Raw genomic sequence first — 144,179 nt, 5'->3', positions numbered from 1 at the left:
AAGAGGAACTGGTGTTTCAATGACAATTGTGATTATTTTAAAACCAAGAAGATGACTGATATAAGAATTTCTGAGGGTCTTCCCTGCTGACTCATGATAAAGAATCCATCTCCAGTGCAGGAGATGTGGGTTTGATCCCTGGTCTGGGAAGATCCCACATGCCATGGAGCAACAAAGTCCATGCAACTAAGTCCATGGGCTACAACTACTGAGCCTGTGTTCTAGAGCCCGGGAGCTGCCACTAATGAGCTGCAGCTACTGAAGCCCCCATGCCCGGAGCCAGAACTCTGCAACAGAAGCCCCTGCAATGAGAGACCCGTGCACTGCAACTAGAGAGTAGCCCCTATTCGCCACAACTAGAGAAAATTCCACACAGCAGCAAAGACCCAGCACAACCATAAATTTAAAAAAAGAAAAAAAAAAATCTCTGGGGACTTTGGCTCCTATTAGCTTGGCATTCCTTTTGTAGGAGGTGAAAGGAAAATCTTTCACTCTAGTCAGCATGAGTTTTTTATTGGTAACAGAAAAATGAGGTTAACTGTTCCATTAACAGATCACTCTATGTCATTTCCACAACAGGCAAGGTAATACATGTGAACACTTTGAATCTCTTCAAATGTGGGGATTGTCAAATGCCAAGTGAGTCCCCCCTAATATTGTTTTAAGGGCTGAAAATTACTTCTAATATTTAATATATTTTAAACATATAAAATATATAAATATATAATAAATATTATATTTACTGATATTTAATATATTTAATAACAGCTTTATGAGCAGCTCATCACTTCCCTAAGTACAGCACTTCTGAAAATGCTTTGAAAGTCTAATAGAGATACATGTCTGGCATACAAAAGTTGATACCCTTATTACATTTAAAGGAAAGCAATTATTACATAGTCACTACGTTTTGCAGGTGAAGGTTAGCAACACCTTTACAATGGGGAGCAGATGAGAGCCTTCACTGATGTTCATTGAAAAATGGGAGACAGAGAACAGAATTCAAGCACCTGCCTCCCCTCAAGCCTGGACTCCAGAGACTCCTGGCTGGACTGCTCGATCCCTGGAGCAGGACTCGGGTACAGAGAAAGGGCTCTGTCTCAGTTCCCAGATGTCTCTGCTACCTAATTCCCTTCCCCTGCAGGTGATGAAATTCCTCTGCTATTTGCCACCTTGGAGGCACCATGATTCCAAGCAAGTGACAGCCTCAAATTATCATGCTAGGTGACAAAAAGCACTTCTGCATGAAAACAGCAATTTGAATACTTCAGTATATGTGGAAGCACCTACGGTGTTGGATTCAAACATCTAAGAGTTTGAAATAATTTATATATGGAATTGGGTAGTCATGAAAGAAGTTTGAATCAAGTATTAGGTAAGACAATGCTTCAGTTACTTTTGAATCTAATCTAGCTATCTATCTACCTACCTACCTATCTACTAAGTAAATCAGACAGAAAATAAATCCACAGATTAGCCACATTAGGCCACAAATATTATATAATTTTAATAGATATGAAAGACCATATTATTAATGTATTTTCTGAAAAAAAAAAATATACTTCTATTGTTCTCTGTACCTCCATTCTGATAGTAAGTGCCACATCTCAAACAAAAAAAAATAATAATGATAATGATATTCACCCCACCGACTTTAAGGAATACATTTAAACATGCACAAATTATTTTCTAAGTTATAAGTGAGTATTTAAAGGAAATTTATTTTCTATACTGAAATCTGAAAATACGTTTACTAAGTATATAAGTCAATGGCTATGACACACATTCACATGTGTTAGCTTTTTCTATGATATTCTTCAAAAGCTATTTTTATGTTCAAACTCCCTTGATCTTGAGGAACAAAGTAATAGAGAAAAATGTCTTTAAAATTCAAACTAGGTGTGAAATCTTAAACATCTATATACATTAGTATGTTTTATATAGGAGATACATATATATACATATATATAGTAGGTATATATATATATATACACACACACACACACATATACATATATATGAAACTACAAAGAATCTTTTTTTCCAAAAATGAACAGGAGAAATTTCTACATTGTATTTGAGGCTACAGTCTGACTTGAGTATTCTTATTTGAAATTTTAGAGTATTAACTGTTCATAGTTTACATAAGATTTTAAGAAGTTGTTCAAAATACGGTAAAAGCATTTCTCAAGTGAAATAACTCTGATAAGGAAGGTCTAGATTTCAGCTTTCTATTTCTATACAGGCTCAAAATTACGATCAAATTTTTAATATTGACACTGAAAAATATTCTCCATCAATCATCCTTAGGAATTAATGGCCTAATGCCTTGAGGTATCATGTTTTATTAACATTTGTTTTACTGTGATTCCAAGGATTATGCCCAGTTGCATTTACTCCTTCCTCCATTAAATGTTTATTAGGTGCCTATAATTATCTCAAGATCTCATAGGTTTATTTGCTTTCTCTAGCAGTCCAAGTTCTTTGAGAAAAAGGCAGCATTGTTCCCACTGTAGGATTTGGGTGCTTCTGAAGAAATTCACTGAAGGGTATTATTATAGAATATGCCCAACCGTTCCATCACTCATCAGGATTTTTGAAGAAGACTCTGTGATTTCCCCTCAATATGTTCTGTCAGTGCCTCCCATAATTTCTGTGTATCTGTCTGTCTCTCAAGGGGAAAGAGAGACAGACAGAGTGAGAGGATACAGGGTAAAAGACTATGAAAAATCAACAGAGACAGAGAGACTTCTTCATGGATCAGAAAAAGACACTAAAGTTATTTCTTGCCCTTCCTCAGCAAAAGGTCTCTTTGCATAAGGTTCGTGGCAGCTCAGAGGCAAAAGGCCAGTAATTTCCTCGCCCCTGATTCTATTTGACTGGACTCCAGGGAAAGCTGCTTAAGGTATAATCCCTCTGCCAAGATGCAATGAATGCAAGACCCTTACTGTCTACTCCTATGGTTACAATTCATAAAGCCAGTCTTGGAGACAAGCTGTAGTCTGTTGTCTGTACTGAGAATTGTAAATAAGCTGCTGAGACATCCTGCTTAGGGAATTCTGTTAAAAAAGGTTAAGTGTAAATTGCCCTTTGCATTAGTCTGAAGATCCCCATTATAAAAGTTGCGGGAACTAGTAGGCAGAAATAAAAGTTTCAAGGAAAAAAAAAAAAAAGATAAGTATGCCTTTTTTGAAGGCAGTGTAGAAATGTAAAACCAGGCTTATGTTCTCAGTAAATACTTATAAAATTACATCCATTAATAGCTTCAGTAATAACATCTTATTACCAGAGAAAAGAAAGTGAACCAAAAGTTCATTTTAGAAAATAAATTCTAAATTACTACCAAAGAAATGGATTAAGATTACTAAAAGCATACAGTTCATGAACAACATAATTCTAAAATATATTACACTAGTTCTCAAAAAAATATAGTAAAACTATATTCAAATTAAAATATAACTACAGTTTAAAATTTTCTGGGTTTCTACGATTCTGATTTTTAAAGCATGACCTCATTCCAACACATAAGGGAAATACTATAATTAAGATTGCCTGCCTTTTAAAAATTTTCATACAGAATGAATAATTTTACAATGCTAATATACTGTTACACATAGGAATTTTAATAATAGTTGTACAGAAGTATAATGAAAAATAATGGTCCCGCTGAATCCTTACCCATTCCCAGTGCTACTTCCCAGAGGCAAACACTTTTAACTATTTTTTCCTTTTACTTCCTCTGGTAGTTACTTCCATATCTCTGGGTAATTTTCTGATTCATTAATATTAATCACCATATATATATACACACACACACATATCTGCTATTATATATGAGAATTAGCTGACTTTTCGTTTTTCCTACCACCCTCTCATTTTATATTGCTATTTTAATTCAATTTGTGTTTACTGTTAGGCTTTTCATAATACAATTAAAATTTTATCTTAGGTAATCAAGCTTACACTTTGTAAGACATACTTTGTACCTCTTTTCCCCACATGGGTCAGCTGCCCTCAACTTTACATTGTAATGTTTGATAATGTTCACAGTGTTTTGTATTTTACAGTCACATGATTTGTTACAAATTAACTCAAAATACTGAAAGCCACTTAGCAGCACTGATATCATTTTGATGATGAGAATATGGTATGCGACAACAGCAAGTCAGGGGCTAAGGAAAGATGTCCTTCTCTATGGTAAAACAGGACTTTGCTGCCCTTCCAAGGGGACAGGTCAAGTGGATTCCCTTCACTTCTATGAAAGTCATTCAAAATAAGTTTTCCCTCATGTTTGACCATGAATTACTGGCATAGCTTTATTAGCGTACATATTTATTATTCATGTGTTAGTTTTAAAGTTATAAAATGGTCTCTTTTCTTGCTAGCACAAGAAGGACCATGTTACTATTGTCTTTCAGATTCTCATTCACTCTGATGTGTTTGTTTCTTTAAATTCAGTGACTCCCTTTTTCTAAGTTGACCATGTTTATTTCATAGCTAGAGAATAGCTATTTAAACAGCTTTCCTTCTTCCTTAAATTTTCATGCACTTTGTTGTATTATTGTATTCTCTACCTTTCTTTACACTCTAAAATTGCACCACTATGCCGTCCAGCCAGAACATTTTTATTGTCTCAATTTGGTGGGAGAATTTGAAGTTCTACATCTTTCTTTCTCTGGAAAAGTTTTCTTGTATTATTTCTCAGATAATTTCTGTACTTTTCCTATCTCTGTAGTTTCTTTCTGGAAGTATACTATTTGAATGTTAAGTTTATTGGATTGATCCTTACATACCTATAGTTTCATACTGACTTCATGTTGTCTTTTTTTCATGTTGTCTTGTTTAAAAATCATGCTATATTCTGGGAAACTGAATTTTCTGCCACTTGCACCATTTTTAAAGTAAATCAGTTATTTTTAAATTCTAAAAGACATATTCTTTTCTGACTGTCCACTTTTGATAGTGTCCTTTTTTTAAATTTTGTGCATATACTGACTTTTCACATGTCTCTGGGTAATTTTCAAAGGGTTTCACATTCCTGCACATCTTGTAAATGGAAGTGGCATCCTTCACTCCACATTATCTTTTCAACAATGTGTAGATAAAAGCTTTGAAAGATACAGTCTCCCTTTGGAACAAAGGGGAGGTCTGTTTACCGTCCAGTTTAATAATGTTGACTTGGTGGTGGTATAGTTGCTAAGTCGTGTCTGAATCTTTATGACCCCATGGACTGTACCCTGCCAGGCTCCTCTGTCCATGGGATTTGCCAAGCAAGAATACTGGAGTGGTTTGCCACTTCTTTCTCCAGGGGATCTTACAGGAGATACAGGTTTGATCCCTTATTGACCCAGGGATCAAACCTGCATCTCCAAATTGGCAGGTGGATTCTTTACTGCTAAAACACAAGGGAAGCCCCTCACTTTGATGCAAATGTCAAGCAGACTGTTTGCCTGTTTTGAAAATTCCCAAGACCAGAGTTTCTGTCCTGTAACTCAATCCATTGTATGGGAAGGAGCCACTTGGCAATGTTTGCATCAAACTCTGGGAATAAAGCCTTAACAAACTGATGGAAAAAAAAAAAAAGTAAATATTCTGTACACCGCTATTGTTGTTAGTATTACTTTATCTCTGACTCAAAAGCATCATGTCTCAGCATCTACAAAATCAAGGTGAGTAGGGTAAAATCTCAGACCCTTCAAAATTCTTGACATGTTACCTTCTGTTCTTTTTATCATTTCTCTTTTCTCTGGAGTCAATTTCTTTGTGGTTAACCACTGTTTTTATCTTGTTGTTGCTGTTGATCTTCTGGCTTCCCTCAAATATCTTTTTTTTTTTTTTAATCTGTTTATATTTAAGGTTAGGAGAAATAGAAGAGAATTTGGTATCTTCACTCTGCCTATGAGGGGCTTGAAATTAGCAAGCATTTGAGGAAAGGTGACAAAAAATTTAGATATTTTGCTGTGGTTGGAGTAAAGAGGTCAGAAACCTAATTGTCAAATGTGCAGAGCTGTGGTCTGGAACATTACACTTCTGCTGGTCTAGTTTTCAATAATTAGTTTAGACAAATTGTTTTGTTTTGTTTCCACTCCTAGATGGTAAATGCTTGACTACTGGGTCTTCTATAAATGATGATGAGAGTAAGGCAGGTTTGATGATAGTAACTCTTTACCATATAAGCCTACAATCAACCAAGTATAAATACTTACAAATGTCTCCTCGTTTAAAAGTACATATAAATATATACATACACAAATAATTTTTATTAGTGCTCAAAATGCTATTGGTGTTCATTATAAAGAGCTTACCCATAACCCATAATACAATGTTTCTAATGAGAACTAACTACTTCAGGCTAATTTTTTTTCTCTGACATTTCTTCATCTAGTTATTCATATACCAATTTCTAAATGAAATAGGAGACTGGACTATATTAATGAAAAACATTAAAAAATTAGAAAAATGAAAATGTAAATATTCATTATTTTCCCATCTGTTCAATAACTTGTTTTGCTTTGATTTTTTCTCTTGAAATGGACGATTGTAAGGTATACTTCTGACTCTAGGTTACTAGCCAAACTTGATTTCCTGAGCATTTAAACTCACATCCCAATGATTCAACTTGTCTCACTGATGAACTACTTAAGGAAAATATTAGTATTTAAAATATGTCACTTGGAGGAATAATTTTAAAAGTTAGAATATACCTATTATTTTATAATCTAAAGGATGTCATAATGTCAGGTAGTTAGAATAGGAAAAAGGAGTCCAAAATGGCAGTGGCTAAAAGACAGAGAAGGGAAAAGCCTGTGAAAATAGAACAAAGGAAGGTCTGAAGATCAGAGTGAGGACCTCAAGTAAAACAAACAGCCCTTCTGGATATCCCAATCTATATACGGTAGGCTCAGGGGGAGGAGAAAAAAACACACAAAAAGAGGAGCCAAAATTGAGCTGGGGGTTTCTCTTCTCTTTGCATCTTTTGGGTCGGCCTGCCCTCACGTCCGGGGATGTATTTTCCTTTTCTTGCCAATAAAACTGAGCTATAACACTACTCTGTCCTCTCTTCAAAGTTTTGCTGCAGCGAGAGAGAACCGAGGAAATTACACAATCTCCTGATAATAGTAAATCCTTACACTTAAACCCTCGAAAAAAAATAGTGATTTTAATACATTCATTTGTATCTTTGATGATCAACAAACTCTAGGGTCAGCATGATTTACTTAATTTCATGTCATTATCTCTTATTTTACTCACATTAATCTAAGTAATTCTTCTACCACCTCAAGCCAGTTTTACAAGTATTCTTATTTCAATTAAGACTTTTAAGTGTTTTTAAACTGTCATTTAGCCATATTACACCTTAATTGTTTGAGTTACTCTTCCATGAAATGTTTCCAAATGGTTTTTACTTTGCCTAAGGGGATGGAAAAGGCCTTGTATAATGGCGTCAAGCTATGTAGAATTATTTGATGAATTACAGTGACCAGCAGGGTTTCTTTCAAAGTCTTAATTATCATTACACTGGATCCAACTAACCAAAACTATTTCCCCTGTTACCTTAAACAACACTGACTACTAAAGTGTCAGAATTCTTCTGTTTCAAGACAACACAAATTTAATTACATTCATTTACTGTCAACTTAAACTAATTTTGGCAGAAATCCTGCCAAGTATACTCTTCTCCAATGTTTTACAATTTTTTTCATCTATCGATGTGCATATTTTAACAGAAACTTACATTTTTTTTCCTACAGGTATAATATTTCTTTGTGATTATGTAAGGGCTTCACTATCTTATTTACTTATTTTATATAATATACATTTCAAATCAAAACAAACAGCTTCTTCAAGTGAAAGTGAAGAGCTTCCCTTGTGGCTCTGCTGGTAAAGAATCCGCCTGCTTGCAGGAGACCTGGGTTTGATCCCTGGGTTGGGAAGATCCCCTGGAGAAGGGAAAGGCTACCCACTCCAGTATTCTGGCCTGGAGAATTCCATGGACTGTATAGTCCATGGGGTCACAAAGATATTGGTAATTTTTTATACTCAAGATACTGATACTAAGAAATTTATGTCCTTGCTGGTTAGAACCTTACAATGTGCTTTTGTTGATCAGAAGATTACACTGTTTACCAGTGTCTAATGTCACCTTTCTGTCCTAATTCTGACAGTTTATTTTACTATAATAGTCTCCTAGCTGGTTTCCTGGCCATCAGGCTTTCCCCTCTCCCTTCTGCTAACAGTGATCCTGCTAAAAACCAAATGTGATACTTCATGCTGCTGCTGCTGCTAAGTCGCTTCAGTCATGTCAGACTCTGTATGACTCCATAGATGGCAGCCCACCAGGCTCCCCCATCCCTGGGATTCTCCAGGCAAGAGTACTGCAGTGGATTGCCATTTCCTTCTCCAATGCATTGCGTGCATGCTAAGTCACATCAGTCGTGTATGACTCTGTGCGACCCCATGGACAGCAGCCCACCAGGCTCCCCTGTCCACAGGATCCTCCAGGCAAGAATACTAGAGTGGGTTGCCATTTCCTTCATACTCCAACACAAACTCCTTATGTGATTCTCCCTCTAAAGTTGCTGAAAATCTTCACACTGTTTGTTTCTTAATTCTTTCCTATACTGCAAGTTATAAAAAACTGCTTAAAAAATCTTCAAACCACCCTTATTCCAGTTCGCAAGTCTTCCTACACCTTATTCCTTCTGCTTGAACCACTCTTTGTTGCAGAGAAGAACCAATTCTGACTCCTTGTTGGCACTATTCCTTGAATTGCTTGTAGGTGCTTTGTTATTAACATCACACATAATAGTCTGTCTCAGAGGACCCTGCCCCTCTGCCTGACTGTTAAACTAAAGTGCCTTTGTTCCACTCACAGGGAGTTAATCTAACCCTGCCCACCTGTGAGTGGCTTCAGGCAAGAAGAGAGTAACACCTCCCTTCCACAGGCTGACCATTCCCAGAGATGACTTACAAGGCTGATGGCCCTTTTGACTTCTCACCATCTTTCTCTCTCTGTTCTGCCTTGCTACTTTTGTTTCCTCACTTCCCCCCATCTCCGTTCTATAAGGTGTTAGTCACTCAGTCCTGTCCGACTCTCTGTGACCCCAAGGACTGTAAGCACCCCAGGCTCCTCTGTTCATGGAATTCTCCAGGCAAGAACACTTGAGTGGGTCACCGTTTCCTCCTCCAGGGGATCTTCCCAACCCAGGGATGGAACCCGGGTCTCCTGCATTGCAGGGAGATTCTTTACCATCTGAGCCACCGAGGAACCTGCATCTGGACCCAGACAAGTTCGCTGTTTTAAGACATTGCTGTGTGCTGTGCTTAAGTCGCTCAGTCATGCCCGATTCTTGCAACCCCATGGACTGTAGCCCACCAGGCTCCTCTGTCCATGAGGACTCTTCAGGCAAGAGTACTGGAGTGGGTTGCCACACCCTCCTCCAGGGCATCTTCCCAACCCAGGGACCAAACCCACGCCTCCCGCATTGCAGGAAGCTTCTTTACCTGCTAAGCCACCAGGGAAGCCATTAGTCTGCCATATTCTTGGTCTGCCAGGGTTCTGAATAAAGTACTCCTAGCCTCAACACTTCATCTCCAACTCACCGGCAGGCAGAGAACTTGGACTCCATATCTCTTTCACCAGCAGTTTTCTCAGTTAAGACTTTACTGGATCTGGCCCCGGATGATGGCTCTGACTACACTTCCTACTTTTACTTCCATTCAATGATTGCACAATAGTTTATTGATCTCCACATTGTTCCTCACAAATATCAAGCATGTTCCTATCTCACAGCTTTGACATTTTCATGTTTCTCTGCCTGGAATGCACAACCCCATATGCAGTTTTCCTCTTTCCTCACAGTATTAACTCCTCAGAGAAACTTTTAGATCACCATTTATAAAACACTATCATGTCCAAAATTATTTATGTGAGTTGTTGGTAGTGTTTTCTCCATGGTCCTTATCAAATACCTCACATCATGTGTCACTTGTTCACTGATTCTTGTTCATGAATGTCAGCTTCATGAAGACAGGGACTCAGCCTGTTTGACTGACAATGCACCCTTACTGATTCATCTGACATTAACCCTTGGAGGCATTCAGCAAATTTTTGATAACTGAATAAAATAAAAATGATGGAATTTTTACATGCCCTTCAAGATCCACTGTCAGTATTACTTCATTTATCAAAACTCACTTGACATGAGACTCCACAAGCTGACTTATACTTTTTAACTACCTAAACTTCTATAATACCTATCTTAATACCATTTTCCTTAATTGATGTGGAAAGCTATTTATCCTCTTAAAGAGCAAAACACTATGACAAATTCTAAAGACTGCAAAATTAAAAATTGACTTTTTAAAGAAATACTTGTTGGGACAGAATAGAGGGCCCAGAAATATACACATATGAATATAATCAACTGACTTGACAAAGGGACAAAGATAGTCTTTGCAACAAATGGTGCTAGAACAACTGGACATTTATATGCAAAAAAATATATATATATCTAGACACAGATTACATCCTTCACACACACAAAAAAAACCTCAAAATGGATCATAGGCCTAAATGTAAAATACAAAAAACTGGAAAAGTCCTCTAAAATAACATAGGAGAAAATCCAGATGTCCTTGAGTATGACCTTTTTGGTGTAACATCAAGACACAACTGGCAAAAGAAATAATTAATAAGCAGAATTTCATCAAAATTAAAACTTCAGCTCTGTTAAAGACAATGTCTAGAGAATGAGAAGACAAACCACAAAAGTGGGAGAAAATATTTATATTCAATACTTCTGGGCTTCCTTGATGGCTCAGATGGTGAAGAATCCTCCTGCAATGTGGGAGACCTGGGTTCGATCCCTGGGTTGGGAAGATTCCCCGGAAAAGGGCATGGCAACCTGCCAGGGTCCAGCCTCAGCAGGATCCAGGGGGTACCCTCAGGATGAACGGCGTTGGCGAGAGAGAGAAGACACGTAAGACCAGCCTTGATAGGGCCAAGTCTGTGTTTTATTTTTTGACAACAGGTTTTATACCCTTACTCAGAACGTTTTCAAGGTACAAGATGCTTACTCATGCTTACACAGGATTAGTATTACATCATTTTGTTTTTTAGGAAAAGCAGGATGTTTTTTGCTTTCTAATTCTATAGTAAATCTTAGCACATGATCTTCTGGCCTTGGGGCCTATTAACATTTTATGCAAGTAGATGAATGTAAACCTATTTTCTGTTTCTATGGTGACCTTAACTGAACGGTGGCAGTCTCATAGGGCAACAGTACAGAGTAGAAGTATAACCTTGTTAACACAAAAATTAATCCTTCTGCAGAAGTTGTCAGTTGCGTTTATCTAAGAAGTTTACCCCACACTGACTCTGCGACTTTGGTGAGGCAGCCCCTGCCTAGTACTCTTGACTAATAATTAACAACCGTTTCATTGTTACCACACTAGGGCTAAGCTCTTATTTTTCTAGATCTATAACTATATTAAAAATGGTTTCTATAACACAACCTTAGCACATTAAAAGCAAAAACACAGCAAGCAAAACACAGCAAGCAAACGTCAACCCAATAACCACCTTTAGAATAATTTTTCTTATGTTTTCTAATAGGACTCCTTCACCCCTCAAAAAGGGTCTATGTCTATTAGGGCTTTTATATAATCAGGTTCTTTATGCTATTTTATGATGAGGGTATTATAAGCAATCATGCATATTAGTACCAAGGGCATAAATGCATTTGGCCAACAAACTACCAGCAAAGGAGTTTAAATGAAAACACTCCTCTCACCCTGGATAATCTCATAAGATACCATCACCCGGGAAACTTATTGATTAAAGTTCTAAATTGATTCTTATTTGGGAAGAAATCAGGGAAGGCCTTCTGCCTGTGTCACAGAAATTAGGGAGTAGTCTATTGAAGCAAGCATCAGAAAGACAGATAATCATCTTTAAGGTGAGCGCCGGGGGCAGCTTTTCAGAATCCCTGAAAACCTGATCCGCCTTGCCTGTCAGGCTTTCTCCTCCTGACCTGTCATGGGTGGGATCTCTTGTGCCAGCTCCCGGCAGCAACCTACTCTAGTATTCTTGCCTGGGAAACTACTATGGACAGAAGAGCCTGGCCGGCTACAGTTCACGGGGTCGCAAAGAGTCAGACAGCACTGAAGAATTAAGCATACAGAGCACAATGCGACTGATAAGCGCTGTTACTAAAATATTCACAGGACTCATATCTGAATAATAAGAAGATAAACCAGTTAAAAAATGAGCCAAAGACTTTAATGGACACCTCATCATAGAAGATATACAGATGGAAAATCTGCATATAAGAAGATGTTCCATATCACAAATCATCAAGAAAATGAAAATCAAAATAACAATGACATACCACCACATACTTAACAGAATGGCCAAATCCAGAACCCTGACACCACCAAACACTGGTGAGGATCTGAAATAACAGGAACTTGCAACCATTGCTGATGAGAATGCAGTATGGTTCATCTACTTTGGAAGACTTTGGTGTTTTGTTTTGTGATTTGTTGTTTGGTGGTTTCTTAGAAAACTAAACATACTTCTATCAGATGATCCAGCAACTATATTCTTTGGTATTTACTCAAAGGAGTTGAAAACTTATGTCTATAAAAAAACAAACAACAACAGCAACAACGAAAAAAACCCTGCAGCTTTACTCATAATTGCTGAAACTTGAAAGCAAGGAAGATGTCCTTTGGTAGATGAATGGATTAGTAAACTGTGGTACATTTAGAAAACAGAATATCATTTAGTCCTGAAAAGAAATGAAACCATGAAAAGACATGAAAGAATCTTAAGGGCATATTGCTATGAAAAGAATCCAATCTGGGGGGGTTTCCCTGGTGGTCTGGTGGCTAAAATATTTGCCTTGTAATGCTGGGTACACGTGTTCAATCCACGGTCCAAGGAGATCCCACATGCCGTGCAACCTGTGTGCCACAACTCCTGAGCCAAGGCTATAGAGCCCGCGGGCCACAACTGCTGAGCCCACACAACATGACCGCTGAAGCTCTCACATCTAGAGACTGTACTCCAGGACAGGAGAAGCCACCACACCACAGGGAAGAGAAGCCCCCACTCTCCGCAACTAGAGAAAGCCTGCCTGCAGCAGCAAAGACCCCCCACAGCCCCAGAATCAATCAATCAATCAATCAATCTTAAAAAAAAAAAAAAGAACCCAATCTGGAAATGCTACATCCTATATGATGTCTACTATATGACATTCTGGGGAAAAATAAAAACTATGAAGCAAAAAGATCAGTGTTTTCATCTCAAAGCTTTATAATAATTCTAGTAGCTAACCTTTACTGTGTACCACTTACTATATGCTTTTATTCACATAATCTCATTTAATCATCATCAAGGAGTAATTCCCATTCCCCAAGTGGCACAGTGGTAAAAGACTTGCCTGACAACGCAGGAGATATAAGAGATACCGGTTTGATCTCTGGGTCATGAAAATTCCATGAGAAAAGGCATGGCAACCCACTCCAATATTCTTGCTTGGAGAATCTCATGAACAGAGGAGCCTGGCAGGCTATGGTTCATAGGGTTACAAAGAGTCAGACACAACTGAAGCAACTTATGACAGGCATACAAGGAGTAATTAGCTAAAACTAATCTTTGAGCTTAAATTAAAGGATTTGGTATTAATTTGCCAGTATGTAGGTGTGCCAGAAAATACAGTCTCCCTTGGTGTCTGTGGGGGAATTGGGTATGGAACCATCCACCATACCAAAATCTGCAGATGCTCAATCCCTTATATAAAATGGCCTAGTAGGGCTGGCCCTCTGTATTTGATGGCTCCACATCCTCAAATTCAACCAACTGTGGATCCAGCTTTGGATATGGAAGGCCAGCCAGATTGTTCTGAGCAGAAGTTAAAGCTCCTGATCGGATTGAATGTCTGCTTCTTTATGTACTACCTGGTCAATTGTTACATTTGGGAAATGTTATTTAACCTCTCTATGTCTGTTTCCTCCTGAAAATGTTGACGTATGTAAACTGGGAATAATTATCATTCTATTTTACAGGTTAGGTGGAAAAAACTTCTATTTCTGAATACAGCACCTGACTTAACGATAGTTGCTCAATACTGGTATTACACATAATATTATTTGTTTCTGCTACATTCAGTTGTGCCTTGGACCAAAGGTCAATTGGGAATTCACAGGATAATAGTACTCAGACTCTATGTTTCAATACTTAGAACTCGTTGAATCTTTAGTAACTTGAGTCCATCTAAACCAACAAGTTAATAGGAAAAAACAGGTAAACTTTGTTTTAATGATCGTCATACACAAATTACAGAGTACATGATTCTAAGCGTGCTCTGTGAGTCAATCAGGACTCACTATTCCACTCAGATCAATTCAATTCACTTGCAACAGTGAAGAGACAAGTCCAGACACTCATTCATTCGCTTGATCACTTTACAATGATTAAGACACAGACATCTTCCAGGTTCCTGGTTAGGGAGTTAGGTCATGACTTCGTGGAATCGAGACGAACACACAAAGGTCTGCTTTTAAAACAACCTGGGAAGGATAATGATAGAAATACAGACAGGCCAGTACAGGAGTAACCCTACCTCGGAGGATTAGAGAAGTTTCCTAGAGGAAGTGGTAAGCGAGCCACATGGGAATTAGAGTTGAAGAAGGTGAAGAGTAAACCTGTAAAGCTAGAGGCAGGCGGAAATACAGGCACTGAGGTGAGGGACAGAGTGACTGGTGTAAAGAACTGAAGGAATCCAGTGAGGAGGGAACACGGGGACAAAGGCTTAGGCTGCGGAGCCAGGCGGGGGCTGGTGGGAGAGGGTGTGCTCCGCTCTGCTGAAGGGAACAGCTTGCTTCTCATCAGGATGGCAAGGGGCGGCCGTTCAGAAGGTTTGCAGGCCAGTGAGGGACGAGGTCAGGCCCATTTTCTGGACAGATTATTTTGACAGCTGCAAAAGCTGAAGTCACTTGGATGGTGGTAGATGAACCGGGTCCACGAAACAGAGAGAAGAGTGAGGAGTTACTGCATTAGTTAGATGAAAGTTTTTTTGTTTGTTTGTTTTTTGTTTTGCTAAACCTGAGGAATCTTGGCAGGAATTGTGAGGCAGAAAATGTAACTCATTATCATCATCCATAGGGGGAAAAACTCACAAAACTGTGACTACCAATTAAATATTAATAAGAGTCAACTACCCAGATCAGAGAGGAATTCAGGGAAAAATGTGTTTGGTTAAGGAAGCATTCACTCAGGGACGGTGCAGCTATGGGAAGAACACAGTCTGGCTCAGAGCAGCATAGCTGGCCGGTGCCCTTCGCTTCACTCTATGTGAAGTCAGCACAAGACTCAGCCAGGGGACGCAGATGTCTCAGTCAGGGTTGTGCAGCTTCAACACTGCTAACGTTTCTGCAGAGTGTTCAGTGGAGCCTGACTCTTTGCAACCCCGTGGACTGTAGCACGCCAGGTTCTTCTGTCCATGGGATTCTCCAGGCAAGCTAACATTTAGGACCAGATGATTCTTTACAGTGGGAACTTCCCTGTGCTTTGTATGATGTTTAAAGGTAACCTCAGTCTCTACCCAATAGCATCCCTCCAGTGACAGCCAGAAATGTCTTCAGACCTTGTCAGTCTTCCTCTAATGGCCAGAGCAGCCCTTAGCTGAGCATCCTTGGTTAATTCATCTTGAGAAGTGCTAGAATAGTCCATCTATCACAGCGTAAACTAGACCCACTTTATTCTACAATGTCTAAGGCATGTAGTAAGATGGTAGCATGTGTGCAAGCTTTAGGGGAGCAGTGAGAAGGGAAAGGTCACTACTTGGTCTCACAAAGAACTGGTTCCAATACTATAAACGTGTGTTGTGTTAGCCCCTCTCCAGTAGATAAACTCATTTATAACAAGACAAGTTATATTTTTTATAACAAGTTATAAGAAAATATAGCAAGTTATATTTTTGAAAATCTTCTGGTTATACCTAATACCTCTCTTTAAACCATCACAGGTGTTATTTTCTGGAAATAAAGCAAGGCATTAGTTGTTAATATCAAGGAAATTGTGTCTGAAATTCCATATGCGGGTGAATTACGAGAATGCCCGATCACTGCCTGACATAAGGAAACAGAATCTCTGAGCCCAGAGCTTTCCTTCATCAGAATGGCATACAAGACTGTGGTTTTCTGGTATTTCTATTAATGTTACTACAACTAAGCAGTACATGTCCTAAGAAATTCCCATGAGAAAAATCTGAGTTGCTCTCAACTGACCTTCTGACACCTCCAGCTCCCCCTGGAGGTTCCGAGGTCCCAGGCACTCTAACTCTGAGAGATGAATTCAGCAGTGAGCTGATTACTAAATTCCCTGGTGACTGTGCTAGACTCCTATAAAATGACCACAAACTCCATATACCAGTAGCAACATAGGATTATGAAATAAGTTAACAGAGCCTTAAGCTTTCTTAGTAAATATGGTATCCAATATACAATAAAGAAGAAAAAATGATTTTCACCCATGTCTGCATTTCTCTGTATATATCTAGAATATTATGTTTGTTTCTGCTGACGTGTTTAAGAAGGAAAATGACAGTATTAAAGTGTGTCCATTGCTGAAGAAGACTCTTGAGTCTTGAGTGTCCCTTGGACTGCAAGGAGATCAAACCAGTCAATCCTAAAGGAAATCAACCCTGAATATTCATTGGAAGGACTGATGTTGAAGCTGAAGCTCCAATACTTCGGCCACATAATGGGAAGAACTGACTCACTGGAAAAGGTGATGGGAAAGTTTGAGGGCAGGAGGAGAAGGGGACGACAGAGGATGAGATGGTTAGACAGCATCACTGACTCAATGGCCATGAATTTGAGCAAACTCCAGAAGATAGTGGAGAAGAGTTGAGCCTGGTGTGCAGCAGTCCATGGGATTACAAAGAGTGAGACACAACTAAGCAACTGAACAATGAGGAGAACTACCAGTGCAAGCCTTCTAGAAGGTAACCAGCTGCCCATCTCATTTCACTTGTTTGTACTGACACACTCAAGGTTTGGAAACCCTATTCAATAACACAGAGAACTTATAAGACTAGGAATATTGCCTTATGGTCCCTCAAAATAGAGCTGGTAAAACCAGAACTATGCGAGGAAGATATAATTTGATGCAAAATATGAAAGGATAGCATACAATGGAAATACAGTGGTTAGTGAATGTCAGTGGCTCTGGAAATATTTTATATCTGGGCGGTGTAGGTGTGATCATGTTCAGTGTTTTTAAACCAGGCTATTAACATGTCTCTTGTATACCCTCAGACAAGCTTGCTACTAATAGTTGCTCATTTCACTCCAAGCTCACTTCATTATTATTGTTGCTAACAATACTGAACATCATCGGAAAACAACTATGCCACATAAATAACAAGAGGGGGCTTTGCCCCATGGGCTTATTGGCTTCATCCTAAACCAGAATATCTCACAAGTAATGCTATAGAAAAATGAATACAACAGATTTTTAAAGACTAAATAATATGAACATCACAGTGCAAGTTTTGCTGTCTCTAAATTAAATTTAACATCGAAGCGTGCACAACAGCCCTCTTGTATGATGTATCTCGGCACTGTTTTACAAAATCTTTTTTGTTTGTAGTGACAGAAACAAAAGTCCTTCTGAGTTGAATTGTAAGTTATTTCAACTCAAAACCACACATAAGGGAGTGCTTTGTGTGCATTAAACTGAAAATGTGCAACCACTATGAAATAACAGTTTTGCTCAAAAATTCTTTAAGCACAAACAATAACATCTAAAAATGCGGATAGACTGCATGCATGCCAAAAGTGTCATTTAATTCGCTACTTTTCATATGATTCACACCAAACATATTTATCTCACATTCCAGGGTTTCTAAATACTGTGGCATTTAACTTCTCTTATCTTACATTGGTGTAACTTTGATATTCACTGTATATTTTTATATTCCAATATTTCCCTCACTGATAAATATCTCTAAATCTCCAAGATGTGAAATGTTCTTCCCTCCCTCCTTCTGAATTTAAAATCATTTAAAATCTATTTGATTAGGTTGAAAGAAAAAGCACTTCAAATTATAAATCTTCCTTGATTATCTCAAAGATTTTTACTTAATATAAATGCAAGCCAGAGGGAAATAAGTAATACCAAAATATTATATTATCAAATATGCAATTTGCAGTAGAGTTCCTTTATTAAAATCACCAATTATTATTTCACATAAAATTTAATTGAGGTCATTACCCTCCTGGCAAGTTATTTCAAAATTCTTTCTTGTAATAAGATTTGTTATTGTAGCATTCTCCACATCAATGCTTCTCACACACATATATGCTTTTTATATCTATTTATAAAGATAATAGGCATTACCCATAAGTTGATTGAATTAATTATCAAGTTATATATTTAAATGTCTGCTGAGAAAAATGTGGTCCTTTTGTTTCCTTGCTGTTTACAAAACCAACACGTGAAAAAGTTCCTGCCTGTCTAACAAATGGTTAGTGACTTCCAACAAGGCGAAATATCCACTCATTCTGAACAACTGAGACAAGTATTCCAATCACTTTCCTGGAGAGTGTCACCTAGACAATGTGAAATTTTCACATTATGACATGAGTTATGAATCATTACTCAATTCAAGATGAAGAGAAATCTTCCGCTTGTTTAGGGAGAAGTCATTTTCCTGTAAGGATCACTTGCCTATATGAAATACTTTGGTTTTACTGGTTTTTGCAGAGTATTAGCACCACCTGGGAGAAGGCAATGGCACCCCACTCCAATCCTCTTGCCTGGAAAATCTCATGGATGGAGGAGCCTGGTGGGCTGCAGTCCATGGGGTCGCTAGGAGTCGGACACGACTGAGCGAATTCACTTTCACTTTTCACTTTCAAGCATTGGAGAAGGAAATGGCAACCCACTCCAGTGTTCTTGCCTGGAGAATCCCAGGGACAGGGGAGCCTGGTGGGCTGCCATCTATGGGGTCGCACAGAGTCAGACACGACTGAAGCGACTTAGCAGCAGCACCACCACCTGACTTCCCAGTTGGTGCTAGTGATAAAGAACCCACCTGCCAATGCAGGAGACATAAGAGACATGGGTTCAATCCCTGGGTCGGGAAGATCCCCTGGAGGAGGGCATGGCAGCCCACTCCAGTATTCTTGCCTGGAGAATTCCCATGGACAGAGGAGCCTGGTGGGCTAGAGTCCACAGGATCACAACGAGTTGGACACAACTGAAGCGACTTAGCTTGCACACACAGACTGACCTTAAACATCTGCTGATGAAGATCACTTCTGTTGATACACAAATGGCTTATACGACCTGTGATGAAATGTGCTTAACAGGCTGGGATAGGGCAGCAACTTGGGTTAACAACTGTCTATTATGGTACCTAGAGGTCAATTATCAACTTCCTGTTTTCCTTGTCTTTTCCTTTTTATAAACATTGATTATTTTTAGTTTTTATATGGAGGATTAAACTATTGCCACAACATAGTCCCCACCCTCTAAGAGCTAAAAAAGCCCATTCAAGAGGTCTGTCCTATAAATAAGCAGTTATATTAATGTGTTTAACATTATTGTCAAGAGACAAAGTGCACAGAGGAAAACCAGGATTATAGTTAATGTGTACCAAAATGTGGAATATTTTAAGATAAATGTCAGCGTTAAATAAAAAATAAAAAAAAAACAAACAACATTTCTCTTCAACTGAGAGATTTGCTTTAGAAAAGTTGACAGTAATATGAAGTTCTCTAAAAGGAATTCTACTTTCTAACTAACATCTGTTTCAAGATAGTAAATTTATTTCCATAACCAGAAATGTCTCTCTTAGGTGACAAAAATATGTGAATTTAAAGAAATAAAACATCATTATGCATGAGAACACCAAGTTCTATAACTGCTGATATTTTTGTGGCACCTTCAAAATATTTTCAGAAATAACTCTGGACTCCCCCTGAACCTAAATGTCCCATTTCTTTTTTTATTTTACAACTTATTTTTCTCCCTCTTTCTCTTCATATAAGAATTGCTCACATTTTTCTGACTCACAAAAATAAATAAATATTAGTTTTTATTATCTTCATGCTTAAAAATCGGGGTTCAACTGTATGTAATATCAGTAGATACAAAGTTCTAACAAAGGTCTGCAAACTTACAGGTATTCTTGATCAAAGGTATCTATTCCATTTTATTAGACTTAGATCTAAGAATAGCTAGGCATAGAATTAATTAGTCAAAGGACTGGATCAAATTCAAACAGCTAACTGTTTCATTCAGATTTAGTTTTCCTGAACATAAAAGAAAATAGCTTTGTAGTAAAAGATTGATATGTTCCAAACACAGATCAGTCACTTACTAACTTTATGAACTTAACCTCCTTTAAACTTCAATCCTGTTGTTGGGAAAAATGGTTACTAGTTAGTCATAAGGATTCAGTAGGATTTTACTTGCAAAATGTTTAGCCACAACTTTAGTTTTCGGAATATTGTGTTTTCAGCCAACTTTTTCACTCTCCTCTTTCACTTTCATCAAGAGGCTCTTTAGTTCCTCTTCACTTTCTGCCATTAGCGTGGTATCATCTGCATATCTGAGGTTATTGATATTTCCCCCGACAATCTTGATTCCAGCTTGAGCTTCATCCTTCCTGACATTTTGCATGATGTACACTGCATAAAAGTTAAATAAGTAGAGTGACAATATACAGCCTTGATGTAGTCCTTTCCCATTTTTGAACCAGTCAGCTGTTTCATGTCTGGTTCTAACTGCTGCTTCTTGACCTGCATACAGCTTTCCCAGGAGGCAGGTAAGGTGGTCTGGTATCCCCATCTCTTTAAGAATTTTCCAAAGTTTGCTGTGATCCACAGAGTCAAAGGCTAATTTAGCATAATCAATAATGCAGAAGTAGACGTTTTTCTGGATTTATCTTCTTTTTCTATGATCCAACGGATGTTGGCAATTTGATCTCTGGTTCCTCTGCCTTTTCTAAATCTAGCCTGAACATCTGGAAGTTATTGGTTCACAGAATGCTGAAGTTGAGCCTGAAAGATATTGTGCATTACCTTGCTAGCATGTGAAATGAGTACAATTTCACAGTAGTTTAAACAATGCTTGGCATTGCCATTCTTTGGGACTGAAATGAAAACTGACCTTTTCCAGTCCTGTGGTCACTGCTGAGTTTTCCAAATGTGCTGGCATATTGAGTGCAGCACTTGAACAGCATTAGGATTTGAAATAGATCAGCTGGAATTCCATTACCTCCACTAGCTTTGTTTTCAGTAATATTTCCTAAGACCCATTTGACTTCACACTTCAGGATTCAAAGTTCTACATGAGTTCATGACTTCAGGATATCTGGTTCTACATGAGTGACCACACCATTGTGGTTATTCGGGTCATTAAGGCCTTTCTTGTATAGTTCTTCTGTGTGTTCTTGCACCTCTTCTTAATCTTTTCTGCTTCCCTGAGGTCCTTAACATTTCTCTTTTATTGTGCCCACCTTTGCATGAAATATTCCTTTGGTATCTCCAATTTTCTTGAAGAGATCTCTAGCCTTTTTCATTTTATTGTTTTTCTCAATTTCTTTGCATTGTTCACTTAAGAAGGTTTTCTTGTTTCTCCTTGCTATTATCTGGATCTCTGCATTCAGTTGGGCATATCTTTCCCTTTCTCCTTTGCCTTTTGCTTTTATTTTTTTTCTCAGCTATTTGTAGGGCCTCCTCAGACAACCACTTTGTTTTCTTTTTTTTTTTTTTTTTCCACTTTGTTTTCTTGCATGTATTTTTCTTTGGGATGATTTTGGTCACTGAATCCTGTACAATTTTATAAATGTCCATCCATAGTTGTTCAGGAACTCTCTCTACCAGATCTTATATCTTGAATTTATCCATCACCTCCAGTGTAAAAACCATAAGGGATTTGATTTAGGTCATACATCAATGGCCTAGTGGCTTTCTCTACTTTCTTCAATTTAACTTCGAATTTTGCATAAAGAGCTCATGATCTGAGCCACAGTCAGCTCCAGGTCTTGTTTTTGCTGACTATACAGAGCTTCTCCATCTTTAGCTGCAAAGAATACAATCAATCTGATTTTGGTACTGACCATCTGGTGATGTCCATGTGTAGAGTCAACTCTTGTTGTTGGAATCCGTTCTAACATAAGAATTGATTCCCCCTACATTTTATATAAAGAAGTGGAAGAGCCAAAATTCAAACACAATTTGATTGACTTGAATCCAGTACTTTTTTTCACTCTGTATTTACTATGTTTCAAATCATAGCCTAGCTGAAATGAAAGTTATAAAATGAACTTATCATTAAATAATGTATTTATAGTTTCTTCAGTGAATTCCTAACTAGTGCATCTCAGTGTTTAATCAAGATTTCCCCATGCCTAAAATGTGCTGAAATTTGACCAAAACTCAACTCCTTTTCCCCCCACACCCCCAGCATCTACTACAGTATTTCCCATCTCCATAAACGGAAATTCAACCTTCCAATTGCTCAGGTCAAACAACTGAGCTCATAATCAAGTCTCCTCTTTTTCTTTTACTTCACAACCCAGAAACCAGGGAGTCTTGTTAGATCGTCTATAAACCACATTCTGGAATATTCACACTGAATCACCTTCACATCACAATTGTGACTTAAGCCACCATCACCTCTAACTTCAATCATCCCAGTGGATTCCTGTAATCTGTTGCCCCACTTCTTCCACAGGAAATGTATGTTCTTAGCCCAGTTGTTAGAAAGAGCATTATAAAATTCAAGTTGGATTCTTTCACACGAATAACCCAAACTCTAGTGACTTTCCACCTCACTCAGAATTAAAGAAGTTTTCACGATTGCCTATAGGCTTCCCATGATCCCATTCTCAACTAATTCTCCAACCTCATTCCCTGGGCTCTGACCTCACTTACCCCACTCCTGTCATACTGGCTCAGTTCTTCAAATATGTCTATCATGCTAGGATATCACAGCCATTGGTCTTCCTGCTTAGAATGTACTTCCCTTTTGTATCCATGTGACTTTTCACCTTTTGTGCAAATGTCCCCATTTGAGAGGCATCTGCAGTGGTCAACATGGCCATCATCAAAATTCTACAAACAGTAAATTCTGGAGAATGTGTGGAGAAAAGGGAATCTTCTTACACTGTTGATGGAATGTAAATAAATACAACCACTGTGGAGAACAGTATGGATGTTCCCGAAAAACCAAAAATAGAACGACTATGATCCAGCAATCCCACTCCTGGCATATATCTGGAGAAAACCATAATTCAGAAAGATACATGACCCTGATGTTCACACCAGCACTATTTATGATAGTGGAGACATGGAAGCAACCTAAATGTCAATTGACAGAGGAGTGGATAAAGTACATATGCTACATATACACAATAGAATATTACCCAGGCACAAAAAAAGAAATATGATTTGCAGAAACACAGATGGACCTAGAGATTTTCATAAATGAAGTAAATCAGACAATGAAAGACATAGCATATGATAACACTTTTATCTGGAATATAAAATAGATGATAAAAATTAATTTATTTACAAAACAAACAGACTCACAGGCTTTCCAAACAAAGTTATAGCTACCAAAGGGAAAAGATTGGGGACAGTGATAAACTAGGAGTTTTAGATTATCCTACACACACTACAAAGTGTAGGATAACCTACATGCACTACATACATATCTAAAGTCACTAATCAACAAGGACTTGCTATATAGCAGAGGGAACTCTACTCAATATTCGGTGATAAGCTATATGGGAAAACAATCTGAAAAGGAATGAATTGTCTGTATATGTATAACTGAACCACTTTGCTCTACACCTGAAGCTAGAATAACATTGTACATCAACTAAATCCCAATTTAAATAAAACTCAAAAGAAAAAAAATAAGAAAAAAAAACAAAACTGTTGATTCTATCTGTAAATCTACTTAGGAAAACAGACAGGTTATCTCTAGACTCTGCCTTTAGTACCAGAAAATAAGCTTTCACTTAGAATGATTGCTGTTTCCCTCATTGCTGTGATAACACCAGTAACATGTAGCTTTATAAATACACAAAATATTAAAGGCTTACATGTTCTTTATTGATCACTTTGGCAGTATCACACTGTTGTTAGCATTAGGAGCTTAAGCAAGTAACCTATAACATCACTGGATCTCAGTTAGCGTGCCTGTTAAATGAAGACAATAATAATACCTCTTATAGGATTCAATTAGTATGTACAAACCACTTAGGATAATTGCTGCTAATTACATGTTAACAACTGAATCCTTTTCACATGGAAAATGCCATACACTGTTGAAGCTAAAACTGAAAAAAAAAAGAGAAAGAGCGAGAAAATGTAATGTATATTAAGTAGAAGATATATAAACTTACAGAAATATTTCAAGAGAGTTCACTGTAAAGATTTTGATACACGGAGGATTTTTTAAAACATTTTTTAGTTTAAGTTTTATTAGAACTTCATAATTTTGTATCAACATATGCAAATGGGCTCAGATGTTCCATTTCAGTGGTTACTTTATTATAAATTGAGAACAATTACTATGAATATCCATATTCTTTCAAAATCTGTCACCATAAATTTTCCATTTTTTAGAAAAAGTGAATCATGCTAAAGCATTAACACTTGAGGCCCTGTCCACTGTTTTAATTTCTCTCATTCAAAATTACAGAATGTTGACAAATATACAAAGTTCTTAGTGATTTAAACATGTACCTGTTTTGTTTTGTCTGTATGACCTTCATTAAAAGAAAGACACCCAAATTCCCTAAAGACTTCCTTCATTCCCAGTTGTAGAAGTAGATACACTCTGGTCATTTCAGGTTGCTGTAACATCATCAAATAGATAGGGTAGCTTAAACAATAGAGACTCATTTCTCACAGCTCTGAAGGTTGGGAAGTCCAAGATCAAGATGCAGGCAGATCTGGTGCCTGATGAGAGCTCTCTTCTTGGTTTCTGAATGGTTCATAGCTTTCTTGCTAAGGCCACACATGATTGAGCCAATATGTCCATCTAATTTGGGAAAGACAGGCTTGTTTTTGTTCAGTCACTAAGTCATGTCTGATTTTTGTGACCCCACAGACTTCAGCACACCAGGCTTCTCTGTCCTTCACTGTCTCCAGGAATTTGCTTGGATTCATGTCTATTGAGTCAGTGGGGCTATCTAACCATATCATCCTCTGTCACCCCCTTCTCCTCCTGCCTTCCGTTTTTCCCAGCATCAGGTTCTCTTCCAATGAATCAGGTGGCCAAAGTATTGGAGTTTCAGCTTTAGCATCAATCCTTCTAGTGAATATTTTGGGCTGATTTCCTTTAGGACTGATTGGTTGGATCTCCTTCCTGTCCAAGGGAATCTCAAGAGTCTTCTCCAGCACCAAAATTCAAAAGCATCAATTTTTTGGCATTCAGCCTTTTATATTATCCAACTCTCACACCCATAAATGACTACTGGAAGAATCACTGCTTTGATTGTAGGGACTTTTGTTGGCAAAGTGGTGTCTCTGTTTTTTAATACATTAACTAGTTAAGTCATAGTGCAGTGTCCTATATATATATATGTATAAAATTTAGAATAAACTAGTTCTTTGTATTATTTATATATTCTGTTTCTTTAACTGATTTATCAGTTGCTGAAAGAGCTGGCAATATTTCCCACTGTAACTATAGATTTATCAATTTCTCTTAACAGTTTGTCCAATTTTCTTTTAAATGAGTGTATATACATACAGTTTGAGACAAACATATCATGATTGCTGTATTTTTTTTCTAGTTGATATTTTTATAATTGAGTAAAAATCAATTTCTTTTGCATTTTCTGTCTTAAATGCAGTGTTTAATAATCAGACGGCTTCTCATTCCATATGGACTCAGGATTTGTCCATGTGCTCTTTCCAGCACAGACTTTTTAATATTTTTTTTAATTTTAATTTTTAATTGGAGGGTAATCTTTATCATGTTTTACTTGTTTCTGCCATACAACAACGTGAATCAACCATGAGTATACAGATACTGCCCTCCCTCTTGAGTTTACCTCATTTTTTAATTAATACAGTTTTTTTTGTTTAATTGGAGTTTTTGACATAATGCTACTGCACACTCATTAGACTACAATACAGTGTAAGTATAACTTTTTTTGTTCCTTTTTTCATTATATATATATGGAATCTAGAAAAATGGTACCCATGAACCTATTTGCAGGGCAGGAATAGAGACACAGACATAGAGAACAGTGACTTTTCAGTGACTTTGGACTTTGGACTTTTCAGACTTTGGACACAGCGGGCGAAGGCCCAGGTGAGCTGAGTTGAGAGAGAAGCCTTGACTCGCATACACTTTCACGTGTAAAACAGATGGTCAGGGGGAAGTTGCTGCGTGGGCCCAGGGATCTCAACCAATTGGTCTGTGCAACCTAGAGGGTGGGATGGGTGGGGGGTGAGGGGGAGAGGTTCAGGATGAGGGGACATATGTACTTGTGGCTGAATCAGGTTGTTGCATGGCAGAAGCCAACACAATATCTAAAGCAATTATCCTCCAATTAAAAATTATTTTTTAATATAACTTTTATGTGCACCGAGAAACCAAAAAATAAAATTGTGCGGTTCACTTTATTACTTTCTTTGCTTTATCATGGTGGTCCAGAACTGAACCCTCAATATCTCTGAAGTCTGTTTGTATTTGAAGATAAACCTAAACTCAGGGTATATTTTGCTCATTGTTCTGAACCTAGTTGTGTCTCTGGTTTATAACCAGTATCATTCAGGGCTCAAGCCACCAGCTGTAGCTGTCAATCCACTCCCATTTAACACGCTATGAAGGCAGAAATTCACACCCACTCTGAACAACAACAGAAAGGAGATTTGTTTTCAGTCCCATTTATACATACTAATCAAAATCCCAGTATGATTTCAGGTTTTTTTTTATTTTGTAGAGAAATAGATTTTATTTAGATCTTGCCATTAAGATCTTTTTTTCCCAATAAGAAAGTGGCAAAATTTAGGGAAAAGCAAAAAAGTATTTCTTAAGATACACCTCATATACTTGCTTTTTCTATAATACAAGGTAAACAAATTATACATGTCTTTTTAAAAAGGTGTGTGGAGGGTGCGCAGCAGAAAAATTCATTTATATTTGTGGCTTGTGATGTGGCTCTGAGAAGAATTTCTATCAAAAATATCCAGGCGAATATCAAAATCAGAGAAACTAGCTGCCTTTAATCGAGGACTTTGGTATTTAATCCTTTGAAGCATACGAGAAGCAAAGATATGCTATATGCAAAGTAAAACCCTCTGCTCTCTTTGAAAACACCAAAGGTAACTTTTAACTGCACTTACCATTTTCATCTCTACAGATAAAATGTCTAGTAGGCAAACTTAAAGATGTCCATGGGTTTTTCTCTACCACTTAAATGTTTTGAAATGAATAACAACAGTAGTTATCTTTTTAAAAAGTCAAATATCAAAAAATAAATAAATAAATAAAAAGTAAATATCACTTTAAACTACCTCTATGATATATACATATTTTTTAACATTCTGAGTTGACAAATATTATCCACTGAAATATGGTCTTTTTTTCAGGTATACTTCTTTAAAGCCACATTTCCTAAGTTATATATGTAACATTTATACCTGAGTACAAAAATCTAATAAATTGATAACTTGCATACTTATTCATATAGGTAAAAGTATGCTATATGTCACAAGGAACTAGTGCTTAAACATATTTAGTATCTTATTTCCAGGAGCTTAAAATAGTTTCATATAAATTTTATATTTCAAATACAAATGTTTATATGTAACATATAAAGCAAACTTTTCTGATGGTTACTCTTTTAGAAAAGCTATAAAGTATAGTAAAAGACCAAATTAAATTTTCTGTGAAAATTTTTATTATTAATAATCTGAATCTTTTTTTAATTCAAAAATGGGATTTTCAGTAATATATATGTATATTTTTTTAGATATATACACACACACACACACATATATATATGTGCATATATAGTTGTCTTTGTGGGCCATTGCAGAAAAGGTACAGAGATCTTGTGTCTTATACAGAGACCATATGATTGATTGCTCTGTTTTAAAATGGACTTTTCCAAGCTGAGTAGATAGTATTGGCAGAAACGCAAAAGCATCTTTCCCATCAAGTGGCTATTAAGTCATTATAGAAAGAGATGTGGTGAACAAACAACTCTAGTTTTTTTATTTCTATTGATGTTCAGTGTATCAATAATCAAGAGGAATATAGTTCTCTAACAATGCTTTCTTATAAAATTGAAAGAATGGCCCTGCCTTTATAATCTTTGCTTTAATGAAGTGTGATTCTCAGACTTTAGCAGGCATCAGAATCATCTGGATGGCTTGTTAAAATAAACTGATGAGACTCACATCCAGATTCTGATTGAGTAGATCTGAAATGATGCCAAAAATCTGTATTTCTAAGTTGCTTGATGCGGCCAACTCATCTGGTCCAAAGACTGCACTTTGAGAATTACTGGATTTTCCTCATGCAGGGGAGTTAGAGCTTGTAAAACTGTCAAAAAGAGCATTCATGAAACTTTTAAAATACTTAAGATCTGTATTATTGGATGTGTCAGAAAGATAATTGATCTGAGTTCTAATTTTTTGGAACTTCCCTAGGAAATTTCAAAGCCAAGAGAAATCAATTAAATTGCTAGAAAATGGAATCAGTACAGTGCCCAAGAACATAATAGGAGCTACACTGATTCATAAAAATGAATCTAATCTCTCATTCTGCATTTATCTTTATCTGTAAATATTTACTCAATGAACAGGAAGATAAGCTCTTTAAAAGTAAGTCATTTGCTCCAAGTTCATTATTTTAAATGCCCTCCAAACCTGAGTCAGTATTCCCAGATGACTTCTTAACATGGGTTGTTTTGGGCAGAAAAACACAAAGTATAAATGAATTAAATTACATCCCTAGTTCTTCCACTTATGTCTACTTACAGTCCCCCAATGACTATTTAGATGGTATCTGTAAAATATGTAGTTTTTGAAAAGTCGGCTTTCGTGGTTATGAACTGTGAGAGCCAGTATCAAAAATGTGAGGCTTTGCATGCAAAGAGAAAGGAAACTCACTGAGAGGCCCGAGATTTGTTTTTCATGTTGTCTTTGGCATTTATCAGCAGTGTCTGGTCTTGGGCAACTCTTTTAACCTCCAGCTGAACTCAGTTTTCCTATTTCAAAAATGACAATAGTCATTTCTTTCTACCACTAGATTGTGGAGAAAATCAAATTAGATAGAGTCTTATTTTCTTATAAATAGAATTAACGGCAATCTAACATATTCAGTGCTTTAAAAGGGTCGGATGGGTGCCATGGTTAATAAGAGAAGAGTATCTTTAGATCTCTTTTTCTAATTCAATCATGTACTCCTAGCACTGCTTTGATTTTTAAAAAGTAATTGGGGTTTGCGTCTTAGAACTGATGGATCTTTTTACCTGCTCCATATACTGACTTTGTCATGTGTCAACCTCATTCCAGTTCTGCGAAGTTTGTTGTTCTTCCTCATGTGAGAGGAAGAACAGTGCTAGACTTGACAGCTTGTAATATCATTTTATTGCTTTTTAAAAATACCCAGTAAATATTCAGAATACTTATTCACTGGAAATGTTATACGGTGGATGAAACCATGCTGTTAATATTTTCCAAATTAGCATTAACATAGTACGATTCAAGAATGGAAGCCACATTCTCGGTGAACCATCCTGCCTTCTGCTTTTACTCTGGGCTCAGTGTCCACAATAAGGAGTGATTTCAGACTTCCCGTGTTAAATAATGTAGAAATGGTAGGGGCAAAAGTGAAGTATTTCACCAGGAAACAAAGGTGTCTTAGAAAAAAAGACCCTCTGTCTAGAATGACGTCCTTTGTGTTTTCTTGGCCTCTGTTGATGACAAAAAATGACTAGTCAGTGGCTCTGAATGGTGCTGCTGAAAGTGAAGAAAGAGCTTTGCAGGTGAACTCTGAGCAAGGTGTCTGTCCCATTTCTCTTCTCGAATGAGCAGCCTTATTAGGAGTGGCTTCTTACTACTCTCAGATGATATTTAAAATAAATATGGCTACCTATAAATGTCAGTTTAAAAATCCTTCAAATTTATATCTACTATGACCATGTTCCAGTTAAAGATAAAGCCTGAATCCTCATCACCTTTTGTTTTCAAGTTCTGAGCTTTTGTGCTTTTTAAGCACTGGTTAAAATTCCAAGACAACATACTTCTTCCCGTGCTTTAGTCTTGGGAGAACACAAACAGCACTGAATACAGGAATTTTGAAACCAAATAGAAATGAATTGGAATTTGGTTTGAGGAGCTCGCTCAAGGAAAGCAAAACATAAACAAAACACTGCCATCAGTGATTTCCCTGACTCTCATCAACATATAATTCTTCAAGGCACAAACATGCTTGACATGAATGTTTTCAACATAAAATCTGACTTCACTTCAGCCGTTCTGTGAAATCTCATAAAATTTTGAGATCCATAGTGTAGACCAACTGTATATTGCTGCCTCAACCCAGGCAAAAAATAACTGTCACGGGTTTTCCTTTATATGCTTCAAAGATGTATGATAAACGGATAGATAGGAAAACAGAGGCTGGAGACAGACTAAAAGATAAGAATTTTCTCTGTGAGAGAACTTGTGTTAAAAACATTTTATAAACTGTACACACTTAACTGAATTTAACTGTAGCAATTGCTATACCTAAGGTCAAACAATCTGGACTGTTGTTTTCCCATCTTTTCTTAAGTTAAAAAAAATTACATGAATTATCTAAAAATGAAATCTATATTTTAGCGCCAACCATGCAAAAGCAAGACTCAACATCCGCGGCATCTTTGATGCCCTTTGGGCCTTCAGATATCCAGCAAAAAAAAAAAAAAAAAATGTCTACTGGCAAACTCAAGATCAGCTGTTGAAGAATTTATAGCACCCTATCACTTTATACTGTGAGACTTATTGATTCTGTCCTTGAACAGTTATTCTTAAGATGTGGGGTGTCTGAACCAGTGACAACTATTAATAGTAGATTATCACAAATCAAGCAAGAAAAGGTAGTAATATCCATTTCTGTATAAAAGCTTTATAAATAAAATGTTCTTTCTTATCTTCCCTTGTCAAGATCAAATTCGTTTTCAAATATTCATATGAATATTTACAAAAGTAGTTACAATTTTGACAGTTTTCATCAATCAAGTGGTTCACTATATATGATGATAGAAACTTTTAATAGTTGACAAGATTACAATGATAGTCTTCTACTCCAATGGATATATCAGCAGAGTGATACTATAAGAACAATTAGAACTGCTACAAGACAAATTTTCTTAAGCAATAAAATTAATTCAAGGAGCAACAATCTAGACAAGGCAACTTTATCTTCTTTGTCTGATTCACTTTTGACTTCTCAGATAATTATTCTTTTTTTCTTTCTTTACCTTTTCCTAAAGCTAATGAGCTTAGCTTGCCACCTCTATAAAAACGTAATGGCTTTTGTGACATTTTCATGGTGGTATTTCTTTAGATAGCTCTCACTGGGACAGAACTTTGGTACTCTGTGTGTGTGTGTGTGTGTGTGTGTGTGTGTGTGTGCATGCACATGTGCGTATGTATGTATATACATACACACACATCTATATAACCAAAGAATATTCTTTTAGAAAATCCAACTGTTTTAATCTATATGCTATATTTCAGAAATTGTTTTGTGATTTAAGGAAAAAAGAAATGCATGAAACTGAAACCCCAATATATGTAAAGAGACCTGACGTAGAAGATAAGACAGAAAAAAAAAAAAGATAAGACAGAGGAATCATTCACACTGTGATGTGTCTATTCAGTTATATCTGCAGCTTTTATACGACGGACAGCAATTTGAAGCTTCACTGTCTAGTCTACCATTGGATATCTAGTTTAATATCCATCTTGAAATCTGCTATGCTTTACACTGATGATGATGCGATGTTATAAATGGCTGCTTTATATTTTCACTCTTCTCCCAAGAGAAGACCTCTGGTCCCTGGTTCCTTATTACTAGATCATAATATAACTCAGTTGGTAAAGTATCCGCCTGCAATGCAGGAGACCCCGGTTCGATTCCTGAGTCAGGAAGATTCCCTGGAGAAGGGATAGGCTACCCACTCCAGTATTCTTGGGCTTCCCTTGTGGCTCAGCTGGTAAAGAATTCACCTGCAATGTGGGAGACCTGGGTTTGATCCCTGGGTTGGGAAGATCCCCTGGAGAAGGGAAAGGCTACCCACTCCAGTATTCTGGCCTGGAGAATTCCATGGACTAAGTCCGTGGGGTTGCAAAGAGTTGGACACGACTGAGCGCTTTCACTAATATTTACGTAAAGACAACCACAAAGGTCATACATACAGTATGTCCTGGCAAGTAAGTTACATCATCTCAGTATATGAACAGAGGGCTGCAAGAGTTTGGTTATCTATTTGACAATTAGTCTTATTCTGATATTTAAAACTATGACATGGTCAGTATGGTTGACATTTCAAAAGGAAGGTTGTTATCAGCTGATAAGATAGGATCTAGAACAAAATTTCCTAAACTTCATTTACCAAAGCAACTCTTTCACAGTAATATATAATCTCTGGGATATTTGTGGGAATTAAAAAAAAGAAAAAGCAGGTTACAATTTGGTGGGTTTGTATCTTGTCAGCAACATTTTTGTTTAAATCACTGTATTATTAAATATTATGATGAAATAGCAGGATGGTAGATTTAAATGAAACCCTATCAATACTAGCAAATGTAAATGGACTAAAAAGTAAAGTAAAGTAAAGTAGCTCAGTCGTGTCTGATTCTTTGCAACCCCATGGAGTGTAGCCTGCCAGGCTTCTCCATCCATGGGATTTTCCAGACAAGAATATTGGAGTGGGTTGCCATTTCCTTCTCCAGGGGATCTTCCCAACCCAGGGATTGAACCCGGGTCTCCTGCACTGCAGGCAGATGCTTTTACCGTCTGAGCCACTGGGGAGCACCCTAATGGACTAAACATTTCAAATAAAAGACAGAGAACAAGCTGAATTAGAAAATACCCAAGTGCAAGAGATAAACTTTAAATATAAAATAAAAATTAAGTTATATGTAAAAGAAGGATAAAAAAGAATCATGCAACCCTAAATAGAAGGTACTTACTTTACTATCAGAACAAATAGACACCAAGATAAGCAATAAGAGCAGGCATAAAATGTGGCATTTAGAAATGGTAAAAATATTTTTAAAAAATATATGTGCACTCAATAAGAGATCTTCAAAATACATGAATAAAAACTGGCAATAACAAAGAGAAAAAGAAATGCATCCATTATATAATTAGAGATTTTATTGAAGTCCCTTCTGCAACTGATAAAACCAGCAGGAAAAAACCAGCAAGGGTAGAGAATCGTACTGTGCAGTGCTTCGTCACCCAATCTTCTCCAACTCTTTGTTACCCCATGGACTGTAGCCCCCCGGCTCCTCTGTCCATGGGATTCTCCAGGCAAGAATACTGGAGTGTCCTCCTCCAGGGGATCTTCCCAAGCCAGGGATCGAACCCAGGTCTCCCGCACTGCAGGCAGATTCTTTACCATCTGAGGAACCAGGGAAGACCATGAATACTGGAGTGGGTAGCCTTTCACTTCTCCAGGGGTTTTCCCAACCCCAGAATTGAACCAGGGTCTCCTGATTGGCAGGCAGATTCTTTACCAGCTGGGCTACCAGGGAAGCGCAGAGAATCATGAAAAACCACTATCAACCAAGTAAATTAAACTGCCCTTTACAGAGCTCTATACTCAAGTACAGAGTATTCACCCTTTTATACACAGATTAGAACTTCACAAATAGACACCATATGCTGAGTGACATTCATATTTACAAACAAGTATAAAAATTATTTCTATCTTCAACCTACCTACCTACCTACTTGGCCGTATTTGGGTTCTCTGAAAGCACATGCTAAGCTAGCGTTTGATATGTGAGATATTTGCAAGATATTTATAAGGCATCTAAACTTACAGAAGGTGCTGAGGAGCGAGACGAGGTGGGCAAAGAGAGAAGTCAAACTTTTCCAAGGATTTGGTCAACCTCAAGGGGATTTCTGAAGCATATGTGACCATTCACATTTACTCCTCTTTTGGCTAAAGTGCCCAGGCACTTTATATATAAAAATATTCCTAGATGGTCAGTCATTGCATGTGGGTTTCTTCGTGAAGGACATGCATGTGAAGGAGTCCTCTGCAGTGGATATTAACCCTAAAGGGCCTGAGAGCTAAAGTTGTTTGCTGAGTATAGGCCTGCTGCTGCTGCTGCTGCTAAGTCGCTTCAGTCGTGGGATTTTCCAGGCAGGAGTACTAGAGTGGGGTGCCATTGCCTTCTCCGAGTATATGCCTAGCAACACACATTTCTATGTACACACACACACTCATACATGTATACACATGCACTTTTAAGCTCTGACTACTGAGTGGGCCTGGTAATAATATTGCAAAAACAATGAGCACATCTAAATACCATCCTCCACAAAGAATCCAGGGTTTCTTGGAATACTGTTTGTGAAAGTCTAACACTGGAAGAAATTTGGAAGATTTGAGAGGCTTGATATTTAAATAATATAAATTTCAGGAGCAAAAGAGATAATAAATGGAATATAAGCTATAATGAATACTTCATGTTTTGATCTGAATAAATACTCATTGACATAGCTCACTTAGTTCCAGGCAGGACTGATAAGGAAAGGCATCTACCAGATTCCAAGAACTGATCAATCGATACAAAGAACAACAACCAAAAAGGAATAAAGTGAAAATGCAAGCTTTCTGTCAGTAAAAAGTAGCTCGCAAAAGAAAAGTAATCCAGCTAATTATGGACTTTTCAACATTGGAAGCTGATGAATGTTAGAATGGCATCTAAAAATTAAGGGAAAATGTATGTATATACACACACTATCATTTCATCTATACCACTTGTAACAATTTTGTTTCCATATGGTTGATATATTTGGGGACATTTGGAGCATAATATAAATTTTGAGTGAGTTTATGTGCTATTTTCTCACTAATGGCAGTAGATGAGGGCAGAAGTCCCGAGTCAACCCCAGGAACACACGAGATGCCCACAAGCCCACACTGCGAACGTCACCAGCCACCTTAGTCAATGCATGTGTTACGCTACAGGGTTGCAGTCTGTCCTATTTTTCTTGTTTGTGAACTTCTCTACACATATTTAAAAAACTTACTCCACATCTCAAATGTATTTCAACATCCTGCTTCAAAATGCCAAGAAGTGCATGAGACAAGTACATTGCTCTTTATGCATTTAGATGTGAAAGGAACACAGCCAAAGCCTACAGAAGGGGCAACTATTTGCACTTACAGTGACTGCTTCAGTGCTTTCAAACATCCCTACAATTTTCAAAGCCAAAAACTATGCAGCAAAGCTGCAGGTTCAAGGAAAATGATTGTAAAAGCACGTCTACAGTAATACAGGCAATAAAGGAGAAGCTATAACACTGGGTCAAATATTCAATTTTGATAAAACGTTGATAAGATAAAATACCTATTATAAGCACATGCATCACAGGACGTACAAATCAAAGGCAAACATCTGCACCGAGATTTAAGGCCATTCAAGATGACTTAACTGCCATGTTTGGTCCCCAGAACCATGACCCATACTCACGCACACCCAGTGTTACAACCTTCCTTCCAATCTCAAATCACCCTCACTCCACAATTTTATAATAACTGAAAAGCAACAGCTTCTCCAATGCTCACTTCCACAGAAGCCCTCAAAACTTTTTTTTTTTTTTAAGGTAAAGTGTGTCTTACTTACTGTAGTAATTATGTATTTATAATCTATCTATCATGGGTAAAACAATATTACTGTTTTAACAGAGTACTGTCTGTCTCTATTAGTTTGTCACTGATGAAGATGGTAAAGCCCTGTGGTTTTTTTCTGCCCAATTATGCATAGCATAGTGATTTGCAGGAATGCATGTCACATTATAGCAGAACTGATTGTGTATACATATATGCCCACCATACTCATCTCTATACACATAAAATTGCAAGTGCTTTTTTTTTTATAAGCACAAAAAAATGTGGCCATGAAATAGCTACAGGTGCTTCAATTAGGTTAATTACATTTTGTTAATTTGATTTCAGTTTTATAATTTCAGAGTTTATATAAATCAGTTATATAAATCAAAACAAATGAAGCTCTTTTCATTATGAAAACCAAAGTAAAGAAATAGGGAAATTCTGGCTTGTTCTAGCAGCAATTTCTTATCTCCTAGGAAAGGAGAAAACACCGTTACGGGAGCAACTTAGCATAGTGTAAAAGCACAAGTGGATGATATTTAAGAGCAAACGCACCCAGCGTGGAACAGCAGTGGGATCCCACAGCACTGGACACACAGATTCTGAAATGTAATGATGACCGAGCCTTATTACTATACTGCATTATTCTACTTAGTGTGGAGATTTCATGAAAAAGTTATAAGGGTATGTGGGAGGATGTGCTGAGAACTGTCAGAATAATTTATTGGTATGTATGCTATTTTATTTCTAGCTGAATTTTATCTTCCGGCACCCACACTGTCACAAGCCATCTTTGAGCACCTCTCCTTAGAAGAGGTCTGTCTTATTAAACCCCGAAGTAAAAGTTGTTTGGAAGGATCTTCTCAGCCTGGCTTGTTTTGCTGCGGTCTGCTATTTGAAGGCTGTCCTAAGTGCCTTCGGAGGCAGCAAGGGGAAAGAAGGAGAGGGCTTTAGATATCTGAGTGACCAGTGTAGGGGTTGAGGACACCTAGCTTCACAGTCTTCAGGGACTGGGGTGACTTCAGAACACCTGGGGTCGCACTGTGCCTGGTTAAATGGACCCCAGATTCTCAGCCTCACCGAAGATTCCTGTACTGTGGTCATGACCAAGAATGAAAGCGTGCCAAGCGTTTGACCAAGGAAGGTATTAGAGATGACCTCAACAGAGAGAGAGTCAGAGGCCCTAGTCTTACCCAGGAAGTCAAGTCAAACAGCTCCGTGACACCAAGAGCAAACACAGCCCATCCAAGCACAGTTGCTGTCCTACCGCCTTCTTACCCTGACTAACCTCCTTAGTGGTCCCCATTCTTCCCCACCTCTGCTTCTCTGCCTTCTGTCTCTGAGTCCTAGTGTCCAGATCACAGTTAGAGTTCAATTACAATATACAACTCCCCTAACTCCTGTCTTCTCTCCCTGGGGCTGGGCAGAGGGTAGAAAAATCATCTACCTGCCCCCACTGTGCATATGCGGCTTCGTCATTCAGTCGTGTCTAACTCTTTGCAACCCCATGGACTGTAGCTCTCCAGGCTCCTCTGCCCATGGGGATACTCCAGGCAAGAATGCTGGAGTAGGTTGCATGCCCTCCTCCAGGGGATCTTCCCAGCCCAGGGATTGAACCCAGGTCTCCCACACTGCTGGTAGATTCTTTATCTTCTGGGTCACCAGGGAAGTGGGGAAGAGCAGTGGGTTATGGACAGTGAGAAAGAATTCCACAATCTGATAGGTCCATCCAAGAATATGCACAGCAAAATATTGGCAACATACATTTAATCAATTGTAAATTATACTGTAATCATTATCTATGATTAGAAAGTGTCTGTGAACCATAGGGTAAGAATTTTAAGCTCTGATATTTGTAGCATGTATACATTTAAGACAATACTGGTACCAGGAGCTGTTGTTCATCATGAGAGGCCTGTCTGTGTTTGCTCATTAATTCACTGGGATTCCAAAAGTGTCAAGGAGTAGGTGATATGCCTTGTCAGATGAAGAGAATAAACATATTGTACAAGAAGCTTTAGAAAACACACAAAGTTGAGTGTCTTCCCTGAAAAAAGTTACCTAAAGCAATCCTCTCTATGAGTGGTGAAAGTTTATGTGAATAGTCTAAGGAGGGAAAGAAAACATAGTGTATATAACACCAAATATGCCACTCTACATTACTGAGCTTGAAAGATATTCTTCTGCCAGGGAAGATGTAGCCATCACATTTTTCAAATCCTGTGTGACATATACCATCACATAGTTTGTTAAAGTCAACAACCAGGGCAATATGTGTACTTTCCAATTGTAAAGGCCTCTTCATTTCTCTGAGATCAAGAAAAGGATAGAACCGCAGACATCTCATAAAATTTAAAGCTAATACTCAAAAGCATATCAAGTCAACAGGTATCCTCTTCACCCTAGAGATGTGTTTTTATTAGACACAGTTCTGTAGCTTTCTGGAAGGCATATTATCTTGGGGGGAAAAAAATGTATCTATCACTGGCATCAAAGTAAAATGCAAATTTTCCGTTCTTTAGGATAACCTGAAGAAAACAAATCCCCTCATTGTTAGTTTTGAGGAAATGTTTTGAGCAAAACTAAGTGACTGCAATCTGGGAATCAGGAGGATGGATCTTGATTTTATAAAACTTTATTTTCTGGAAACTGTGTTACAGTTGTCTTTCATTTGAAATATTAAGACCGTAGGGTCTCACTAAAAGTTCATCAGCAAGTGCTACTAACAATATTCTCCAGAATGCAATTGCTTTTTTCTTTGCTAAACAGAAGGAAAGTGCCTACTTGCCAAATAAAATTTGTATGTTTTATAAAGGAGCACTTTTATTGAATTGTCAGTACTCATACCAATGAATTATCATTCTCTGGTTTTCCAAGAATAACTTGACTCTCAGAAGGCAATGTTAACAGTTTATTTAAAACTCAGAGACTTTCTTTTGTTATATTTTTCAGTGCACTGATATGAATGGATACATATTTGGATCATGAGATTTTAGTCCTGAATGTTCATGAAAATAAGCATAAATTTAATATGTTTTATGGCTATCACAACTTGAATAAGTCTTGTATATAAATTCTTTAGTGAAATCTCACTTGCCCATGTATGAAACTTAAATAAAAATCACTATTGATATTTCATCACATCTGAGCATCATGCATAATAGCTCATTTATTTAAATTTGAACTTCTTAGTACTGCTATCTGACAAAGTCCTGTGTCTTAAAAATACTTCGCATGCACATACCTGAACTTTAACTGAACAATCCCAGAAGATGACATGGCATTAATTAAAAATTAATTTTAAAAAAATGTTTACTTGCAAGGAAGAGCTTAACATAGCAGAAAACTAAACAAGAAAATAGCTTTTCTTGTTTCCTTTTACACTATTCTATACAGTTTTCAACGGAGAAGGCAGTGGCACCCCACTCCAGTACTCTTGCCTGGAAAATTCCATGGACGGAGGAGCCTGGTAGGCTGCAGTCCATGAGGTTGCTAAGAGTCGGACACGACTGAGTGACTTCACTTTCATTTTTCACTTTCATGCATTGGAGAAGGAAATGTCAACCCACTCCAGTGTTCTTGCCTGGAGAATCCCAGGGACAGGGGAGCCTGGTGGGCTGCCATCTATGGGGTCGCACAGAGTCGGACACGACTGAAGTGACTTAGCAGCATAGTTTTCAAAAGATGATACAGCAGGCTTTGACATTTACACATTAAATAACAAAAGGGTACTGAGACACATAAAGAGCGATCTATGAGGCATATAAGACAGGATATACAAAACTCTAGTCCTAAATTTTCACACAGCACACATATAGTCTGTGAATAAAAGCATGATTTTTTATGTATGTGTAGGGAGAGAAAGTTCTGCCCTGCATAAAACAAAGGAAAAGAAACACGACTACTTCTAATACTACATGAATATTTATAAGAAGTAAATCAGAATAGAAAGAAAATTCTCAAAAAAAAATTAAAGAGCAAAATCATCAAAGCTATATTCTCTGACTTAAATGCAATTAAACTGGAAATTAGAATTAAGAAGATAGAAAATAAAGTCCAATACTTTGGGTAAACAAACTAAAAACAGAATAACTGGTTTTATTTATGACATTTGGGATATTCTAGAAATAGATATTGAAACTGTTGAAGTGAAAGTAGCTCAGTCATGTCTGACTCTTTGTGACCCCATGGACTGTACAGTCCATGGAATTCTCCAGGTAAGAATACTGGAGTGGGTAACTTTTTCCTTCTCCGGGGGGTCTTCCCAACCATGAATCAAAGCCAGGTCTCCCACATTGCAGGTGGATTCTTTACCAGCTGAGCTACCAGGGAAGCCCAAGAACACAGGAGGGTAGCCTAACCCTTCTCCAACGGATCTTCCCAACCCAGGAATCAAACTGGAGTCTCCTGCATTGCAAGGGATTCATTTACAGCTGAGTTACCATGGAAGCCCACTGACATTGTTATGTATTTGAAATGAACAATATATGAGATGTTGCATTCAGAATATGTATACACTAGTACTTATGAAAAATGTGACATAAAATGTATGTATAAGGGAAACAAAGAATACTAAAATGACATAAGTATTTTCTAAGAAAGAAAAAATATAGAATAAAAATATAGAAGGAAGAAATTAATAAAAAGTAATATTAGTAAACTTAAAAGAACATAAATGGAAATTAATCAGTAAAATAAGTCACTTCTTTATAATATTTCATAAAATATAACTTGCTTGCTTGACAAAGGGTCAAAAAAAAGCATGGAAAATATAAATCACATTAATAATGAAAATGTTTATAATAGATAGGAAGTAATGAATTACAGAAGGAAAATACTTATACTCTTTTGTATTGATACTTAAGTAAGAATTAATTTAATGGACCTTGATTTAGAAAACATACAGATTAAATCTCAGTAAATATCTTAATAATCAAAGAATAAAATGCCTTCAATTAGTTTTAGGCATCTGTTTAAAATATATGTGATTTTTATTTTTTAAACATTAGCACTTTAAAAAATTGAAATTTCACAGTCAATATGATGGTAACAAAATGAATAGAGAAGGTAAGAAGACAGGAAATTAAACTCATTTTCCTGCAAAATAGATGAATAAGATATTAATAAACAGGTTTTTTTCTGAGTGCTAAAAAAAGATACATCATGAGCCAGGAGACTCCAACCAAGAAATGAAAGGATTATTCAATATTAAGAGATCTCATTTAACTTAGTACTATAATCGATTAAAAGAAAAAAAGCATATGTCTTCTTAATAGATGATGAAAAGTCATTTGATCAAATTCAAAATATATTACTAAATATATATACATATTTACTTATATATATTATTTATATATATATATATAAAATATATATATATATATATATATATATATACACATTTAAGTTTAGGAAGCTAGAAATACAAGGAAAGACCATATGATAAGAATAAGGTTCAGGTAAATCTTTTAACATTTAACATTAAAATAGAACCAATGTGCAGATGTTTATCATTAACACTATTTTCAGTACTGTAAAGAAAGTTCTATCTAATCCAATGGTGTAAGAAAATATAGATTAATCTTAGAATCTGAAGATAACATGGACTTCTTAAAAAATCTGAGCAAACTAATTGAAAAATTCTGAGAACAAATATATGTTCTATAATATGACGGATGCAAGTTAAATAATCAAAAGTTAGTAGCTTACATGTCAATGATAACCAATTTGTTAAATTTATGTCCAAAAACCCTACTCAATATATCAACAAAAACTAATATATATATTAAAGTAAACTACACAATCTATATTAGTATCACACAAAACTTCACTGAAGGACACACGCATCAAAGGGATGGAATAAGGATGCATACCATGTTCCTGAAAGGGTAGATACAATCTGAAACTATCCTCAAATTAATTTACAAATTCAATGTCACTCCAAGCAAAATCAAAATTGTCATTACTATCATTTGTAACAAAATTAGCTAATTCTGAAGTTTCCGTAGATGAGTAAATAAAAAATTGCCAAAAAATACTTGTGAAAATATATAATGAGAAACATGCTTCACCAAAAGTCTATAAAGGTTTTATGATTAAAATAGTTTAAACTTAACAGAGAAATAAATACTATAGAGAGCTTAGAGACAAGTACATAAACAAATATTTGTATAATGATAGACTATTAATTAATATAGATGCAGGAAAAACTGAGTAAGAAAAAAGATGCATATCTCAGAAATATGTGAATATAAAGAAATGTATTTATAAGCTAATGATAGAAATAAGTTAAATAAAAGTGGAGTTACAAGAACAGATGAAGAAATACAGAAGGGCATGGGTTCTCACTACTTAGGACACCTAGTATCTTCATTAAACACCTAGTATCTTCATTACTTAGGTAACCTAGTATCTTCAAAGTTAAACTTTTAATTATGGAGAGGATTATGGCTAGCATTTACCTAAAATCTACTCTGTGTTCTTTATAATTAATGAAACTCTGCATTATTGAGAGATTCCAACATATCTAGCTAAAGGTCCACATTTTTCAGCATCTTGTAGAAGTAATATGTATGACTATATGTTCTGACCCATTGTATAGAAGAAGTGAATGTTGCAGGGAAGGAATTCATGGAAGGTTTTATGAACAAGCCTGGATAGGTATAGAACTCCTTCTGCATCTCCCTTTTCTAGTTTTTGCTCCCTGGAACTCAGGTGTCTAGGCTGAAGTGCCAGCAGTCCAGGACAAAGGAAGAGAAAGATGCAAGGCATGTGAGGCCCAATTTATTCATGGATCTAACGAAACAGCACTAGACCCCCAACCCGTGGGCTTACTTTGCATGGAAAAACAACTTACCGTGTGCAAAGCCACTGTTGTTTTTGGTTTTCTGTTTGTGTAGCCAGTCCTAACAATAAGTTACCAATGTGCAAGGAATTTTTAGAGGACTGCAGTAATGCTTTTAGCATGAGTGCTGTTGACACAAATGTTAGAAAGTAAAGATTATATAACATGCATATCCCTTCAACTTCCATGCTTTACATCCTGCCTCTTATTATGAAATGAGAGCAGTTATTCCATTAAAGGAGACCATGAAATTCAAACAATCATCCTGAAAAAAAAAATTCCACTCTTAAGTTTAAACATTTCAAGAGAGTTATGAATACATATACTTTACTTTCATGTTGACCTGAACTTCTAGATTCTTTGTTTCTATCCTTGAATTATTCCAGGATTTTAAGGAACAGAGATTGTATGTCAAAAACTCCAAAATTTAGTAAAACCACAGTATGAAATATCCAAAATCTTACTTTTAACTTGTTTTTGAGAGAATCACACTTTTACATAGAGTATGTCATTCAAAAATTTTTGTTTGATGAGATTCTATGATTACTATGAACCAAACAAATGAGAAGTGCTTCAGATCATTGCTTTTAGACTTTCCTTACATTCAAAACACTTTTTTCCTTAATTGGATAAAAAGGACATTAAAAAATGTAACACGAATGAACAGATGTGAAACATTTCCTAAAAAAACTCAGATTTAAATATTTCCCGTTTAATGTTATACATTACACATTAAAATAAAGACCATACTGGATAGGAAGTTGAAGATATGTTTTAAATAGTTTTAATAAAATAAAATAATTATAATATTATCATCAAGACTAGTGAACCATTAAACAACAAGGGCATCCTGTATAGCACAGAGAACTATATTCAATATACTTTGATAAGCTATAATGGAAAATAATATACAAAGGAACATATATATGAATAACTGAATCAGTTTACTATGCAGCAGTAATTAAAAAAAAAAGCATTGTAAAGCAATTATGAAAGTGTTAGTTGTTTAGTCATGTCCAACTCTTTGCAACCCCATGGACTGTCATCTGCCAGGCTCCTCTGTCCATGGAATTTTCCAGGCAAGAATGGTTTGCCATTCCCTTCTCCAGGAGATCTTCCTGACCCAGGGATCGAACCTGGGTCTCCCGCACTGCTGGCAGATTTTTTACCATCTGAGCCACCAGGGAAGCCCAATATAAGTTTAAGTTGAATCAACTATACTTCAAATTAAAAAAAAAAAAAAAAAAGACTAGTTAATCTGTTAAAAAGGTTCTCTAAGTAAGAAGTGCTGTATTATACTGAGTTTATATTTTAAATATATGCACATGATTATTGGGAAGTGAATATGGCAAATCTGTATATTATAACCCTGCCTATTTAACTTAAATGCAGAGTACATCATGTAAAATGCCAGGCAGGAAGAATCACAAACTGGAATCAGGATTGCCCAGAGAAATGTCAGTAACCTCAGAATATGGAGATGATACCTCTGTAATGGCAGAAAGCCAAGAGGAACTAAAGACGCTCAGCATGAGGGTAAAGGAGGAGAGTGAAAAAGCTGGCTTAAAACTCAACTTTCAGAAAACTAAGATCATGGCATCTGGTCCCATCACTTCATGGCAAATAGATGAGGAAAAAGTGGAAACAGTGCCATTTTATTTTCTCGGGCTCTAAAATCACTGTGGACAGTGGCTGCAGCCATGAAATTAAAAGATGCTCGCTCCTTGGAAGAACACCTATGGCAAACCTAAAAGCAGAGACATCAGTTTGTGGACAAAGGTCCGTATAGTCAAAGCTTTGGCTTTTCCAGTAGTCATGAATGGATGTGAGAATTCAACCATAAAGAAGGCTGAGTGCTAAAGTAGTGATGCTTTTGAACTGTGGTGCTAGAGAAGACTCTTGAGAGTCCCTTGGACAGCAAGGAGATCAAAGCAGCTAATCCGAAAGGAAATCAGCTCTGAATATTCATTGGAAGGACTGATGCTGAAGCTGAAGCTCCAATATTTTGTCCACCTGATGTGAAGAACTGACTCATTGGAAAAGACCCTGATGATGGGAAAGATTGAAGGCAGGAGAAGGGGGAAACAGAATGAGATGATTGGAGGACATCACCAATTCAATGGACATAAGTTTGAGAAAACTCTGGAAGATGGTGAAGGGCAGGGAAGCCTGGTGTGCTGCAGTCCGTGGGGTCACTAAGAGTTGGACACGACTAAGAGACAGAACAACAACATGTTAATAGTAGTTATAAACAAAAATTTAACAACATGGCTTCATGAGTACGTGGTGGGAAATAAGAGTAGATTTATTTAAACCTTTTGTGGATGTTTCTCCCTCACAGCTTCTCAGTCAAATACCCAACCATTTGGAGTGGAGGGTGGGTTTCTGCCAGCTACATAGTTATGGAGGTTGGCAGCCATGTGACAAATCATTCCCCCAAACTGGCAGCTGGATCTTTCTCTAGACTCACTGAGAACATCAGAACATGCAAAAGAACAGTGGCGGAAGCTTGGAGGAATTTGGGATGGATAAGATTGAAATTCAGGAAAGGTCCAGGATCTGAGGTCCAGAGAAGAAAAAAGAAAGTCAGGAAGGGCTTTTGAAATTGTAATGTTCTATATTATCTTACTTGTGACTTAGTTTTACCATTACTAGCTTAAAAAAATTGAAAATATTCTCATAACAAGAGATATGTTGGTGGTGGGATATATGGTGGTGGGATAAATGTGCAAACTCACATGTCAGATGTGGAATCTGAAACCACTCAGAACGCAATCCCCCCTTTCCACTACTGCCCACTGCACACGCTACATGAGATTTTCATCATTTTCTGAACGTGTCTATTGTTGTCACCGTTCCATATACGTATATCCATGGCTGATTGTTTACTCTGCTTGGAATATATGTCTGCATTTGACCTGAATACTTTTTCCTTTATGGCAAGTCAGCTGATTGCTTCATCCTCCTCCTTTCTGGCCTTTTAAATCAAGCATGTGGTTAATGGACTCATGCATTTATATGTTCCTTAATGTAACACTTGGAGTATATTCTAAGTTTTATTATTGCATTTCTGTCCTCGTCACCCCCATACACATACATAGCCGAGAGGACTTTAAGAACACGAATGTAAGAAGGTTGCAGTGTGCTAACTGAGGAAAAAAAATAAATAAATAACCTGATCAGAGGAACAGGGAGTAGAAATGATAAGAGAATCTACCAGCGAGGCAGGTTCATCCCCTGATTTAGCTCTTCTCAAAGGTAAAAATTTACAAGTGGGACTCATGAGCATTCTACTTCTAAACCCCTGTCTTCATTTACCCAAAGTGCTATGCCTCATTTATGGCCAGCTTCCTGGTTCCAAAGCCGCAGTCTATACAGAGAGTGGGGGGATAAATAATCTTTGAATAAAAACTTGCCTACGCCTCTCATTTGCTTGGTAAGAGAACTGGTTTGTTCAAGTACTTAGAATTGTACAGACTTAAAACTGGAATAAACTTCTTAATAAGTGGGGCATTTCCTTTATCTCTGCTATCTCTTAAAATTTAGAATAAATTATACCTTTCTGAGATTTCAGTGGTCTTTTATGAACTTCACTTTTTAAAATAAAGAATTGGGAAACTTGGGTTTCTTTTTATGTTCTGGATTAGTTTCAAGATTTTGTTTAGCTGCACAACTTTCAGGATCTTAGTTCCCCAGTTGGGGATGGGACCTGTGCCCAGCACAGTGGAAACATGGAGTCCTATCCACTGGACTTCTAGCGAAGTCCCTGAACTTCACCATTTTAAAACACTGTGTCTATATAAAACTCATTTGGGCTTCTAAAATAACTTACTTTTATTAAAAAAAAAATAACATACTCTGCAAATTAACTGTATGCAAATATGATAAAATGATACAAAGAAAGAGTGTGAACTCCATAGATCTTTCTCTAGTCCATTCTCAGATCTCACAAGAACTGGAAAGATACTAGGTATCCAATGAAAATGAGCTTGAATGATGTGGTATGGCGTATTACAGACAACTAAGATAGTTTATTATATACTATCTTCAGGAAAATTAATTACACACTATTGTACTTAATGTTCATTGAAGTTTTCTCACAGGAAGGCAGACACAGTGACAACAAACGGCATGGACCTTTGGCAGAGCATATGGGTGCAAAACGTGGGGCCCGCACTTCCAAGCTCTTTGAACTGGGGACCTTACATCGTTAAGCCACAAAGTGAGCACACATTTCCTGTTCTCTGATATTTCAATCTATCACTGGGTAGATCGCTCACCTACAAAGAAAAGATAGTAGTACAACCTGAGGAAATAGTTAAGCTCTGAACTGGTTAGCGTGCTACTCCTCTGATGATGTCCATTTATGTGTATACATTCCTCTGAATTAGTTTCTTTGAATTAGCCTATGGAGATTGTCAGTATAACCCAAGCAAATCAATGATATTTCTTATTAAAGATCACATTTATGAATATTTTATTTTTTGAAACTATAAAGCTATTAGTTCAATTGAAAACTGATTTAGTGGTACAATCTATACTGATATTTTGAATTCATATGTTTAATATTGTATGCTTTGCATTTTGCTTTTATAGATATGAAAATTAGAAATATTTTTTTACTTCCCTTGAGAAAAACAAGGTTTACTTAAATACCTCTCAGTAATTCCATACTAGTTTTGGCATCATCAAATATGATTAATAATCAAAAGCTTACGTGTCAAAAAAGCATTGATATTTATATCCACTAAATTTAACCATCACAAAGACTACCAATATCCACTATATACACTGATTAATACACCTGCATCAATTCAGCATCACACATTTAAGATTATAACTTCTTAAACCATTATATCTACATTGCTGTCACAGACTGTTTTCAGAACACAGTACAGATAATGGCCATATGGATTGCAATATAGCAAAGCCTGCTTTTGGCATTTTTAATAGTGTTTTTTTTTCTAAGCATGCTGAATAAATGTCCAAGTCCATTACAAGAAAATAAAATTCTGAGAAACACAATTAAACTTTTAAGTTTCAAAAATCCAGCTGACATTAAAATGTCTATTCATTTATCTCACCAAAGGCAATAACCCTAAGGCACAGCTCACAAGTACACTGTTAATTAGCATTCATATTTGACTTCAGAAAGCAAAAAAAAAAAAGAATCTCTGAATTGGTGCAGTATGCAATTTGCACTGTTCTGTTCAATAGTTTTAGGAGAATTCATGATGTCAGTATTAGTTCTGATCTCTATTTCTGTGGTTCCTCAAGTATCAGAATATTGCAAAAAAAGGGAACTGAAAAAACAAATTGGGGGAATTTCTGCATAATTCAGTGAGTGGCGTAGTGCTCTTTGAACCATACTGTGTGCCAGGAAGAAAGGAAAATAACCAACAGAAGCATGCACAGTCGCCTCTGACTCTCTAACCCCATGGACTGTAGCCCACCATACTCCTCTGTCCATGGGCTCTCCCAGGCAAGAATACTGGAGCGGGTGGCCATTTCCTTCTCCGGGGGATCTTTGGACCCAGGGATCGAACTTGAGTCTCCGTGCCTCCTGCATTGGCAGGCAGGTTCTTTACCACTGTGCCACCTGGGAAGCCCAAGTAGAAGACCTAACCCTTAATGTCCAGGGAGCTCTCCACTTCATCAGGGCTTGGAACTTGCAGAACCTCTTCCACCACCATCTACAGGGAGGTGACCCAAGAGGGTCAGGAGAAGGAAGGCCTGGGCCTTGTTAAACGTATTGAGCTGTATGTTTCCTAAAGCTCCGCCTTTCATCCCAGTGTGACTTCAAGGGGAACAGAAGTTATTAATAATGGAAAAGGCTGGTTCTGGACACACGAGGGTATAGAGCATACCGGGGACTGATACTGCCACCCAATCACCAAAGAGTGGTCCTTGTCCAGCTCTGGACCCGCACAGGGGAGAGGATGGGACTAAGTCGGGGAGGGGGGGTTCTACCTGATAAAATAGTCCCTGACGTCAACTGCAGAAGCCAGTAATCAAAAGTGACAAAAAAGGATGGGGACTCCTACTATTTTGAACTTTCTAGACTATAAACCCAGTATTATTATTTTTTTCTTAAGAAGTCACTTTTGATTTAATCATTTTGAATTCTGTGTCTCTTTGGAGTGCTAAAGAAATGAGATTAGGCTCAAGATAAAGTCACTCATGCTAAGCCCCATGTCAGCAAAACTTAATTAAGTTTCTAAGCTTTGTCTTCCCAGAAAGAAGGTGGCCTGGGACAGCTAATCGGCACAAGCTACCTGAGTTGCTCCCAGAATTTTCTCTGCTCCATAGAAGGGAAGCGACCTGCTTCCACCAAACAGCACATGACCAGTGTCACTTCCTTTTTCCTGTCAGTTTGCCCTATAAAACCCTCTCCAGTTCCACAACCCTTTGGAGCGCCTCTTTATCTACTAGCTCGGATGCCCAAGGCATGAAACACTGAATGAGGTTAACAAGATCTTTCACTTATTTGAAATGTATTCTTTAACAGGCAATGTGCAACCATGCAATCAAATCTATTTAATTTATTTGTAGATTTCAATAGGAATGTCATAAACAACAATAGTGGGCTTCCCATGTGACTCAGTGGTAAAGAATTCACTTGCCAGTGCTGGAGACACAGGAGACACAAGTTCAATCCTTGAGTCCAGAAGATCCCCTGGAGAAGGAAATGGTAACTCACTCCAGTATTCTTCCCTGGGAAATCCCATGGACAGGCTGCAATCCATGGAGTCCCAAAAGAGTCTGACAGTACTGAAGCAACTATGCATGCATAAGCAATATCAGAGGTCTAATTGTATAGCTTTATTTTATTTTATTATTTTTTAACCTTACTGAGATAGTTTTGAATAATAAGGCTGGTGTATCTGTGATGAATCGCTTGACTCTAGAATGAGCCTGGACCAAATCCTAGTGCTTCCTACCTGAGCAGGAAGCCAATACATATTTAAAATGCCAATGAATGATATAAGAGGATCCTATTTTGTTTTAATCACTATGAACACAATGCCTTTAGTGGTTTCAAAAATAAAAAATAAAAACTTTCAATATCCTAAGTTTTTGTACAAGTTATAACAGTAAAAAACAGGTATTATTTTATACAATTTATTCTGATGGAAAATTTATTTTACTAATTTTCTAGATGAATATACAGGATATTTTTAGAAGACAGATGGATCACTTACATTTTAAAAATTTATGTTACTACATTTCTAGGAAAATTTGCATGTTTTGAAGAACTGGATATTCTAGGGATTTATGAGAGGGAATATACAACTAGAAAAATTCCAATTTCTACTCTTGTGTAAGAATAATGGGTTTTAATTCTAAATATTTTGAAATTATATAAATGTTTTCTAATACTTGTTTATTTAGAATATCAGAAAATATGGGTGGAAAAGTATAAAATATGTATGATTTACCACATGACTGTACAGTCAGCTTCTAGTAACAAAAGATATAAAAAAATGTATATTCACAATGTTCACTTAAAATGTACTGTAATGGCAGTCTTGTGTTTTCACATACTTTTACCTCATTAGTATGTCAAAGCAGGGGTAATTTAAAGAGATAATGGAGAGAAAAAACCCAGAACCCCAGTATATTCTTTCACCTTCCTCTGACCTAGAATATATTATGTTCAAATACAAAAGCAAACTAGAAATAACATTAGCAAAATTCAGTATCATTCAAAAATCAACACAATCTGGCTGCAGCATTATAATTTAAGTAATGTAACTAATTCCCCCCTTGAGACCCAGGTCAGAACAGGGCTCATTCTGCCTTTTATGTATGCTTCATCCTCCCCTGAACAAATACTGTCCTTGATTTTTCTCCAAATCTGGGATACTACTATCCACAAAAAACCATCCACATCCTTATTTATCAAACACTTTAGTATTTCACCTTCAGCCATTCTTGTTCTATGGCTATTTTCTGGTGACAATAATCTTCACTTATCCTCCTTTATAGACCATGAATCCATTCAATCATTCACACACATTTATTAAACACCTCTCTGTGCCAACCCTACTTTCTGCTAATCATCTCCCTTAATATTACTAACATATTATTTATACATCAAATTCATCTCTCTTTTCTTTTCTCTCATTTTTCATTTTCCTGAATAGGAATCTCTCTCCAACTTGACTGCAAGTTTCTCTTAAACAGAAACTCAAAGGAAATAATAAACTTCTTTTCCATCTCCCATTCTATATAGACTAATAGGAGATAAAGAGTATTTACAAGCTACTCTTTCATTGACACAAGTAATTTCAATGGAAACGTATCTTTGTGCCACAGAGATCAAGAGTCACCTCTGAGTGATAAGCAGATTTGCTCTTTCTTCTCAGGGATTATGCATTTACCACTATACACTGAATTCATGAATGACCACAGGTATCCTTCTTAGTTTGTTATAGTTGATCATGTTCATTTACAACTATGAGAAATGACCTTAAAAATAACAAGATAGCCTTGATTTCAATATACATTTAGATTTAATTATAAGAAATAAAGGTGAAATTATGGGAGCTCACACGCTGTGCTCATCCTTGAAGACTGCCATGGAGAAATCAACACATTAAAGAAGAGAAGAAATAAGTAGTACTTTTTGCCATTTCAATTTAATTCTACTGCTTTTCTAATGAAAATTCACCTAAACACAAAGTACCTTACTAATTATCTAATCACAGCAGGAAAATAATAAATGGAAGCTGTACAGTTGCATTTAGCTCCGTGCTCAGAACTTCTCCACACTTGCCTCTTCCCTAAGGCGTGTGAGCCAACAGTGAGGTTCCAAGACTTTATCCTAACGAAACTCTAAATATCAATTTGCTTTTCCTCTTGCCATTTTAAGACATCTAAATTTTCTTTTGATTAGCAAAAATTTTGGATAGCATGCTCTCCCTGCTCTTGTGAGTTTAATTAAGGACTGGTTACATAGTACTGTAAGATGTTACAGTTGATGAAAAGAAGTGTTAAGTTCAACTAATAAATACAAAATTCACCGTTTGTTGATGCACATGAAGTTTAGAAAGATTCTGAAAGTTACAAATGCCAGATGACACTATTTTGGGAGAATTTTCTTTATCCAGCAATGCTTACCCTTTGAAGTAGAGGAAAGACATTATTTAGAGAAAAGCACAAGTAAATGGCTGATTCTCAAAACAAGGTGCACTCCTGCTGAGTCTTATTTCTTTAGCCATCAACAATAAATGATTCTCCCTTTAAAATCTTAGGCAATTATTTCTTTTCCTCTCCTTTCTTCTCTAGCAACATCCCTCCCAGCCATAGTCAGGAGATAGAATTGTTCAGGACAATTTGTGTGAAGATAAACCTATTTTATGTTTCCTTCTCTCTTTCTGTTCTTTTTTTTTTTTTTTTTCCTAGGAAGGATAGTGGTCCTTGAAAACAGGAGGTGCTATTTGGACTAACTTTAATTAATTAGTCCAAATATTAGCTAATATTTCCTGTAATATTCTCAAATGAGCTCAAGATTTTAGGCCTCCATGAACCAACTCCCCAAATGCTATGATCTTATAGTTGTAACTAGAAATATTTAAATAAAGATTATTAGGAGCAGCAAAAGATTAGAAATGAGTAAACCAATTTTCCTCATAGATTAATATATCTTTTCCATATTTACATACATAAAATTTGAAAAAAAAATCATTAAGAAACTATAGGACAGTGAGAAAAAAGTTGAAAAATACTTTGAACATATGAAATAAAAATGATACCCACTAGGAGCCACCAAGAGTTATACAACTAACATCAATCATTATAAAGATATAACTGATTGGTTGGTTTATCAGGGGGCCACCAAAGATAACCTTGATCTCAGTTGGGTTTGACAGGTCATCTAAGTCTATTCTTGCAGAGAAAACGTAAAGATATTTTCTGGGAATTAAATAATTGTAAGTTATATAAGATTTAGTGTTTACTAAACAAACTTAAATTGTAATTAAAGTATAATATAAGCCCAGGCAACATTTTAAATCAATGACTTAGCAAATGGCACAAAAATTTAATTTATTTTACAAATATGAAGATCACATTAAAAGAATTGAAATTTAAAATTATTTTCCTAGTACAATAAACCAAAGCTAACAAAATGGAATTTAAATGGAGTAATTACTAAGTTCCAGATTTAGGTTTAAAAAATAAATATAAGCAAAAGATTCAATGTGGTTCATGTGAAAAAGATCCAAATGCATTTCAACAAACTATAAAATAAAACAGTGATACAAAAACTGCTTTAAGGTGAATATTAAAACAAATATGCATAAATACAAGCTAAATGTAATTTTAGTTTGAGTAAACAGAAATGTAATTTCTTAGTCACAGAATAAGTCGACTGTTCATATTTTCCATTAGTCAGACCAGCTTTGTGGCACTCTTTCCTCTTCACATATTCATTTCTTGTTCTCTTAGTATGATAAGCATCTTTCATATGCAAGGAGAAATGCCGTTAAAAAAAAAAAAAAAAAAAAAACCTACCTGAATCATTTTAAGGAAATTGACAGCTGAAGACTTCCAGGAGGAGGGCAATTAAAATGCTGAGGATTCTAAAAATCATGTCACATAAATAGTTAATGAAATCTGAGACATTTTCCCTGACAAAGAAAATAGGCATTGAGGAAAAAAAAAAAAAAAATTGTGCACATGGAAGGCTCCCGTAAAAATATGGTTAGTGCTGTCTCATAAAGTAGAACTAAAGCTAACAGGTAATAATCATTGAAAGGCAAATAGGATACCAAAAGAATGAAGAATTTTCTAATCATCTGAGGTATTAGCAATAGAAGAGGCACTCATAAATGTCTGTTCTTTCCAGGGTCATACACAGTCAAGCAGGCTTTTAGGGACGGTGCAGGGTATTCTTACACAGGTAAGGTACAACATGTAGGAATCCAGGACTGCCTTTGAAATTATGAACCTAGAAAAGCACACTCAAGAACTATTGATAAGACATCACATTGCATAGATATCTTAGCATATTTCACAACATTTATCCCATTTATTCTGGGACCAATCAGTTTTACTTTCTTCCATTTACAAATTTATCCAACTCTCCAAGGCTTGAGATCCTTTTCTGCCTGTTATTCCCTGACCCACCTTCAGAGGAGCTATTTATATTCTCTGGGTTTCCTTAAAGGATTTTTCTCTCAGGGTTTCAACCCTAACTATTTAGCTTTAGCCTGAACTCTAGCACCCACTTGATTCTTTAGTTTCCCTGCTCAGAATTCCCTTAACTAGCTTGATCTATGCTCTGGGCACTGAGGATCTCATTAGGCTCTTCTGAACTGAGCCTCCATTTCCAAACAGCACATTTTGGGTTTTCCGTGGTGCTCTTTCCTGAATCTGTATTTATGGATATTCCAGGAAAGAACTGTCCAGCCATTTCAATGTAGCTCAATGTATCCATTGACTCTACTATCTTCTCTAAATCTCAGGATTCTTAGTAACATATTGACTCACTGTCCCTTCAGCATGAACTCTCAAGGAATTTAGTTTTCTCACTAATTCACTCTCTCTCTTTTGGTGGACTATAAACATAGTGTTTTCAACTTTAACTTGCCAAGTATCTAGGTATGTTGAAGACAAAAGAAAATGCATTTAAAATTGATTAAGATCAAAGGATAAGAATGTATTGTTAAAATCAAGAGAAAAATTAAATTAGCAATAGAAAAGACAGTCAATATTCATCACTGAGGTTAGTATAAATAATTTGGCATATAGGAACATCAAACTCCAGATTTGATAGAATGAAGACTGGGGCCACAGATGAACTAATAGAAACAGTGGTTCTAAATATGAAAATAAACTTCAGGGTATATAAAAATGTTTTAAAAAGATAAAACATCTATAAACTAGAATTAAGGAAGGATGAGTTTCAATATTGAATAGAGGACATATAACAAGGGGGACTGTTTTCAGCAGGAAAAGATTGTCATATTGTGTAGAGGAGAAAGGCTTTAGGTATTTTACCTAAATTAAACCTCAACCACGTGGAATGCCTTGCCTTTCTTGTACCATGAGCAAATCATATTTGCTAGAGTTTAGCACTACATGAATCAGTTAGGTATATTAAAAACATCTTAAACAGAATAATAATAAAAGACTAAATACTAAATAGAAAGAGTGACAGACTTTACTTTTTTGGGCTCCAAAATTACCACAGATAGTGACTGCAGCCATGAAATTAAAAGACGCTTGCGCCTTGGAAGAAAAGTTATGACCAACCTAGATAGCATATCAAAAAGCAGAGATATTACTTTGCCAACAAAGGTCTGTCTAGTCAAAGCTATGGTTTTTCCAGTGGTCATGTATAGATGTGAGAGTTGGACCGTAAAGAAAGCTGAGTGCTATAGAATTGATACTTTTGAACTGTGGTATTGGAGAAGACTCTTGAGAGTCCCTTGGAATGCAAGGAGATCCAACCAGTCCATCCTAAAGGAAATCAGTCCTGAATATTCATTGGAAGGACTGATGCTGAAGCTGAAACTCCAATACTTTGGCCACCTGACACGAAGAACTGACTCATTGGAAAAGACCCTGATGCTGGGAAAGACTGAAGGTGGGAGGAGAAGGGGACAACAGAGGATGAGATGGTTGGATGGCATCACCAACTCAATGGACATGAATTTGAGTAAATTCCGGGAGTTGGTGATGGACAGGGGGGCCTGGTGTGCTGCAGTCCATGGGGTCGCAAAGAGTCAGACACGACTGAGCAACTGAACTGACCTGAAATGAAAGCATTTCTCAGAGGGCCATTTATGGTGTTAAATGCTTATATTAGGGAAAGAAAAAGCTTAATATCAATGATCTACACTTCCTCTTTAAGTATCTAGGAAAACATCAACAAATAAACCCCAAAATAAGTAAAAGAAAATAACTAGGGTATTTGATAAGATATTTAAAAAGGAAAACAATATGAAAATTTAAAAAAGACTTGTTTACAGAACAAAAATAGACCCATAAACACAGGGGGAAAAAAAAAACAACTTTTGATTACCAAAGGAAGGGAGGTGCTGTACCCCTGAAACTAACATACCATTGTAAATCAACCTTACTTCAACTGAAAAAAAAAAAAACAGTTTAAAACAGTGGGCAGATAAGGAGCACAGAATTTTATGCTGTTATTTTCTGTAAAGAAATCAGGGAGGATAGTGTGAGAAGGGTTTCTGAGATGGCAGGTAACTCCGCTCTTTGAGCCATAATATGTTAGAAAAATTAAATAAAGGTCTAAGAAACCATCAAAATAATTTTAATTACTTACTAGTTAAATTAAGTCCATAACAGCCAAATTTTATAGAGACTGATTTAGGAAAATAAAAACAAACTTGTTCAATGTTAATTAATTCCTTCTTAAAGCAATGCTGTATTTCAATGGAATATTAAAGCATTAATGAAAATATATGCAAGATCCACATGAACAGTACATTAATTTGTTCAGATTGATGAAACACAAAATAAATTCATAAAGTTGCAATTTGAAATGAGTTGTTACCCAAGCATATTTTGTAAACATAAAATACTTTCCATCCTTTAAAAGCACTTTGTTGTTATGTATTAGCTGTCATGCATTCAGTAAGAAAAAAAAGAAAAAGATTAATGTGCCTGTTCTAAAAGACTGACCTGCTTCATAACAAGTTATGTTATATCTCTATGGATATTCAGAAAAAATTAGATTAACTTGCTGTTAGTTTGCATAATACATATGGACTCAGAGTCTCCTATCTCTGATATAATAAGAGTACAGATAAGACTTAAATTAGTTCAAATACTCTATAGTAGTTTTCACTTTAACCTGCCTTATGATTCTTTTCCTTAGATTCATTGCCAGTTCTTCCCAATATTAAAACACACAAACATTAAAAGATTATGCATGTTAGTAGAACTCAAGCTTGATGATAATCAGGGTGAAACTTTCAAAGAATTGAAATAGATTAGCATAGGAATAACATTATTCAGACCATTTAAAACTTTCCAATACAAGTACAGCATATCAGGGGGAAATAATATTTTAATCTCATGGGGATAAATGAGTACTCTAAAGATTTTTTGGATGTGTGAGTGGATGTGAATGGATAGTTTGACAATTCAAACAGAATATGATTATTGAGTCATATTAATGATAAAAAGACAGTAAAGCAACCATGTACTCCATAAAATCCAACTATTAATTTGTAAAGGATTCCTGAAATGCCAAAGGAAAATTTTGCATTTGTTACTGTTGTAAATGCCATGTGCATACATGCTAAGTCGATTCTGTCATGTCCAACTCTTTGCAACCCTATGGACTATAGCCTGCCAGGCTCCTCCGTCCAAGGGATTCTCCAGGCAAGAATACTGGAATGGGTTGCCATGTCCTCCTCCAGGGGATCTTCCTAACCTAGGGATCAAATCCACATCTCTTTATGTCTCCTGCTATGGCAGGTGGGTTCTTTACCACTAGAACCACAAGTGTTATCAAAAATTATCTCAATTTTTACAGATGAGACCACTTATGTTCAGATACTGAACTGCCTAAGTTTATGGGTTCTGAGACCTAACTACTCTCATAGGTGTGGAATCTCAACAATTTATATTTAGCATATGTAAACTAAACTCCAAGTAAAATGGAATAAATGAAACAGAGGTAAAGACCATAGATATAATAAACATCAATATTTCCTAAATTAAAGAATCTTCATATCTAAAAAGAATCTTTAATTCATTAGAAGGTGAAAGTCTATAGATGCTTTATTTTTGAAATGATGTGAAAACACCTCAAGGCTTTTTAGTAATGAGGTGAGGTGTAAACAAGTAAGCAAACAAACAAACATATATTATTCATTCTTTTCTTCATTTATTCATGCATTCATTCTAGTAAATTTAATGAAATTGAAAGGGATCAGAATTTATCACCCAAAATATGTCACTTTTGTATAAGGATTACTTAGAGCTGAAGGTAAATGAGAAAAAGCAGTCAGGAAGAGCTCTCTTCCCTTCCTTCTTCTGCTTAAAGGCACGGTATAAATTGAAGTTATGAAGGCATTCCTTTCTCCTATACCAGAAAGAGAACAACCTTTATCATTGGAGAGATGGCGCAAAGATGAGTCTGCATAAACAAACTTTTATCTTCCTTCAGTTTCCACCACAGATTTTCTAGTCATCTTTCCATAATTTATCACTGATACAAGCTTAAAAAACCCTTTCCTTTATCCAATTCCCATAATGTATTACTCTTTGTTAAAATGCAGTATAAGTCCCAGACTTTGCCTCTGTTTTTGTTCTGACTTATTTGAAACCCCCGTGAACATAACATTCAAAACATTCACAAACATGCTAGCCTTTTCTCCTGTGAATCTGTCTTTTGTCAGCTTCATTCACACATCCAACAAATGAAATCTAAGATGGCAGAAGGAAGACTTTCCCTCTCTTATACGTGATATAAATGTAGATAAGAACTCCATGTCAGGGTTTTACAGCAATGCTATCATTAAAATGAGAAAGTGACCCAGTGGGAAAACCACTCAAAAGAAATTATTTGAGGCTTTTAATATACAAAATATGATTTAGAAAAAAAAATCCTACATATTGCATCATGTCAATCCTTAAGAACACAAATCTAACTAAGTCACAAACATTCCAGTGTAAAACATAAAATAAAGACTTTGTCACTAAATATTCTATTCTGCCCTGAACACTTTCAGAGTCTATTAATATTAAAGAGCAAGTTCTTACTTCATATTCTATCCAAATGTTATAGTACTGAAACTGAACAGGACCCTCTGAGGCCCTCCTGGTTACAAAAGCCTTTTCATGTCCCCTGCTTCTTGTTTGTGGGGAAAAGACTTTCAGCCCCTTTCACCTTTCCTGAGTTCCAAAGAGCAGATTCAAAATTGCTGATTCGAGGAGTGAGGTAATCCAGAAACAAAGGAAAGGCAGTCAGGAAACAATTGTGCAGACTTGGGGCAGGGTTCTGGTACCTTCTCAGAGGATGATGCATGGCAATCTGTTCTGAGTTCTTCCACAGGAGCTGGAGCCTCCACTAAGTGGAAGAAGGTGACATTAGGCTGAGCACAAGCATGTGGACTCCAGAGTGGCTGGAATCAAAAGGCTGATGATTGGGATTCCTGGAACACAATCCTGCTACATCCCCATCAATCAAGGAAAGGTCACACACCCTGCAGCCCTACCCACAGATTTTGCCTATAAAAACTACCCCCAAGAGCCATCAGGGAGTTTGAGCTTTTGAGCACCAGCCACCTGTTCTTCTTGTTTGGCTCTTGCAATAAAGCCTTTCTCTGCTCCAAACTCCAATGTTTCAGTTTATTTGGCTTCTTCATGTGTCAGTCATATGAACTCAGGTTCAACAACAACGTCATTTCTAGAAATACACTGCAAGGTAAATACATCCCAGTACTTTCAAGCAGTCTTTCTAAGTTCACAAAGATAAGCTTTTGCTCTGTAGATTACCTACTATTAGATGTCTAATTTTTCTATCAGGTAGATAATGGCAATATTGATGTTTCTGGAAAATTGTGACATTTCATCAACAATTCAAATTCTGAATGTCTGTGTGCACAAGTTTACTACACAATGTGTCCTAAAATCTGGTCTAAACCTACTCTAGGTATGACATCTAACACTAAATTTAAAGATGCCAGGATTTTCAGCAACATTAATAAGACAAACTAAAGAGAATTTGATTAAATTTTTTTTCTAAATCTGACAGAAAATTAAGAATTCTTGGCACATTTTAGCATTTGTTAGTTGCTTTTATTCTTTTTGATAATATTTTTACATAAAGCTGAGATAAATTATGAGCTTCCTTCTCTAATTGTATTTCTACTTTACCGCAAGGGAAACCTACTGTTATTCAAATCAATCTTTACTCTCAAAATGGTTGCTAGTGACACCCTGAAATTAGCATATAACAGCCTCATCAATTCAGATGACAAAGAAATAAGTGCCCCTATTGTATGATTAGGAGTTAGTTTCAAATTCAAAGAATAGTCTCGATTAATTTCTGCATATTTTGAATTTTAAAAAAGTTCATTGTATGACAGATTCCTTTTTTTTACACATGATATTTGAAATGAATACAACCTTTGAAGTGCATGTGAAAATTGATTTTAATACTAGGGTTATATTATACTTCCTGTTACACTCAGATAACATTTGGAAAACAATTATTATTATTTTTTTGCTATTACAAATTTCTTTGTTAAAGCCAAAATTCATTTCCTTTATTTTTTTTTTTCAAGAAGTTTTGGCTTTTTATAACTATTAAAGAGAAACTTGATTGAAAGCTTTCAGATCAAAAACAGATCTTTATTTCAAATTTGTTGCTGTTCTTCAGTCACTAAGTAATGTCCCACTCTTTGCCACCCCATGGACTGCAGCACACCAGGCTTCCTTGACCTTGATTATTTCCTGAAATTTGCCCAAACTGCTGTCCACTGAGTTGATGATGCCATCTAGATGTCCGGGGAGTGTGTAATTTCCTCGGTTCTGTCTCATCACAACAAAAATTTGAAGCATCGGACCAGCGTTACAGCCCTCGGATGACCAGTGTTACAGCTCTGCGTTACACCTCAGTTTTATTTAGAAAATAAAGGAAAATACATCCTCAAGGTGTGAGGGCATGATGACCCAAAAGACCTGAAGAGAAGAGAGGCCCCCACCCAATTTTGGCTCCTCTTTTATGTGTTTTTTCTCCTCCCCCTGGGCCTGCACTATGTAAATTGGGCTAGCCAGGAGTGCTGTTTGTTTTACCCGAGGTCCTCACTCCAGTCCTCAGATCATCCTTTGTTCTATTTCCATGGGCTTTTCCCTTCCTTGTCTTTTAGCCACCATTCTCAACATTCTCAATTCTTTAGGATTGAATTGAAATTTTATAGGATTTTTCTAATTTTTGTTGTACTTTGTATTCATTTTTGTCAATTAAGCCAAAATTAATGCAAACCAAAACATCTACATGGTATTCAAAAATTAATGCCAAGGAAACATCACCTTCCTTTCTAAATATAATTATTAAGTATATAGTAATTCTGTATATGTATATATATAAACATGGCTTATTTACACATGGCATATAATATACATAGATTATTTATTATCTGCTAGAATAATTTTCCTTGAATTTACCTTTCATGTATTTTAGATAACTGAGACAGTTTGTAAGTTCCATGATGAATCAATTAAATACAAGTCCTTGAAATCCACTATAACGTTGCAATGTATTTTTCCTAGGTTGGAGGAATAAACATGTTCCAACTCTGAGGTGAAATCTGCATGTTCTCTTTGGTAGTGATTCTGGTTCTGTTATTTGGAGACCCCTCCCATACGTAGGCAGCAGGGTTCTGTTGTCAACATAACCCCTGGAACCAACTTGGATGAGATAAATCACTGAAAGTACAGGGTTAAGATGGTGGGTAGTAGCATAGTTGGCAGGAAATACTCTGCTCCCTTGTTCAGTGTCCTGAACTAGGAGTGGACACCCCACGTGGTCTTCTCTGCACCCGCCCTCCCTGTTGCAAAACAAAATGATATTTTAATCCCAGTGGGCCCTCTGTGGAAAAATGTTAAAAGATAATTCCATTGGTTCATTTGGGAGAATATGCCAAGGGGAGTATAAAATGGAGAGTCAACAGCTTTACAAATCCCCTAGTCTAGACCTATAATTCTTTCAAGTGTTTGCTATCAAATTGGATGCAGGAAATTTGTAAAATGAATCATTTTAAAGTTAATGTTGTCTTTTATTCCTCAGGTAATCAAGAATCAGAGACCCATCAACATCTTTAGCAAGAACATAATATATCTGTAATTCAATGGTTTGGAGAAAATGTCAGGTTTAAAAACTTCTCTAATACTTTCTAATCATTGTCAAAATCACTTCAAAGTTTTTAGAACAGATTTATGCATATTTATACCAGACGTGTTATCTAAGACCAATCTTGTAATCACAGGTGATTCTTGGTTGATTTGAATAGATTAGAAATCAATTCCTCTGGTAAAAATACTGCTCTTGTTAAGGATGCTTTAAATAAACTTTACTAAGTGAGAATTTCAACTTTTGGGCTAATTCTCAGGTTTCTAATAACAGAGTATTTAAACCTTATAAATCTTGGAAATCTAATTAGACAATGTTAAGTTCTTTCTAGTTGAAGCCACAGATGTTTCACACTGGGAAAATCAGCATGCCCCAGGGTTTGTTTGGTCTAGAAGAGTGTCAAATTTTCATGGATAATTTAATAGCTAATAACTCTAATTCTTTCCCGTAAACCAAGAGATGATAAATAATGATTGCACTAAAACTGTAAAATTAACCCTCTAGGCTAATGAAATTTTTCAAGAACCATTGAGGAAATTAATTTCTGGTACTTAATGTTTCTTTACCACCAGTCTTTCTAGAGCTGTATTATATCTTCTAATGTGACAGGAAAAGCACATAAACACATTAGAAAGATGCAATTCAAAAAGAATTATATAGCAAGGAGAGCCTCAAATATCCTTCATCTCTTATTCTAACTGACTGATCTAGCATTGGAAAGAAAAAGGATCCTTCAATTTGGAACTTGGAGCGGCACTTTTATTTTTCATAATTTTTGATTGTGCAGCATCAAATAATGAGTTTCCATAAAGAAAATTATATGCCTTCATGAAAAATGGAAGACTTGCATCAAAATTAAATGGTATTGTGGGATACTTTGATGTGACATATTTTATTAGTAATATAATATAACTGGTCAACTCAAATTATTACTACAAAATTAACTTCTGAAAATTTATATAGTGTATTGGGGTTTCTAGGAATTAATAGCCATCATTTAAAAGAATATAAACTATACTAAAATTTCCTTTATCCTCACCAATGATTCTATTTAAGTTGATATAGTTTAATCTTTTAGAAATACTGGATCAACTAAAACTAAGCAACTTTCTGTTTTTATTCTCTAAAGGAACAGTTATCAAAGCCTACAAGTAGAACTTAAGAGACCACAGGCTTGTTCATGGAGCAGAACCCAACCATAGAATTTTATATCATGTGGTTGATTCTCAGCTGCACCTTCAAGTGACCTTGATGTTTGTAGCTTAGAGACAAAAGTGTTGCCACCCAAAAAGAACCAGGAAATAGCCTACTTTTAAATCATGCATTAGCACTTAGCATCTGGAAATCCCAGTTGCAATGGCCAGAGTTAAATCAGTGCAGTTTTGATAGCTGAGTGCACCCAAACACAGGGAAGAAAGAAGGCCCTTGGGTTAGAACAGCATCATCACAGGCCCACCATCCCTCTCAATTAATGGAACACCAAGAGTGTTCAACAACAGCATTTCCCACTAAGATTTATGACTCAAATTACCTCATTGGAAATTGGCCTATAAATGGTAGATACTCTCTGGAACCACAACCCTGGCCTCTTCAATAATGAGGGAGGAGGGCACTGAGGAATTTCTCTAGACACCAATTTAAATTCTGTCTATCTGAGTTCCTGTTATTGATTTTTCATAAATGTTGAAATGAAAAATTTGATAACTCCAATAGGGTGGGTTGTGGATTAGGACAATAAAATAAATAAAACATAAAGATATGCAGATATTTTCTGTATTAATGTTTGCAAAATTTACCTTATCATGAGGGATTAGATCAGACTCATGGCTAAATCTGGAGTGCATCTATTTACTAGAAAATTGATTTTTACCATATGTAAAACCCTATTTTCTATTGTTCTTTGCCATAAAGTTATGGGTATAATGAAGTAAATAAACCTACGCAAGAGGAATAATTTCTCAAATCACAAAAACTTTTACTAAATCTCACATACCCACACAAGATACCTATAACTTACTATGTACAGCTATTAATCAAGTTTCTAAAATGTATTTTAATCATATATTTTAGCTTAACATATTTCTCAGTATTTGCATAAACATGTAATTGTATATTTTTTGATTACCCATATATAACAGAATATATCATTACCTTTAAAAACTCTAAATACACTGTCATTTTTCCCTTTGTGTTGGGAAATTTCAAATCATAAACAAGTGTAACATTTCCTTTAAGACTTAGTGGGCTCTTAAACATGCACATCACACTAATAAATAAGCAGATACACTCACTTATGTCTGAGTGAGGATGTTTTTTCAGATTTTCTTCTAGAATTTGAACGCTGGGGTTTCTATAGCATGGGGAAGTGATGCATATGTTTAGGTGTATCTTTTTGAGAAAGGAGTTGCCTTTTTAAATGTCCTCTGAAGATGATGGCATCAGACCTCTATGTGACTAAGAGGGAGCCACTGTGGGCTGATTTGTAATCTAAGCAGGATCCCTGAACAGAACAATGAAGCTTTATCTACAGACCTGAAGCAGGCCATATCTTTACAGGGACAGCCAGTGTGGAAGGCAGCAGAAGCCATTACTCAACATACTGGCATTTTGTAAACATGCTCAAGAGATTTATTTATATCAATAATATTTCGACGAGGGATTGAGTGAGTCTACCCAGTCCTGATCTTGGTTCTCTCATCCTCCACAAGCTACACCTACCCTCCTGTCAGCCCTAGAAAGGGACAGACTCCTTATATTTTGTTTGCCATTTTCCGGCTAGTTTCATGGTCCACTTCTGCCTAAATGACTGTCAAATACGGACTCTAGATCTTAACTTGTTTTCTACCAATAGGACTCTAAGCCTGTATGTATTACCATTGCTTTAAAGCTCAAATAAAATGTAACTCACTATCTCCCTCTCCCCTCAAACCAGATCTCTCTCCATATCATTGACCATAAAATTGATTTTTAAACTGTTTGGTGGCAGGAAAAGATACACACACTTCTTTGATTCTCAACATCTGGCAGAGTATACTATATATTGTAAAGTCAGTAAATAATCATGAGTAAAATTATATTTTAGGGGAGGACATCTCCAATAGTAGACTTATTAGTTTCTGAAATCAGTCTTTTCACAAAGTTCCTTAACTCTGTAGCCAGGAAGTTTCTATCAAACAGGTTTCGCAAATCTCATGGGTGGGGATTTGATAAGCTGTTAGGCTCAGACTCAATGACTTATCTGACCCTGAAATGACTGGAATCTAGTCCAGCACATTTTGCAGTCTTTGTACTTTTTTCTCCTCATTCTGTGTTTATATCCATGCAAACAGCATGGAAATATCACATCATGTAGCAAAATACAGAAGGACCACTAGTTTCAAGTAGAAACACCCCAGAAATATTAGCTACATAACAACAAAAAAAACATACTTAACAGATAAAACTATACTTTTAAATGTTCCTTAAGACATTTCTGACCCTATTAATTTTATTTTTCTTTCAAAACTTGTTAGAAACTCATGATACTATAAGCAAATTGGCCTGGACTATATGTTCATAGGCAAAAGACAAAGAATAAGGCAAATCAAGCTTAATTCTTGCTGATGAGAAAAACCAAGATTTAGCAGAAGTTGAGTAACTACGTTTCATATGACCAACTGCTACAAAATAGGTCCTTAAAAAGAAAAAAAAAAGTTACAACTTGAAATAATGATAATATTTGGCTTCCCAGGTGGCACAGTGGTAAAGAATCTGCCTGCCAATGCAGGAGTTGCAAGAGAGGTGGCTTTGAACCCTGAGCAGGGAAGATTCACTAGAGGAGGAAATGGCAACCTACTCCAGTATTCCTGCCTGGAGAATTCCATGAACAAAAGAGTCTGGATGGCTAGTCTATGGGGTCGCAGATTGATTCGACTGAGCACACACATACACACAAAGATAACATTATAGACAACATGTATAATATTGAGATAATTATAAAAGATAATTTAGCAAACAAATATTTATATATGTTTGTATTGAATGGATTATTAAAACATAATCATAAGCTCTAATACCCTATAAACAAATGTATATATATATATATATGACCAAATATTATTTTGTGTTGTACTATTAAAAGTAATATTGTTTATATTTCATTTAAAATGAATTTAAAATGTTACACATAGTGATCTCTTGTCAAATATTATTAGCTTTCTATGGAAAAATATCTTTGTTTTAATAGTTATTAAAGATAGAGAACTCACTATTTCCTGAGTATATGCATTACAGCTTTATACATGCAAAATTATTTTTCAATATACTCTTTCCAAATGTGCCTACTGTGAAATATACACATGCTGCTCACATATGTACTATACAAATGTGATTTAGTGAAAGAATATTTCTTTTAAGTGCCAACCCATTCAATATTTTAACTTACTTAATCAAGTTGTCCCAAAGCCTTCTCTTCTCCTTGCTAAACATGATCAGATCCTTGATACATTTAGATATTTCTTTTCTGTTTACCCTCCACTGCACATTTTGTAATTTATGAATAATTCCTCGAAAATATAGATTCAGGAAAAACATAACCCAGGTGAATTCAGGACAACTGAGTACAGGGTACCATTCCTTTCTTAGTTTTATTCTAAACCCCAATTGATGAAGCTAAATCATTCACCAAAAGTTTAAAATTACTATAAGTTATAATAGAAATCTCAAGGAAAATGTCCATTACAAAATAAATTAAGGAAAAATTCTCACCCAGAAAAAGGTTAGGTACTTTAGAATATTAGACTCGGCCTATGGTTAATAATGGAAGGAATTTTGCTTTGTATTGGGATTAAAACAATGTTTTCTGGAAAAAGAAACAAGTTTTTTTTTTTTTTTTTCCTTATTTCTCACAGTATTACCAGATAATACAGTTGCTGCCTCTGGCTTTTCTTGGTTTGTTTTCTTTTTGAATCTTAGATATGAAATGATACCACTATTCTTAAACAAAGATAACTGAAGGGCTATACAGGGTTATTAGAAATTGGAAAAGAAATGCCACCTTGCATATGGACCAGAGAGCTCTTATTCTCATTCTCAGAGACTCTCACTCTCACTCTTCTTAGCAAGAAGGACAGATCCTTAGAAAAAAATTTAAGAGTTTGAATTTTCTGTATAGGGTGGATAATTTGCCAGTGCCTATGGCACTTTGGCATCATCACTTTCTTTTTTTTTTTTTTTTTGCGTAGGATGGAAAGAAAAAAAAAAGACAACATAAAAATGGAATATTCCACTGAGACTTCATTGTTAAATACCAGTACTGAATTTGCCAATTCAAATAGGAAGAAATTCTGAATAAAGCATGAACGTCCTTAGGATAATAAAATCCAGTTCTGTAGAGGAAAGGGAAAGTACTTTTAAAAACAACAACAAATAGTGCAGATATCTGAAAGGAACCAATCCTTCTCTTCTCTTTAGTCAATCTCAAAATGATGATTAGATGAACAAAATTGCCTCATAAAATATTCATACAATACAATTTAGAGGCAGCTTAATGAGGTGCCTACAATTCTTGCTGGGAAAAGTGACCGGAGAAGTCCCCTTAAATGACAAAGAGAGAGTTGAGAGGGGGGTGAAGGTTATAGTTTTTCAAAGCAAACTTCTTCCTTCTTTTGACCTTCTCCTGAGCATTTTATAGAAATTCTAATTTTATACTAATGCCACAAAGTTTTCTTTGCCTCTTCTCACACTCTGGGACACTCTTTTATAGGAACACAAATAACCAAATTGTTCTAACCTATTGCATATCCCACTTGCCCTTGTTGGTTGGGAATCTCACCAAACCACCTTGGCTCCCCAGACCATCTTCCTGAGCAGCAATTCCCAGAAACTCACATGCTTCTTACACCATTGCTTCAGCTGCACAACTCAGTTTAACAATCCTTTATGAAGAACCATGGAGAAGGAACCCACAACCCACTCCAGTCTTCTTGCCTGGAGAATCCCATAGACAGAGGAGCTTGGTGGGCCTGCAGCATGTGGGGTCGCAAAAGAGTTGGACAGGACTTAAAGCGACTAAGCAACAATGACGAACCAACACTGGCCCAAGTGCTTGGCAAGTGCAAGGTAAAACAGTGCAAGTGCAAGATAAAAAAAACACAGTCTTTGTATTTAAAGTGACTGACGCTCATGTTGTAAACAAATAAAATGCTTTTATGAGTCATAAGTACTCTCCTCTCCTTATCTCACTATTCTGCATTTCAACAACAGGATCTAATTTATCACGTGCCACTTTTAGAGAAGGAGAGGAAGCTGCTCATAAACATGTGAAAAGCTTTGTGAGGGACCCTAGGAATCAGGGAGGAAAACCTTAATTTTCTTAAGATTTTTTTTTTTTTTTTTTATGTAGACCATTTTTAAAGTCCTTATTGTATTTATTTGTGGTTTTATGATTGGTTTTTTGGCTGCAAGCTATGTAGGATCTTAGCTCTCCAACTAGGGATTGAACCTGATCCCCCTGCACTGGAGACCAAGCCCCAGCCATCAGATTACCAGGAAGTTTCAATGGAGGGAGACTTTAGAATGTGGATTTATACAGTTGTCTCTCCAAATCCATGGGAGATTGGTTCCAGAATCCCACGAGTACCAAAATGCATGGATGCTCAAGTTCTTTAAATAAAAGGGTATTTTAGTGCATTTGTACCCACACCTGTAGATAGGGAGGGGCCAACTGTGGTTACACTGATAAATTTGATAATCTTGCTTTCATGAAATTTCTATATGCATAGCACAGGAAGACTTAGCACTTGACTCTCCTCTTCTACCATCTCCTAGATGGCACTTTCTCTTTTCATCAAATTTAATTCCATATTAAAAGATCCCCATTAATATCACTTACCAAATTTCTCAAATGCCCCCAAACATAGTCTTTTTATTAGGTCAGACCTATTTATTTATTTCCTTTGACTCTAACCTCCTAGCAGATAATACTGTTTTCATTCATGTTTGAAAATTCCAACCCTCCTTGTATAATCTCCCTCTCCCCACTCAAACACCCAATAATTTGTGTCCCACTCACAGTTCTGCTTTTTAACATCTTTCTGATGACTCCAACAACCATGTCTTTTAGGGGGCTTTTATCTACCTATTCAATTTATATCAATGATCATACAAACATACATGAGCAACTGATTATACGACCAGTCATTTCAGAAATATATAGGAGGGGGAGAAGTAGAAGTAGTGACAGATTTTATTTTCTTGGCTCCAAAATCATTGCAGACTGTAACTGCAGCCATGAAATTAAAAGACATTTACTCCTTGGAAGGAAAGCTATGACAAACCTAGACAGAATATGAAAAAGCAGAGACCTTTGCTGAAAAAGGTCTGTATAGTCAAAGCTATGGTTTTTCCAGTAGTTATACATAGACATGAGAGTTGGACCGTAAAGAAGGCTGAGCACTAAAGAATTGATGCTTTCAAACTGAGATGCTGGCAAAGACTCTTGAGAGTTCTTTGGACTGCAAGGAGATCAAACCAGTCAATACTAAGGGAAACCAACCCTGAATATTCATTGGAAGGACTGATGCTGAAGTTGAAGCTCCAATATTTTGCCCACTTGATGCGAAGAGCTGGTTCATTGGAAAAGACCCAGATGCCGGGAAATATTGAAGGCAAAAGGAGAGGAGGGTAGCAGAGGGTGAGATGTTGGATGACATCACCAATTCAATGAAAATAAATCTGAGTAAACTCTAAGAGATACTGAAGGACAGGAAAGCCTGGCATGCTGCAGTCCATGGGGTCACAAAGAGTTGGACATGACAGTGAATGAACAACAGTAATATGTAGAAATGATAATAGCAACAATATTTTATTGCATTTAAAAGAGTCAGACATAGATTAGTGGCTGAACAACAATAAAGAGTCACTGTCCCAAACACCTTCTGTATTTAAGTGTAAGGGCAAATGAACATTAAAAATAAAAGGCTTAATTCTACCAGTGGAAAGTAAGAGAAAAAGCATTCTCCCTCTTCATTTTTGTAGAACATTTACCTTAGGAAACTTATAATTCTAAGATTTTTTTCTCCTTGGTTGAGATGTATGTAATTTTTTCTTTTTTTTTAATCTAAATAAACCTTATTCCAGCTTTGGGATGCAGGGGTATCTTTTTCAAGGACTCGGGGAACCATCTCTTTGAAATGGATTCATCAAGAAAGATGATCATATTGTCTCCCCATCTCCCTGGAAGCATAGGAGCCTAGCTTCAGAAGGCACCCTCTTCCAAATTGTGATGCTATCTTGTGTTGTAAAAATATGAAAAGTTTGTTTTTCCTTCAGAGAAAACCAATGAACCAATACACACAGTAATGCCAGAATTCACCAGATGAATTTGGGTTGAATGATGTCTGACCAACAGTGCCATCATCACATCCTCCTATTTAGGGATTAGTTATTGTCAGGATTGAGTAAGTGTGCAGTGAGTGTATTTAGTTAGCTCTATGGGCGGGGGGGGGGGGGGGGGGGGGGGCGGGAATTTATTTCTGTCTTCGTAATTTCTTTAGTGGATTGCCTGAGGTATGTGCTCTGGTGTAATGCTTGTCTGATGATGAAAATTTTTTTTTCTCTTCTACTTGTTGTGGAAAGATTTTTTCTCTTTTTCTTTCATGAGTTGAATTTTTTTAATTGCATTTCATAACAGGAGATAGCATTATGATTATGCCCAATTGACAGATGAGAAAACTGATCATAGAGATAGATGTACTGCTGGTAAGTGATAGAGCAGGAAATTAATCAGATGGTCTGGAGGCCATCATCCTACCCTCTGCTCTCTCATCCCTATCTTGTGTGTCTCTCTTGTTTCATGGGGGCAGTAATCGTAGTTAATCCTCACCCTTTTAACTCCAAAATGATGGTACACTGTTGCACATAATGAATAACTGATGAATAATTATTTCCTTCACATAATCAATCTACTGGGATTTACAGTAAGAAATCACTTCTTTTCTTTCTTTAAAATATTTGTATGAGGTTGGTGGAAGAGTGATTGTGGTTTTGGACTGTGAATTTCAAATCATTATAACTGTGCTCAAACACATCTTTATTAATCAGAATAGGAACAATTACACTCAATGCATTTTTGCCATAGAGAAATAAGTTTGTTTATTTCTGTAGCATAAAAATCCATGCTTCAGGATTAGATGAACTCTTGGAAAGCATTTTCTGCCTCCTGGTGGTTGTGGAAATGTTTTCCCTGCAAAAAGTTTCTGAGGCACTTGAAGAAGTAGTAGTCGGTTAGCAAGGGGTCAGATGAATATGGCAAATGAGGCAAAACTTTGAGGAACAATTCATTCATCTTTGGAAGCATTGGTGTGCAACATGTGGCCGGGTGTTGTCATGGAGAATTGGTCCCATTCTGTTGACCAATGCCTGCTGCAGTGCTTGCAGTTTGCGGAGTATCTCATCCATTTGTGGAGTATACTTCTCAGACATAATTGTTTCAGTCAGATTCAGAAAATTTTAGCAGATCAGACCAGCAGCGGATCACCAAAAGTGATCATGACCTTTTGTTGGTGCAAGTGTGGCTCTGGGGAGTGCTTTGGGGCTTCTTCTCACTTTATCCACCGAGCTGGTCCTCACTGGTTTGGCATAAAATCCATGTTTCTTTTTTTTTTTTTTTTTTTAATTTTTTTATTAGTTGGAGGCTAATTACTTCACAACATTTCAGTGGGTTTTGTCATACATTGGTATGAATCAGCCATGGATTTACACGTCTTCCCCATCCCAATCCCCCCTCCCACCTCCCTCTCCACCCGATTCCTCTGGGTCTTCCCAGTGCACCAGGCCCGAGCACTTGTCTCATGCATCCCACCTGGGCTGGTGATCTGTTTCACCATAGATAGTATACATGCTGTTCTTTTGAAATATCCCACCCTCACATTCTCCCACAAAGTTCAAAAGTCTGTTCTGTATTTCTGTGTCTCTTTTTCTGTTCTGCATATAGGGTTATCATTATCACCTTTCTAAATTCCATGTATAATAAATGACACATGTATAATGTGTCAGTATGCTGTAATGTTCTTTATCTTTCTGGCTTACTTCACTCTGTATAATGGGCTCCAGCTTCATCCATCTCATTAGGACTGGTTCAAATGAATTCTTTTTAATGGCTGAGTAATATTCCATGGTGTATATGTACCACAGCTTCCTTATCCATTCATCTGCTGATGGGCATCTAGGTTGCTTCCATGTCCTGGCTATTATAAACAGTGCTGTGATGAACATTGGGGTGCACGTGTCTCTTTCAGATCTGGTTTCCTCAGTGTGTATGCCCAGAAGTGGGATTGCTGGGTCATATGGCAGTTCTATTTCCAGTTTTTTAAGAAATCTCCACACTGTTTTCCATAGCGGCTGTACTAGTTTGCATTCCCACCAACAGTGTAAGAGGGTTCCCTTTTCTCCACACCCTCTCCAGCATTTATTGCTTGTAGACTTTTGGATAGCAGCCATCCTGACTGGCGTGTAATGGTACCTCATTGTGGTTTTGATTTGCATTTCTCTAATAATGAGTGATGTTGAGCATCTTTTCATGTGTTTGTTAGCCATCTGTATGTCTTCTTTGGAGAAATGTCTGTTTAGTTCTTTGGCCCATTTTTTGATTGGGTCATTTATTTTTCTGGAATTGAGCTGCAGGAGTTGCTTGTATATTTTTGAGATTAATCCTTTGTCTGTTGCTTCATTTAAAATCCATGTTTCATCACATGTCACAGTCCAATTGAGAAATGGTTCATTGTTGCACAGAAAAAGAGAAAACAACACTTCCAAACGATGATCTTTTATTTTTTTTGATTTGTGGTCAGCTCCCGAGACCTACGTACTGAGCCTTTTCACCTTCACCAGTTTCTTCAAATGCTGAACAACTGTAGAATGGTCAGTGCTGAGTTCTTCGGCAACTTCTCACGTAGTTGGAAGAGGATCAGCTTCGATGCTGGCTTTCAACTGGTTGTTGTAAACTTTCCATGACCGGCCAGTGTGCTCCTCACCTTCAAGACGCTCATCAACTTTGCAAAGCTTCTTAAACCACTACTACACCGTACTTTCATTAGCAGTTCCTGGGCCAAATGCACTGTGGATGTTGTGAGTTATCACTGCTGCTTTATGACCCATTTTCAACTTCAATAAGAAAATCACTCAAATTTGCTTTTTGTATAATATCATTTCCATAATCTAAATACATATAAAACAAACTAGTAATAAATCACTAGCAAAAAAAAATAAGTAAAGTGGGAATTGTGTTTTAAAGTGATGAATAATATAACCACATCTAAGAATGTATTCTAGTATCAAATGATAAATGGCAACAATGCAAAAACTGCAATTACTTTCGCACCAACCTAATAGAAATCTACTTCTGTTTCTCCATATCTCTCAAAAGAGTTTCTTTTCATTCTCTTTAGAAACTTTACATACATTGCTGTTTGTGCCAAAGTTAAACAGCTGTGTTCCTTCAGTGCCTATTAAAATCAAGTTGAAGAGAAACTTCTCCTATAAAGACACAATAAATATGTCAAATATAAATTCAAAGAAAAGTGAAAGACACTTTTCTTCATTCTCACAGTATCTGAGAATTCTTGTCAATGAGATAAATTCCACCCATTGTTTGTGTCATCATCTTTCTGCTTATTGAACTTGTGGGTTGTTTCATTAGAGCATGCTAAATTATAGCACAGAAGTTAAAATATAGGCTCTGAAGCAAAAAAGATCTTGGTTCCAGGTCCAGCTTATTTCTTAACAACTCGTGATTTAGGAAGAGTTCTTTAATTTCAATTTTCTTATTTTTCATATGAGTGGGATTGCCAGACTCAGCTAAAAAGAAAAAAGTATAGCTTAACTTTAGGCTATGCCCAGTTGTACATGTGAAGCATCAGCAGAAGCCCAGGAGCCTAGTAACTACGAATAGACACAGCTATTGACATCATCACCAAACTACCGGAACACCCTCTCACTGTCTAAGCCAAGTTCCCTCCAAACTTTCCTCCATTTGTCACTTGAACAACTTGAGGTCAATTTTTAATTCCATAGACTTGTCCATAAATCTTTGCAGTCACAAGAATGTCCATAAATCTTGATAGTTACAAAATGAATTGTTTTAATCTTCAAATAAATTCATGTTTATGAATCTAAGTAATAGATCTCTAATGCCTGTGCTAACCTTAGACAAATATGAAAAAATTTAAAAGATAAAGAAATGTGATGAACCATTCCTATCTTCCTGTTGATGTTTTCAGCTGTGTTTGAAAGGTACATTTTGCTTAACAAATGCTTCACATTTGCTACTTGAACTAGACCCTCATTGTGCCTTCCGTGCCACTTTCCATCTGAGCGGCATTACTTGAAATTTTCAGGTTCAATTATGGTGAATAAAGAACGAACAATTTTCCCTTATTTTCCAGGGGATATTTTGTCTCCTGGTCTGCAGTAGTAAAATAAAAGCAAATGTGGGACAGGAACATTTCAGTGACGATAGACCTACTTACCTGCCCCACTGAAAGGAACTATTTCACAAAACCTGAAGCTTTCTTTTTTTCAGCTTATTCACCTCAAATTATTTTCACCTCAGTTTGTATCCTTAATTATTTGCTTATATGAATGGGCTTTCTGCCCGTAAAAGATACAGACCTCCTCTTGTGTTGTATTTAAGCAGAAATACCTAGCAGGTCCAACCACAAGGCTGAAAAGAAGGGGAAGGGAGTCGTGTTTCTAGGCATACACACATGCTTTTCCCCAGGCTGAAGCTGTCCATCCATGGGGAGCAAAGAGACAGGTAACTAACATACCCTTGGCCCCCAAAAGAAGTTCATTAGCCTGACTACTCAGGCTGTCACCCAAAACACCATTTTCTCTAGTAGCATCATTATCAATGAGCCATGTTATTTAAGACAACTATGATGTGGTTGCTTTCATGATAAGGTGGATTTCTCTAAAGAACCACTGTCCATGAGTCTTTGTTTTCCTCTCAAGTCAGTTGTAGCATACTGATTTTAAGTTCAAAATCTTATAGTCTGGGTTTTCTTTTGGTTTGACCGGTATTCATGAAGTGGCTCAGATGGTAAAGAATCCACCTGGAATGCAGGAGACCCAGGTTCAATCCCTGGGTCAGGAAGATCTCCTGGAGAAGGGAATGGCTACCCACTCTAGTATTCTTGCCTGGAGAATTCCATGGAATAGAGGAGTCTAGAGAGCTACAGTCCATGGGGTCACAGAATTGGACATGACTGAGTGACTAATACTTCATGATTGTTAACTATTTTATTCCCTGTACTAGCAACAAATTTTCATTTTTTAGTGAATGGAAATGAAAATAATAAGATATCTAAGAACAAACAATCTACCTATTTTTCTATTTCCCCATTTCTGTGTGATCATTTATCTCTTTTGATGCATATATTATTTTTCCCAAGACAAAAACATTTGTGAAAGAAGACAGAAGTACATAAATGTGGGGAGATTTGCTCCAAGTCTGAGGAAATTAAGATTCTCTGGTGGACTGTTTCCTTGATTCTTCAGACATAGAGACTATCTTCCATGATTTCATGATCTACATAAAAAATGTAATCCCCAAGTACTCAATGTCTCCTTAGTAATCCATTATACATCTATCTTCATGGATATATTTTATTGCTTTTTAAACTGATTGACACAATCTGACAAAAGGGTTCAACCCTTCCTATACATATTTGAGGGATCTTACTTGAAGGCTTGTCTCAACCCGCCTCATGCACAATCCTTCACAGGTTTGTAGTGCTGCTAAGATAAAATACTTCTTTGTTATGCCTTTCAAATTAGTTCACAACACAAAAATATCAGTGGATAATGAAGTCAGCACATTGGCATTAAGCTCTGGGCTTATTCTATCTGTGTATCTTTCAGCTACCAGTAACTCTGGGGTCACTGGAGTTTTCCTCTGAAAAGAAGGTGACCAGAAGCAAAGATCACAAAAACCATTCTTCTGTAACATTCTACATTTCGAGCCACTGATTTCTAGGGCAAGCTGGGCCTCCTTACTATCTACTGTGTAGTTGCTCCGAGCTTCCCTGGTGGTTTAGTGGGATAAGAATCCACCGGCAATACAGGAGACACAGGAGACTCGGGTTTGATCCCTGGGTTGGAAAGATACACATTGAAAGAGGGCATGGCAAACCACTCTGTTATTCTTGCCTGGAGAATTCCACGGACAGAGGTGCCTGGCGGGACATAGTCCATATTGTCACAAAGAGTCAGACATGACTGCAGTGACTTAGTCACTCCACCTAAAGTCATCTAATCATGCGGCCCCAGTTACCGCTCCTCTGCTTACTCATGGCCCATCCACACCAGAATTGCTACCTCAAACTCCCTCCAGAAGACCACTCCTCACATCTCCAAAACAAATAGTTCCCTCCTTTGAATCCCCATCTGTTTCTTTTGGCACTTGACCTACCTCCTTGTTGTATCACAACCCCCTTTGAATCTTCTTATCTGTCTCCCTACATTTTGAGCTTCTTGAGAAAAGGAATTACTCTTTACTTCTATCTGAGTAAATTTCATACATTGCAGGCAAGATATAATTTGAATCTTAAAACCTAAGATTTTAACTATGAAAATATTATAAGGGCTTTATTATAAAAATTGTGAAAATATTCTAGAAAATGCAATATACTGAAATACAACTTTCAGTTACAGCGGGATCTTTTCCTGTTTTTCTCTTTCTCTTTTTAGAACAGATCCCCCAAATTCAACAAGTTTTACCTCAAACTTTAACTCTTTTAATTTTCTCAGATTAAGTCATATCAGAGTTATTATTCATCCAATTTCAATGGGTATTGGCATTGTAATTACTGTACATGGTTACAAATACTGTCTCATTTAATTTTGGTTATTCCCAGTTAAACAACAATGTATCATTAAAAAACAGCCATCTAGTCTAGACCTAATTTTATGACAGAGAGTATATACTCTATTCTATGTGACTTCATTCTGGGTTGGAGCTTGTGTATTAGACACATCTGCTCCGTGAGAGTAACAGGTTTCCTGATGTCTGCAGGGCGTTCCTTAGCTTCTCATCTCAAAAAGTCTTCCCTCTCCTTTTCAAAGCCTTGCTTGTCACAGTGCATTTTTAAAGAAGATGGTTGAAAGACAAATAATTTGCCTATGACACTTTCCAACTCTTAAAAGCAACACCACATAGTTAATTAGAGTAAAAAGTGACATATATTTTGTCAATTTCTCAAAACACAATCCTAAATGCAACCAGAACTTGGTGAATTTGAAACTCTCTCTGTTCTGTTACTTAAAAAAAAAAACAAAAAACAAAAAAAAAACACTTTTTATTTTTTAAAGCTCAAAGGGTCCTTGGAATAAGATTTATGCTTCTCTTATTTAAGAACTTCAGAGGGTCAAACCTATTTCTTGAAATCAGAGAGGCAAAACAAATGACTTCAGATTTCAACTGCATGCAAGTGTTCAAGATTTAGCTCTTAGCACTTCCCTGCTAGTTCAGACCACCTCTGTCTCTCTGGTTGTCTACTTCTCCAACTAGTATGAAAGCCATATTCACAACTGAAGCAAAGCCGAAACACACAGGAAATGCTGTCAAGAAAACCCTTTCCATATCAAGGAAAAGAAGAGGTCTCATTGTGGAATTTGCATTTTTCTGGTTTTCGCCCAAAGTATAATGATTGAAAATGTTCTTAGAGGATGAAGTAACATGATTCATAACAAGAGCATGTTCACACAGCAAAAGCGTGCTGAAAGGCATATGCTCGTATGTTGGGCTGGATGACGGCCACCACCATGGTGGCTGTGGGCGTCTCTCTTTTTGGCCACATACTTCACACACCCAGTGCATGGACCGTTCCAGCACAGCACACACGCCCTGTTGTGACTTACTGCTTAATTATGGCTCATATTCCTAGCATATGCTTCATACTGTCAACAAAAGAAAAAAGCCTACTTCAATTTGGACCAAATTTAGTGTCTTTAAAATATTCAAATATGCTGTTTTACAATAACATATGGCCACGAACAATGTTTTTCTTTTTTTTTTTTCCCCTAACAGTATCTCTCTTTAAAGATAAATCATGTATTCTAAGATTAAATTAAATAGGTCCTGCTGTTAGAGAAAAATGTTTTTGTGCTTCTGCTTGGCTTTCTATATCTGTGTTTATTAAATCTTTAAAAACTTTAAATAACTCTATGATAAAATTCAGGAATATGAAAAATGTTGTGTTTATATTATAATGGATTTTAGTATATTAAGAAGCAACATTCAACCAAATGACTCTATCAGCTAGAATAACAGAACTGGGCTTTAAGGTGGTATTGTATGCCAAATTGATTTATCAAACAAAATTCTTAGATTTGCAGTCACTTCTTAAATCCTGTCTAATTTCCTTTCTTATCCTAGCAGTGGACTAAGGTCTGTTAATTGTTGTTTAGTCGATAAGTCACGTTCAATCTTTTGCGACCCCATGGACTGAGGCCCGCTAGGCTCCTCTGTCCATGGGATTTTCCAGGCAAGAATATTGGAATGAGTTGCCATTTCCTTCTCCAGAGAACTAAGGTTGGTCATAGACATATGGCCCTCTGAGTATCAGGGAAGGAAGGGCATCTTTCTAACACTTCATAAAATTTACAAAATTGTAGATTTATATTTCATTTTCAATTTTTTAATGTCCTTCCACAACAATGACCTCCCATCAATCTTACAACAAACTCGAGAGGTAAGCTGATCGAGAATTATCACATGTCACAGTTTTGTTCTCACTATTCCTGCTCCTACATGTTTCTAGTTGACACTTTCCTGAAACACACCATCTAAATTAGATCTATCCTTATTTTTTTCCTCTCTCAGAGCAGTGAGTTTATTTCCTTCAGGGCAGCAGCGGCAACTTGTAATGATGTTATTTAAATATTCATATGCTTATTTATTTGACAGTTCCCTCACCAGAATATAAGATCTGTGAGGCCACTATGTCCTCAGAGCAGTTGCTGGCTGTGATAAATGAATGAATTCAACTAAGGAAGTTTCCTGTTATGTCTAAGGTCATACAATGGACTCATCTCAAAATAATAATTGGAAGAAACAACAGTGGGGACCCAGTCTGGCCCACTCTTTTGCCATGACTTTCATGCACAACTACCTTGAGGACAACTAAGAATTTTCACATGGCCCTTCATAATCTGTGATCATACTAAAGACCTACTACAGGAAAATTAGCTTAAGTGTAGTAAATGTTTGCCAAAAGACAGAATAGGTCATAAAAATCACCAATTTCAAATATATAAGTATTTGGAATGGACACATTATTTTTGTTTCAGAATTATTCCTTTGTGTTTGAATTGTGCTGCCACCTCAGATTATAGTTAAGTAGAAAACAAGAGTTGGCAACTACCTTGAGAAGTCATTGTAGCCTTTTCCTGCCCTATTATTAGCATCCTGCTGTGCTGGAAAAGAACAAATTGGAAGCCAACACACATACTAGTCTATCTTTCTGCATATTTAAAACGAATTCCATCTCTATGCTTTAGAATACATCATATACTATTAATGAAAAAAATACCCATTGCAGCAATTATGCCCTAAAGAATATCCTAGGGACCGAAGGAACAAAGACAGCATTCCGAGCAAACATCTTACTTTTATAGATTATCTTACTTAGATAGGAGAAGAACACTCTTGGAAGGCTTAATACAATTTGTCTTAAAAATGCTAAAATAATAACTTGCTAAGATATGAAACATTATGCACTTGTTCCTTTTTAATGCTCTATTTTATTTCAAATAAGATAATTTGCAATATTAATTATATAGATGGTAGAATAATTATTATTCCGCATAAATATTGAAAGATTATATAAATTGGCATTTTAATAGGATTGTCTTATAAATAAAAGACATCTAATCAAATGGCTCTCTTTGATATATACTGACCTTTATTATTAAAAAATAAGTTATATAATTAGTCTAGCATCATCAAGAAAACAAGTATTATAAGTAAAAATACAACAAAGCCTTTTCTTTAATAATAAATAAAATGCATCTCCTCTTTAAATAATTTTTTTCTGTTTTCCCAGCCTATAATTAGAGTATAAATATGCCTCCCATCTCAAAAAATACTACTTTTCCACTGAACCCAAATCACTCTTTATCCAGTCTGGCCCCCATCGCCTTTTACCCCCAAATACTCACAATCTGATGTCACCTGGGTGACCCTGTGAGAGGCAAGTGGAGAACAGTCTCAAAGGCAAAGTGGGCATAATGGGAACCATTCGAGGCCTCATGTTCACTTGTCACGCAATGTCAAGTGTAAATACTGATGCCAAGTAGCCGGAGACTTGAAGTCCTGTTGCTCCGTTGCTCGGCTGTGTCCGGCTCTGTGACCCCGTGGACTGCAACACTCCAGGCTTCCCCGTCCCTCCCTCTCTCCGAGTTTGCTCTAACCCATGTCCCCTGAGCCAACGGTGCCATCTAACCATCTAATTCTCTGCAGCCCCCTTCTCCAGAGGACAGCACAATATGGGCTTGAGGCTGCAAAGTCACAGGCCCTGTGCATTCAGAGTCCTGGGACTCGGTCTGCTTGGCTAATAATTGCCGATTTCTCAAACAGGGAAGCACAGGAGGAGCAATAGGTGGCATCATGAAGATGTTTACAAAAAATCTACTACCAGTGGGCACTTGCTGAGCCTGCTGCTGGAACTAGCAGAATTCCTTTTCTCACTGCCCCATTCCTTCCTGCTTGATAGGGAAGGGAAAGATTTATAAGGACATTTCTCAGAGTTTAAGGAAAAATGGCACTTGAGCTAATTGATTTATGGAAACCTGCCACTGTCACTTAGACACAAGTTTGTGGTGAAGGAAATAAACCTCAAACACGCAAATGTCACTCTGGAGAATGTATTCAGGATATGTCTCTGCCTTGAATGGTAGGGGAAGTAGGGAACTTCGGTTAACTGTTCTTTAAAACAGAAGTTCCTCTATTTTACTATATATTCACGTGAAAAGAAACCTCTACACTCTCTTGATGAAATGCATACAGCTCCATCTCACAGGTTAACTGGTTCTCTTGCTGGGGTAAGCCGCCCTGCGATCCTAACTGACTTCTTACCTCCATCGCTTACTTTCGCGATTACTGAGTACAATATGCCTACAGTGAGAGGCTACCTTTCATCTGAGAACAACAGAAAACGCTTCTGAAGAAACGTATTAATGGCTTTTTCACCCAGGGATTAGAAGAGCAAAGGCCTGAGATACTGCGTAACTCTTCTAGGCATGTCGCCTCTTGTGACCCTTATTTGGCTGGGGAAAGGCAGCTGTTAGTTACACAAGGGCTTTTGTGTGATGTTTAAAGCACAGATAATACAACCTGAATATGTGTGGCAAACAATACAAGACGTTAGCTTCCCTCTTAATGGCATGGATATAAAATGCTAAAAATAAGGATGCGCAGACTCCCACAAACCACTCAATTGGCCTTTTCTGGGTGTGTAAGGGAAAACAGAGTTCGTCTCAAGCAGTATTGGCAGAGCTTTGCTCGGCCGGTTGCAGGGCCTGCCTTTCTGCCCCATTCTGCTCACACGGCCCCTCCCTGGGTAGACCTTTATCCTGCCCTCCCCTTTGTAGGTTTCCCTTCCAAAAGCAACAGTTACACTCTGCCCCCTTTGACCCCAAGAAAAGGCCAACTTATGACCTTCATCATGTCCTCTTTTGGGTTGTGATGCTGACCAGAATTTCATACTAAGTATTTCCCCCTTTTTTCCCCATTTAAAAGCAGACACAGAGCTGAGAGGTCCAGTGTGAAGATGATAAAGAGCTTGAGTTCTGGGCTTAGGCTGGGTTTCATATATACTTTAGCAGATACACAGTTTTGGACAAGTTAGCTGTTCAGGCAGTTTTAGCAACTGTTAATATTGTTTTTGAATATAATTTTCCAGGCAAAGTGCACAGCTTCTGCTTTGACACATTAAGTGGTAAGTGTCAGCTTTTTATTGATAAGAACATTTCATTAAAGTGTCTCCAACTGGGAGCTAACCCTGTCCCTTACTCATTCTATATATTTGATACATCTTTTTCCCCTCAGAATCTAGATTTCCTTTTGAATATAACTAGATAGAACACAGAATAGAGAAAGACTGAATTAACTATAAGGTACTCCCAACCTTAATTATTTTAGAAAGCCTCAAAATCTAAGTCAGGAGGAAGAATACCTTCACCCCCACAGAGGACATAACACCTTTTCTTTTTTTCAAGGTTAATTATTTTTTCATCAATATGACACTTTCAGAAGCAAATGCTCTTTAGGCAACACAGTGCACTTATAATCAAGTGTTCAAAAACATGCAAGAGAAACATGGGAAAAAAGTTACCCAAATAGGGGGTTCCTTCCCAGAGAAGGTGATGTTTGAGCTCAGTTTTGGGTAAAAGCATGTGAACATGCAGATGGGGCAGAGGCTGAAGAAGAAGATTAATAATAGAAGACACTGCCAGCTCTGAATAAATCACTGTGTGTATGGAGGAGGTTACATGACAGGAGTGCAAAAGTAGACAGGGGCTAGATTATAGCACAATTATTTTGTGTCCAGAGTTCACTCACTACAGTAAATCCCCAATTCTTGGTTTCTCTCAACTGCACTATTGCCCCGTCTCCTTTGACAATGGCTTTAGAAATTATTATTTTTATTCCTCACTCTACTTAGCCTCTCCCTCACATGTCCACCATATAAAATAATCCACCAAGTAGACAGGCAGTGTGTTGTCTCAGAAGGATGTTGCAATAACAGAGAGCTTGACTGCCATGGCCAACCAAATGTATGAATGAGGTCAAGGTTCTTAAACTTTCTATGCATTTATTTCTACTGGTATACAGTGGGGATAGTTATAATACCTTCCTCATGGGGTTACTATGAGGAATAAATGACCTAACCATGGCTCATAGCAAATACAGAGCTATTTAGTGAATTAAACAAATAATAATAAAATTATACTTTCTAGGACCTGATTAAGAAAACTGCAATGAATTCTACCAAGATGAACTTGAACCTGCTATCTTTACTTTCTTCTGAGCTGATGTCAAAATCATTTAACATCTGCCCTGTACACATCATGTATGCAGGGAAGAACATTATAAATGATCTATCCCATGAGAGCTCCTAGTTAAATTTATCCCACCAATTATGCTTAAAAAATTTCTGGCTCTTTCATCTCACCATTCAGTCAATGACTCTGTTGAAAGCCTGCTAGATACACTGGCCTTCATGGATACAGGTAACAAGCGGTAAAGACAACAGTCCTTGCCATCAAGGGGTTGATTCCAATCCAACTGCCCCTTCATCTCTTCTTGTACTCACACTGTATCAACAGTGCAATGCTAAGCCAAAGGGGCCTTTTGTGGTGATTATTAATATTATCATATTACACAGAGGAGGAAACTAAACTGTATAAAAAAATGACTGTCCTCAACCAATCTACCTGGAAATTGTGGGTGAAGTGCAGAGGCGATGGCCGCAGGCTACTAGTGTGGGCCCTGCGAAGGGCTCCCCCTGACAGTGAACACTTGCCATGAACAGTGCTGCTGGCGGCAAGAACATTGGGTATGGAAGGCATGGGGATGATTGATGCCAATGAAGAAACTGCAACAACATATAATTCATCTTCAGTCAATGTGTGTTTACCGAAGAACGCGAACGTGCACGGTACTGCATTGATTACTGCTTCACTAAAACAGTGAGACACCAGCAGTTATGAACACAGGCTATATTCAGTATTAATTGATAGATAATTACATGGTACCTCATGCATTACTCACCGCAGCATTATGAGGCTGAAATTATTACCCCTGCTTTCCCTGGGAGGTTAAGTCACTTGCCCAAGACCCTATAGCTGGGTGGCCCACTTGCGCAACGTAACAACATTTCATCAAAATAATTACTTCCTACCTGTACCCACAGCAGCATCAAGTAAGTAAAAATAAGCAGTTTCAATGCTGCAAAAAAACTCAGGCTACAGAAACAGTGAAACACGACTGCTTTACAAGTTATCCAGTGTAAATTACATTAATCGAATCTATTTCATGGACCCACATACTTAGTATGGCTGCCAACTGTCGCTGGCGGCAGGGGGCAGGGTACCGTCGTTAGCGCTATCATGTCACGCGTGGGAATTCACAACCTGTTCAAGGATCTGGCCTCTTTAAAGATGACATCAGGCAGTGACAAGCAGCAGTCACAGTAGCCTAACAGACTGGCTCATCTGGACTTGGAGAACTCAACATGCATCTTTTTTTCCCTATCCTAATCATGTTGACATTTGTTTCAGAGATTACAGAAAGAGAGATGGAAAACAGCATCTGAACCAGGAAAGGAACCTCGAAACAGCTGCTAGCCGCCCAGCAGCTGTCATACAAGGATCCGAAAGTACTGTTCGCCTCTCCCCACCCCGCACCAGATGCCATTCCTTTAAACAGCAAGTGATACAGGAGATGCTGAGGCAACAACAAATATCTTAGTGGTTGGGCAAACGTCATCACTGCTCACAGGGCTCGCATCTCAGAGAAACAGGGTGAAATTATACCAAGTGTCCTGACATTCGCTTCACTGTGGATCTCTCCCCATTTTTGTGCAAAGGCTGACAGCTCTCTCTGGAAAACAGAGGGCAACGAGGTAGATACTAATCTGATTTATATCCTAAAGGGAGGGGCATCTGTTACTCTTACATTCAACCTGCACCAAAGCAGCTAGTGGTGTAACGAAGCTAATCACAGGAAACTAGTGTGTGGTTACTAATTCGGTAGACTGCAAATTTTCCATAAAGAGTTATTTACATCTCACTAACCACGAGGTTCACACCTGGGGTGGGCAACACCTGGCAGTGTGCTTAATGAGTTCACCACTGTTTCCAAAGAAAATGCTGACATTAATAATTGTAATGTTACATTTATTGCGAGAAAAGTACAAACATAAATGTGGTGGATTAGTAAAGGTCACTGCAATCTAACTCCTTTCGGTGCTAATGTAGCTTGACAGTATTTGCACGCCAGGAAGGAGAAGGGGAGAAAAGCCTCCTGTGATAACGAGATCTTTTATGGCACTGCCTGATTGCATAAAGGCACCTGCTCAGGTGATTCTGCCCTCAACGACGCTGTTGGCATTTTCCAAAATGGCACCTGAGTTTCTGTCATACTCTATCCGGTTTGTCACTAAATTCAACTGATGATTTTCTCCCTATTTCTCAAGTCAGTCCCTTAATTTCCATTTTATGTTCTGCCACAATCCTGGAGTGACCTGACAGAATGAATTACTGCAACTGGATCCAACAGAGTGAACTAAAGAAGGAAAAAGTGACCAACTGTGCATGATGCTGTGACTAACCCTGAAACCCATGAATGATTTTCGGATTCCAGTTAGGTACCCAGGTCAGAGCTTGATGAGACAGCAGGTATTTTTTACTCCCCAAAAGCTGATAATTTAATTAAGGAGACAAAAAGCAGCCCTATAGTAATAATGAGGACTGATGCTGAAGCTGAAACTCCAATACCTTGGACACCTGATGCAAAGAACTGACTCATTAGAAAAGACCCTGATCCTGGGAAAGATTGAGGGCAAGAGGAGAAGGGGACGAGAGAGGATGAGATGGTTGAATGGCATCACCGACTCAATGGACATGAGTCTGAGTAAACTCTGGGAGTTTTTGATGGACAGGGAGGGCCTGGCATGCTGCAGTCCATGGGGTCACAAAGAGTCAGACACGACTGAGCGATTGAACTGAACTGAACTGAACTGAATAATGAGGAAGGGCAGTGCTTGCTATCTATGACATAAACTGCTTGGATGATCTGTAACAGGTGAATTAAGAGCAGAATGAGGTCATCCCTGAGTTTTTACTCAAGTTTTGAATTTCTTAAACCTCTTAATCCTCAATCTCAGTTTTTGCTCCAATAAAGCAAACATACTTTACATTCCCACAAACGACTCACTCCCTTGCACATCCTGGGATAATACCCACTGCAAGTGATACACCCCTTCTTGAATACTGTGTTTACTTTACCAAGGCACACCTTCACTTTCATCATAAATATCTTAAAACTGCCTCTCATCCTCAGAGATGCTTATTCCTCCTTACCTGGTTGCAGTCCTTTAAATTCACTCCAGGAACACCGTGTATTTTATATTGTTGCCATCTTCTATAGAATGAGTTCTGTCGAACTCTTAAACTTTGGAACTGTTTTTATTAATGTAATAAAGATAAGTGTGCTGGGGCCAAGTCTGAGTGTGTCTGTCCTTGTGTATGGAGCCGTGGACAGGAAAACCTTACTGAACCGTTTTCCCTTGTCACCTAAGGCAGCTGTGCCCCGACTGAGTGCACACCCCACTGATGCTGGGCACTCAGAATCAGCGGCGGCCTCCCCCCGACTCAGCAGGGTGACAGGTGCATGCACGCCTGTGGAGATGCGATATTGCCTTTGGTAGGAACACTTCCCACACTGCGCCCATGGGGCTACTCCTGCCACACTCACGGTCTTCTTGTTAAAGTCATGCACCCTTTGGCAAAATATGTCTAGAGAAAAGCTTCTTTCAGAATAACCAAGAATAACCCCACAACATTCCGTTTGAGAGTTTCTCACTTTGTCTCAGCAAATTCCTGCACTTTTGGTCAGATGGTGGAGGCAACGGCTTTTTCTGATTACACCCCCTGTGTTAGGCCAGCAGCCCCAGCATCTCACGTTTCATGACATCAGTGGGCTAGTAGACATATCTGGAATTTGCAGAGGGGTCTTCCTGGAAGCTCCTCACAGCTCCCTCCTTCTCTGGGGAGCAGGCAATTGCATGATTTCACAAATACTGAATAAGTTTAGAAAAATGTTACATATAAACATATAATATGTAGAAGTGATATGGATGATGTAGGGGGTGGGGGCACACTTTTTACAGACTATAGCAGAAACTTAGCCCCTCCTTTGTCTGGGATGTGAGAGAAATGGCTTATTACATACCTCAAATCCCAATGGTTGCCCAGCATTGATGCTTCTGACCTTTAAGAGCCCTCATCACTTACTCATCACTCCATGCTTTTCTCTATAAGAGTCCAACAGATTGGGCGACAATTCCAAATTAAAAACTTCCTTAGGGCTTTTCCAGTAAGCAGTTGGAGGTGACTCCTAAAAATGGTGCGCCAGTCACTCCATCCAGAAAACCCCACAAAGGCATGCAAATCAAGAGGTTCAAATCTTTGTGTTCACTTTAAGAACACTCCTGAAACTGCCCAGGCCATAAAGGGTATGCATACCCAAAAAGCCACCAAGTATCTGAAGGCTGTCACTTTAAAGAAGCAATGTGTCCATTCTGTTGTTACAATGGTGGAGTTGGGAGGTGTGCACAGGCCAAGCAGCGGGGCTGGATGCAAGGTCAGTGACCCAAAAAGAGTGCTGAAATTTTGCTACATATGCTAAAAAACGCAGAGAGTAATGCTGAACTTAAGGGCTTAGATGTGGATTCTCTGCTCATTGAGCACATCCAGGTGAACAAAGCCCCCAAGATGTGGTGCAGGAAGTAACAGACAGAGTTCACAGTCAGATCAACCCCTCCATGAGCTCTCCCTGCAACACTGAGATGATCCTTTGCTGAAAAAGAACAGATTGTTCCCAAACCAGAAGAGGAGCTTGCACAGAAGAAAAAGATATCCCAGAAGAAACTGAATAAACAAAAACTTATGGCCTGGGAATAAATGCTGCAAAAAATAAATGCAAAGAAAAGTAAATAAATAAATAAAAACCTCCTTAGGAAACTGCAATCCTATGCTACAACCTTGAATTTTTTCTCACACAAAAGTGCAACTGATTCATTTTTTAAATATCTCTTTCATTCTATGCCATTACAGAGGATCTTTCTTGTCCTTTTACTTGTCCAGGGTCCTCTGCTACTGTTCATACTACGCTGGATATATGCCCAATAATCCCACTCCCGGCCATTTATCCAGAGAAAGTCAATTCAAAAAAGATACATGACCCTCAATGTTCATAGTAGCACTATTCACAATAGCTAAGACATGGAGCAACCTAAATGTCCATCAACAGATGAATGGATAAAGAAGATGTGGTACAAATATACAATGGAATACATGAAAAAGAACAAACTAATGTCATTTTCAGCAACATGGATGGACCTAGGGACTGTCATACTGAGTGAAGCAAGTCAGACAGAAAAAGGCAAATATCATATGATATTGCTTATATGTGGAATTAAAACAATGGTACAAATGAGCCTATTTACAAAATAGAAGTAGAGTCAGAGATGTAGAAAACAAACCTACAGTTACCAAGAGGATAGGTGGGGGAGGGATAAATTGGGAGATTGACACTGATGTATACACACTACAATATATGTGCATCAGGTAACTAGCAAGGACTTACCGTATAGCACAGTGAATCTACTACTCTTTAATGGCCCTTATGGGAACAGGATCCAAAACAGAGTGAATATTTATACACATATATCAGATTCACTTTGCCGTACAGCAGAAAGTAATATAACATGGAGAATCAACACTACTCCAGTAAAAATTAATTTTAAAAAGTACAATTTGAAGTTCGCATTTGAGTGTAAAGGATTTAAATGTCATTTCCTTAAAGCTGTAATATCTCAGGATGTAATAAATCAAAGTTTGGCAACTACTGATTTAGAATTTAGGATTAAGAGAAACTGGATCTTTGTGGCCTTGGCATTATGCATAGAAAATCACCAGCACTGAATAAATATGATTAGCTATAATAACCCGAGAATTTGTACAAACTACCTTAAAGTTTATATTTTGCCACAACTGGTTTATAGAAAGTATGAGGTTAATTCACTTTTTTAATAACATTTTCAAGCCATTATAGAATAACCATAACCAGTGGGCATTAATTTTTAACAAGGTATCTATAGTCACCGATTTATCATTTATAACATGGCTGGCAAAAGCATTATCAAAGATTTATTAAGCATTTATAAATAATTTTATCCTACTTCTAGCATGTATTATAAATATATTATTAATTCTTTCTAAATTATTGATAAGACATCCCTGAAACTGAAAATGAGGGTAACATTTATTATGTAAATGACATTTTATCACCCTTGAAATCTCCATCCTAGGCTAACTATATGTTATCAGTGGAAGCCATGGGCAGCGGTGAGGAAATAATATTTCTTGTTGAAACATATTTAAGTTAGCACTTGACAAGGATGATGCATTTAATATAAACTTCATTGGACCGGCTTTCTAGGATTTCAAACCAGAGCGAAAATTCTATTACCTGACCAGATTCTTTGAGAGAGAATTGAGTGCTTTCTGATCCAGTAATACTGGATAGATACATGGGTTAATATACTATGTCTTTCATCTATTTCGCTTATTTGCAACATATGCCATGTAACCACTCAAGAGAAAACATTCATTGCACTAAAATGGTATAATGATACATGGTAAACCTTCCAAGCCATGTGATTATTACTAGAGCATAAAAGAAGCAGTACACTTTTAGGACACGACTGAAATACTTAAGATACTTGGGGGACTGACTCAACAGTCTTCCTCTCAGGCTATAGAGTAAGGGTCACAATGGCCCCAAGGAAAAGAGCATCACACCTACTTAGATCTAAGTCGGTGTGCTACTAGAAGGTTAGATTGGAGACATATGGCCACCAAGTTGCCAAACACGAACCGCAGAGTCATCAGAACCAAAGTTAAAATAGTAGTTGAGTTCTAGAATGACTTTCATGTTCTCTGACCACTTGAAGCCCCTTTAGACTGCTTTTCCTTGCCTGTTTCCTATTGCATGGATTCCCAGAGAGCTGTTCAAAAACTCGGAGTTAGCAGAAACCTCTATGCAATCCAGAAGCACGAGACAAAGCAAGCCCCTGCCCTCAACATTTTAAAATCTTAAATGTGAAAGATTCGTATCAGAGCAAAATCAATTCATTATCTGAGTCAGGATTCACGTTAAGAGAAAACATTTATTCTCATGACTTTCATAAAGCACACTTCTGGAAACTTTAAAATGTGCTTTCTAGTTGTCGATCTATTTCTGTAAGCAAGCTTTAGCTTCACACTTCTGGTGCATTATTGTCCTCCCCCATTTAACAGAGAAGTTGGGAGAATATGTAGAATGATCCAAAACCTTTGGAGTAAACACGATTAGGAAAACTAAACCCAAGACCTCAAAAAGTTGCCATGTAACACTGAGACTAAACGATGCTCATTATGTCATAATATATCCCCAAAAATGCCAGCAAAGCTTTAGGAAATATAAGTCTCTCAGAATATGGCTGCATAAAAATTAAGTTGCTTTTGCTTCCACATTAAACATTTTAAAGTATTCTTTAAGATACTATCATGGTGGTGATGTCATGGCTTCTAAGTTTTCACCTGATTTTACCTAGACTTTTTTTTTCCTTTGTAAGTGGGGGTGGGGAGGGGGGTCTTGTGGAGCTGATGAAGTCCATCCTCTTTTCCTCCATCCACACACATGCTTCTCAGTGCTGTCTCTGCTTGGACTGTGGATGGCATTTGGGGAGTAAATGAGTAGCTCCTAAACAGGGCGGCAAACACGCCTATGTGCAGTTCACCAATATGTACAGCATGTGCTCTGCCATTCTGGTGACTGTCCCTCATCCCTCCTAGAGTCACATCAAGTGAACTGTCCCAATCTGAGCACCAGTGAGTGATGAGCGCAGGTGATTCAGGTGGGTGAAAGAGGAATCAGACATAGTCTTACATGGAGAAGCCACCCTCCACTTTGCAAACAATTTATGCAGAGGGGTGCAAGAAGACTTGATTCTACCCCTGGGATGTTTTCTGAGTCACCTAGTCTGACTGAGGTTGGACCGCATCCTCTCTACCACGACACCACTTCAAACTTATATCCGAACGTCAGAAACACGTGGTCTTTACGATCCATGACCGACCCTCCCTTTCTTGTCCTTTCCAAGTAAACATGAGTAATGTTAAACTGTCCTTTGCAAGTAAATATAAGTAATGTTAAATTATGATAAATTTGAAAACTCAAGACCAGCAAGAAGGAAAGTGTGAGGAGACCAAACAAACTTATGCTGAAAACAGGAGACATTGAAGAAGATGGACAAGTTGGGACGGAGGTAAAGCCTTCCTGTTTTCCACCCAGGGTAAGCAGTTGTTTTGGGAAACCCCACCTGGAAACTACTGTGAACTGTCCGCTTCCTCACTCGAGGCCATGGCCATCTTGTCGAGTAAATCAAGACTGTCCTTCGTGGGCTCCTTCCTCTGAGCTGTGTTTAGTGATATCACCACTCAAACCTTGAGCATTCTGTCTTCTTGTTCACCTGTTCCCACTTAGGTCTGTCCACTCTGCTCAAGAGTTCCTAGAAATTTAACTCTCCTTTGAGCTCCTGCAAAATGTTTACATTCATGACCCCAACATGTAGCCACAAAGTAGGTTAATAAATAAATATAAAACACCAACTCTGCTTTTCCTTTTTCTTCAAGAGGAAAAGCTTTTAGAGAGGTGTTTTTTTTTAAAAAAAGACTGTAGAACCAAATTTTTAGGTCTTAAAACAGGAACTTCACCTACTGTTCGGAAATTTTTAACATGGTAAGTTAGAACTTAGCAAAATGGACATATCATTTTATATTTTAAAGAGCTGGTCATTGTGCATGTGATACAGCGCCTTACTGACTGTGGATGCAATTGATTTTGAGTTGAGTTTGTAAGTTCTGTGGGGAGCAGCATTGCTGCAGTACCTGTAGGGATGGTGTCATGTGTGAAAGGACAAAGGAAATATTTTGATCTTGGTTATTCACAAAGTTGTTATAATCATTACAAAATAAAATAAAATTACAGCCTTGTTTCAAGGGATATGCTATTCCCACATGACTAAATTGTGGTACCACATTCTTGAGACTGAAGGGACAGTACCAAGACACACGGATGTCAAATGAATTTTGACCCCAAGTTTCACAATTATCGTAGATGATCCTCCATACATGAACACAACAGAAAGTCACTGATCCTACTGAAACCTTGGAGAAGTGTTTGGAAATGTATGTGTCAACACTTTTCCCACACAGCCTTACAAATCTGACTTACTGTTTTCCCAATTTTCTACATGAAGGGGCTGTAGCATATTTTCTTTCAGTATTTGAACTGCACTTATTTTATATCACAGCGAATATACCTATATCATTCTTCCTTGAAAAGTCTGGAAAATTTTAGATAGTTCAAAAGATAATTTCAGTGCTGTGAAACCCTGTTCTGAACCGAGAAAAATCAAAGCTATTCAAACCTATGTTATAGTCTTTCCTTATTTCCAAAGCCAGAGAAAACACAAAAAATTTTCATTTCATTTGACTCGGAATTGCATTATTGTCTTCACAAATTGGTCTATGTATGTTTTGATATGGAGCCGTTGATATGTACAATAGTTTCAACATTATAAGAGCAAGCAGATGTTGAAAGAAAGGTTTTAAATTCTAGTTCCATAAAAGTCGTATGTTTTTCTTAAGGTTGTGCAATAAAGGTTAATCTTTGTACCTCATAAGGATAATACAGTCTTGAAATGAGTCAGAGCAGGTACAAAAGTAAAGAAAGTATAATTCATAAATACATGGCAGGAGACCAGTAATACTAATTAACCTGGGAGAATGCAGTCAGATTATACTTATGGAAGATTTACATTCTCTTAAAAGCTGGCAAATAGATGGCAAAGGTCATCCAATCAATGTAGATAAATAATGGAAATCTTTAGAAAAAGCCAAAATGTGACAAGTAAGAGGGTGGTCATGTCATTCAACTGGGGGAATTTAAATATTGAAAAGTCAATTGTTTGGGCATTAAATCTAAATAGCTCGAATTATGAAAGATGGAGACAGAAGAAAATCTATGCCTTCCTTTATGTTGCACTCCAGGATTCCCCAGGACCTAACTTGTTCTCTATGGATAGATGATGCATTCTGATTTGTCTACTGTCTCGATTGTACCCTTACAAATCCAGTAAGAATGTCACCAAGAGTGAAGATTGGTAGTCCCATATCCAGTCTCTCGCCTCCCCAGGGTCAGTGGTTGTATTAATAAAATGTAGAGCTGTGTGTTCTATCAGAGACTCTTACCCTTCCAAGATGTGTCCGCCTCCTCCATGCATGGCTTAAAGCCGGATGCATGAGTTTAATCATGAATGTTCTTGCTCACAGGAGTCCAAAAGATGTTCTGATACAATCTATCTCAAAAGTAACCAGGTCGAGACAATGAAAACAGGTCAGAATGAACATTTGCAGAAGAGCCGGAATTTCAGAACACATCCGAGGTTTTTATCTCTTTTGCCACCAGCAGGCACTGTGAAGCACAGATGAAGCCACATGCCCTGAGGAGACCCACTAGAATTACACATCTGATAGGAATTTGCAACACTCCTCCTGTCCCTGGAGTAGGAGGTGGCAAGCCACTCCAGTATCCTTGCCTGGAGAATCCCCAGGAACAGAGGAGCCTGGCGGGCTACAGCCCATGGGGTCACAAAGCCTTGGACGGGACAACTGAATACAGTCCTTCTACGTTATCATTCCCACCTACTGGGAAAAACAAAAACGAAACAACCGGGGAAAAAACCCTATGAGATAAACAATGAAGTCTGAGAAGTTATAAAGCCTAGCAGATGAATGTTTTGAAGGTCAGTAAGGAAAAGGTTTTCTACGGTTGATGGGTTTTTGTTTTGTTTGCAGACACTCATCGCATTATGATGGAACTCTGGTAGTCTGGCACTGTAGACCCATATGTCGTCCTAAAAATATTCTTATATCAGCCCCACAAAACGTGACATTCAGCTCTTGCCCACTGCCTTTTCCTCGCTTTCTCCCCTGCAGTGAGGGCTCCTAATCCGAGTCAGCAATTCCCAGACCTCACAGGATAGGGCGGAGTGAGGCATGGCCCTCAGTATGGAGAATTTCTGGGTGAGACTGAGGAAGGGAAGTCGGTGTGGGGTCCCTCCTCTATAAGAAGCTGCACTTGTGAGCTCCCTTCTGTCTCCTGCAAGGGGAGGAGCTAAGAGTGGTTCTTTCAAGTTTTGTTTAGATCAGCTTCTCTAGAAAGAATCAGACCAAGAATGAAGAGGCAGCTGAATAAACAAAGCTTAGAATTTTCATATGCAAAACAAGTTTAGTCAGATGTATACCTCTCTGGGCTTGATTTTCATTTTCTTTTATTTTAGTATAACAAGAAAAGTCATGAGAAGCGGAAAATAATGCTATTGAGTTTTTTTAAAACCCTCTGAATTACAGATACTGTACTTTGTACGTCAAAGAAGGTGATAAAAGCCTGAAACATGGAAGTCTTCCAAAAATATATGAAATGGGGTATTACAAGTTTCTCTGCAAAGGAATGCGAGAATATATCAGTTGTTAACAAATTAGTTTATTTCTAGGAAAGAATTTATAATAATCTACATAAATTATTCAGAACCATACAAAAAATATAACTATATAAAATGCACCCCTCTAAACATAATTATTCCCAAAAAGTCTAATAAGAGAAAATATTTTACATGAATACATTAAGTGATTCAAGCATTGATGCCCTTGATAATACTCTGAGATTTGGATAATATAGGTTCATTTATCCTTCAAAATAATCAGACAAATTTAAGCTTTATTTTTGTTTAGAATGAATTTTCAAAACACTGTCATCTCTCTCTCTTTTTTTTTTTTTCCATTTTCATATCCTCATAAGAACATTCTCCTATTGATCATTTAAAAAAAAAAAAAACTACACGGTAACTTGTACTACTACCGGGTTGAAAATACAGTGAAACGTTTTATTTGAAAATAAAGGCAAACATAAGTGGAAATTTCAGAATTTGATACACAGATTAAGTCATTTAGCACAGACATGCTTGTCTTCTGAATAAAGGAGACAGATTATCAGGAGGCAGGAGGGGTTTAGAATCACTGTGGCCTGAAGCCCTCCCGGTCGGGAAGAAACCGTGAAAAAACATAAGTACGTGACTCTACTGCCACCTAGCGGTGTCAACAATCAGCCTTCTAATAAAGATGGACGACTTCCAGGTCCCTGGCAATTTTATAAAGGAATGTTTCCTTTGTAAAAGAAAGAAGGAATTTTACACCAGCTGGCTGAAAAGGTCTAATAAGACCTGCTATTTCTCCTCTATGCATTCCTTTGCCAAGGCTTTATGATTCTTATTGATAAAAACCTCAAGTATCTGCAGAAAAGCCCTGCAAACTCAGCATAAATATCCACAAGCTTCAAGTGTCTTTGAATAAAAATGTTGTTACTTCTTATTGCTTTGAAGCCGTCTCTCTTTTATAAAGTCAGCTTCAGACTGAAATCCCTCTTTTCCTTTTCAAGCTGGAAACCACAACAAGAAAAAAAAAAAAAAAAATCCTACCGGAGAGAATATTTCAAGTCTGTCTTGCGTGCACTCAATTGCCAGCCTTCTAGGAATAAAATCATCCAACTAGTGATCCATCCAAGATGCAAAGTGTTGAAAAGCACGCTTTCTAATATTGACATCTCTATTATAGGCAGAGATGATACCAGATTGTGTCTGCAGACTCAGGTCATTTTAAATGCCTGAAGAAGAAATGTCTTGCGAGGCATCAAATTTTCCTTTGAGAGGGACTTAAAAGAACTATTGCTATTTACTCATTGTGGTTGTATTTTGGGGGACATTATTATTACCAGGCATTAAACTGCAGGGAGGATAAAAGCTGCCAATGACATTTCAAGGGAAAGGACCATGATAAAAAGTAAATAGCAGGTACAGAGTTCAGGATGCATAATGTAAACTTCAGAACAAGTTCACACATCACATTTCTTGAATATATTTTTCAAGAAACACAGAGCCAGCAAGTAAAAGTCTTCCCTAAAGCAGCATTTGGTAGATTGGCCAAGAATATCATTTGAGCATTCAAGTTCAGGAAAAGGTTTTACCAATGTGTCAAAACTTGAGGGCCAAAGAAACATCTATTTAAATTTGTTTTTTTTTTTTTTTTTCAAAAAATATCTTCCAAATAGCAGAGTGCCTATCTAGATGACAATGTTTGAATGATACAAGGCATTCGTCTCACTCCATACACATCTCCTTTTTTATCTCCCATGGAAACATTCTGTTGAAAGGTCTATTTACAGTCACCTAATGTAATCCCTAATTTTCTCCATGAGGCAATAAGACCACAGAAGTAAAAGTAGGCAGGAATGAACTAGGATCCAAGTCTCTCAATCCCAGCTAACCCAGTTCACCCTACCACATCCTGTAGTTTCTCTGTAGAAGTCTAATGTATGTTACAGGTTTTTAAGGCATGGATGATCATCTCAACCATCTGCAATCAACCGACACAGCATATAGTGTTTCTGAGTACTTGGAAGCTGTAGTATTCATTATTACACTACACTGTTTTAATAAATATAAAAGCAATGTTTATTCACTTAAAGTCATGGCATCTATGAAGTGAAAGGTTTTCACAGCAATGAGCAATTAGTTAAATATCACACATGGAAGCAAAATAGCCGTTTATAGACGTCTGCTGCTCAGCGCTTTAATTACTTACATTGCGACTTGTTTCAGACCACTGAAGACAGGGCTATCTAAAAATCCCCAGGCAATTAAGGGCAAAGCATGCTCAAACATGAACAGCTCCTGAAGAAATAAATTGAAAGACCAGGTTTTATCTATAATGTTATTAGGTAGATAAATCACTGGGAAGAATAAACCAGGGTTGGGGGGAAGGGGGACGGGAAATAAAGCACAAACTGAGATTAGTCCTGTAAAACTCTCCTTGGAGAATATGCAGTTTCCCCCACAAAATCAATATCAGTTCAATTGAAGATAAATTACAGGAGAAATCAAAAGTGGACACTTCATGAGCAAGTAATAATAGTGTTGTTTCCTTCATTACATAGTAAGATCTGGTCACAAAGCAGTAGTGGGAGGGGTGGTTTCTATCTGTTAGCTGTTTTCTCACTAAATGTCACCTGACTTTTGCAGACACTGAAGTCAGAATGGCACCGGATTGAATTTGAGGGGTTTTTTTTGTCTTGTTTTTTTTTTAAATAAATCTCGAAATTTCCCCTGACTAAAAAGAGAATTGTTATTTTGATATGTTCTGTTTTCTCCAGTTGAAATACTCAGATCATATATTACTCATATTGAAATTCGTAGAGCCTTTAAAAATTGCCAGTGGATATATAAATAAAAATATTTAAAAAATGTAAAAGTATTCTATTTCCTCTTCATTGTAAAGTATATTAAAAATAATCAAACCAACTATCCATAACTCTACCTACAATGCAATGAAATAACCTCTATGTACCCATGGACAGAGGAGTCTGGTAGGCTGCAGTCCACGGGGTCGCTGGGAGTCGGACACAACTGAGTGACTTCACTTTCACTAATCACTTTCATGCATTGGAGAAGCAAATGGCAACCCACTCCAGTGTTCTTGCCTGGAGAATCCCAGGGACGGGGGAGCCTGGTGGGCTGCCGTCTCTGGGGTCGCACAGTCAGACATGACTGAAGCGACTTAGCAGCAGCAGCTATGTACAAATACATAAAATAACACACCTACGTAATAAATGTACTGCTTATGACAGGAGCCAGTTCAGAAATGAATTAAAGTAAGATTGAAGTGATGAAAGATTTTAATATGCAGTGATTATGATAACACCCTATTTTAGTGTATGATACTAGCATTAACAGGTCTTTGAAACTACTTCTTTTATAGAAAGAGTTTGCTATATACTACGGTGTTGATACAGACTCTTAAATGCATTCTTCTGAATGAGTATTATTAACACAGTATTCTCAGGCACTGAACGGGAAAGGCTGTCCAGTAAATTTTGACCTGAGCCATGAAAAATATCATATAGTTTGACTGTATGCATTTTTCCATTTTTAAGAACAATCAACAATTTTAGAAGTGAAAACACACATCAAAAAAATTTTAAAGTTATCTATGAAGATGTCACGATTTATTGATTTCCCATTTTTTAAAAAAAAATATGTGAATTAAGTAAAAATCATGGAAATATATAGTCCTAGAAGTGACCTCAGAGTCTGTTTAATTTAATTTATCAATGGAAAAGAGGGAGGCAAAGGGAACATTTATAGTAACATTTCTGCAGACATGAATGCCTAGATTTATTCTTTGGCTTCAAAGTCTGGGATAAATGCTTCATCTGGGTTGACTATGAACTTGCAAAAGAAAGTCAAGATGTGAAATTTCTAAAATGATTTCTGATTCTCTAGTGGTTATTAGTTTGCTCAATATTGCTAGAAAGCATGAGATACAGATTTGAGATGGCTCATCTAATCTATAGATATTGACCTTTTTTTTTTTTTTTTTTTTTTTTTGAGAACATGGACTAGCTATTACAGCCTTCTGGATGGAGAACAGAACATATAAGCACAGAGCTAGACTGCGAAAAGTGGGTCACATTCGACTAGGACAGGACTTATGATGTTGAATCTAATTGAAGTGATCCTATTCTTTTCAGAGAATGAACAGATGTCCAAAAGAGGGTTCACGAGTAGATCTGAATGCCACGTCACCCTTCTTAGCATGGAAGGTGATCTGCAATTGAGAACCAATATGCTTGACAGATGAGAACATGTAGATACATTTTGAATTGAATTGAATATTGATTAATACAAATTTTCTATCATTTGCACTATCACATGATTTAAGCAGTTAGATGACAAACCCTTTTTACAATCTGTATATACCATTAGATCATTGTTTTATACCCATCAGTGGGATAGACAGATAATACATTTGAGGAGTATAGTCTTACAATGAGCAAGTGAGGACCATACACATTAAAAAGGGCAGAGGTTTATACAGGGGATTAGGGTATAAGGACAAGAAGATAAGAGCTCAGAATAGTGGTGCTTCTATGGGATTAAACATTTTTTAGATCCTCAGTAGTAGGACAAGAGAAATATCCAGTTTCTTTTTCTGGTGAAAAGCAAAATATAGCACACTGAATAATTAAAAAATTATTAAAAATTTAAGCACTGAAAGACATATAAATACACAAAATCAGGAAGTGGGAAGAAATAGCTTGCAAAGGATAGATGAATATGTTTGGTGTTAATACCAAGGGTTCATCCTTTAAAGAAGGATAGAAAAAACAAAACAAAACACCACAAAAGAAGGACAGGGAAGGCAAAGTTGCAGGGTTTCAAGTCTTGCAAGGATATTGAATCCTGATGTTCACTGAACATTCCAGAAGCTGAGAACTTGAGAGCTACAGCTTACAACTCGATAAGAGCCATGTTTTTCTTTCAAATACAACCAGTACCCTGCCTCAGACTTTTAAGCCTTCCAGTGGAACTCAAGAATGCTTTCCCTCACCCAAGTTTTTGGCTGAAATTTCTGAACTAAATGAATTGCCCATTAGAGAAACCTCATAGTGATTGCCATGGGGTTGATGGCAAACCCTGATCAGTCCTCCAACTTGAAATGACTTTCTGAATACTCCTGGGAAGTGACTAAAGCTGAGGAATCAGAAAATAATGCCCAGGTGGGTGTAGAAAATGCTAGTCATCTTCCCTGGGGAAGATGGACAGTCATCCGGGCACAGAAGTAGCAATCTTATAAAGATCATCACTCTCTTTTCATTTCCTCGGGAATCTGGATTTAATCCTGATACCTTCTTTCATGAACCTCATTCAGTCATTTGCCGAATCTTGCAAGCTGTTTCATTTCACATCTGTGGATTCCACCCATTTGGCAGAAGTCAACTATCAATGCTGTAGATTTGTCTGCATCATTCCCTGCACTGACTTCTATACCAGGCACTTAACTCATCATCTTGAATCATTTCTAATCTAATCTTTACTTTTTCATCTTAATAAGCCAGAAGGATTTATTTAAAACACCAGTCTCCTCATTCCCCTTTAACTCCATGGTTCACTTCCTCTTGCCCCTTAGCTCTGAACAATTAAATCTGTCTTGCTAGACTTCGCCTGACTGGGCTCCTGCTAACTTCACCAACATAAAAGGCAATTTTCTGCTTTCATGTCAACACTTCAAGCCCATTGGTTTTATTTTTATTTCCTGAAACATCACAAACATGTGCCTACCTCATAGATTTAGTTCATACTGCATATTCTCAGTTTCTCTTCCCAAACACTGACATCTTTTGAATGACTTCTTCAGTTAAGTTAAACATCATTTGCCCCAAAGAAGCCTGCCTTGACCCACAAACCTAGATCTATTTCTTCAGTCATGCAGGAAACATCCTTCTTTATTTCTTCATCTTTGCAATGTTTGTAACAGTTCAAATTCATATTCTCCTTCCTTATAGACTCCACTGGAGAACAATCAAGGTTTGTATTGTTAACCTCCTCGATCCCTCACCCTTAGAGGGTCCAGAGAAAGTGCTTACTAAATGGTTTTTTAATAGACAGAAAACCATTTTAAAGGGACAGGAAACCATATTGGACTTGCCTGATAGCTCAGTTGGTAAAGAATCCGCCTGCAATGCAGGAGACCCAGGTTCGATTCCTGGGTTGGGAAGATCCACTGGAGAAGGGATAGGCTACCCACTCCAGTTATCTTGGGCTTCCCTTGTGGCTCAGCTGGTAAAAAATCCTCCTGAAATGTGGGATACCTGGGTTCAATCCCTGGGTTGGGAAGATCCCCTAGAGAAGGAAAAGGCTACCCACTCTAGTATTCTGGCCTGGAGAATTCCATGGACTATACAGTCCATGGGGTCGCAAAGAGTTGGACATGACTGAGTGACTTTTGCTTTCACTGTAAGTTGCATATGTATCAAATGTAAAATGAAACATTTGAAAGTGATGTTTATATGTTGGTCCCGTCTCTGTTCCTTTTAAGAGAGAACAAACCACTAAAATACTAGGCATTGAAGCCTAAAGCTTATGTACTTTGGAAGGATTACTAACATATCTAGTTATCTGATACTGACCATGCATGATGGTATTACAATAATTGACAATACTGACAATACATGGTAGCATTGATATGACACCCTCACAATTCATGACAATGAGCCAACACTGGCAGTTTTCACTCTTGCTTGATGGCCTTTAATATCCATGATAGTATTAATCTGCAGTGAGGATTGTTGTTGAGTGGATTAATAATGCAATGTACAGCCAGCTCCCTTCAGAACTACGAAGCAGGGTTATTTAAGTCTCATATGTTGGAGAAGATCACTAAATTACTAAGCAAACCTCATTAAGATGACAACCAACATCACATTTCAGTCATAATTTGGAACTTCGCAAGACTGCCAACAATTTTGTTCACATATCAAGAATATAATAACATTGGGAAAAGAGATGAAGTGATTGATGTAAAAGAAAGTCTCTTTCCCATCGCTCTATTCTCTAACTCTGCTTTACTTTCTTCATAGTATTAAATATTCATTTGTTTATTTTGTCTAGCACCACAATGAACATAAATTTACTGACAGCTTATTCAATTCTGTATCCCTAGTTAACTTAAAAATTACTTGCACAAAAGAGGTATTGAATAAGAGCCAATGAATAAATATTAGTTGATGCACATTTAATAAAAGAATCAGTAGACTATGGTGGGCTCCCTTCCCTCAGTTGTTAGGGTAATGGGTTGAGATATTGGGAAAGATGTTTGAAAAGCTGGCACACTGCAATAATTAACAGGAAGAATTTAAGAGAGTAAGCTGATTATTGCTTATGATACTCATACCACATCACTATACTTCATGTCTGACTGTTTGGATCGATGGGTCAAGTTACCTGAAGCCAGGTAATAATTACAAGGAAAAAATAAACCAGACTGGCCATCTCATTGACTTTAAGGAAGCTCACTCCATTAGTGAACATTGAACCATATGATAAAGCAACATGGAGGATTTCCCTTTTCTCATAATAAATTATTTTTCTTCTCAAGTAGGACTGTAACTAGGGTAGGGTTAGTAAAGCACTTGTCTTGAACCTAAAACTTAGTACACACACACACACACACACACCCTTAGTAATTAGGATAAACTGTGTTTTAATGCAAATTTAAAAAATTCAAAATAATGCAAATATTTTTGGTACTTTGCTCATCACAGATGTTTTCCATCTCTTGTGATCACTTGAGATATCACAATGAAATTTTTGTTTTGCTCACTGAGGCTTGTTTTTACGCACCTCACCCCAGTCTCTGTCCTGTGTTATAATTTCTAAAGTGGGTGAGCAGCAGGTTGCAAGCACAGCTTTCCTGGAGGCCTATCTGCATCCTCCTAGAAGGAAATTTGGAATAGCGTCCCAAGTCAAGGCATGTGAAGGAGCTTCTTTCAGGAGTCCAATGTCATGCACGATATAGAATCCAAAGAGCTGTGACCTACTTGAGTATTCACTTGGTGTTATAAGGCTGGTGTAAAAAGACTCACTCAGAACAAATCCTCATGCACTTGGAAGTATAGGAAAGTCAAATGAAAGATTACAACTAATAGCTACAGTTTTACACATTTTGTGTGAAGAAAGTAAACTCCTAAACATTTTCTCCATGACGGGCCAACACACTGTGGATGAACTCTGTTTCATTCAATAGCAGCCTCGGGTTAGCATATGAACTATGTGCTTTGCCATCTTGATTAATTTAACTTTCCCTGAACTGTAATGCAATTATTTGTGTTTTCGTTTGGCGTGGAGACACTGGGCATATTGTGGCATAGCATCTTTTTTTAAAAAGGACTTCACCTTTTGCATAATTCTTTTAGAAACGTCCTACATTTAGTCACATCATCAACACAATATTCTCCTTTCATAGAAATTCCAATAGCAATTCTGGAACAGAAGCTATGAACTTGGGAGAAATGAGAATACAGATGTGAATTCAGCAGAAGCCAGCCCCACAGCAGTCAGATGTCCTCTTTCAAAGTGTGGCCACGGAAGATGACTGCTCTTAATAACTCATTAAGACCTATTCCTTTCTCCTTCAGCAAACTTACTGTTTCAACCATCATCATCGAGCTTCATAACTGGATGTGGAGAAAGGGAACACATGATTTTTATGAGCAATAACAACTAACATTTGTATGGCATTTTACAATTTGTGAGGCCATTTTCATAAACGTAATTCAATCCTCCCAGCCACAGGAGTAGTTAGGTGTTATGAAGATCATCTACATTTTACTAATGAGGGGTCTGAGTCAGCAAGCTTATAAATTCAGAATATGACTGCATCAGTAAACCCAAATAAAATGTCTGGCATATATAGAGATTTATTGTCTGTATAATGAGTTGTCCAAAAAATTAGGCAGCAGCTAATGCCAGTTCACTAGTTCCATGACACCTGCAAAGTATTCTCAGGTTTTTTCTTTCTTCTTGACTCTAGTGTGGCTACATTCTGGCATTAAGGAGAGAGGAGCAGAAGAAAAGGGAGACAAAGTCTGCCCAGAGCTGCAGTGTAGACCTCAGCCCCTGACCTATTTTCAGATTGAGTTATGCAGCCACCTCTCTGGAAGACAGAGATGGAAAGGGGATGAATGATGGAGAATGGGAAAGCCAACCGCCACTTCCCTTAGACTAGAAGAAAGAAATGTTCATTTTTATGGTCTTACTCCACAGTGCATTCCTCGATAGAGAAGACAGCACATAAACATGAATGGAATATGTAGCTTATGTGTTTCACATACTTATGTGTTTGTAAATAACTGTGAAAAAATCTAAATCCCTGGTTTTTAAAAAAAAAGTTAAAAAAATATCATGTTTTTGAAGAATCATTTGCACTCACGATTCCCAATTCCATAACCACAGAATTATATTATATGCCGAGGGCTTTCTTGGTGGCTCAATGGTAAAGAATCCGCCTACTAATGTAGGAGACATGGGTTTGATCCCTGGGTCGGGAAGATTACCTGGGGAAGGAAATGGCAACCCACTCCAGTTTTCCTTCCTGGGAAACCCCGTGGACAGAGGAGGCAGGTGGGCTACATTTCAAGGGGTCGCAGCAACAGACACAACTTAGCAACTAAACAATAAGAAAAATATGCCTACCCTTCATCTGTTAACTAGATTTGAGACCACCATCCAACTGTTTCAGGAAATTTTCGAGTGAATTTCCTACTGTCTCAGCTTCAGCACATCTGCACATTTACCCCACACCATCCATGTCATTTCCAAACTTTCATGAAGGTTTCCCGACACCAACATTTACAAGGGAAGTGAAATATATATTTTTAAACACGTTATCCCTTTATGTTAAAGTAGTCTCTTCTGCCAGGATGTTTATCAGTCACATGTCAGGCATTGTGTTAGGTGCTACAGTTACAATGGAATCAACTTTTTAAAAGATTGCGTCTAATATGTTTGTCTCAGTTTCAATAAACTGCAGCATTTCCATAGTACTAACTGCTTCAATCTGACACTGCTATGACATCCATTGGAGGGAAGAATCAAATTAATCTGGGGAGGGTTCTGGTCTTTGCCTTCACTCAGGTCTTGAGAGGAGATAACTTAGTACCTGCAAACCCTGCCTGGTAGGTATGTCTTTGTCTTCTTGGGGGTTTGGCCACAGGGCAGCCAAATGGTGTGATTAATAATGGAGGCTTTGGGACAAGCCGTAGAGCTTCCAAGCTCCAGAGGAACTAAAGACTAAAAGTATTAGCTCTAACCTTCCAGGAAGGGTTGGAGGACAAATGTTGGTCAGGCATATGATGTGCTAGAACCCCCATAAAGCTCTAGGGCCCCAGAGGCTTGGTTAAGCATCCTTGGCGGGCCGTGTTGTCTATGCACTATCACACATCATTGACCAGGGAGGAAAAACGCCATCCTTGACTCCATGGACAAGATATTTGGAAGCTCAGTGTTCAAGTTCCTCCTTCTCTGGGTCTCTTTCTTTGATTGGTGGCTACTGGTATCTTTTCCCTATAACAAATATGACCACGCACAAAATTTCATTTTTCCTGAGAGCTCAGTTGGTAAAGAATCCACCTGCAATGCAGGAGACTCTGGTTCAATTCCTGGGTCAGAAAGATCCGCTAGAGAAGGGATAGGCTACCCACTCCAGTATTCTTGGGCTTGCCTTGTGGCTCAACTGGTAAAGAACCCGCCTGCAATGTGGAAGACCTGGGTCTGATCCCTGGGTTGGGAAGATCCCCTGGAGAAGGGAAAGGCTACCCATGGAGATTTCCATGGACTGTATATTCCATGGGGTGGCAAAGAGTCGGACAGGACTGAGTGACTTTCACTTTCGCATGCACATAATAGCTCTGAGTGAAATCTGTGAGTCTGTCTAGTGAACCACCACATCTGACAGTGGCCACGGGAACCCCTGAATTTGTCGCCAGCTGGCCTGAAGTGCTGGTGGCCCCGAGGACACCTGAATGCTCATATCACACGGGACATCAGTGTAATATGGACCGTTCCCCCTGATGTGCGCCTTGCCTAACTCTTTGTACATCCTTTCTGCAAACTCTCAGCTTTCTAACCCAGGCTCATCCGCTCCATAGTTTAGTCTTGCCTTTATTCTCGTTGCTTTCCCCTTACCTGAAATTATTTCTGACCTTTTTCCTGTTTCCCCCAATCTTTCACATCTTCAAGGAGACTGTAAAGTCCTGTGTCCTTCATGAAGCTTCTTGTTGCCAAACTACTAAATGTATATGTATGTTGTTTCAAAGAGGAGAGTGTGTCATCTCCTGGACTGCACTCTGGTTGTCACGTGTTGTAATGTGACTCCACTAGAAGGTAAACTTCATAAAATGTGGGACTTCTGAGTCAGTTATGTAGCCCCTTCTCCATAGGTGTTCTATCAGCAGTAAGCCCTGGGCTCCACATTTTATGTACTGACTGAAGCAAGTCTCCATATGCCTCCAAAATGGAATGTATCTACTCAGATATGCAGCAGTATCTAGTCATAAATGATGTGATTAATAATAATAATAAGGTAGATTTAATAAAGGAACATATGTCCTTGAGTCACCCTCTGGCACTCCAGATAAGCATTAACAGAGTTGTTTAAATTTTTCTTCTAACGATTACCATCAGCAAAGTAATGCATTCACGCTGACTGACCAAGCTTCCTTCTGTAAAATCCACTACACATTTGCTTTATTATTAGCACAGACAGTGATCAAGAACAGTGTCCCCAGCGATTGACCAAGAGCTGAAGCAAGTCAGCCAGCGCACCTCTCAGGTTCTACCTGCCCCACATCAGACACTGTCCTGGGTGCTTTGTTTGGGCTGTTGTGTGTGTGTGCAAACTCCCTGCTTCCCAGAAACATCTATGAAGGAAGTGCTAGCACCAGCCCCATTTTACAAAGGAGGACACCAAGCCCAGAGAGTTTAGCTAATTTGCCCAAGGTCAGCCAGCACGAATCCTGCCCCAGCGAGTCTGGACACATCACCCCTGCTGCAATTTTCTACACTTCCCAACTCCAGGGCATTTGTTGAGAGCGTACAGCTGGACCCTGCTCAGGTACATCCATGCAAACTTGTCAGATCTCGCCACATACCAATAACCCCTACCAATAACCCCTCTCAATGAAAGCATAACTGAAACTTGAACGTATTTATACTTCATGCGTGGAGCCATCACATTAGAGCTTGTAATGAACAGAAGTGAGCCTGGGCTGCTATTCTTCTAGAACAGGTTATTGGCTCACTCAGCATCAGGGAAGAAACCTGAGTAAGAAACAATTGCATGTCAGTGGAGCCAAAGGGAGGATGGGAAGAGAGGGATAAAGAAAGATGTAACAGAATAAGCAGCGGAATGTTTTGGAGCTGAACTTGACCCTTGTTATATGGTCTGTCATTTAAAGGTCACGTGTCATACTACTCAGTATACTGTTGAGTGAAAAGAGGTTAAAAATGGCTTGTATATATATGATTCCACCTTGCAATATATACAGACTGCCTACAATGTGGGAGACCGGGGTTCGGTCCCTGGATCGGGACGATCTCCTGGAGAAGGAAATGGATGTGCAACGCACATGGAGTGCAATGCACCCCAGTATTCTTGCCTGGAAAATCCCATGGATGGAGGAGCCTGGTGGGTTACAGTCCATGGGGTCACAAAGAGTCGGACATAACTGAATGACTTCAATTTCTTTCTTTATGATATATAAGTACATATATATGTTCTCAGAGAAACTTCCTGAGAAGTGTTAACAGTGGCTGGTATTTGAATTACAGTATGTTCCCAGGGTTATTTGTTGCACTGTTTTACTATACTGATTTTCTACAATTAATATAAAATAATTTCATACACAAAAAAAGCTAATCTAGCTTTCATGCTAGTCTGATAATAGAAGCCCCAATTTAAAAAAAAAGAAACAATTTACAAAACCAGCAAGACCTACAAAAGCAGTATTTAAACCATATACACGTAAGATGTTATAGTTTTTAGTAATCTTGCCTTTTAGCAACTCGAAAATCATTCCCTACAATCATCTCCACATTTAGCTATATAATGAGTGTTGTAACATGAAAGTTTTAGAAGTCTCTTTCATGCATATATTCAAAGAGAAAAAAATCCTGAAGATGAGGATATTAACCTACAATCTTCTATAGAAAGGCCACTCAACATATTTTTTAATGTTTCCATTAATCTGTCGAAATGATGCTGTCTCTGTGATATCTTCTTTTGCTGTCAAATTCGCAGAAAGCAGTAACAGAAAGATATAACATCTCTCTCTTGTGGAATGTATTTTTCCAACCATTAAAGGAGATAGGAGTTTGGTAGGTGTTGGTTTCAAACCAACCAACAATTCAAGTCAAATGCAAGCTTTTTCCTCCTGGAGAAAAGATATCTAATTATATACTTACACTGAAATTGAATTCCTGATCAACCTCTGTTGCTCATTAAGTAGCCTCAGAAAATAAATTATAGAGCCAGTCATGTGAGCAGGTATTGATTGAAAAAATAATAATAATAAGACCAGATTCTATAATTTAAAAGGTGTGGGGAGAATTTTGTCGCCTCACACTAAAACCAAAAAACCAAAACCAAAAATACAGCAATGCTCTTTCACAGTAGAAAAAAATTTTTTTTATGTGCCACCCTTTGCATTAAGGAAGCTCTCACTGTCTCCCTGATGTCTTTACAATTTCCTTTCAAGAATACAGGCGTCTGTATTCTTTGCTGTGAAAGAATCATTCGCTCGCAATCTTACTCTTCTGTGCAATAGGAAGGACCCAGGAGCAGAGAAGAAGCCTAGAGTCGGAGAGAGGGAGCTTTCACAGAAAGGAAGATGTCTCTGAAGGGCCATTCCCTTCTCTAGGGGATCTTCCTGATCCAGAGCCAGAAGCCGGGTCTCTTGCATTGCAGGCAGATTCTTTACTGTCTGAGGCACCAGGGAAGCCCAGAGAGCCACCTGCATCCCTTCCAAGTTGTGTGCGGATTTGGTGACACCCACGGGTCCAGTGGCATTGCAGCCTCTCAATCTTGGTGGAACACAGGTCATATCCCCTTTGCGCGTGCGCAAATTTGCTTCCATGATTCACTCTAAGCCCAAAGTCAGGGATTTGTTTTCCACGGAGGGCTGCTGGCACACGGGAGCAAGAGATGGATTACAGGGCTCGTGAAGATAGACACTATCGAATCCAGACAGAAAAAGAGACTGGGCAGGCACAAGGAGAGGAGACAGAAACTGATCTTCATGGAAGGATGGACAACCCCGTCCTGTGGCCTCTTCGTAGCTCTCATGAGCAACTTGTTTTTGCTGAGGCTTTGGCAGTTTTTGGCAGCAAGACTGTTCTCATTTGAAAATCTACCCTTTATTTGGTTTAACAGATTGCTTGCAGCTTAAATATTTTCAACATCCTAAAATATTGAAGAATCTCAGGTTCTGTCTGTGATTGCTGTTGCTTTAGGCAGCGTTTATGATGTTAATTCTAAAGGAGTAGAGCCATTTCAATCAGCGGAGTACTTTTTTTTTTTGAAACATTTTGCTTACAAGGGCATTTTGGCCAATTCTGATGACTGCTCTTTAAAGAATACTAGTTATAAAAATATTTGACCTCAAACGTGATTTTGTCAGTTTACTGTGAAAATGTGTAAAACAGTCATCTACTAGAAAGGGACAACTTCTATAAAAAGATGAAATTGGAGGTCCCAAATAAACCTCACTGATGAGCCACACTTGATGAATTCCTACCGTAAACTGTAGCATGTTAATTTTTAGTACAATATCGTGAGAGCAGGTAGAATTTAATGTGATAGATTTTTTTAATCTGTTAATAAAATCTAAGTCCACTGTTTCTTGATCTAAGAAATTATGAACTATTCCAGATGTAATTTTGAATTATTTATGAATCTTATAGAATTAAATGGATTGCAAATGACAAGAAAACAACTGTTTAACAAAAGCAAACATGATATTTAAGCAGTGTTTCTATAGTGATGAGAAAAGGGAAGGCTACTGACTTGGGTGGTAGAATATATCTGCAAAAAAAGTACTAGGATTTCCTTATTTTTTAAGTCTTGAAATTTACACTGACTATTGACTTGGAAATGGTTCCACTGACTGTCATTCATTACTTTACTCTTTTTTGTTATATCTACATTATATATCATGGTTAGAGAAAGAAGAAACTTTAAAAAAGTCAAGTATACTGATGCTCATAACAAATACTGTAGATACTACTTTAAAATAATTTTAATAACACAACTACTATTTTAAAAATTTAAATAAACTGTACTTTAATAAAAATTCTAAAAAAATTTGATGCTTATAAAGTCTTCACATACATTTCTACCTCATTATCTCCATATTATTGATCAGAAAGCTACTACATTTCTGAACGTTATACTTTCCTTCCCTTACACAAACATGCGATACAAAGAAATAGTAATTTGGGAATACTAATTTCGTGTTTGTTTTCTTCTTTAAGATGCCCTGGAAAAGGAGAAATAAGCCCAAGCACATGGGAAAAGGATCCACAGATTTCTCTTATGAGTGGAAAACTTTCGAACACCAAGGAGTACAGCTCACTCAATCTGGATGTTCAGGTTCACAGATTCGACCAATCTCAAACTGAAAATATATTAAACAACAACAACAACAAATTCCAGAAAGATTTTCGAAGCAAAATCTGAATTCTCTGTGTGCTGACAGCTATTTACATAGCGTTTACCTTGTATTAGGCATTATAAGCAATCTACAAATGATTTAACATACAGGCAAACCTCGAAAATAGTGTATTTGGTTCCAGAGCACCACAATAAAGTGAGTGCCTCATTAAAGTCAGTCACACAAGTGTTTTGGTTTCCAAGTGGATACAAAAATTATGTTTATACTATACTGTAGTCTATTCAGTATGGCTCAATTGGTAAAGAATCTGCCTACAATGCAGGAGACTTGAGTTCTATCCCTGGCTTGGGAAGATACCCCAGAGAAGGAAATGGCAGCTCACTCCAGTGTTCTTGCCTGGAAAATCCCAAAGACAGAGGAGCCTGGGGGACTACAGTCCATGGAGTCACAAAGAGTTGGACACGACTGAGTGACTAACCCATCACCATGTCTAAAAAAAATGTACATACCTTAATTAAAGATACTTTATTGCTGAAAAATGCTAACCATCATCTGACATCCAAAGGTTGCCACAGACCTTCAATTTGAAAACAATGCAACATCCAGAAGCACAATCAGACAAAGTGTGGCTGTATATGGGAGGACGAATGTGGGTTATATGCAACCACTATACACTGTGTAAAAGGTACTTGGGCTTCTGAGGATTTTCGTGTCCTGGGGGTAGGGGTAGAGCAAGGTGGTGGCGCTAGAATAAATCCCCTCAGATACCAAGGGATGACTGTATTTTTACATTTAAATAGCATTCATTGATCTATATTAAATAACATTAAAGGCCCAAATGAAATTATTAAAATGATTCTAATTAAGCCCATCTTGACTAATTTTTATTAGAGTAAAACAAATTTAGCTCCCAATTAAAATAGTAATTGCATTCTTTAATGATTGCTAGCCAACATTTTATTCAGTTTTAGTAGTACTTTTGAGAAACAGTAATGCGCTATACATAAAAAAAGGTATTAATATGGAAAAACAGTTACCATTTTTGAGAGGAGAAAGGAACACTTAGTGATCGTGTACTTTTATCCTGAGGAAGAAATTTTCTATTGCTTGATCTTTTTCAGAAATGATTTGTCTTGTCATTTTAATTGTAATATACAAAGGCTTAAGATAAATGGTAAAATGAAACAATTCCTTTAAAAACTCCCTGCCTTTTTCTTCCTTCCCACATAAAACAGTATTCATCTCAACTAAACTAAAATTCTCTTGTGTTCCCAAATCAGCCTCATCCTTTATTTCCTTCAGTGAAGAATGGCTAACTCCTCCATCAGTCTCCATATTTGTTTGAAAAAAGATTCTGCATAATAAATGAAAACAATTGTATTATGTATGCTCTATTCAGTAGAGCTTAAATAATGAAATTAGAGATAACAAGAGTTATTTTCTGTAAACTCACTATATGGTGGCTTTCTCACCAAGAGTCTTAAACCTCAAACACTATCACAGTAGCAATTTGGCTACAAACATCCATAGGTTTTAAGACAGCAGTCTTTCATTTAATAACCCTAAGGTCTTAATCCAAGATCATTCTTCTAAATACCATAGACCTATGAGATGGCTGCACTTTACCAAGATTGTACTGAAAAAAAAAAAAAAAAACAAAATTATAAAAATCAAAGTTAAAAGCAACATTCAGTATTTGTGAAACCAATGATGTCTTATTTAGTGTCGACTATTATTGAAAAATTTGAGAAAAAGCTTAATATAGGATTAATTAGTACTTATTCAAGGCACTTTACAGACATAAATAGAATAATAAATACTTGGGGTGATATCAGTGATTATGGAAAAAAAAGTAAATGGGGGACACCCCATTTGATTTTATTAAAATTTAGTTTTAATTGAACGAAGGGTTTTTCAATGCAGAATCTATGATCTTGTGAGTTACATTTAAAGACAATGAATGATAATAATGATGATGTAAAGTTGCCAAACAGCAGAGAAGTGACTTTCCACACTCCCCGTTCCATTTTATAAGCTTCCTAAAGTAATAAAATGTACAAAACTCCATCAGATAACTAAACTCTCTAAGATGGACCAAAATACCCATGGCTGATTAAAGGCAAATTTGCTGTAATCACGGTTCTGCACTTATCCACATGAAGTCAGAACAACATTCAATGTATCCTGACCGGAAAACAAACATGAAAAGCTCTACCACACACTGTGGCAGAAGATGTTTTCTGAGTGGTAATTCTGATATTTGATGTATATTCTTTATTCTTCCTAAACAACTTTGATTCTGTGTTGGCAAAGATACAGTGCTGAAGGGGGAAAAAAAAAAAAAGCTTCAGTGCATGAAAACACTGAAAGAAGCTCCAGTTTCAAGTAGAATTTTTATTTCAGTTTACTAGATGCTTCTGGAGAAGGAAATGGCAACCCATTCCAGTATTCTTGCTTGGAAAACCTTATGAACAGAGGAGCCTGGTAGGCTACAGTCCACGGGGTTGCATAGAGTCAGACATGACGGAGCACACACCAGATGTTTCAAGCAGACATATCTAGGAGTCTGAATCTTTTGAAAATTATAGTTCCCGCTTTATATTTCATCTGATTTAGACATTCTTAAGTTGAGATAAAGCTTCATGAGAGTTTTAAAACTTGAACTCTGGATATTGTATGCTTAAATCTGTATTATAATTTGGATCAATCATCTGACCATTTTAGAGTACATGAATAGATAGATAGCAGAGGATTGTGCTTTTGGTTGGAATTATTGCAATAGTTTTCTTAAATCTTCACTATCCCCGTAAAGCTGTGACCGCAGTTATGGGATCTGAACAGTGTTACTAATAATCCCTACAAGATAGCAGACCATATTATAAAGTACTGCTAACATATATGTCCTCTCTACCTGGTTGTGTCTTTTGCCCATAGGGTCAATGTTATAATCACAGTAATGTGGGAGAGTTGGCCAAATACCATAATTCAGTGACATTATTAGCTGTTCACAATTTCAGTGTGGTTTAAGGCACAGTATAAGATCAAAGAACAACAACACAAAAAGGTAGCTGTGCTTGGAAGGAGCTGTAGCCAGCAAAGGAAGAAAGGGGAAAAAGAATACAAATCTGTTTGTAAACCAGATTCAACCTGCTTTTTCTACAATAGCTGTGGCCTGAGTTACTCTTTCTGCCCAACTACTCATGGTAACAAAAAGTCCACAGTGGGATGCTTTCCCATGATGGGTAACACAGAAAGAATAAGGGGAGAGTCCATGAAATGACTCAAATCCCACGTGATATGTTGCTGTGTACTTAGAAGCCACCCTGGTTACAAGCCCTGATTCCTCCTGGGCTGATGATAAAGGGAGATCTAACAGTGGCTTCTAGTCAAATGACTGAGGATTTGTTGTTTGGTTGTTGCTTGTTCCTCAAGGCACCAATGGCAGGGGTTAGGGTGGGGACCTGCTAGGTCTTGAGCACTTTGGAGCTGCAATATTGAAATTTAATCCAAAGAAGATGAGAACAAAATAAATCCAGGTGCTTTTCTTGACACAGCAGTACCTGGAAAGCATTTGAATCTATATTAGCAAGCAACTTTGAATGCCATTTTAAGTCTTATAAAATGTCAATTGTGCTTGCCTCATTTTTCTCTCATCCTCATCTCACTAAACTACCATAAAAATAAGGGTAAGTTATTTTTTAAAATACCTTAAAATACACAAAGTGTTTTTTAGCACTTAAGTGCTCAAATAAACCTCATGTGTTTGGCAATTCCTACCTCCCATCTCAACTGATTCTTGTTGATTAACGAAGCATTATTACTAATAAACATTCAAGGGCTTCCCAGGTGGCACAGAGGTAAAGAATCCAGCTACCAATACAGGAGACACAGGTTCCATCCCTGAGTCAGGAAAATCCCCTAGAAAAGGAAATGGCAACCCACTCCAGTAAACTTGCCTGGGAAATCCCAGGGACAGAGGAGACTGGTGGGCTACAGTCCATAAGGTCGAAAGGGGTTGGACTTAACTCAGCACAGCACAGCAATAAACGTTCAAATACCATTAATTTTAGATAGACTCTATGATAAAAACAACCATTCATAACTATCCACTCTCAAACAAATGGTGATATGAATTTTTGCTAATTCTTAGAATTTCTTTGTAAGGAAAACAAGAGGAAATGCACAAAGAACACTTTCAAGTGATTTATTATTCCAGGTGTCTGCTTTCCAAAGAAGCAAAGTCAGCCCAAAAAAAAGAAGAAAAAAGGAAAAGCAACTTTTTGGTGCTACTAATACAGTGATGCAAGGAGATACTGCAAAATAATTTAGAATAAACAGTAGGTGTATTGATGTTTGGACAACGCCTGGATATAAGCCATTTCATAGTATGTTTCACATGTAATTAGGGCCTTTACATTGATTACTTGAGATAACCATATCTTTGTTGTAATCATCATTTAGCTGATAATTTAAGAAGCTTTAAAATTGCTTTGAAATGTACTTTTCTAACAGTCTAGAGTGTTGCTAAAGTGGATCTAAAATAGTATTTACTATTGAATATTATCTTTTATGAAGAGAAGCAAAAAGCAAGGGAGAGGGGAAGGTACGGCCAATCAAACACAGTTTCAAAAAAATAGCTAGAAGAGACAAGAAAGCCTTCTTCAATGAACAATACTTGATAATAGAAGAAAATACAAAAGAGACTAGAGATCTCTAGGAAAACTAGAAATGTCAAGGGAGCATTCCACGCAAAGATGGGCACAATAAAGGATAAAAAAGGTAGAGACCTAGTAGATGCTGAAGAGATCAAGAAGAGATGGAAAGAATATATGGAAGAACTGTATTAAAAAGATCTTAATCAACCAGATTACTAGGATGGTGTGGTCAGTCACACAGAACCAGACATTCCGGCGTGCAAAGTCAAGCGGGCCTGAAGAAGCACTGCTGTTAATAAAGCTAGTGGATGCGATGAAATTCCAGCAGAACTATTCAAATCCCTAGAGGATGATGCCATCAAGATTTTTCATTCTTTATGTCAGCAAATCTGGAAGACCCAGCAGTGACCACAGGACTGAAAAAATTCAATCCTCATCCCAGTTCCCAGGAAGGGCAGTACCAAAGAATGTGCCAATCATTGGACAATCACACTCATCTCCCAGGCTAGTAAGATCATGCCTAAAAGCTCGCATGCTAGGCTTCAGCATTATGCAAACTAAAAACTGCCAGATGTCTAAACTGGGATTAGAAAAGGAACTAGAGAGGAACTAGAGATCAAGTTGCCAACATTAGCTGGATTATAAAGCAAGGGAATTTCAGTAAAACATCTATCTCTGTTTCATCACTATGCTAAAGCCTTTGTATGGATCATGACAAACGGTGGAAAGCTCTTAAGACAGATGGGAATACCAGACCATTTATCTGTCTCCTGAGAAACCTGTATCTGGGTCAAAAAGCAACAGTTAGAATGCTTTATGGAACAACTGATTAGTTCAAGATCGAGAAAGGAGTATGACAGGGCTGTTTGCTGTCATCCTGTTTGGTTGGTTGGATGACATCACTGACTCAATGGACATGAGTTTGAGTAAACTCCAGGAGTTGGTGATGGACAGGGAGGCCTTGCATGCTGCAGTCCACGGGGTCACAAAGAGTCAGACACCACTGAGCGACTGAACTGAACTGAACAGTTTGTTTAACCTATACGCTAAGCACATCGTGAGAAATCCGGGCTGGATGAGTTATAAGCTGGACTCAAGAGAGGCGGAAGAAACATCAACAACCCCAGATACCACTCTAATGGCAGAAAGTGAAGAGGAACTAAAGAGCCCCTTGATGAGGGTGAAGGAAGAGAGTGAAAGAGCCAGCTTAAGACTAAATATTTAAAAAAAATAAGATAATGGCAGTGCTGTGCTGTGCCTAGTTGCTCAGCCATGTCCGACTCTTTGCAACCCAAGGACTGTAGCCCGCCAGGCTCCTCTGTCCATGGGGATTCTCCAGGCAAGAATGCTGGAGTGGCTTGCCATGCCCTCCTCCAGGGGATCTTCCCAACCCAGAGACTGAACCCAGGTTTCCCACATTCCAGGCGGATTCCTCACTGTCTGAGCCAGCAGGGAAGCCCTGTATCCGACCCCATTACTGCATGAAGATGGAAGGGGAAAAGGTGGAAGTAGTGACAGATTTCCTCTTCTTGGGCTCGAAAATCACTGCAGATGGTGACTGAAGCCATGAAATCAGCAGACAATTGCTTTTCTTGGCAGGAAAGCGATGACAAACCTAGACAGTGTGTTGAAAGGCAGAGACATGACTCTGCCGACAAAGGCCCATATAGTCAAGGCTATGATCTTCCCAGTGGTCATGCATGGTTCTGAGAGGTGGACCGTAAAGAAGGCAGAACATTAAAAAATTAATACCTCTGAACTGTGGTGCTGGAGAAGACTCCTGAAAGTCCCCAGGACGGCAGGGAGATCAAACCAGTGAATCTTAAGGGAGATCAATCCTGAATATTCACTGGAAGGACTGATGCTAAAGCTGAAGTTCCAGTATTTCGGTCATCTGATGTGAACAGACAACTCATTGGATAAGTCCTTGATGCTGGGAAAGATTAAGGGCTGAAGGAGAAGTGGGCATCAGAGGATGAGATAGCTGGACAGCATCACCAATGCAATGAACATGAACTTGAGAAAACTCTGGGAGACAGTGAGGGACAGTGAGGGGTCACAAAGAGTTGGACATGACTGGGAGACTGAGCAACAATATTATGTTTTATTGGGTTAAAATCCAAAAGGAAATCTTTTTTCTAGTAAAAATTCCTATGATTTAGAATTTCAAAATCTAGGTTTAATTTTATTGTTATTTAACTCTTTTATTCTACTATTTCCACCTATTATATTTTTTTTCCTGAGTTCACTTTTTTCATTGCTGTCCTATGCCATTACTGACTGGACAGCTTTAACTAAAAACATTTTATCCAATACATATCTGAGAATTTTCATCCTAAAATATAATATTCAGCAACAGAAGCTGTGTGCCATCTTTCCCTGAAGGTGAATTTTTCAGAGGTTTGATACTGCCATTCCCACGGGATGAGACAGTGCAGATGGGTTACAGAAGTTCTCATTAAATCTGGGTACAAAACACCACGTGGAAATGAAAACAAAAATAGCCCTATTGTTCCAGCATTTGAATCCTTCTTACCAATTATTTAGCAGCATTAATCAATGTCATAAACAACAAAATAATAGTTATAATGTTTTGTATGATCCTTATATGCATTTTTAAAGTAATCACAGATTATTGCTTTAGTTTCAGAAATTGTATACCCTCTCTATGATATGTTTCATGTTCTCTACAAACAACAAACTTCAAATAGAATTCATTAAATGAATTTCATGTATAATCCTGTGTGCTTGTCCTCAAGTTCAGTTGCTCAGTTATGTCTGACTCTTTGTGACTCCATGGACGGTAGCCCGCCAGGCTCCTCTGTCCATAGCATTTCCCAGGCAATAATACTGGAGTGGGTTACCATTTCCTTCTTCAGGGAATCTTCCTGACCCAGAGATTGAACCCATGTCTCCTGCCTTGGCAGGTAGATTCTTCATAGCTGAGCCACAAGGGAAGCCTAAGAATAGCCTAAGACACCTTTAGACAGTTTTAATACATAATACAATAATCTAAATGTAAAAATATTTCATGTAGAGTCTGTCTTCACCAAACACTTATCTCTATGGCCTGAAGAGGTGGTGTGACTTCCAGGTAATAAGAGACAAGATTATTCTTCCTGACCTGCATGGCATTTTAACTTAACTGTTAACTATAGCATATGCAAGATTACTCTGAATTTTGCAGCTAAGTTAAAGGCATTTTATCCAAAAATTGCAGAGATTTATTCATTCACATCAAAGTTATTTGTTTCCATACAGATCACAATAATTCAATGGGGACTCTGCTAATTTTAAATGGTATTTCTCAAAATTATGTTCAAATGATTTTCTATGGCTGGGGTACACATTTAGAGAACTTAACTTCAGCATTCCTCTAAATCTTTTTCAATACCGTGCCTACTAAGAATAGGACTTTCAGTTCTTTTGAGAATGTGAATCAGCAAACTTAGAAAAGAGAATGAAAAGAAAAATCTGCAATGAACAAAATGTGTAATCTTCCCAATCTACTCTGAAAAGTGAAAGTGAAAGTAGCAGTCATGTCCGACTCCCTGTGAACCATGGACTATACAGTCCTTGGAATTCTCCAGGCCAGAATACCGGAGTGGGTAGCCTTTCCCTTCTCCAGGGGATCTTCCTAACCCAGGGATCGAACCCAGGTCTCCTGCATTGCAGGTGAATTTTTTACCAGCTGAGCCACAAGGAAATCTACTCTTGCTTGGGCACAAATCTGAAGTCTACTAACAATAGCTGCATCCAAAAGACCCAAGTGGCAGAGAAATTTGATGGAAGAAGATCACAGCAGGTAGCCAGAGTTCAAGTTTTCTTCAAACATCTTTTTCTCTGTAGCCCCTGTCACTTGCAGGGAGCCCGGCTGCAGTGGGCAGTGTTCTCACCTTCAGGAGGACCCCACGTGGCCCTAGAGAAGCGGGCACCAAAGCAAGAAAACCCCAATGGCAGAATCAGACAGAATTTGGGGGATCTGGCCACAAAATGCTTACTGGTGAAAATTCATCTTCACCAAGGTGACCTCCAGTTAACCGACAGCTTCTCCTGTCGATGAGGTTGTCCCCTCGGAAGGTAAATACTGTTTCCTACAATGCTGACCTTGTCCAGTCCATTTTCAGGCTGAACATTTTCAGGTCCTCTTTGGGAACTGGCTTTATAGCCAACCTAGAACCACACAAGCAAAACTGGTCTCATTAGTTTAAGGTCAAGCCTCACACAAAACAGCAAGCACAGCCTCTTAGGCCCTGAAACCTTAGAAAAGAAATGGGACCCCACAGCTTGAAATCTCTTTGCCCCTGTTTACACTGGTCAGAAATTAACACGTAAAACAACCACCAGTAGGCAGTCATACAAAAATCTTGTTGCTGAGTCCCTAAGTTGTGTCTGATTCTGTGGCCCCATGGACTGACCCCACACCAGACTTCCCTGTCCTTCGTGAACTTCCCTTAACTGCTAAACTTCTTCTTACTAGAAACTGATTCATGACATTTTTAAATTATAGATTTAGAGTTTACACTTATATGCATAATTAAGGCATGGCTTAAAAATCTCCAGCCTTATTTCTAACTTTAAATAATATAAATAGGAATATCTCTATTCTATTTTGATCTGAAAATTAGCAATAATTATTTGCAACTCCAGAATCTCACCAAATGGTGGCACAGTAGCATGATTTTTTTCAGGCTGATACTGAACTTCATTCCTAACAAGACTTATTTCAGCTGTGTGTGTGCTATAATATTCCCTTGCATTTATAAAGTCAAAGGAAGTGTAAAGAGGTATTGGTCTAATTAACAGAGATATTAGAAGTTTCCCAAAGTTTTCAGTACCAAATTTCATGTTTTGTTTTAATCAATGACTATCTTTACTTGATTTTTATAACAATTTTTAAAAAATTTTATACAACGGCATCTGTTCAAGAACCCAAGAACAGCATTTGCAGAGCAATGAACTTGAGATACCAGTATTATCCTTATTGCAGTGATATTATAAATCTCTTAACTCAACATCCATTCACTCATTAAATATATACTCTGTCAGGCAGCATGCAAGGATTTGGGGATAAAATGGTAGCACAAGACAGACAGCTCCTGCTGCACAGATTGAGGGAAAGACAGATGGATATCTCCTGTCAAGATTCATACATGCTAGCATCTGCAGAAGAAAAAAATAGGGAGACATAGCGGAGTGGACTTTCCTATAAAAGTTGACTTTTACCTGTGACATGGACTATGGCATCTGCTGTGTTATTTGACAAGTTTTCAGAAACATCCTAGTTATGTGATATTTTAAAGATGAAGTTATTTACATTTCTCTCAGCTTACTTTTGGGCTTCCCTGGTGGCTCAGACGGTAAAGAATCTACCTACAATGAGGGGGGCCCGGGTTTGATCCCTGGGTTTAGAAGATGCCATGGAGAATGGAATGACTACCCACTCCAGTATTCTTGCCTGGAGAATTCCATGGACAAAGAAGCCTGGCAGGCAGTCTATGGGGTCACCAAGAGTCAGACATGACTGAGCAACTAACACTTTCAGCTTACTTTTGCTATTTCAGTTTTGGCTCCATTAGAGGTGTGATTATATAGCATACCAGCTTCTCAAGGTCACTCCATCAATACGCTGGGACGATCTATTCTCACATTCAGATGCTTTCTATGATCATTACATATTGTAAGATTTACCCCAGAACAAGGATTTTCAACCCAACCCACTCAACTGATGAAAAACAAAAAAGCAAGATAATGCCATTTGCAGCAACATGGATGGGCATAGAGGTTATCACACTAAGTGAAGTCAGATAGAGAAAGAAAAGTATCATGTGATATCACTTATATGTGGAATCTAAAAAAAAAAATGGTGCAAAGGAACTTATTTACAAAACAGAAATAGAGGCACAGATGTAGAAAACAATAGTTACCCAGAGAAAAAGGCAGGGAGGAATAAATCGGGAGATTGGAACTGACATATACACAGTGTCATATATAAAATAGATAACTAATAAGGACACAGGGAACCCTAATGGGAAAAGATTCTAAAAAGAGTGGAGATATATATATATACATGAACTGATTCAGTTTGCTGAGACTAACACATCATAGATCAACTATACTCCAATAAAAAAGTTCAAAGTCATCTTGGAGCAAACCTTACTGGTTTATAAAAGAACCGCTGAAATGTCCCTTTAGTTGTGTAGGTATGATGTAAATAGACACCCCACTTGAGAAAGAAGGGTTGAAGGGTAAGGGGGTTTTGCTGCCTTAGGCCAAACCAGGAGCTCCACCATGCAGGGAGATGAGGTTGCATCTGTGGTCTTACACCCTTTGCTCTGTGGATATTTTCCATTTGAATAAAGAAGGGACTGATGTTAAATTGGTGGGAGTCAGACACTCCTCAGGGAGGAAAGGCCTTATAAACCAAAAATGCCTTCTCTTTGTGTTCAAAATGTTGAAGTCTCATTTCATCTATTGGAAACGTCTTCACAGAAGTCAGCAGTTAGTAGAAGCCAAAGTTTAGGACATCCCAAAACAGGAAGGATTGTTGACCAGTGACCAAGAATCAACAAGCAAACAGATACGGCTGAAGATAATGGGTTCTGGAGACCTTGTAGCTGCCCATTCAAGTACCTGTGCCACCCAGCACGTCACAGGGCACCGACCTGAGTGCGTTTCCACCAGAGCGCCTCCCAGAGGCCCTGATGCTGGCACCTCGCGCCTGGGTGATGCTGCCAGGTGCCTGGTGCAGGGTGGTGAAGGGGTGCTCTCAGCAGGTCCACCCAAGTCTGTCTGTTTTCTTTCAAATGACAGCAAGCAGAACTGACCCTTTGAACTCAAAGTTCAATTGAGGGATTTTGGTGGAAGTGAGAACACTGGAGGAAGAAGACTACTTTTCATGTGTAAAGAATTGGTGGGCTAAGTGTGATGACTATTTGGCTAGGACAAGAAAAAAAAAATAGCATCTGTTGGCAATCATATTTAAATACCTGCTTTCTCTCTATTAAGGCTGTGACCTGTTTATGACCACTTGTACAACAGAAAATAGCTTATATTAGTTATTGATAGGAAATCATAAAATATTGTAATACCTTGAATGTTTATAGCATATCAAGAACTCTTACTGCTAAACACAGGTGACAGGTTAACCTTGAAAAAAAATCTTCACTAGGACACATATGAGCATGTTCTAATATGTATATCATATATATATATAAACATATATTTATTTCACAGAATACTGTGGCAAATACAAATCAGTACATTTTAGACAATTTCTTTTTTACTATATATTCAGATAATCAGCAGAGACAAAGATTGTTCATCTTTTCAACTAAGTGTATTCCTAGGTCAGATGATTTGCCCTGGCATCCAGGAATTTGTAAAGTCACCAGGGAATTTAAATTATTTAAATAGTTTTTCTCCTATTAAATCAGTGCTTTGGGGTGGGGGAGACAATAAAGCACAGTGGCCACCAGAGGGACTAATGCTGAAAACAGTGAACAGTTTCCAGACAATTAGAGTTTGACGGTGCTTTTTCCAAGGCTGTCTACCTGTCTTCACAGCTGTTTTATGCCTTGACACTTTTCAGGTGCGAGCACTACTTACTCAAGCAATCTCTCCTTCTTTCCCTTTGGCCCTGGTGTTATGGGGAGGTGATGCTGATGGCAGCCATTCCACATTTACCCTAATATTGGCAAAAAGCCTCATTTAGTTCAGTTCTTGCCACATTTTCAGCGGGCGTGTCTTCTCTATTCAGTAGTCGCCAGCAGCCTTGGCTTACAAGATCCAAAAGCCCTTTAACAATGAGTCATTAAAAGGTGGCAGGAAGAATATGAGACCCCACACAGATGGGAGTGTCCTTAAGTGAAGAGTGGGATTAAACACTGGGTGTCTGAGGAAGGGATGGGAAAGGATCCAGCAGGCAAAGAGCCAACACTGACTTCACACAACAGCTCTGTCAGTCTGTTCACGCTGCTATCACAGCCTCCCTGAAACTGGGTGGCTTATACAGAGAAATGTATGTACTCTGGAGGCCGCAGCTCTGAAACAGAGTGCCAGCATGATCATGATCTGGTCAGACCCCTCTTTGGGGTTGTAAATGACCATTGTCTCATTGTGTCCTCACCTGGCAGAGAGAAGATGAGGGAGCTCTGTGTGGTCCCTTTATAAGGGCACTAATCTCATTCAGGAGGGCTTCACCCACACGACCTCATCACCTCCCAGACGACTCCCTCCAAATGCCATTGCACCCGAGGTTAGGATTTCAACCTGTGAAGTCTGGCGGGACTCACCTTCAGTCCACTACAGGCTTTTAGACAAGGTATTTCTCTGCAAGTGATGCAGAATCAGCAAAACCAAGAAATGCTGGATCAGAATACACACCCACCATGTCCTTTTTTTACTACCATACTAGCAACGTGCCACCATCTAACTGTTTTGTAGCATTTGCATATTCACTCTCTCATTCCCAAAATATGTCTCAATGCTTCCTTTAGTTCTCTCATTTGGCCTTTTACAAGCTACATGTTGGTTTCTAGTTCATAATGTTAACCACCTTAGATTTTGGAGTACATGTATTTTTAAATCATACTTGATTTAGATAATTTCGTGTCTGATTTATTTTTAGTATTAATAAATAAGCTAAATAAAGCTGGGATAACTGCTGTTCTTTGCAGTCACCACTGGGACATTTTTATGCCATTAAAATAGTGTCTATTTTTTCCTTAGGGACAGAGCACTTTGTGGCACAGGTATTAACGAAGTACCTAAGAAATTAAAATTCAGGAAAACTACACCACAGCCTGTAAAAATAAAGTATTTTCTGCTCCAACTTGAAAATGGCCAAGAAATATAGAATTTGAAGGCAGGCTTAGTTTTGTCTCTTGACAAATTTTGGTAAGCTCACAGTTAAGCCATGGAGAGCATTTTTCCTGAGAAGTTCTGCTGCGTCTGTTTCTTAATCATTTCGTATGTCAAGATAAGCTTATCTATATATCACAAAGCCTCTCTGAAATATAGCTTACTCAGGGGGGAAAAATGCTATCTTAATGTATTATGCCATAATTAATCACACTCAGTCCAGAAGGATAAAGATTCTTTTGAAAAACAGGAAATAAAATAAAGGGGGTTAAGATCCAATAATAAATTGGTTCTCTAAATGAGTTTAGAGCCTTTGTTTTTCTGTTGCTTCTTAATCTAGAAGGTTGGAGGACACTGTCATGAACACTGAAGGAACTTTATTCTTCTCCTAGAGCGGCTTCTCCCTGGCAAAACAATTAGGCGATTAAAGGGGTTTACATGGGGCATCAACGTGGCCTAAAATGGATTTGTACTTGACATTACTAGTAAATGAAATTCACTGGGGAAAATCTGACTCACATGGGCTTTTATGCAAAGGCAACACTATCAGTCAGTCAGTGTTGGGGGAGGGGCAAGAGGGAGACAAAATTAGCAGTACCAGATGTTGAAAAGCCAAATTATTCAGCTACTGGATTTCTTTTTTTTTCCCCAGGGGTTGCTTGACAAACAGATATGTGCTCAATTGTATAAATAAAATGGACTTTCATCTGCTTTCCAAAGACTATTGGAAAGCAGATGAAATTCCAAGAATGAAAACAATCTCTGCAATAAAAAAAAAAAAAAAAAAAAAAAAATCTGCAACTCAACAATTTGCAGGAAAAGAACCTAATATTCATCATAACAGAGAACTGATGAATACTTACAGCCTTAAAATTTTGTGAGCATTAACTAATACTACTTTTTTAAAAACTCACAGTTCCTTCCTTGTCATTGGTATCGTGCTTTCCTTTATTGGAATAAAAAGGATATACGCTGGCTAAGTGACAAAAATGGTCCACCTCCCCAAACTGCCACCTTTGTCTTAACTCTTGAAGACATGACTCTTAAATATCTTATCATGCTCCTGTATTGCATATATTGTTTGTATATGTTGTAGAAGAGTAATTTCCTCCTTTCCTTTTATACTGTAAAGTCCTTGAGGGATGAGCTTTTAGATACTAGACAGTAAGCACTAGCATCAGTGCTTTGATACCAGGCATTGTTGGCCTGCTGAAAAAATGAACACATGGCCTGAAGACTTCACCACAAGAACAGAAGTTGATTTCTCTGTGAAAAAAGGAAGTTTTCACTTAGTTATCATCACTGTTAGACTGAAACCTGTCCCTTTATTCTTTATATCCTGGTTCATTTCTAAAAGCCTCAGTTGTTAAGATTGCCATTTGTTGTGTACTTCCCAGAATATGAACTTATAGGTCCTGTTCTAAACTGTAGACTTTTTCATTTGACTGTAATTTCCATGCTCATAGTTTATTACCCTGCATATCACATGTTTTGGGGGTTTTAGTTCAACTGGTAACCTAACGAGCTGATGTTAGACGCAGTGGTTAATTTATTAATTGGTGTGTTGAAAAGTATTAATGAAGATGTCCCTAGTGCATTAACTAGTCACCAGATAAAGGAGACTACCAGCTGCTCTTCAATTAACTAATTTCTCCTGCCATAGTGACTGAACATCAAGTGCAGTAGAGTTAGGCATGCAGAGCCCAGTAATGTCACATACGCGGCCCTTAGAAGTGCTAATATCTTCAGGGATATTACTGTAACTATGAAAACTTCTTAGAGTAGAAACCCAGCTCATGGGGTCCTGCATCGTAAGACTCTTTAAAGTACTTCTGATATCAGGACTGATCATGAAACACGTGGGTCAAGCCAGGAACAAGGAGCCAGTCAAATGAGTTGGGTGGCAAGTAGCACATGTGTGAGTGTTGTTCTGCTACATGTCTCTGGTGGAAGGCAGAGATCACAGGTCCCACAGCATCAGTTAACAGTGTCCTGCATTGTGGGAAGGTCTGTCTCTAGGAGGGTGCCCCGTGGTGCAGCCAGTTAAATAAGACCAGCACTTGGGAAGCAGTAGAGCTGAATCAGTTTCCTTATTTAAAGAGGGATTTGCATTCCATCTGCTTTAATCACTATATGGCCTTCAGCAAGTGACTTCGAACTGAGCCCTAGTTTTCTAAACTGAACAATGGAGAGAGTAACACTTTCTACAAAGTTGCTATTGAACTTCAATGAAACAGAAACAAGTGTTAAGTGCCTAGTTCACTGCTTGGTCTAGATACAAAAGATGTGTATCCATCAAGTTGCAGTAGCTGACTTAGAAATGCAGGAGGACCATTAATATTTCTCTGCCTTTCGGCCAGCTGATCTCAGCATGCATGCCATCTCAGAAGACAGGAAAGGGTGGGACAAATTGAGAGTGTAGCATTGAAACCTCTGCATTACCATATGTAAAACAGACAGCCAGTGGGAATTTGTTGTAGGATGCAGGGAGCTCAAAGCCAGTGCTCTGTGACAAGATAGAGGGGTGTGGTGAAAAAGGAGGTGTGAGGGAGGTTTTAAAGGGAGTGGACAAACGTATACCCATGGCTGATTCATGTTGATGTACAGCAGAAACCAACTCAATATTTTAAAGCAATTGTCCCCAATAAAAATAAATTAAAAACAAATGGAAGGAAAAGGCAAGGGAAGGGATCATACATATAATGGCCAGATATCCAGAGAAGGCAGACAAGACCTGGAGCAACTTACAAGGAGACAAGGAATAGGGCAATTATGTGTGTATTGATCTTTTTTGTGCTTAACCTCATGCTTTTGAAAAAGAAACTAAAACAAGCATACGTGAAGTTTGTTTTTTTTTTTTTTTTTTTAAACAAAATTTCCCATAAATTCGGTTTGGAGAAAAGTACAAACAAAAAAAACTACAATAATAAAACTTCATTTAAATGTGTGCATTGCGCTTAGTCGCTTGGTCATGTCCTACTCTTTGCAACCCCATGGGCTGTAGCCCACCAGACTCCTCTGTCCATGGGGATTCTCCAGGCAAGAATACTGGATTGATTTTCCATGCCCTCCTCCAGGGAATCTTCCCATCCAAAGGATTGAACCCAGGTCTCCCGCACTGCCATCCTTTGCTAAAAGTAGCTTCTAAAGAAAAATTGGAGAGGAAATGTCACCAAGAGATAGGAATGAACAACTAGTTGAGCTTGCTTTTTATTTAGGCAAAGTAGAATTTAACTTTAAATAACTGAATTAAATATAATAATTTCTTCCTTGAAACTAAAGTCTATAAAGAATATGATGCTTTAACATTGTGATTTTGCTGAAACTTAAGAAAGGTAGGTGGGACAGCTCATCAACTAATGCAGCCATTTCCTTATAATACTGTTCTTATTTAGAAGAGGGAATAATTTCAAAAGATCAAGAAAAAAGTCCATGCCAAATGATGTATTTTGCAGAAGTTCCATTTATAACCTGTTAAACTTTGAGAGAGACCCATTTAAAAGACGAGAGAATATCATGGATCTGCCTTAATAGTTCATTAAAACTCTGGTACTGGCCTGGAGATCTATTCATATTACAGCCTCATAATATGAAGCAGTGGAAGGGAAAAAAATGCAATGACCTTGAAAAACCTCAAATAAATTGAGTCTATAAACTTCGCTGTCTCCTTCATGGGTATTGCAATGCGTTTTCCTCTCTCTTTTTAATATATGGCCTGAGTTCGAAACAAAACAGAAAATGGCCATTTTATCACGTTTTTGAAAGGAGGGAGATTGAATCCTGCAGTGAAAAAATTCCGGATAATATAGACTAATATTAATTACAAATATTATGCAAAATGGCATGCCAAATTAATTACTGATGAGCTATTTTGGTGGAAATGTGCCAAGATTCAGATTGTGTTGGGCAGAGTGGCTCAGTAATAAATATTTAACACACTGTGGGATATTCGGGTTGCCCTGGTCAGCTGTTCATTTCCTTTGATCCCTGGAAACTAATTTTTGTTGCAGTCAACTGTAACTGATTGCAGACAGCTTTTTTCTTTTTTTCCCCTTAAACCAGGCACCTAATGCACATTTTCCCATTTGCTTTTCATCTGATTGTATCTCTCTCACAGAGAAAGCAATGAGACATGCTACCTGGGTTTGTTGCCAGCTGCTATCTGTTCATCATTTAATTCTTTAGATTTTAATCTAATCTATCTGATATTTCCAACTTGATTTAAAATAAGGCATTTCTATAGTGAAAATCACTTTTGACTCTAGTTTAAAAACAGCATGACTTTACTAACATTTTTTCCTATTAACAAGTAAGCTGTCATTTAAGTACTGCATTTTATAAACCAATAGCACTATTATTTACTTGAAGTCTTATCCTAATGTGTCTTCTTGTTCCATTTCCAAATTTGATATTTCAAAATAATGAGTTGGATATGTTAGCATGTATTAGAGATGTCAATATAATATGTAAATCATTCAACTTATGTATCTGTACCTCCATTTATCATGATGATGATGGTGAAATTTTTAAATAGAATTCCTAAGTTACTGTAGCTTCTAAGACTAAACAGAAAATTATTTAGCATGTTTTTATTCTTTGACAAAATACCATGGATTAGATAATTAAACCACATACTCTACTTCCAAGCACAAATATTAAACTAATTTCAATAATGCTTTTAAACATAGATGCAAAATTTTGAATTCTTGTGCTGCCTTAAAATGGATAACTTTCCCATATAATTTTTCCAGAATCATTTAGAACTGCATTAGCCAGTGGTACCCACTAGCTATCTATGGCTACTTGGTTTTAAGTGTAAATTATTAAATTAAATCAATTATTAAACTCTTCAGTTGTCTTAGTCACATCCCAGGGCTCAACAGCAACATGCACTGGGGGTTACTGAATTGCACAAATATTTTTACATAATGTTCTACTAGACAGCATTGTCTTAGAATGTTATTTTATTTTCCTAACTTGTGACTTTTAATATTCACTCATCTCAGAAATGCATCACCATAAAATAAGTTACCATGTATTAAGGACTTGTATGCCAAGCACCATACTTGATGAAATGTAATAATATAAAGCCAAAATCACAACTAATTACACATCTGTTTGAAAGCTGATGTTAACAAATGATTATATTTTGAGAAATAGACTTTTCCTTTGATAACCTTTAAAAAGAACTTATTTAAAAACAAAGTTTTCAATATTAAGGATTGAAATCTACTCAACCACAAAGAGATTATGATATTCCCTTATTCTTATGTATATTTAATACAAATGCTAGTAAAATTTTCCCAAACCTCAACTAGAGAAAAAAAATAACTAAATTTGATTAATAGCAAAATAAGATGAAGTGGGTGAAATACCTACCAGAGGTTAATTATATACATGTAATATAATTATATATTTGTGTGTGTATATATGTGTATACATACATAATATATATGTATGATTAAGTAATTTACTATTATACTTCAACTTATTATAAACCTTACACATATATCTAATTTTTCGTACCTGAGAACTGTAGCATTAAATGCTTCTTTTCTCTCATATGTGTCTAAATCTTACAATAAAAATGCTAATAATTTTTAAGGCCAAATTATAAATGGCACTAATTATCATAGATGTGTTATTCCTCAGAATGCTATATTTATCTTACACTATTTTAAAAGTCTAATTAAAGTATCTTCAATTTTTATGAAACATTCCCTATTTTTAAATGCTTCTTTAAAGAATTTGCTTTGTTATGTAAGGTTAAAAGTGTTTACGTGATCCGTGCTAACTGTATTTGCGAGTTGTCACTGTAAAGTTTAGTCCCCGTGGAAGGCCCTCCTTAAGGCGTGCAGTGCAAACCTACATCTCTGTGCTCAGCCACTGAAACTATGTCATCGTTCCCTTTGATTTTATTTGAACACTTGGGAAGATTACTGCACATCCTTAACTAAGTATCAAGAACAAAACATGCTCACTAATGAGATGACACCAGTCTTTGGATCTGAAGCTGAAAGCCTTTGGCAGGTACAATTCTATGCCTGGGATCCTACTACATCTAACTGAATATTCTGGAATACCTAACCTCATTTATTTATTCATTAATATACTGATTTAAAAAGTGTCTGAATACCTATCATATACCAGGTGCTGGTCTAGGAATACAAAAATAGAGCAGTCCTTGTCTAAAAGTTCTTAGAACACAGGAGAACAGAGATATGGGGAGAAATAATCAAAATGCATTATTTTAACTGCAATCAAATGGACATGTATAAGCTATTACGGAAATACAGTCAATGATTACCTAAGCCATTACTGTGGATCATTACCTGGGTGCCTATGAAAGTTTCTTAGGGAAATATTACCTTAGAGAACTACCAAAGTCTGAGCAGGAATTAGTCAGGTATAGTGGAACTAATTAGAAGCACATTGGACAGATGTCTAAGCAGAGACATAGAAGCCAAACCTGGCACTGTTTCTCAAGGTTACTCTAGACCACAATAAATTATGATAATTATTCATAATTATGCCTATATGGCAGAAAGTTTTATGGTTCCCTCAATACCCATTCTTCTCCACCCTTCCTTTAAGATGGAATCCAGGATTATAGCTGAGCATGCGGCTGACCATCTAAAGCCTACATTTCCCAGACTCCCCTATAACTACGCAGAGGCATACGACCAAGTCTTGGCCAGAGGTGCAGGAGCAAAAGCGCATTGTGTAATTTCCAAGCCACGCCTTTAAGGGGAAGAGCCATGACTTCTACTCATTCTCTCTGCTTAGCAATGCAGATTTGGGAGAGGAGGGTAGAGGGCATACCTAGAGCAGCTTTGTCAGAGTCTCTAGGTTAAAGATGCATGTTGAGAATGACTGCCATGAGATGCAAAGACCAGATCCTCCATGTCGCAGAGGTACCATCCAGGACCACAGTCCCTACACCTGGACTGTCTTGTCAGAAAAAAAAAAAATCTCCGTCTTTTTTAAGCCATAATCATTTTGAGATCTTTGCTAAAGTAGCTATCCTTGATTATTAACAGATTGCAAAATACTGCTTTTTTAAATTTTTTTAAATATTTTCAATAATATTCTACATTTATCTTCATATTATTGCTGTTATTGGATGAGAACTCCTGATGGATCTTGAACTAGAATCTCCATTGGCAGGCACATTACTTCAGAATTTGTAAGGTGATCTTAAATAGTAGCAGATCCTGATCACTTCTTACTAGCTCTCTGATACACTATCCAGAGATTCTGGGACATAAGGTAGTTAATTTCATAGATCTTTTAAAAAGCAACTTGACAGTCTAAATTCATTTAGTGACATATTTCAGCTATATTTTTATTAGCTCTTTTTAACCTATTAGAACATATGATCCTGAAATACATGATGTAGATATTTCACACAGGCACAATTTTTTTCCTCTTTTTACCTAAAAATTTAAATGTCCACTATTCTTTGAAAATGAAAAAAAGAAAAAATATATATTGCAGATAAAGTATCCAATTGTACAACTAAAATCTGACTGTAAAGTTAAACACTTTTAATGTACTCTTACTTAGGAATGCAATGCATTTTAAGGACATAAATATCCCATTTATTGTTTTAAATACAATTGTATCTGATTTATTACTAATTTGCCTGAAGAAATTAAGACAGCAAACTTTATGACAATGTATCAAAATTATGCTGAACACTATAATATCAAGGTAATTAAATCTAGACTATGAACAAATTATAGTCCTTTGGCAGAGTCAGACATTTCACTAGTGATGAGGCAAAAATGATTAAACCATGTATATCAACAAATTTTTCTTAGAAATAATTTAATATTCTGATACTTCAATTGATTTAACTTCAATCAGAGAAACAAAATTAGATATCATTTGATAAAATATCTGAAAACTAGAATAAGTATGACTGCCTGTTTAGTTGCTTTAGACCCTTTGAGACCCCATGGGCTATAGCCCACCAGGCTTCTCTGTCCATGGAATTCTCCAGGCAAGAATACTGGAGTGGGTGGATATTTCCTCCTCCAAGGGATCGTCCTGACCCAGGGATCAAATCTGCACCTCCTGTATCTCCTGATTGCAGGCCGATTTTGAGATACTGCCTACTCTGGTGAGATGGCCAGAGTTTAATGTTTGTGAGACGTTACTTTCTAGATCAAGCAGAAATCTTACATGATGAGAGTTTTATCTAAATTTCGCATTATAAATTTAAAAGTTCTATCTCATTGATTCTGTGATGGAAGAAAGGTGAGGTGGGGACAGAGCTGAATAGGTCCCAGAAATCCTAATGTGGCAGCTGAAAGTTATCCTCGAAGTAAAAGCTAAACAAAGCTAAAGTTACTCTCTAAAAGAACTTTCCAGCCAAAAATGCAAAAATCTGATCCCCTCCCCTCCCAGAAAGTCATCCTATTACCATCCTTCTCCCAAGGCTGAATAATATTCACAATACACTCAATACTTTCTCTTTTTATATCCATCATTTGAGGAAATACTATTTGTCTTTTGTTGTGCCAACAGCTGTAAATTCAGGACTTACCAATGACTTTCTGTGTAGCTTACTGGATTAAAAAAAAAAAAAGAAAACAAAACAGGATCATATCTAAAGCAAATTCAGCATTCAATGACAAGCCATAACGATCAACTCCTGCTCATAACAAATCCCCTCTACCAGCCCATAGGCTTTATGCACTCTGACACCAAAGCTCTGCAGTCCATGTATTTGAACTAGAGAGGACAGTGTAATACCTAAGCAAGCATCTGGCTGAGCTGAGGGATGACTGTAAATAGAGCCGGCACCAGAATGCTATAAAGCACACACTCAAATATGACATGGCAGAGTTATGGAGTGCTAGCAATCAACCATGGCAGTCAGCCTGCTGCTCTTACAGTGGGGGGTGGAAGTCTCCCGAACAGAGTCACAAATGCTTAAGGGGCCTGAAACTTTGGCTGCAGCAGTGAGAAGTGTGAAGGGAGGGGTGGAAAGAACTGTCGTTTACATTAGATCAGCAAAATGGTGTTTCCAGAAACAGCACTTACAAATGGGGAGCAGGAAGAAGAAGATACTTGATTTCACGAGTTGAATGTTGAATGATCACTTTAACCTCAGCAAACTACCAGAATAACCAATGTGAATCGCAGGCTACCATGTAGAAATACGATGCACTGACATTACCCTAAGTTGAAATAAATTACACATTCACACTAGATCACATATGTCCTCAAGTCATCACAGGGGAGCACTCGTTTGTGGAAACTCCCCAGCATCTGTTTCTAAAAGAAATATAGGATGAAAATTACTTACACAGATATCTCTATAGCGAAAGGATATTAAATTCTTACATAACTTCGCAGCATCAAATAATTTGGCAGTTAAAATATAAATTATTCAACAGAAAGGGAGTTACTGGTTTATGTATTTTAAGCAGATAAGAGCCATGGCTTAGATTTTATAAACTAAAGAAATGTCAGTTTAGCACCCTCAAAATAATTCAACTCAGCAAATATTAAAACTCTCAAATTTGTCAGGTGCTACACTAGGCAATGGAGGTGTGAAGATAATTTATACATTTGTTAGTTTTTTTCCTAAACACCTTTCAGCCTGATAACAGCATATATTTTGTTTCAATGTATTTCCACAAATATTTTGAAATATTCAACAATTCAATTCAAAGCTAAATTATGTACATACACATGTGTAGACACGTCTGTTCATATTATAATTGTGTGTTTTTGTGTGTTGTACTCAAACCTGATTGTACTCACAATGTTTTCAGGATGTGTAAAGATCACCCTGTCATTTGAACCAAGACATTTTCCCGGCTCCATTTATTTTTACCAAGGTTTTCTATACTTAGATTTTTCAAGAATCATCAGAAGTGATTCTTAGATCCCTAGTGTTAAAAACGTGAAGAATTTTCTTAGTACTAGTTGTGAGATGAGGTGTTACAGACAGACCACTACGGGGAATAAACATGGGGGTAATAAGGAAATCAAGGGGGTATTCCAAGGCAAATGGATCCATCCAGGTTCTTCCTTCCAACCCCCTCTTCCTCCCCTCTCTCCCCCGCCCAGATCTTGTCCCTTCCCTATGCCCCTCCCCTCTCTGGCTTAACTGTTCTTATTTGGGGTCAGATGGATCGGAATTTGAACCCTGCTCAATTCTTTACTATTTGCACATTCTTGACAATGCATTTACTTAATCTTCCGAATTTAAGTTGTCTTATCTTAGTCTTTGATGCTTTCTTGTATTCGTAGGGTCATTAAAACACACATCACTTTCACTGCCATACATTTGGCTTGTTTTTGTATTTACTTATTCATTCATTTCTGACAAACTGGGATGGCACATTCTCTTTTACAAAATAAATAAATGAAATTAATGGAAATAGTGCTCATGAGATTCTAACTAACATATTTCCTTCATAGATCAGCGTAGGTCTTTCAAGAAACCAAAAAGAAGGTTGGAACGCTGCACAGACACATATCTTGGTACTATCAGCCCATCCTATAGCAAATGATGGAGTAAAAAAATGGAGAAAACAGTGACTGTGAAACAGCATAGAAGGCAAAATTTTGAAGTCAAAATATTTGTGATCTTCTTGATGTCTCACATAGACTAGCTCCTGAAAGAGCTGAACTGTTCTTCTTCCATTTGTATTTCTTACATTCACAGAGTTAATTGCTCAGACATCTTATAACAGGCCCTTTGACTTTGGGTCTTTATGGCTTCCACAATAGTTAAATAACAAGAATCCTTATTTAAGTACAACATTTTCTTGCAGTTATTTAATACAAGTTAAAAAATTTTCTTTACATATCGTCGCAAGCATTATTATCATGCTACTCTACAGCCAATTTTATCTCCCCTGGGTCAGAAATATACAATATATGGGGTTATATCACGTAATAATATACTAACATTATCTTCTGTCTACCCATTGTTACACAAAGAAAAAAACTTAAAATCTCTAAATCAAAGTGCAAAATAAGTTAAAAGTAAAAAAATAAAAGATATTGATTAATAACAATTGCTAGTAGAATTCACATATAAATAAGAATATAAGAGTTTTAGTGCTTTGTAACTCTTTTGTCTATGAACTTGTCACCTAAGAGTTAATGATTCCATTGAGGGCAAGGATTTGTCTTACTCATTTTTTTTTTTTTCCCAATACTCAGTTTGTAATATAATTTTTAGAATGTATTTAAAGTATAAGTATATATGTATATATTTAATGTAAAGTGTAGCAAAACACATTTGCTATATAAATACACAAATGAATGAAAAATGATACATTTAATGATTAAAATAAATAAAGCTTCCAGATACATGAATTTCCAGGGACATGTGTAGACAATCTTTAGATGAGAATGAAGGTTGATTCTATGACAGGCATGCCTCCCACCTTTGCTATCATCTCTCAATTGCCTACATTAATCACTCTGTGTTAAGACACTGAAGGTAAAAGTTAAATTAGTACGTGCATGACTAGTCACTTCATGTGTGTCTCTTTGCGACCTGATGGACTGTAGCCCATGGGATTCTGTCCATGGGATTCTCCAGGCAAGAATAGTAGAATGGGCTGACATGCCCTCCTCCAGGGGATCTTCCCAACCCAGGGAATGAACCGGCATCTCCTGCATCTAATGCATGGCAGGCAGATTCTTTACTCACTGATCCACCAGAGAAGCCCTCAGTTAAATGGGATCTGATGGTAAATCAGGTTTGATGGTGAAAAGTGAAAGAAAGTGAAGTCGCTCAGTCGTGTCCGACTCTTTGCGACCCCATGGACTGTAGCCCACCAGGCTCCTCCATCCATGGAGTTTTCTAGGCAAGAGTACTAGAGTGGGTTGCCATTTCCTTTTCCAGGGGATCTTCCCAACCAGCAATACACAAAAATTATTAATGGTTAGAATTTTAATCCCATTAAGTAAATGAATTGATTTGAAAAAGAACACATGGTCATAAAATAATTTTTCCTGTAGCATTGTATCATTAACTAATTATTTACATGCTAAGTTGCTTCAGTTGTGTCCGACTCTGTGTGACCCTACAGACAGCAGCCCACCAGGCTCCTCTGTCCACGGGATTCTGTAGGCAAGAATACTGGTATGTTTCGAGAGAACAGCATCGAAACATGTATATTATCTATGGTGAAACAGATCACCAGCCCAGGCTGGATGCATGAGACAAGTGCTTGGGCCTGGTGCACTGGGAAGACCCAGAGGAATCGGGGGGAGAGAGAGGTGGGCAGGGGGGATCGGGATGTGGAATACATGTAAATCCATGGCTGATTCATGTCAATGTATGACAAAACCCACTACAATATTATAAAGTAATTAGCCTCCAACTAATAAAAATAAATGAAAAAAAAAAAAAAAAGAATACTGGAGTGGACTAATTCTGGAAAAATTGGCATTGCTCTAAATTTTGTTTCCCCCAATTCACACATTGAAGCCCTAACCCCCAGGATGATGGTATTTGGGAATGGGATCTTTGGGAAGTAATTCAGTCTGCAAGGCAGAGCCTTCGTGATGGGATTAATCTTCTTATGAGAAGAGATATAAGAGACTTCTCTCTCTACCATATGAGGACCTGGCTCTGAGAGCTATCTATAAGTCAAGAAGAAAGCTTCACCGGAAATTAGACTGGCTGGAACCTTCTTTTTGGACTTCCCAGCTTCCAGAACTGTGAGAAAAAATATCTGTTGATTAAGTCACCAATCTATAATATTTGGTTATAGTAGTCCAAGCAGACTAATACGGATATCTAGCAAACCCAGAGAATGATTAGTTTTACTTAGGATTCAATTAGTTAGGTGAGGCATGGATCTTACTTAGCAAAAGCTTAAAAGGAGAGGAATGGAGATTATCAGAGTTGGTCCTGAGTGTTTCACAAAGAGTGACACATGGAAAAAAAAAATATACGTGCACATAAACACACACACACACACATATAATATATTCCTATCTCCTTGACTTCAGGAAACAATCTATGACTTTAGGAAAGGAAAAACTATAGATCTAAAAACACATTTATGTGCACCATAAAACAAAGTATTCAGTTTATAAGATGGCAAAATAAATTTGGATTAATGGTTTAAATACAAACATATACAGATCTAAAACAAGAATGATAGCTGATTTCACAGACCAAAGCATGATCTGGAAAACACATTGTTATAATTTAAGCATTAGACAGCTCCAAATAAGCACACTGTGTCTAATTCTTGGTTTTATAACTTGGTGCTTTATAATTTACATTTTTCCCATGCACAGTGAACATTTGTTATCCACAGAGATGTTGTAAAAATGCACTTATTTCAAGATGATAAATCTAGAGGTATTGAGGGTATTGAGAATTGAGAGAATTAGGATTTTACCCTTTTAACTACAGTTATTTATGTTGTTTTGAACCATGAGATCTCCTTTTAACTGTTGGTTTGAGAATACTGCCAACTTTTAAACTGGAAAGTATTCTATTTAGAATACTATAGTTTACAGAGTTTTATACCACTTCATGAGACAGAAAAGAGTACCTTCCAAGCATGTTTTGTCACTTGGGGAGATGTTTGCCTTAAACTCAGGAAGAATGATCTAAGAAGGGAGTCTGGATAACTATGACCATTTCAAGTTGAGTAGATATTTTCCACCTTAAAAGTTAACACTGTCTACAGGAAAACAATAAAAGAAAATCAGATTTCCAAAGAAAGTCAATGAAAGGTAACAGTCTAGAGGTCCCATTACAAAAGTGTATTGTAAAATACTGAAATATCAAGTTTGTTTTCTCAACAAATGAAATACATGTAACTTTAATTTTATTTTTAAGAATAACTGAGGTGTAATATAGGTAAAGTGATTTGGAGGCAGATTCAGCATCTTAGGGAAATGTAATTTTCACTTGGTTTGACTAATGCCTCTAGTCAAGCTAGAGAAGTGTTAATTTTAAACTATCACTATTCGACAGTCTGACAATGAGAAAATAACAGTTGTTCCCACAGTCTCTTTGGAAATGTTTTTTCAGTATAGAGGGCAAGTGTGAATTCCATCCAAAGACATTAAATCTCAATGGACAATAGTAAAATGCTATGTTTTGAATTTGATTAAAATAATGTACTTGGTCCTATGTAACTAGATGTATATTTTTTCAACAGGGGAATTGGAAAAAAAGGCCTTTGCAAATAATTAGCATAGAATTTATTGCTCTAGACTCTGTAACAGCAAAACTATCTTTGGAAAGGAATAAGCTGGAGAATATGGCAATATTTCAGATAAAATTTGAACTATTTTATGAACACACACTTTATCACTGCCAAGGTAAAGTTCTGTTCTCAAAAGTTTCCACAGGTAGGTAGACAAAATATTTATATCCAACTTTTGTCTTTGCTGTGTTCATTGCGACTGTAAAGGAAGTTATGAGATCTTTACCTCGGTTTCTTCAGTAAATTCAATTTCTCCATTAGCATATGGGGCTTCCCTGGTGGATCAGTGGTAAAGAACCCACCTGCCAATGCAGAAAACCCGGGTTCAATCCCTGAGTGGGGAAGATCCCCTGGAGAAGGAAATGGCTACCCATCCAATATTCTTGCCTAGGAAATCCCATGAACAGAGGAGCCGGGAGGGCTTGGTCTATGAGGTTGCAAAAGTTGGACATGACTTAGTGACTAAACCACCATTAATGTTACTTAATAGTTACTGCAAAATAAATGATTAAATCTGAACTATTAACTAATTATTTACATAGATTTTTGTATTAGAAATACTGATGAACAAATGCTAGATAATCCTGAGAACCTCTTTAAAATATCTGACTTCTGATCCATACTTTAATCCCTTTGATTGATCTCCATTACCAGAGAAACATTCTAGACTCCTTCAAAGTACAATTTTGAACACTGTCTATCCAAACCCCCAAACACTCCAGGCTCCTCTGTCCAGAGAATTTTTCAGGACTACCTGTCTCCTTCTCTGAGGTAGTCCCATGTAGTGAGCTGTGATACCTTGACTTACATCTCATCTCTTAGTCTAACCCTCTGTAAATATATCCAGGTAAGCACTACTGTTCTTTCTTTCATTAAGCCGTTATTTAAGTGATTCAGGGAATACAAAGATACATGCAACCTGTCCCAGTCTTGAAGGAGTTGACAGCTGAGTGTATCCAACTTAGGTTACACATTATGCAAGCAACAGTATTAGAGACTTTCATCTGCATTCATTTGACAAACTTGCAATGGCATCACATTAACTATAAAACCCATTCTCTTTGGTGTGTTGCTCATAATCGTCTATCACCCATGCTTCAAAAATGGTCTCCTTCTGCATAAGCAACTTGAAGCTTTGGAGGGAAGGTATGATCATTTTATTCCAAACCTCTGAAATCCTAGTTCTCTTGTCTGGTTGCCCTTGTCATAGCTCCAGGATTTCTTGAGATACAAACAATTTTCAAAACCCAGTTTTATACCCTTTAGTAATAAAATGTCTTTATTGACTTTTACAGTTACCAGTTACACTTTTTGCTATCAATATATGAGTTATTTTTGACCTGATAGTGGCAGCCCTTATACTGTAGCTGTGCATTTTATCTTAACTTCCAAATGTGCTTGTCCATCGTCTCCTGAAGCCTTTACAGAGTGTGATGTGCCATCTTCAGAAAATATTTGATGAATAAATTAATGAGTGGATGTATTTATCGTATTATTATTTCTCTGTGGATATAAACTAGGCCAGAGAAGGCCTTATCTTAGAGGGAATTAAGACTCAACTATTAAGATGGGAAAATAAGTCCCTATTAGTTAATTTTAGTGAATGCAGAGATATAAAATTGGATGATAGAACCAAAGCAAACTAAAGTCCCCCAAAAAAGGACTGGTTCGATAGGAATATTATTAGCCCCAAATCAATTTGAGTACAAACCTAACATTTACAGAAAAGAGTAGGTGGACTGTTGAAGAGAAATTAAGACTGTAGGTGATTACTGGTTATCCCAGAGAATAAAGAATTGATTTAGAGGTGGCATGACAGTAGGTACTAAGATGAAAACACACTTTTGCATCTACCTGTTGACTGTATGTCTTTGGAAAATGTCTATCCAGGTGTTTTGTTCATTTGTAAATTAATTTAGGTTGTTTGTTTGCTATTGAATTGAATGAGTTCTTCATATATTTTGAATATTAACTCCTTATGGCTTATGAACACTTTCCCCAATTGTGTAGGTTAACTTTTCACTTTGTTGACTGTTTTCTTTGTTGTGTACAAACTCGCTAGTTTCAAGAAGTCCCATCTGTTTATTTTTGCCTTTGTTGACTTATATTTTGTGTCAAATCTAACAAAAAAAAAAAAAAAAAAATCATTGCCAAGGCCAATGTTTAGAAGCTTATCTCCTATGCTTTCTTTTAGAAGTTGTATGATTTCAAGACCTATGTTCAAACCTTTAATCCTTTTTGAATTGATTTTCTGTTAGGTCTTATGGCCTAATGTATGCTCTATTCTGGAGAATGTTTCCTGGGTTCTAGAAAAATGTGTATTTCACTGCTGTTGGATAGAATGTTCTGTTACCTTCATTTGGATAAAATTCTGTTAGCTTCATTTGGTGTAAAGTATAGCTTAGGTTCAGTGTTTCATTATTGATTTTCTGTCTGGGTGATCTAGCCATTGTTGAAAGTGGGGTACTGAAGTCTTTTATTATTATTATACTCTATTTTACTCTTAATAATCTGTTAAAATTTGCTTTGTATATTTAGGTGTTCCAAAGCTGAGTGCATATGTATTGTTACTTTGTCATGATGAACTGGCTTCTTCATCATTATAGAATCACCTTCTTTGTCTCTTATTACAGTTTCTGCCTCAATCTACTTTGTCTGATCGAAGTATAGCTACTTCTGCACTGTTTCCATTTGCATAGAATATTGTTTCCTATTCCATCACTTTTAGCCACTGTGTGTCTTTAAAGCTTAAGCTAGTTTCTTGTAGGCAGCATGCATGGGGTTACCTTTGTTGTTTTAATCCGTTTAGCCATTCTATATCTTTTGACTGGAAAATTTAGTTCATTCATATTTAAAGTATGTATGGATAGGTACGGCTGTACTACTGCTATTTTGCAAACTGAACTGTTTGCTAGACATTTTTATATACCCTTTCTCCTTCTCTTGCGGTCTTTCTTTGTAATGTGCAGGGAAGCTGCAGTAGGTACAGAGGTTGTAGGAGATTTGCTTTCATCAGTGGTAAATGCTATTGGGATCCAACATAGATAACTGCTATTCTGCTTAGGCCTATGAGGGGTTACCTAGTGATAAAAGCTATGAGGGGTCCCCAGTGCTAACAAGGGCTACTGAGTTTCTCATAGGCAAAGGCTGCTGGGGTTTTCTGCAGAACAGGCCACTGGGACACGTGGTGACTCCTTCTGTGTGGAAGATACTGGTAGCCTTGCCCGTTTCCTTGTGGCTTGGGCTTCCCTGATACCCCGGTTGGTAAAGAATCTCCCTGCAATGCAGGAGACTCTGGTTCGAGTCCTGGGTGGGGAAGATCCCCCAGAGAAGGGATAGGTTACCCACTTTGGTATTCTTAGGCTTCCCTTGTGGCTCAGCAGGTGAAGAATCTGCCTGTAGTGCGGGAGACCTGGGTTCGATCCCTGAGTTGGGGAGATCCCCTGGAGATGGGAAAGGTTACCCACTCCAGTATTCGGGCCTAAAGAATTCCACGGACTCCATAGTCCATGGGGCCGCAAAGAGTCGGACAGGGCTGAGCGACTTTCACTTTCAGCATCTCAAGAAGCATCAGCTGTGATAGTCTCCTGGTATACGGCAACTGAAGTTCCTTCATGCAGTACCCTGGAAGGTGGGGGAATCTGGTCATCTACCCTGCTCTCCTGTTCTAAGGGAGGGACACTCAGTCTGAGAAGTTTTCTCTTGGTGCTGAACAATATCAACCTGAAGGATGAGATGAGGTAGGCAAAATAAAACGGTTCTTCCTACTCTTTTTATGCAGTTGCTGCTGCTGCTAAGTTGCAGTTACTCTCAGCATTTTGCTCCTCTAAGTGGCAGAAGTTTCTTAGGTGGACTCAGCTTTCTATCTTTGTTCATGTATAGCTGTCTTTGAGTTTTATGTTGGGGGACAGAGCCTGGTGTCTCCCACAATACCATCTTACATCCCAGAGCACAACAAAATACAGTATTAGGGAGGCATTAAAAAGAAGTGTGTTTTTTTTTAAATTCTCGATGGGGCTGGATGTTAAAGAACCAGGTGAAGGAGTCAGTACAAGCTTTAAAAAAGCTAGAAACCTCATCAGAAAAGATTTCATTTTAAATTCTCTTCCAAGTTCTTTCTTGGCAAAATGCTATGCGTTATCAAAGTACAAAGTATAATCTCTCTCTCTGTCTCAATGTTTTGCATTTCAAACTGCCACTTGAGGTCACTACATAGGATTTGCATAAACTGGTTCCCTAATAAAGGGCAGGCAACTAGTAAAATGTTATCTTCCTTCAGGCTAGAGTTTTGTTTGGAAATACCCTTTTAGAAGTGAGATTGCATCTGCCAAGATCATCGGAACATTGGCTCTTGATTTCTCCACTGGAGGACTGAGTTTGAGGGGAAAAAGGAGTTACATTTACATGGGGAACTATCAATCAGGAACATTTGGGGAACATAAATGGGTTAGAAACATCTTTCATGTCTTACCTCTCAGTTCTTTTCAGTCATCTTATATTCCCATTTTGAACTGTGTGTCATTTTAATGCGATCTCATCGTGCCCTAGAAAAACCCTGCCTCATCATTTCCTTCTTTCTTTCTTTTACGATAATGTGCCTGAAACAGGAAAGGTTTCTTTTCAAAATGATATTTAATGACATTAGTTCTCAACCTCACTGTTTCAGAAAAAAAAAGGGTAATGTAATGCTTTTTCAATAATGAAATAAAAGGGATAACTGCAACAGTAAAAAAGATGTTTCCTGGGTAATATACCAGTGAAAATGAAGATCAAATTTTAAAACCTCATGCACTAAAAGAAGAAATAAATAGACAAGACACAACAATCAGATCCAGCAATTGTTGAATGAAATAGGTTGCTTTCCTTAGGTCTGTGCAGTGACTAGCCAAGTTTTAAGAAGTAAAAGTGAACCCTAACCCTACATAACTTTTTTTTTTTTTTTTTTAAGAAAACAGGGTGCACTTCCCTCCTCTTGTAGCTATTTCAGGTAGGAGGTTAGTGTACTGCCAGTAATTTTAAGACAACCAGCTAGTTAGCACGTTTCCCTCTATGCACAGACATGGATGAATCAATGAATATCTATGACATTCAGGTGTAGAACACCCTCTGGAATGCTTGACCTTCCTGGGTCAGGAATTGTCCAAGTGAGTATCAAGCTCAAGAGATGTTGGTTGGATCCCAGAAGATCAGATCTTATACACTCAGCTATCCTAACAGCTAACATTTATTGAACACTTACTATGTGCCAGGTAGTAAGTATTCTAAGTGCCTACATGTGATTATCCCATTTAATCCTATAGCAACTCCATGATAAATATACTACTCTTGAGCAACTTTACAGATGATGAAACTGGGGCAGGAAATTGAAGATTTAAGTGAGAAGACAATGCAGAGCAACACTGCAAACTCAGGCAGTCTGTCTCCAGGGCCCTAATCTTCCTCATCCAACTCTGCTTTGCTCACTGGACCAAAAGCTCCCTTTTCTAAGATAAAGCATTCTCCTTATCCCTGCAGCAGGATGAGATGCAGGCATTTTTAGCTGTCTTCTAAGTGATTTCACACTGATTTTAATTGCTCTGTTGCCACTTGTTAGGGTGGGATATGGAGCAGGAAAGTAAAGGCTAGGATGAGTGGGGAACCATGACTCTCATTATTTAATAACTTAACCAAGATTATTCCTGCCAATCATAACTAGCCCAATTCAAGATGTATATATTTTTAATTTGGCCAAGGCGGGGAAAGGGAAAGCTTTTTCTTATCTTTGCTTCTTAACTGGCAAATTCATCTAAAATTTGCATACACATATATGCATCTATTTTACTGTGTTTTTGTTTCCCCTTTAAAAGTACATAGAACTGAAAGTACAATTTGAGGAAGAGATAAATTGGTATGTTCTGTAATTGCAAATAGTGTGTTTCTAAATGTGAAAATTGGTTGTGCTTATCAACTTATTTAATACTACTCACTGAATGCTTTTCTAGGTAATTTTGCATGTATATTTATTGACTTTTTTGCTATCTATTTATTATTGAACAGAGGGAGCATTCAGTGAGGAAGGGGAAGAAAAGCTTTCATTTTACTCTTAATGGTCTGAATATTAGCCTAGTTGTTTATTTTGCATGTGCTCACCACATGTACCTTGCTACACATGTAGGAAAGAAAATATTTAAGGGCAAATAAAACAGCTCAATTCAGGCATAGTTATATTGTCAAGACAGTTCCAATAGCAATTAAATTACATTACTCTGAAAATAGTATTTTATATACAGGCATGATTGAATCAGCTGTTATGACAGTCACTGGAATTTTAACAAGAAAGATCTGATTTTTTTTTTTTTTTTTTAATCTGACTCTTCTGTCATGGCACTTGCTTAGCTAAGTACATCAATTAGATTTATAACTACAGTGATTTATAGGGCATATCTTGGTATCATTCCTACATTATTTAATTTTGCTGCTTCTTTTTACTTTGATTCTACATTAAGTAACTAAATTAAGAACATTTTCCGAAAAAGATTAAAAAATTTTATGAGATGGATCTTTCAGCAAACCTGTGATGATGATATCGATGATGATATTAATGATGATAGCAGCAACCATTTATTGAGTTTTGCTCAATATTTAACTATACAGAAAATTCCTCATTCAATCTTCCTAAAAAACTGTGGACTATACACTATTACCCCTTCACACAGAAGAAGTGAAATTTAGAGGGATTAAGTAAATTACCAAAGGTAGACCAGTAAAGTGGTTCAGTCAGGGTTTAAATCCAGGTCTTTACAACACAAAAGACCTCACTCTACACCATTACAGACTACCATCCATAATTTTCAATTCATGACATTAATTACTCCAAAATAAAGTTTTTA

At 37.4% G+C, this 144,179-nt stretch overlaps 1 pseudogene; it reads left to right on the top strand.

The window, feature by feature from the left end:
• Positions 1-86,753: 86,753 nt before the first annotated feature.
• Positions 86,754-87,313, top strand: LOC133050469 (large ribosomal subunit protein uL22-like; annotated as a pseudogene).
• Positions 87,314-144,179: the final 56,866 nt, after the last annotated feature.

The sequence above is a fragment of the Dama dama genome, chromosome 32 (assembly GCF_033118175.1).
Source record: "Dama dama isolate Ldn47 chromosome 32, ASM3311817v1, whole genome shotgun sequence".
Classification (NCBI taxonomy): domain Eukaryota; kingdom Metazoa; phylum Chordata; class Mammalia; order Artiodactyla; family Cervidae; genus Dama; species Dama dama.
The sequence above is the reverse complement of the archived record's forward strand: the minus strand, read 5'-3'. Positions and strand labels throughout refer to the sequence as shown.